The 135101-nt window shown below is 55.7% G+C and overlaps 11 protein-coding genes across 11 annotated transcripts; 5 read left to right on the forward strand and 6 right to left on the reverse strand.

The window, feature by feature from the left end:
* Positions 1-3468: 3468 nt before the first annotated feature.
* LOC128899487 (SNW domain-containing protein 1-like) lies at positions 3469-13915 on the reverse strand. Its single transcript, XM_054178839.1, is given in 4 exon segments — positions 3469-3736; positions 4245-5388; positions 13591-13845; positions 13848-13915. Coding segments are annotated over 4 exon segments (1626 nt in total). The 5' UTR covers positions 13884-13915; the 3' UTR covers positions 3469-3545.
* On the reverse strand, positions 12037-13576 carry LOC128899492 (SNW domain-containing protein 1-like; the record flags this gene model as incomplete). The annotated part of the gene is given in 2 exon segments (XM_054178844.1): positions 12037-12227; positions 12736-13576. Coding segments are annotated over 2 exon segments (1032 nt in total), but the record flags the coding sequence as incomplete, so codon positions are not given.
* Positions 13916-13979: 64 nt separating the features above from the next.
* LOC128899468 (RNA-binding region-containing protein 3-like) lies at positions 13980-15608 on the reverse strand. Its single transcript, XM_054178745.1, has one exon. It carries the CDS (start codon positions 15606-15608, stop codon positions 14043-14045), a length of 1566 nt encoding a protein of 521 aa, XP_054034720.1. The 3' UTR covers positions 13980-14042.
* A 15447-nt stretch (positions 15609-31055) lies between these two features.
* LOC128899469 (kinetochore protein NDC80 homolog) lies at positions 31056-37566 on the reverse strand. The gene is made up of 11 exons (XM_054178746.1): positions 37466-37566; positions 36409-36495; positions 35890-36013; positions 35596-35768; positions 34677-34779; positions 33828-33917; positions 33272-33365; positions 32700-32806; positions 32053-32174; positions 31532-31634; positions 31056-31378 (listed from the first exon to the last, which is right to left on the reverse strand). The coding sequence occupies exons 1-11, from the start codon at positions 37564-37566 to the stop codon at positions 31232-31234; spliced, it is 1251 nt and encodes a 416-aa protein (XP_054034721.1). The 3' UTR covers positions 31056-31231.
* Positions 37567-38894: 1328 nt separating this feature from the next.
* Positions 38895-46516, forward strand: LOC104296577 (methyltransferase 4, N6-adenosine). Its single transcript, XM_054178848.1, has 8 exons — positions 38895-39304; positions 40083-40145; positions 41254-41620; positions 42671-42740; positions 43515-43689; positions 44464-44570; positions 45115-45203; positions 46124-46516. Exons 1-8 carry the CDS (start codon positions 38903-38905, stop codon positions 46267-46269), a joined length of 1419 nt encoding a protein of 472 aa, XP_054034823.1. The 5' UTR covers positions 38895-38902; the 3' UTR covers positions 46270-46516.
* Positions 46517-51334: 4818 nt separating this feature from the next.
* Positions 51335-51511, forward strand: LOC128899494 (DNA-directed RNA polymerases I, II, and III subunit RPABC4-like). The gene has a single exon (XM_054178846.1). The coding sequence runs from the start codon at positions 51335-51337 to the stop codon at positions 51509-51511; it is 177 nt and encodes a 58-aa protein (XP_054034821.1).
* A 2736-nt stretch (positions 51512-54247) lies between these two features.
* METTL4 (methyltransferase 4, N6-adenosine) lies at positions 54248-61835 on the reverse strand. Its single transcript, XM_054178750.1, has 8 exons — positions 61746-61835; positions 60593-60673; positions 59028-59484; positions 57998-58067; positions 56881-57055; positions 55947-56053; positions 55311-55402; positions 54248-54393 (listed from the first exon to the last, which is right to left on the reverse strand). Exons 1-8 carry the CDS (start codon positions 61833-61835, stop codon positions 54248-54250), a joined length of 1218 nt encoding a protein of 405 aa, XP_054034725.1.
* A 1336-nt stretch (positions 61836-63171) lies between these two features.
* LOC128899472 (kinetochore protein NDC80 homolog) lies at positions 63172-69498 on the forward strand. Its single transcript, XM_054178758.1, has 11 exons — positions 63172-63272; positions 64243-64329; positions 64725-64848; positions 64970-65142; positions 65959-66061; positions 66821-66910; positions 67367-67460; positions 67926-68032; positions 68556-68677; positions 69096-69198; positions 69352-69498. The coding sequence occupies exons 1-11, from the start codon at positions 63172-63174 to the stop codon at positions 69496-69498; spliced, it is 1251 nt and encodes a 416-aa protein (XP_054034733.1).
* A 15633-nt stretch (positions 69499-85131) lies between these two features.
* On the forward strand, positions 85132-86778 carry LOC128899488 (RNA-binding region-containing protein 3-like). The gene has a single exon (XM_054178841.1). It carries the CDS (start codon positions 85152-85154, stop codon positions 86715-86717), a length of 1566 nt encoding a protein of 521 aa, XP_054034816.1. The 5' UTR covers positions 85132-85151; the 3' UTR covers positions 86718-86778.
* Positions 86779-87169: 391 nt separating this feature from the next.
* Positions 87170-88195, forward strand: LOC104300429 (SNW domain-containing protein 1-like; the record flags this gene model as incomplete). The annotated part of the gene is made up of 1 exon (XM_054178761.1): positions 87170-88195. A coding segment is annotated over one exon (1026 nt), but the record flags the coding sequence as incomplete, so codon positions are not given.
* A 3079-nt stretch (positions 88196-91274) lies between these two features.
* On the reverse strand, positions 91275-119786 carry B4GALT1 (beta-1,4-galactosyltransferase 1). Its single transcript, XM_054178849.1, has 6 exons — positions 119473-119786; positions 104602-104837; positions 96492-96679; positions 94972-95094; positions 93136-93240; positions 91275-91458 (listed from the first exon to the last, which is right to left on the reverse strand). Exons 1-6 carry the CDS (start codon positions 119744-119746, stop codon positions 91323-91325), a joined length of 1062 nt encoding a protein of 353 aa, XP_054034824.1. The 5' UTR covers positions 119747-119786; the 3' UTR covers positions 91275-91322.
* Between the last annotated feature and the right edge of the window lie 15315 nt (positions 119787-135101).

The raw sequence follows: 135101 nt of genomic DNA on the forward strand, positions 1-135101 counted from the left end.
AGCCAAACCAACAAACACAAAAACCTAAGCAGTCATCTCTGGCACATTTAGCCTCTTCATCCCCTTGTGGGATGCATGTTTGTGAATGGCTGAGGGTTGCAGAGTGGTTCCAGAGTGCTTGCAAACCGGCTGAGACTGCACTGATTTTGCAGGAGCCCCTGTCCAAATACTTGGTACTGAACACAACTTAGACGAGTAGAACTGTGTAAGTGTAAGGTAATGTAGGAAAGAGATGAAGCAGAGGAGGTAAGAGTTATCCAAGAGGAGGGAAGATATGAACCAGAGTAAGCAGGCTCTGCAGGCTTCCCCAGCAGAGGCTGGTTACCCAAAAAGCAGAGGGGAATGGACACAGGTTCCTCTCAAAAGACACAAGGTTAAACCTCCTTGCCTTCCCTCACCTTCCCCGCTGCTCTTGAAAAACCGGTATGGGGCACTGGAGATCGAGGGTGAGGTGGTCCTGATGCCAGAGGACACACCATCTGGGGTTCTCCCTGAGGCTAAAGAGTCTAAGGTTAAACAGCCTAAGGCAAAGCAGCCTAAGGTTAAACAACCCTCCCCTGGCATCTGGACCTGCTCCCTCAAAAAAAAGAGGAGGGTAATTGTGATTGGTGATTCACTTCTGAGGGGAATGGAGGGCCCCATTTGTCGGCCAGACCCATCTCATAGGGAACTCTGTTGTCTCCCTGGAGCCCAAGTTAATGGTGTTACCAGAAGGCTGCCCAGGCTGGTACAGCTCTCTGACTATTATCCTTTGCTACTTATGCAGATAGGGAATGATGATGTTGTAACCAGAACTCCCAGGGCTATCAAAAATGACTTCACAGCCATGGGAGATCTGGTTGAGGGGTCAGGTGCTCAAATAATTTTTTCCTCAATACCCTTAGTTGCAGGAGGGAATACCACAAGGAACAGGACAGCAGCCATAGTCAACAAGTGGCTTAGAGGCTGGTGCAGACAAAAGAATTTTGGGTTTTTTGATCTTGGTAAACTTTCTGCTGCACCAGGCCACCTGGCAACAGATGGAGCACATCTGTCCCAGAGAAGGGGAAAGGTCACAGTATGTGAGAATGGCCTGTCCCCCAAAGGTGAAAAGATTCTGGGGAGGGAACTGGCAGCTCTCATCGACAGGGCTTTAAACTAGTTTCGAAGGGGGAAGGGGCTGAAACTAGTCCCCTCAGGCAAGAGTCTGGGGGCAGTAAGCTAGGGTCAGAGGCCAAACCAGCAGCCCAGCTGAGGTGCATGTACACTAATGCACGAAGCATGGGAAACAAACAAGAGGAGCTGGAAGCCTTGTTGCAGCAGGAAAGTTGTGATGTAGTTGCCATCACGGAGACGTGGTGGGATAGCTCACATGACTGGAGTGCTGCAATTGATGGCTACAGGCTCTTCAGGAGAGACAGGCAAGGAAGAAGGGGTGGAGGGGTGGCCCTGTACATCAGGGAGGCACTAGATGCCATTGAGCTGGAGATCAGGGACGATCAGGTTGAATGCTTGTGGGCAAGAATTGGAGGGAAGACCGGTAGGGCAGACATCCTGGTTGGAGTCTGTTATAGACCACCCAACCAGGAGGCTGATGTTGATGAAGCATTCTATAGGCAGCTTAAGGCTGTCTCAAGATCTCCTGACCTTGTCCTCATGGGCGACTTCAACCTGCCTGACATCTGCTGGGATCTCAACACAGCAGAGAGGAGGCAGTCTAGGAGGTTCTTAGACTGCATGGAGGACAGCTTCTTATCCCAGGTGCTGCGTGAGCCTACCAGGGGTAAGGCTGTGCTTGACCTCCTCTTCACCAACAGGGAAGGGCTGGTGGGTGATGTGGTGGTCGGAGGCTGTTTAGGGGCCAGAGACCAGGAGGTAATTGAGTTTTCAGTATTCAGTCAAGCTAAGAGGGGCAGCAAGAAGGCCTCCACTCTGGACTTCCGGAGGGCAGACTTCAGGTTGCTCAAGGAAATAATTCAGAGGGTTCCTTGGGAGAAAGCCCTTAAAAATAAAGGGGTCCAGGAGGGCTGGACCTGCTTCAAGAAAGAGCTGATGAAGGCTCAGGAGCAGGCTGTGCCAGTGTGCCGGAAGCTGAGCCGCCGGGGCAGACGGCCAGCCTGGCTGTGTAATGAACTTTTAACAGAACTAAGGGGAAAGAAGAGGGTGTATCACCTTTGGAAGAAAGGGGAGGCAACCCATGGATTGTTTAAGGATGTAGCAAAATCATGTAGGAAGAAAATTAGGGAGGCAAAAGCACATTTGGAGCTTAGACTGGCCTCTGCTGTGAAGGACAACAAAAAGTCCTTCTATAAATATGTTAATAGCAAGAGGAAGGGGAGGGACAACCTCCACTCCTTGGTTGACATGGAGGGAAATATTGTATCAGAGGATGAGGAAAAGGCAGAGGTACTTAACACCTTCTTTGCCTCAATTTTTACGAGCAGGACAGAACGTCTACCAGACAGCTGGCCTGCAGAGCTGGCAGAAGGAGCCAGGGAGCTGCATAGTTTCCCTGTGTTCCATGAGCAAGTGATCGGAGCTCTCCTCAGCAGCTTGGACCCCCGCAAGTCCATGGGACCAGATGGGATCCATCCTAGGGTGCTGAGAGAGCTGGCAGATGAGCTGGCCAAGCCACTCTCCATCATTTTTCAGCAGTCCTGGCTCACTGGAGAGATCCCAGATGACTGGAAGCTGGCCAGTGTGGTGCCCATCCACAAGAAGGGCCGGTTGGATGAGCCAGGGAATTACAGGCCTGTCAGCCTGACCTCAGTGCCAGGCAAGATTATGCAACAGGTCATCCTGAGTGCAATCACACATCACTTAGAGCATGGCCAAGGGATCAGGCCCAGCCAGCATGGGTTTAGGAAGGGCAGGTCCTGCCTGACCAATCTGCTCTCCTTCTGTGATCAGGTGACTGCCTGGTGGGTGTGGGGCAGGCTGTGGATGTAGTCTACCTGGACCTCAGCAAGGCCTTTGACACCGTTCCCCATAGCAAACTCCTCGCCAAGCTGTCAGCCCATGGCTTGGATGGGAGCACACTGCGATGGGTTAGGAACTGGCTGGAGGGCCGAGCCCAGAGAGTGGTGGTGAATGGTGCCACATCCAGCTGGCAGCCAGTCACTAGTGGTGTGCCCCAAGGATCAGTGCTGGGCCCCATGCTCTTTAACATCTTTATTGATGATCTGGATGAGGGCATCGAGTCCATCATCAGTAAATTTGCTGACGACACCAAGCTGGGGGCAGGAGTTGATCTGCTGGAGGGTAGAGAGGCTCTGCAGAGGGACCTCGACAGGCTGGACAGATGGGCAGAGTCCAAGGGCATGAGACTGAACACATCCAAGTGCCGGGTTCTGCACATTGGCCACAACAACCCCATGGAGGGCTACAGGCTGGGGTCAGAGCAGCTGGAGAACGGCCAGGCAGAGAGGGACCTATGGCAATTGACATTCTGTCACTTTCTGTCCCTGGCACAGCCCCAAAGTACCACAACCTGCTCTTAAAAATGCCTTCTTGTGTCAAGCCCAAGCTTGTAGTCCATTTCTCTGCCTCTCAAGGGGCAGAGGCATTCAGTCCTTCCTGCTCCTCTTGCTCTCATGCTCTTTTGGACAGCTGCATTCTGATGGGCGTTTAGAAGCACCATGCTGCTTAGCTTCTTTCAGGAACTTGTCCAAACCAAAGGGATCCTCTTCAAACTGAACTGGGCCATCTCTGCCCTTCCCTCTCATACCTGAGTTAGAAAACTCTCTCTGAGGAACAACTGTGGGAGGTTGAAAGGAAAGGCTCTGCTTTCCCTCCCCCACTGAGAAGGAAACCGCGGCTAAAACCCCGTCGGAGAAATGAGACTATATTTCACGAGGAAACAGATTATATGTAACACAACAAATACAACAGGTATTTTACAATCTCTACAGAAATATACAGCAAATAAACACAGTCAGAAACCAGCCCCCCCACAGAGGGGGCTTCCCCCTGTGCCCCCTTCACCCCCCTACCTCCCTTCTCCCCCAAAGAGGTAGAAAAAGAGAAAAGAGGGGACTTAGCACAGCAGACAGAGGCCTAAGCACAGGCAGTTAGTGAGTTCTTGTCTCTTGCCAAGAAGCCCAGAAGCAGTCCAGCTGAAAGGGACTGCGAAGAAAGGAAGACTGAAGGAAAGTCCCAGCTGCCCGATAACTTAAGTTGCATTTCGTCCATCCACCAATGAAATTCGTTTAGAATACAAAATATTTTATAAACATTTAGCCAGTGTGCCCCTTCCTTAAAGGCACAGCCTCAAACGGTCACAGCAACCCTCTTGGTCTTCATTTGAGCCTCTAGATAATGCCCATCCATGTCCTTCTCCAGGTTTTCTGTTGGTCTGGCGATGCTTTGGGCCATAGCCTTGCCACTTCTCCAGGGCTGGTCATAAACATTAGAAATGGCATCCTCTCCTCCTGCAAAGCCACTCTCCATCCCCTTGCTTTGGTTGAACAGCCTCTGGTCGTACAGGATTTCTTTGCATGTGCTGGGCTTGGGTACCCCTGGGGCAATCACTTCACTGATGTCTCTGGTCTCATTTCCTCGCAGCTTTGACCTTTTCCCGGGGGCTGCCCTGGAAAGATTTCTGTCACGCTGCCTCTCTTGGTGCCGCTCGTGTCGAGCTTCATCTCTGGCTCTGGCTTCTGCAGCCTCTTTTCCAGCATGGCTTTGGAGCCCTGCTCTGCTCTCCCTGGCTTTCTGAGCCATTGCTCGCAGCTTTGCCTCGTGCTTTTCCTTTTCTTTCTGGGCCATCTTCCTCTCCAGCTGGGCACGCATCTCTACTGCCTCCCGAGCTTTTCTGTCAGCTATGCAGAGAGCCTGGGCAAGCTGGGCAAAGTTTTCATTGATATGAACAGCCTGCAGTGCTCTGCCCCCGGCAGCCAGACGCTTGTCTAGTGCCACAGTGTAACCCTTTGTGTTTTCCCAGTTCGACAGGCACGGAGGAATCTTCCACTCTTGCTGCTCTTTCACAGTTCCCTTTCTAGTAGGAGAGTGCATTATAGGCACAGCAGGAGAAGGTGGTCCCCGTGGAATCTTCTTGTTCATTTTGAAGCGGGGAGGTTCCAGAGGGTCCTTCTGCGTTTCCACCATGCGAATGAGCCTCTGTTTTGCTCCGCAGCTGAAGGCAGCCCCTTGCTGAGACGGAGTGTAGCGAATGTACTGTGCCGGAGCCGCTCTGCCGGCCGCTGGCACCGGCATGGCTGCCGCCAGCTTTTGGCAGACTGATTTCTCCAAGGCTGCTCTTGTCTCCGCTGTGATCTCCACAATAGCCTCCTCGTCTGGTCTCTGCAGCTCAGCATCATCCACGCTGCTGACCTCCTTTGGCACAAGGTTAGCGTGTTTGCTGTGAATGACCTTGTCCTTCCATTGCCCTCGTCGAGCAATCACATCAAACTTGATTTTGCCTTCTGCACCCAGCGGAAGGGCCAAAGCGTTGGATGGTTTCTTCTGCCAGCCCATGGCCAAGGGATCCTGGGCCACGTGGATTTCTGGGAAAGCACCCCCATCTCCTCACCTTGCACAGAAGTGAATTGTGGCCATGGCCTGTGGTGGGGTTAGGAGTTGAATTCTGCTTTTTTCATTCCTCTCCCATAATGGTAGCAACCCCCAAAGTGATCCTGTGTGGTAACAGGTGAAACCCAGAACAAATGTCTGCAGGGGGAAATGCTGAGGCTTGTTTTCTTTGGGCTTTGCTCTTTGGTTGTTAGGATAGGGAGGATCTGGGCACGCAGAGCTTTTCCCCAGGGCGTTAAGATGTGTGCTGGCCTGGGTTTTCTTTTTGCTTCTGCATTTTTATCCTTTCTGTATCAAGGGATGTATCATCCAATGTTCCCACCTTCCTCTTGATGTCAAAGAAAGGATTTTCAGTTATGAAAATTATCCCTCTGGCTAGATGAGTTTCAGGTTGATGGGGTGGACTAGGCCTCCCTGTATTCCCTTTCTCCTGGTTTGCTCCCTCCCCACCTCCCCTCCTCCCCAAGTCGCTTTCTCTTTCTGTGCTGTAAAATCTGTAAGCATCATGAGAGAAATGGATAGATCCAAGTGCACCTGGATGACACCAGAAAAGCATAGTAGAGGTTGGAATAGATGGGCTCCAGAGGTCCCTTCCAAGCCTTGGGAGGAAGGCTGGGGCTGGAGAGATGCTCAGCAGAGAAGGACCTCTGGGGGTTGATTGAAGGCCTGCATAGGACTGTGAGGCAGCAGTGTGCTCAGGTGGCCAAGAAGGCTGGTGGCATCCTGGCTTGGGCTAGCACTAGGGTGGCCAGCAGGTGAAGGGGTGTGCTTTTCCCCTCTCTCCTCAGAACTGGTGACGCCACCTTTGGAATACTGTTTAGAGCCTTTGATGACAAGAAGGGCCTTGAGGGAACTGTTTGAAAGAGTCCAGTGCAGAGGCACAAAGCTGCTGAAGGCAGTGAAATGTCTACCTTCTGAGGAAAGGCTGAGGCAGCTGGGGCTCTTTAGCTTGGAGAAGAAGAGCCTGAGGAGTGACTTCATTCATCTTGATCAAGATGTGCAGGGCAGTGTCAGGAGGAGGGAGCCAGGCTCTGCTCACTGGTGTCCAACAATATGACAAGGGACAATGAGTGCAAGGTGGAGCAGAGGAGATTCCCTTACAGTATCACGGTGTCACTAAGGTTGGAAGAGACCTCGAGGATCATCGAGTCCAGCCTGTCACCACAGACCTCATGATAGACCACGGCACCAAGTGCCACGTCCAATCTCCTCTTGAACACCTTCAGGGACGGTGAGTCCACCACCTCCCTGGGCAGCCCATTCCAATAACTAATGCCTGTCTCGGTGAAGAACTTTCTCCTCACCTCCAGCCTAAACTTCCCCTGGCACAGCATGAGACTGTGTCCCCTTGTTCTGGTGCTGGTTGCCTGGGAGAAGAGACCAACCCCTTCCTGGCTACAAGCACCTTTCAGGTAGTTGTAGAGGGCAATGCGGTCACCCCTGAGCCTCCTCTTCTCCAGGTCAAACAACCCCAGCTCCCTCAGGCTCTCCTCACAGGGCTGTGCTCCAGACCCCTCCCTAGCCTTGTTGCCCTTCTCTGGACACACTCAAGTGTCTCGATGTCCTTCTTAAACTGAGGAGCCCAGAACTGGAGACAGGACTCAAGGTGTGGCCTGACCAATGCAGAGTAGAGGGGCACAAGGGTCTTCCCTGCTTCTGCTGGCCACACTATTCCTAATGCAGGCCAGGATGCCATTGGCCCTCTTGGCCACCTGGGCACACTGCTGGCTCATGTTTAGGCAGCTGTCAATCAGCACCCCCAGGTCCCTCTCTGTTTGGCAGCTCTCCAGCCACTCTGACCCCAGCCTGTAGCTCTGCATGGGGTTGCCGTGGCCAAAGTGCAGCACCTGGCACTTGGACTTGTTGAATGCCATCCCATTGGACACTGCCCATCTGTCCAGTCGGTCGTGGTCCCTCTGCAGAGCCCTTCCACCCTCTAACTGACCAACATCTGCTCCCACCTTGGTGGCATCTGTAAATTTACATAGAATAGAATACATAGAATAAACCAGGTTGGAAGAGACCTTCAAGATCACCGCGTCCAACCCATCAACCAATCCAACACCACCCAAACAACTAACCCACGGCACCAAGCACCCCATCAAGTCTCCTCCTGAAAACCTCCAGTGATGGCGACTCCACCACCTCCCCAGGCAGCCCATTCCAATGTGCAATCACTCTTTCTGTATAGAACTTTTTCCTAACATCTAGCCTGAACCTCCCCTGGCGCAGCCTGAGACTGTGTCCTCTTGTTCTGGTACTGGCTGCCTGGGAGAAGAGACCAACATCCGTCTGTCTACAACCTCCCTTCAGGTAGTTATAGAGAGTAATAAGGTCACCCCTGAGTCTCCTCTTCTCCAGGCTAAGCAACCCCAGCTCCCTCAGCCTCTCCTCGTAGGGCTTATGTTCCAAACCCCTCACGAACTTTGTTGCTCTTCTCTGGACTCGTTCCAGCAAGTCAACCTCCTTCCTAAACTGAGGGGCCCAGAACTGGACACAGGACTCGAGGTGCGGCCTAACCAGTGCAGTGTACAGGGGCAGAATGACCTCCCTGCTCCTGCTGGCCACACTGTTCCTGATGCAGGCCAGGATGCCATTGGCCCTCTTAGCTGCCTGGGCACACTGCAGGCTCATGTTCAGTCTGCCATCAACCAGTACCCCCAGGTCCCTCTCAGCCTGACTGCTCTCCAGCCACTCTGACCCCAGCCTGTAGCACTGCATGGGGTTGTTGTGGAGCTGACTGTTGTGCTGCTGACTGACTCAATCCCCTCATCCAGATCATCAGTGCACATGTTAAAGAGGGTGGGGCCCAGCGCTGATCCCTGGGGGACACCACTGGTGACTGGCCTCCGGCTGGCTGTGGCACCATTCACCAGCGCTCTCTGGGCTCAGCCCTAAGAATTCTTTCTTTTATTTCATAAAAACTTTTAAACAATATGGAATTGCTTTACTGGAACAATTCAGCCAAACCAACAAACACAAAAACCTAAGCAGTCATCTCTGGCACATTTAGCCTCTTCATCCCCTTGTGGGATGCATGTTTGTGAATGGCTGAGGGTTGCAGAGTGGTTCCAGAGTGCTTGCAAACCGGCTGAGACTGCACTGATTTTGCAGGAGCCCCTGTCCAAATACTTGGTACTGAACACAACTTAGACGAGTAGAACTGTGTAAGTGTAAGGTAATGTAGGAAAGAGATGAAGCAGAGGAGGTAAGAGTTATCCAAGAGGAGGGAAGATATGAACCAGAGTAAGCAGGCTCTGCAGGCTTCCCCAGCAGAGGCTGGTTACCCAAAAAGCAGAGGGGAATGGACACAGGTTCCTCTCAAAAGACACAAAGTTAAACCTCCTTGCCTTCCCTCACCTTCCCCGCTGCTCTTGAAAAACCGGTATGGGGCACTGGAGATCGAGGGTGAGGTGGTCCTGATGCCAGAGGACACACCATCTGGGGTTCTCCCTGAGGCTAAAGAGTCTAAGGTTAAACAGCCTAAGGCAAAGCAGCCTAAGGTTAAACAACCCTCCCCTGGCATCTGGACCTGCTCCCTCAAAAAAAAGAGGAGGGTAATTGTTATTGGTGACTCACTTCTGAGGGGAATGGAGGGCCCCATTTGTCGGCCAGACCCATCTCATAGGGAACTCTGTTGTCTCCCTGGCGCCCAAGTTAATGATGTTACCAGAAGGCTGCCCAGGCTGGTACAGCCCTCTGACTATTATCCTTTGCTACTTATGCAGATAGGGAATGATGATGTTGTAGTCAGAACTCCCAGGGCTATCAAAAATGACTTCACAGCCCTGGGAGATCTGGTTGAGGGGTCAGGTGCTCAAATAATTTTTTCCTCAATACCCTTAGTTGCAGGAGGGAATACCACAAGGAACAGGACAGCAGCCATAGTCAACAAGTGGCTTAGAGGCTGGTGCAGACAAAAGAATTTTGGGTTTTTTGATCTTGGTAAACTTTCTACTGCACCAGGCCACCTGGCAACAGATGGAGTACATCTGTCCCAGAGAAGGGGAAAGGTCACAGTATATGAGAATGGCCTGTCCCCCAAAGGTGAAAAGATTCTGGGGAGGGAACTGGCAGCTCTCATCGACAGGGCTTTAAAGGAGTTTTGAAGGGGGGAGGGGCTGAAACTAGTCCCCTCAGGCAAGAGTCTGGGGGCAGTAAGCTAGGGTCAGAGGCCAAACCAGCAGCCCAGCTGAGGTGCATGTACACTAATGCACGAAGCATGGGAAACAAACAAGAGGAGCTGGAAGCCTTGTTGCAGCAGGAAAGTTGTGATGTAGTTGCCATCACAGAGACGTGGTGGGATAGCTCACATGACTGGAGTGCTGCAATTGATGGCTACAGGCTCTTCAGGAGAGACAAGCAAGGAAGAAGGGGTGGAGGGGTGGCCCTGTACATCAGGGAGGCAGTAGATGCCATTGAGCTGGAGATCAGGGACGATCAGGTTGAATGCTTGTGGGCAAGAATTGGAGGGAAGACCGGCAGGGCAGACATCCTGGTTGGAGTATGTTACAGACCACCCAACCAGGAGGCTGATGTTGATGAAGCATTCTATAGGCAGCTTAAGGCTGTCTCAGGATCTCCTGACCTTGTCCTCATGGGCGACTTCAACCTGCCTGACATCTGCTGGGATCTCAACACAGCAGAGAGGGGACAGTCTAGGAGGTTCTTAGACTGCATGGAGGACAGCTTCTTATCCCAGGTGCTGCGTGAGCCTACCAGGGGTAAGGCTGTGCTTGACCTCCTCTTCACCAGCAGGGAAGGGCTGGTGGGTGATGTGGTGGTCGGAGGCTGTTTAGGGGCCAGAGACCAGGAGGTAATTGAGTTTTCAGTATTCAGTCAAGCTAAGAGGGGCAGCAAGAAGGCCTCCACTCTGGACTTCTGGAGGGCAGACTTCAGGTTGCTCAAGGAAATAATTCAGAGGGTTCCTTGGGAGAAAGCCCTTAAAAATAAAGGGGTCCAGGAGGGCTGGACCTGCTTCAAGAAAGAACTGATGAAGGCTCAGGAGCAGGCTGTGCCAATGTGCCGGAAGAGGAGCCGCCGGGGCAGACGGCCAGCCTGGATGGGTGATGAACTTTTAATAGAACTAAGGGGAAAAAAGAGGGTGTATCACCTTTGGAAGAAAGGGGAGGCAACCCATGGATTGTTTAAGGATGTAGCAAAATCATGTAGGAAGAAAATTAGGGAGGCAAAAGCACATTTGGAGCTTAGAATGGCCTCTTCTGTGAAGGACAACAAAAAGTCCTTCTATAAATATGTTAATAGCATGAGGAAGGGCAGGGACAACCTCCACTCCTTGGTTGACATGGAGGGGAATATTGTATCAGAGGATGAGGAAAAGGCAGAGGTACTTAACACCTTCTTTGCCTCAATTTTTACGAGCAGTACAGAACGTCTACCAGACAGCTGGCCTGCAGAGCTGGCAGAAGGAGCCAGGGAGCTGCATAGTTTCCCTGTGTTCCATGAGCAAGTGATTGGAGCTCTCCTCAGCAGCTTGGACCCCCGCAAGTCCATGGGACCAGATGGGATCCATCCTAGGGTGCTGAGAGAGCTGGCAGATGAGCTGGCCAAGCCACTCTCCATCATTTTTCAGCAGTCCTGGCTCACTGGAGACATCCCAGATGACTGGAAGCTGGCCAGTGTGGTGCCCATCCACAAGAAGGGCCGGTTGGATGAGCCAGGGAATTACAGGCCTGTCAGCCTGACCTCAGTGCCAGGCAAGATTATGGAGCAGGTCATCCTGAGTGCAATCACACATCACTTAAGAGCGTGGCCAAGGGATCAGGCCCAGCCAGCATGGGTTTAGGAAGGGCAGGTCCTGCCTGACCAACCTGATCTCCTTCTGTGATCAGGTGACTGCCTGGTGGGTGTGGGGCAGGCTGTGGATGTAGTCTACCTGGACCTCAGCAAGGCCTTTGACACTGTTCCCCATAGCAAACTCCTGGCCAAGCTCTCAGCCCCTGGCTTGGACGGGAGCACACTGCGATGGGTTAGGAACTGGCTGGAGGGCCGAGCCCAGTGAGTGGTGGTGAATGGTGCCACATCCAGCTGGCACCAGTGGTGTGCCACATCCAGCCAGGCACCAGTGGTGTGCCCCAGGGATCAGTGCTGGGCCCCATGCTCTTTAACATCTTTATTGATGATCTGGACGAGGACATTGAGTCCATCATCAGTAAATTTGCTGACGACACCAAGCTGGGGGCAGGAGTTGATCTGCTGGAGGGTAGAGAGGCTCTGCAGAGGGACCTCTACAGGCTGGACAGATGGGCAGAGTCCAAGGGCATGAGATTGAACACATCCAAGTGCCGGGTTCTGCACATTGGCCACAACAACCCCATGGAGGGCTACAGGCTGGGGTCAGAGCGGCTGGAGAACGGCCAGGCAGAGAGGGACCTATGGCAATTGACATTCTGTCACTTTCTGTCCCTGGCACAGCCCCAAAGTACCACAACCTGCTCTTAAAAATGCCTTCTTGTGTCAAGCCCAAGCTTGTAGTCCATTTCTCTGCCTCTCAAGGGGCAGAGGCATTCAGTCCTTCCTGCTCCTTTTGCTCCCATGCTCTTTTGGACAGCTGCATTCTGATGGGCGTTTAGAAGCACCACGTTGCTTAGCTTCTTTCAGGAACTTGTCCAAACCAAAGGGATCCTCTTCAAACTGAACTGGGCCATCTCTGCCCTTCCCTCTCATATCTGAGTGAGACAACTCTCTCTGAGGAACAACTGTGGGAGGTTGAAAGGAAAGGCTCTGCTTTCCCTTCCCCACTGAGAAGGAAACCGCGGCTAAAACCCAGTGGGAGAAATGAGACTATATTTCACAAGGAAACAGATTATATGTAACACAACAAATGCAACAGGTATTTTACAATCTCTACAGAAATGTACAGCAAATAAACACAGTCAGAAACCAGCCCCCCCACAGAGGGGGCTTCCCCCTGTGCCCCCTTCACCCCCCTACCTCCCTTCTCCCCCAAAGAGGTAGAAAAAGAGAAAAGAGGGGACTTAGCACAGCAGACAGAGGCCCAAGCACAGGCAGTTAGTGAGTTCTTGTCTCTTGCCAAGAAGCCCAGAAGCAGTCCAGCTGAAAGGGACAGCGAAGAAAGGAAGACTGAAGGAAAGTCCCAGCTGCCCGATAACTTAAGTTGCATTTCGTCCATCCACCAATGAAATTCGTTTAGAATACAAAATATTTTATAAACATTTAGCCAGTGTGCCCCTTCCTTAAAGGCACAGCCTCAAACGGTCACAGCAACCCTCTTGGTCTTCATTTGAGCCTCTAGATAATGCCCATCCATGTCCTTCTCCAGGTTTTCTGTTGGTCTGGCGATGCTTTGGGGCATAGCCTTGCCACTTCTCCAGGGTTGGTCATAAACATTAGAAATGGCATCCTCTCCTCCTGCAAAGCCACTCTCCATCCCCTTGCTTTGGTTGAACAGCCTCTGGTCGTACAGGTTTTCTTTGCATGTGCTGGGCTTGGGTACCCCTGGGGCAATCACTTCACTGATGTCTCTGGTCTCATTTCCTCGCAGCTTTGACCTTTTCCCGGGGGCTGCCCTGGAAAGATTTCTGTCACGCTGCCTCTCTTGGTGCCGCTCGTGTCGAGCTTCATCTCTGGCTCTGGCTTCTGCAGCCTCTTTTCCAGCATGGCTTTGGAGCCCTGCTCTGCTCTCCCTGGCTTTCTGAGCCATTGCTCGCAGCTTTGCCTCGTGCTTTTCCTTTTCTTTCTGGGCCATCTTCCTCTCCAGCTGGGCACGCATCTCTACTGCCTCCCGAGCTTTTCTGTCAGCTATGTAGAGAGCCTCAGCAAGCTGGGCAAAGTTTTCATTGATATGAACAGCCTGCAGTCCTCTGCCCCCGGCAGCCAGACGCTTGTCTAGTGCCACAGTGTAACCCTTTGTGTTTTCCCAGTTCGACAGGCACGGAGGAATCTTCCACTCTTGTTGCTCTTTCACAGTTCCCTTTCTAGTAGGAGAGTGCATTCTAGGCACAGGAGGAGAAGGTGGTCCCCGTGGAATCTTGTTCCTTTTGAAGCGGGGAGGCTCCAGAGGGTCCTTCTGCACTTCCACCATGCAAATGAGCGAACCACGTCAAACTTGATTTTCCCTTCTGCATCCAGCTGAAGGGCCAAAGCCTTGGATGTTTTCATCTCCCGGCCCATGGCCAAGGGATCCTGGGCCACGTGGATTTCTGGGAAAGCACCCCCATCTCCAAAATCCTCCAGGACCCCAGGTATCCATCCTTTCCGGCAGCCGTAGCGGGGAGGTTCCCTGCGTGATGGCACTGGAGCGCTCTCCCCGCAACTTGGAGCTCTTGCTCCTTCTTCCAGCTGCTCTGGAGAGACTGCTGAGTTGGAGCTGGCAAAAAGCTGCTGAGCATCATCTTGCCGCCTCTGAGGAGCCAGGCAGTGGGGGAGGGTGCCTTTATTTCACTAGAAATGCTACTATGCACAGTTCAAGGTCCCGATGATTACACTGCTTCTCCCCTCAGGCTGATAATACTTGAATGAGATGAAACACACAAGGGACCTTGTGCAGTGTTCTACTTTTGCCTTTTCCCTTCATTGGCATCCTGCTTTGGTCTAGCTGAACGAGCAAATTGAACCACCATGGGTTTTTCAAACAAGACATATCCATTTGCTTCTTGTAAAGCTTTAGCAGCTGCTTTTTCATCAGGAAGTCCAACGAAAGCTTGTCCCTTCATACGGCCTTCTTTCATCACACGTATGTCAAACATATTCCGTTCCACTTCTGATTGGAAGTCCACATATCTTCCAAAAATGAACTTCAGATCCTTTTCTTGAACTTGTTTAGCTAAATTCTTCACATACAGCCTGCAGTTTGGATCACCTGGCTCATAGTTTTTGAAGACAGAGAATGTTTCCAGTTCTTCTCTAGAAAGCCTGTTTTTTTCTAGCTCTCTTCTAGAAATAAATTCTGATGGTATTTCATCCTCTTCCTCTTCAGTTTCCATTTTATCATTTGAGCCAGGAGCTGGGAAAATCTTTCCAAAGCCTGTGTTGTTGATTTCCTCTGCAGCTGCATAAAGGTCATTCTTTTCCTTTTCAGAGTTGTTCTGAAGAACAGCTGGGATGTCTGCAGTAATATGGAATTCTATTTTCCTATGACCTCCGTGCTGTGGCCGCTCAAAGACATCCGACGGTGACAGCGGAGGGTGCAAATTCCTGTGGGGAGCACACGGGGGAACATTCAGCAAGTCTTGAATTCTTTGCTTTTTTCTAACACCAGGCTTCTTCGTGTTGATTGGTCTTTTAGGCCGAAGGTTGGCTAATTCCATCAACTTGGTCATTCTCTCCTTTTCCTCCTCATTGTCACTTTGATATTCTGATTCCTCTCCACTAGATAGTGGCTCTTCCTCTTCAGGCAAAGGAGGTGCTTCAGGAGGCAAAGGTGGGATTGGGGGAGGTGGCACAGGCACTGGTAAATAATCTTCATACATAGGAGGGCGAGCAGTAATTGGTCCAAAAGGTGGAGGAAGATGCATTTTATTCATAAGATGAAGTACCTGGACATAAAATTTGGGCACGCTTGCCAAGGCATTTGCTATATTTGCTAGAATTGTACTTGAAGGTGGTGGATACAAATATTTGAGGCAAGAATTGATGGGAAAGGTGAGGCCATGGTTAGGTGCAATTCCACTTTCTATTGTGACACAGGTTGGTTCTTTCTTCTCTTCTTCTTTCACTGGTTCTTCTGAACTTCTACATTTCTCTGAGACAGAAGGTTGGCTAAGTACCTGCACACTATCTTGCTCCTTCGCAAATTCAACCACTAAGGTGTGACCCAAAAGTTTCAGCTGATGCAGTCTTGACAAAGCCTTCACAGCTGCATTTTCGCTGGGAAAGGTAGCAAAAGCAGTATGTTTCAGACGCCCGCGGTCCGACAGGACGCGCACAGCCACCGCCCCGAAGTGTTTCAGCAGATCCTCCTTCTCCGCCGCCGTCAGCTCGGCGGGCAGGTGCCGCACCAGCAGCGTCCGACCTCGCCGCCGTGCCACGCCGGGGTGAGGCGGAACGCCGGGGTGAGGCGGACCGGCACCTAGCCCCCAGCCAGCCGCCCGCGCCTCCTCACAGCCCGGCGCCGCCATAGCAGGGCTCCCGGCGGCGGCGACACTGAAGGTAAAGAAACAAACTGGTTAGAAAGTAGGAATATTTGTTGGGAAACAAAGCACAGCTCTTTCCCCCTCCGCCTTCAAACACCCTACAGCCACACTAAAGGAACGGTGAATCCAACTCCCTGATGATCTCGAAGGGCTTGGCCAACCTGGTTAATTCCCTTCTATTCACTTGCTAAAGAACTAACGGGCTTGGGAAATGTTTCCAAGTGGTCTCGGTTCCCGTGCCTGAAGGAAGCCGGAGCCCAGCATCCTCTCTACTCTTTCCGCGGACTCCGCCGAGCTCCCTTCTAATTTCTGTCCAACTGATGGCGGTTTGTGCCTATTTTCCTCTGACCCTTCTCAATCTCCGGCTTTAATTCCGTAGCCAATTTTCAGGAGACGTTCAACTAGCGAACCCCCCGCACGATTTGGCTCCGAATGGATCAGAGACAGGCCTGGCCCGCCGGCTCTAGGAAATAGTCCAACGTTACTTACCGAGCGGCCTTGGTAGCTGGGGGAATCTCTGACGGCCCCCTGCTTGGGAAGGCCTTTCAGAGATGCTCGTAGTCCAAAGGCGCGATGCAAAGAACCAGACGGAGCGAGGCAGCGCTTCGCAGCCGGGGAGCGAAGGAGCTTCGCAGCCGGAGAAGTGTCTTCGGCTGTGCTGCTCTCTCCTTTTATACATCTCCGAGACTAATTATCGGCATGACGTTCCCCAAAGGAGCGGGAACCCTCAGCCTATAGCATCCCGGGCTTGCCTAAGGATCCCACGTGGCTTGGCAAAGGGTCCAGGTGTGCCCCGACCCCCCGGCCCCAGGTGAGAAGGCACCGCCCTGATCCGCCGCGCTCCCTGAGCCTTTCGCTTTGCCCCCTCCCCGCTCTGCGAGCGCTAATCATCTGCAACAGCAGCTGGCTGCAGATAACCCTTCCTGCTGAAGGTGTGAAGTGAGTTTTGATTGCTAATTGGATTGGGGTTTTTGTTTGCCTCAGCACGGCACCAGCTTGGCTTCTCTGGTAAGGCGGAGAGAAGTGGCGGGGTGGGGTTGGGGGGCTGGCTTTGTGTGCTTTGGGTGTTTGGGGGTTGCTTTTGTTTTGTTTTGTTTCACCTGAACTCGATGGCTTTAATTGTGCGGTGAAAGGATGGCCTGGAAAGTTTGGTGAGACTCGCTAAGATCGTTCCCACGCTATTTCAAGCTGTCTCAAGCTTCCTGAAACAAAAAGAATCACCCCAAAGCCACCTTTCCCCTTGCCAGATCGTGTGTAAACTCGAATTGACTCACGGCTGTCGCTGCAGCCTTTTGAATAACTTTTTCACAAGCAATTTGTATTATCATAAGCAGTATATCTAATACCAGATTAAGTAAGTGTGCAGCCTAGTAGGATGTGATTCGAGTCCTCTTTCGGAGCAGTAGGGTTTTTTTGCGTGTGCATCATGATATATAAGCCATGTATTGTGTTTACTCTGCATATTTGGCCATGAAATCTCCTGCGGGGCTGAGATACCCACAGCAGGGCTGACAGCCATCTGATTTTGTTTTCTTCTTCTTCACTTACGGCCTGTTACCACCACCTGTGTCTTCCTCCCTTCTGAGTTTCTCAGGCTTTGAGGGACATGCACGGGTTTGGAGTACTCTTCTTGTTGGCTTTTCTGTTTGTTTCCTGTCAGTGCACCAGGGCCAACCCACCCTGTGTAGCCTACCTGCTTTTTCTACCCGTGAAAGCCTCGAGTGCTGGCACCCTCAGAGCTGGTTTTTAGAGAGATTTAAAGCTTAAGCTGAGAACTGAACTCCTTGTGGTGAGTCCTTTTGGCACCAGCTCTGATCACTGCGATTTGCACTTCCTTGGCCTGTGCTGAAGGTTGTTAAAATCAGGGACACTCTGTTGTATTGGGGATCATCTTCAGCACTGCCTCTTTCTCTCTTGTTCTCTCCTGTTCTTTCTTCCTTTTTCATTTTCTTTCTTTTTATTCCTCTTTCTCCCTTTTTCCCCCCTGTCTTTCTCTTTCACCTTCCTTTCTCTTTCTTTTTCCTTCCTTATTATTCTTTTTTTTTTTGGGGGGGGAGGGTGGTGTAGTTTTGGGTGTTTGAGGTTTTGGGTTTTCTTTTAATCAAACCATGAAGCTTTTGCTGAACCCTTGCACTGCAGGGGTGGGATCCTGCAGGGGCCAGGGGTCAGCACATTTCATCTTAGGCCAGCAGTGTCTCCAAAGTATGGATGGATGGAGACTTTCATGACAAGGAAGGCACCCAGCTGCCTCTTCAGTCTCACTGTCAACAAAGTCTTCATCTTCTTCACTTAAAAGCTGTTGCTGGCCAGCCTTACTGCTTCAGTCACGCTGGCAGTTGAGCAAAGATGGTCCTGCATGGACTAGGAGTGAAGCACAGGGAAGCAGCTGGAGTTGAAGAGCTGCTCACTTGTACTTAGCATTGCAGTTGAAAAAATGACTCCTTCTTGGCTGGCCAGGCTCTAGCTCTAGCCTAAGGGGGTGCAAAGGGAGGAGGAGTGGCAGAAGTCATGGCTGATGTCTAACAACATTCTGAGCTCTGCACCAGGCATGGAGACACAGGCAAGGACTTTCTATTTGTCATGCTTTGCAAGGTGCCTTAGAAGCAGGGCCCCACGGCCAGCAGTGGCAGAGCAGCACCAAAGCTTCAGCACACAGCTCCACTGAAAGTGCCAGGGCTCTGCAGAGAGCACCTCTGTTGTGTGCTGAGCCTTTTCTCAGTGCAAGAGTTGGGAGCTTCAGCTGGAGCGGTGTCTGGCTGCTAACAGGCTCTGCCAAAGGGGCTGCCAGGTGTAATTGGGTGGTTGGTTGGGTTGGGTTTGTTTGAGTTTAGGGAGGGTTTAACTTTTTTTCTGATGGGTTGGGGTTTGGTCCTTGCCTTAGGACTCTGTGAGGGTTAGACAAATGTTAGTGCAACAACTCTGGGGCTCGGCTGTACGCCAAAGTGATTGAGTATCTTAGAGGTGCTCTGCACACTTGTTTGCTGGCTGCTGCAATCCAAGGTGCCTTGAAAGAGGGGAGAAATGGGAACTGGAAAAGCAGGAGCCCTGAAAACCATTCTCAGCAGAGAGATGCTGGAGGTGCAAGATGCAGGAGGTGCTGCTGGAGCCGCCAGCCACGTGAAAAACAAAGCATCCTCTGCTTGCCTCTTTCACCCCCTGGGGCTGACCCATGGTTTCCAGATCTCGTTGTGCCTGTGCAGACTTTGCTGGTCAATCTCATTAAACCCTCTTGACTCAACCTGGCCATGAAATGTCTTTCCCTGGCTTTTCTTGGGGGTGATTTTCCTGCAGACCCTGGCCTTGCACAGAAGTGAATTGTGGCCATGGCCTGTGGTGGGGCTAGGAGTTGAATTCTGCTTTTTCCATCCCTCTCCCATAATGGTAGCACACCCAAAGTGATCCTGTGTGGTAAGAGGTGAAACCCAGACCAAATGTCTGCAGGGGGCAATGCTGAGGGCTTGCTTCCTTTGGGCTTTGCTGTGTGGCTGTTAGGATGAGGGAGGATGTGGGCAGGCAGAGCTTTTGCCCAGGGTGTTAAGATGTGTGCTGGCCTGGGTTTTCTTTTTGCTTCTGCATTTTGACCCTTTCTGTATCAAGGGATGTATCATCCAATGTTCCCACGTTGCTATTGATGTCAAATAAAGTATTTTCAGTTATGAAAATCGTCCCTCTGGCTGGATGAGTTTCAGGTTGATGGGGTGGACTAGACCTGCTTGTATTCCCTTTCTCTACCTTTGCTCCCTCCCCATCTCCCCTCCTCCCCATGTCAATTTCTCTCTCTGTGCTGTAAAATCTATTTAAGCATCATGAGAGAAATAGATCCAAGTGTACCTGGATGACACCAGAAAAGCATAGTAGAGGTTGGAATAGATGGCTCCAGAGGTCCCTTCCAAGCCTTGGGAGGAAGGCTGGGGCTGGAGAGATGCTCAGCAGAGAAGGACCTCTGGGGGTTGATTGATGGCCTCCATAGGACTGTGAGGCAGCAGTGTGCTCAGGTGGCCAAGAAGGCTGGTGGCATCCTGGCTTGGGCCAGCAGGTGAAGGGGTGTGCTTTTCCCCTCTCTCCTCAGAACTGGTGAGGCCACCCTAGGAATACTGTTTCGAGCCTTTGATGACAAGAAGGGCATTGAGGGAACTGCTTGAAAGAGTCCAGTGCAGAGCCACAAAGCTGCTGAAGGCAGTCAAATGTCTACCTTCTGAGGAAAGGCTGAGGCAGCTGGGGCTCTTTAGCTTGGAGAAGAAGAGCCTGAGGAGTGACCTCATTCATCTTGATCAAGATGTGCAGGGCAGTGTCAGGAGGACAGAGCCAGGCTCTGCTCAGTGATGTCTAATGATAAGATAAGGGGCAGTGAGTGCAAGGTGGAGCAGAGGAGGTTCCATGTGAACATCAGGAGCAAATTCTCCCCTGTGAGGGGGCTGGAGCCCTGGAGCAGGCTGCCCAGAGAGGTTGTGGAGTCTCCTTCTCAGGAGAGATTCCAAAGCCACTTGGAGGTGTTCTTGTGCGACCTGCTCCAGGTGATGGTGCTCTGGCAGGGGGGCTGCACTTGCTGATCTTTTGAGGTCTCTTCCAAGGCCTGGCACTCTCTGATTTTGTGATTGAGGGGCTGGAGCATGCCCAGAGAAGAAGGGCAGTGAAGCTGATGAAGGGTGTGGAGAACAGGTCTGAAGAGGAATAGCTGAGGGAGCTGGGCTTGTTCAGTGTGCAGAAGAGGAGGCTGGGGGGGAGACCTCATCACTGTCTACAGCTCCCCAAAAGGAGGTTGGAGTGAGGTGGGGGTTGGTGTCTTCTCCCAAGCAACAAGCGACAGGGCAGGAAGGAATGGCCTCAGGGTGTGCCAAGGGAGCTTCAGGCTGGCTCTCAGGAAAATCTTGTTTCACAGAAAGTCTTCTGAGCCACTGGAACAGGCTGCCCAGGGAGGTGGTGGAGTCCCCATCCCTGGAGGTGGTGGAAAGATTTGTGGATGTGGTACTGAGGGATGTGGTTCAGTGGCACAACTCAGCAAGAATGGTGGGGTTGTGAGCTGTAGGTGAGGGGTTGGACTTGATGATCTCCGAGGTCTCTTCCACCCTCAACAGTTCTGTGATTTTATAACTCCTAATGCCTAGCCTAAACCTTCCCTGGCACAATTTCAGGCCATTTCCTCCTCTTCTGCCATCTAACACTAGAATCCAACACCCTCCTCACTCTGACTCCTTTCAGGGAGCTGTAAAGAGCAACGAGTATCACAGTATCACCAAGGTTGGAAGAAACCTCAAAGATCATCGAGTCCAACCTGTCACCACAGACCTCCTGACTGGACCATGGCACCAAGTGCCACATCCAATCCCCTCTTGAACACCTCCAGGGACGGTGACTCCACCACCTCCCTGGGCAGCACATTCCAATGACAAACGACTCTCTCAGTGAAGAACTTTCTCCTCACCTCCAGCCTAAACCTCCCCTGGTGCAGCTTGAGACTGTGTCCTCTTGTTCTGGTGCTGGTTGCCTGGGAGAAGAGACCAACCCCTTCCCAGCTACAAGCACCATTCAGGTAGTTGTAGAGGGCAATGAGGTCTCCCCTGAGCCTCCTCCAGGCTAAACAACCCCAGCTCCCTCAGCGTCTCCTCACAGGGCTGTGCTCAAGGCCTCTCCCCAGCCTTGTTGCCCTTCTCTGGACACCTTCAAGTGTCTCAATGTCCTTCCTAAACTGAGGAGCCCAGAACTGGACACAGGACTCAAGGTGTGGCCTAACCAATGCAGAGTACAGGGGCACAATGACTTCCCTGCTCCTGCTGGCCACACTATTCCTAATGCAGGCCAGGATGCCATTGGCCCTCTTGGCCACCTGGGCACACTGCTGGCTCATGTTTAGGCAGCTGTCAATCAGCACCCCCAGGTCCCTCTCTGTTTGGCAGCTCTCCAGCCACTCTGACCCCAGCCTGTAGCTCTGCATGGGGTTGTTGTGGCCAAAGTGCAGCACCTGGCACTTGGACTTGTTGAATGCCATCCCCTCTGTCCAGTTGGTCGAGGTCCCTCTGCAGAGCCCTTCCACCCTCTAACTGACCATCATCTGCTCCCAACTTGGTGTCATCTGCAAATTTGCTGCTGACTGACTCAACCCCCACATCCAGATCATCAAGGAAGATGTTAAAGAGGAGGTCTCCCCTCAGCCTCCTCTTCTCCAGGCTGAACAGCCCCAGTTCCCTCAGCCACTCCTTATGAGACTTAATCTCAAGACCCTTCACCAGCTTTGCTGCCCTTCTACACACACCCCACACCCTGGAAACAAAAATATCACTATGGCCTGAGCAGCTCTCACCTGTTTGGGTGTAATGCAGCAAAGTGAGATCCAGGCAATTGCTTCCAGCCTGTCCTTGGGGTAGAAAGCCAAGCCTGGTGGTGGAAAAGCTTGGCTGCTGTTTCCTGGCTCCAATCTGAGCCCATAGCCTTGGCTTGCTGCTCAGATCTGGGGGGTTATGGGACCTTTACTGACACTCAGGTTGTTCTTAGACTGTGGCAGAGAAGGCAGCGAATCACAGAGTGGTGGGGGCTGGAAGGGACCTTTGGGGATCCTCCAATCCAACCCCCTGTGCTGGGTTGAGAGAGAAGGCCCAGCTTTCCCTCCCCCACTAAGAAGAAGTAACCACAGCTAAGTCAGTCGGTGAAGCAAAAGGAGTGCTGTATTTACAAAGCAATATAGGCTGCAGGGAATTGATGTACACAAATATACAGTATTTTACAATACACAGCAAGGAAACAAAACCAGGAACAAGACCCCCGGCAGAGGGGGCTTCCCCCTGTACCCCCCTTCACCCCCCTACCTCCCTTCTTCCACAAAGAGAGTTAGAATGAGAAAAGGGGAGTCAACGAGGCAGAGGCCTAGTGCAGCAGGATTAATGCTTATCTGTCATTTGGCCAGAAGCCCAGAAGCAGACAGCAAAGAGGAGCACACAGGAGCAGGAACACACTGACTAAGATTCTAACTGCACCAAAAACTTCAAATTGCACCCCCACCTATCTACCAATGAAATTCATTCAGAATACCAATAAATACATTTACAAACCATTTAGCCAACACTGTCCCTTTCTTAAAGGCACAGCCCCAAACCCTCACACCCCCCTTGCCAGAGCAGGTTGCACAGGATTGCATCTGGAGTATCATAGTATCAGTCAGGGTTGGAAGGGACCACAAGGATCATCTAGTTCCAAGCCCCCTGCCATGGGCAGGGACACCCCACGCTAGATCAGGCTGGCCAGAGCCTCATCCAGCCTGCTCTTAAACACCTCCATGTAGAGACCCTCAACCACCTCCCTGGACAACCTATTCCAGGGCTTCACCACTCTCATGGGGAAGAACTTCCTCCTCACCTCCAGCCTCAATCCCCCCACCTCCAGCTTCATTCCATTCCCCCTAGTCCTATCACTACCTGAGATCCTGAGAAGTCCCTGCCCAGCCTTCTTGTAGTTCCCTTCAGATACTGGAAGGCCACAATTAGGTCACCTCAGAGCCTTCTCTTCTCCAGACTGAACAGCCCCAACTCCTTCAGTCTGTCCTCATAGGAGAGCTGCTCCAGCCCTCTGCTTATCCTCATGGCCCTTCTCTGGACACCTTCCAGCACCTCCAGATCCCTCTTGTAATAGGGGCTCCAGAGCTGGAGGCAGTACTCCAGGTGGGGTCTCCCCAGAGCTGTGTAGAGGGGGAGAATCACCTCCCTTGCCCTGCGGGCCACACTTCTCTTGCTGCAGCCCAGGATCTGATTGGCTTTCCGGGCTGCAAGTGCACACTGAGAGCTCCTGGTGAGCTTCTCCTCCACCAGCACCCCCAAGTCTCTCTCCTCAGGGCTGCTTTCCAGCCAGCCACTTCCCAGCCTGGATTTGTGCCTGGGATTGCCTCGACCCAGATGCAGGACCCTGCCCTTGGTCTTGTTGAACCTCATGAGGTTGGCTTGTGCCCACCTCTCCAGCCTGTCAAGGACCCTCTGGATGGCATCTCTTCCCTCCAGCCTGTCTGCTGCACCACACAGCTTGGTGTCATCAGCAGACTTGCTGAGGGTGCTCTCAATGCCACTGTCCATGGCACCCACAAAGATGTTGAACAAGCCTGGTTCCAGGACTGATCCCTGAGGGACTCTGCTTGTCCCTGGCCTCCACTGGGACATGGACCCATGGACAGCCACTTTATGGGTGCAGCCATCAAGCCAGTTCTGTATCCATCTAGTGGTCACCCATCAAACCCATGTGTCACCAGTTTGGAGACCAGGATGTGGTGCAGGACAGTGTCGAAGGCTTTGCTCAGGTCCAGAGAGACTGGAATGACTCCAGAGATGGAGACTTGCCTGGATGCTAACCTGCACTCTCAGGTGCAGATGCCAGCTGAGAGGTTATAAAAACATCATGCCAACTTCGGCTTGTTTAAACCTTTTTTTCCTTTCCTTCCCTTCCTTCCTCCCTTCCTCTCTCCCTCCCTCCCTTTTGCTATTATTTCCCCCTGCCTCTTTCCTTCTTTCATGGTTTTGGTTGGCTTTTTCTTTCTTTTTTTTTGGGGGCGGGGGATATTTCCTTCCCCTTTGCAGGTTCGACAGAATCGCTCACACGAGGGAGACAATGAACTCGGATGGCTTAAACACCCTCTCCTACAAGCTGTTAAGGACTGACAAGTACCCTCTGCAAACAAACATCACGGTGGATATTACCTCACCAAAGAGCTCCCATCAGACACACAGCAGCACAGACCTTGCCTCTCTTGCCCCTAGCACACCTGGCCTCACTGATGCTTTCTAGCTGCTGCTTTTACAACTATTTCAACGAACAACAACAACAACAAGCCATTGATTTTCTTTTTGGCACGTCTCCAAAATGCTTGGACAAGTGCTTCTAGTTTATTTTATTCGATGCTGTGATATATTATAATATTGCATTTCAATTATCTTATTTACTGTTTGGGGGGCTTTCTTTTGTTTTGCCTTTTTAAATTCCAGACTTGACCTTACAAAACTTCCTAAGCTCTCCACCGTTTTCTAGATCTATTAGATTTTATTGCTGGGTTTCAGTTCTTTCTTTTTAATGCAGAAAATATCCTTTAGTTTTCCTTTCTTTTCCTTTCTGCATTGTGACCAAAGCAAATCTCTGTGCGCAGAGCAAGTGTTGAACAAGCAAGTCAGGATTCAATGTGCCATTATTTCTGTTTGAAGTCTTTCAAAGGAGGCTTTGAGCGAGTCGAGCCAGAGTTTCCCCAGCGAGCAGGGTGGGAGCTCCACAGCTGTCGTTGTAGCAAACTCAAGAAGGGGATGTTGAGGGGAAAAGCCAGCTGGGCCAGTCGCTCGCTTTTGAGAAGGCCATTTGCCCGTGGGTAATCTTGGGGTATGGAACAGCCATTGAACCCCTTCACCTCCAGCAGCAATTCTTCTGGGTCCCACTGGAATCAACAAATCAAAAGTTGAGGATTATCAGGCTGTTGACCTGAATTTAACAAAGAGGTGAGAGAGAGGCCCGGAGCAATCACCACCGCCGTTAGTCTTTTGTGCAGTCTGTAGCTGGCTGCCGAGGAGGTGTGAAAGGGTTAACTTTCTTGCTCGGCGAAGCGGCGGAGGGAAGCTGCTTTGCGGAGCGGGGATCGCCTTCCTTGCTGCCGCTGCCGCTCCGCTCGCTCTCTGCTGCCGCTGCTGCTTTTCTGGGTTTTGTTTTGTTCTGATTTTTCCCCTTAGAGCCTTTACCAGGGACTTTATGTGCCGGTTGGGCATATGCATTAAAACATCATCAGGCTTTCCCAATGTGGCTACTTGTTTCCCCAAGCTTTCCCGTGGTGAGTAAGACCTTTTCCATTGGCTCCTCTTCTCTCTGCCTCTACTCCCCAGGCTCAGCTGTGCCATGCAGTGGCCAATATTGAGAAGGCTCTTCTCAATCATAGAGTTAAGGCTGGAAGAGACCTTAAACATCATCCAGTTCCAAACACCGTGCCATGAGCAGGGACACCTCACACTAGAGCAGATTGCTCTCTACTGCTCTCTACTGTCTCATGTTTCCTGAAACAAAAAGAATCAGCCCAAACCCACCTTTCCCCTTGCCAGATCGTGTGTAAACTCGAATTGACTCACGGCTGTCGCTGTAGCCTTTTGAATAACTTTTTCAAGAGAAATTTGCATTCTAACAAGCAGTGAGAAGAGACCAACCCCCACCTCACTCCAACCTCGTTTTGGGGAGCTGTAGACAGTGATGAGGTCTCCCCACCAGCCTCCTCCTCTACAGGTCCTCAATCACAAAATCAGAGAGTGCCAGGCCTTGGAAGAGACCTCAAAAGATCACCAAGTGCAGCCCCCCTGCCAGAGCACCATCACCTGGAGCAGGTCGCACAAGAAGGCCTCCAGGTGGCTTTGGAATCTCTCCTGAGAAGGAGACTCCACAACCTCTCTGGGCAGCCTGCTCCAGGGCTCCAACCCCCTCACAGGGGAGAATTTGCTCCTGATGTTCACACGGAATCTCCTCTGCTCCACCTTGCACTCACTGCCCCTTGTCCTATCATTAGACACTAGGGAGCAGAGCCTGGCTCCCTCCTCCTGACCCTGCCCTGCACATCTTGATCATGATGAATGAAGTCACTCCTCAGGCTCTTCTTCTCCAAGCTACTGCTTATGAGAATACAAATTGCTTTCAAAACCAAAGAAAGTCATTCCAAAGGTGACAGCGAGAGCCGTGAGGGAATTCAAGTTTTACACAGGGAAAAGGTGGCTTTGGGCTGATTCTTTTTGTTTCAGCAAGCTTGAGACAGCTTGAAATAGCGTGGGAACGATCTTAGAGAGTCTCAGCAAGCTTCCCAGGCCATCCTTTCATCGCACAATTAAAGCCATCGAGTTCAGGTGAAACAAAACAAAACAAAAGCAACCCCCAAACACCCAAAGCACACAAAGCCAGCCCCCCAACCCCACCCCGCCACTTCTCTCCGCCTTACCAGAGAAGCCAAGCTGGTGCCGTGCTGAGGCAAACAAAAACCCCAATCCAATTAGCAATCAAAACTCACTTCACACCTTCAGCAGGAAGGGTTATCTGCAGCCAGCTGCTGTTGCAGATGATTAGCGCTCGCAGAGCGGGGAGGGGGCAAAGCGAAAGGCTCAGGGAGCAGGGCGGATCAGGGCGGTGCCTTCTCACCTGGGGCCGGGGGGTCGGGGCACACCTGGACCCTTTGCCAAGCCACGTGGGATCCTTAGGCAAGCCCAGGATGCTAGAAGCAGCACCTGGCACTTGGACTTGTTAAATGCCATCCCACTGGGCTCTGCCCCTCTGTCCAGTCAGTCGAGGTCCCTCTGCAGAGCCTTTCCACCCTCTAACTGACCATCATCTGCTCCCAACTTGGTGTCATCTGCAAATTTGCTGCTGACTGACTCAACCCCCTCATCCAGATCATCAAGGAAGATTGGGACCTCTCCAGTGAGCCAGGACTGCTGTAAAATGATGGAGAGTGGCTTGGCCACCTCATTGCCAGCTCTCTCAGCACCCTGGGATGGATCCCGTCCGGTCCCATGGACTTGTGGGGATCCAAGCGGCTGAGGAGATCTCCAATTGCCCCCTCCTGGAGCACAGGGGAGCTATGCTGCTCCCTGGCTCCTTCTGCCAGCTCTGCAGGCCAGCTGTCTGGAAGACATTCTCTCCTGCTAGTAAAAATTGAGGCAAAGAAGGTGTTAAGTAACTCTGCCTTCTCCTCATCCTGTGTTACAACGTTCCCCTCCGTGTCCACCAAGGAGTGGAGGTTGTCCCTGCCCTTCCTCTTGCTATTCATGTATTTATAGAAGGACTTTTTGTTGTCCTTCACAGCAGAGGCCAGTCTAAGCTCCAAATGTGCTTTTGCCTCCCTTCTTTTCCTCCTACATGACCTAGCAACATCCTTAAACATTCCCTCCCCTTTCTTCCAAAGGTGATACACCCTCTTTTCTCCCCTTAGTTCTGTTAAAAGTTCATCACCCATCCAGGCTGGCCATCTGCCCCGGCGGCTCAGCTTCCGGCACATTGGCACAGCCTGTCCCTGCCCCTTCAAGAGTTCCGCCTTGAAGCAGGTCCAGCTCTCCTGGACCCCTTTGTTTATAAGGGCTGTTTCCCAAGGAACCTTCTGAGTTAGTTCCCTGACTAACCTGAAGTCTGCCCTCCAGAAGTCCAGAGTGGAGGCCTTCTTGCTGCCCCTCTTAGCTTGACTGAATACTGAAAACTCAATTACCTCCTGGTCTCTGGCCCCTAAACAGCCTCCAGCCACCACATCACCCACCAGCCCTTCCCTGTTGGTGAAGAGGAGGTCAAGCACAGCCTGAGCCCTGGTAGGCTCACGCAGCACCTGGGATAAGAAGCTGTCCTCCATGCACTCCAAGAACCTCCTAGACTGCCTCCTCTCTGCTGTGTTGAGATCCCAGCAGATGTCAGGCAGGTTGAAGTTGCCCATGAGGACAAGGTCAGGAGATCTTGAGACAGCCTTAAGCTGCCTATAGAATGCTTCACCAGCATCTTCACCCTGGTTGGGTGGTCCCCTGAAACTGGAGAAGAGCCACAGCGGTCTGCAACGCTGGAGAGCTGCCGGCGCTGCAGAAGCTGCCCCCAGGAAGTCTCTCCTTGCTCTGCTGCAGAGCGCTTGGGGCTGGACAGCTGGGCTGGAAGCTCTCCTCCCAGGGTTAGCTGTGGGGTTAGGATGCTTGTCTGGGAGAAGTCACTCTGGCACAAGGCAATTAAAACAAGGCCCCCACGTTTAGCAGGCCCCCAGCCTTTCTTCCAGCCAGTCCTTTGAAGGAAGCTCTTAGCCCTCAGCCCACCACCACCTTTGGCAGACAGCTGAGCGGTGCCAAAGGGTAACTCGAGCCACGGCAGGCAGAAGCAAACCCTGAGAGTGCCTTCTGGGCTTCCTCACATGGAAATCTGGGCTGTGTGGGGGCAGAGGATGGGTGCTGGGGCAGCACCAGTCCCAGGAGCTAAGGCTGAGGAGTTTCCTCCCTGTGCCAGTGCAGGGGTTCCCAGCCAGGCTCAGCTCTGCCTGCTGTAACAAGAGGGAAAAGAAAGCAGCCAAGCCCCCCCAGCAGTGGCAGTGAATGGGTCCAAGGCCAGCAGAAGGAGCTCTGTGTGGTCCCTACTCCACCTGGTCTCAGCAGGAGAGCCTCTGGGGGCTCTGCTGGATTGCTCTCATTGCTGTGCAGAGCTCTGCTGGGTGAGGATGGCCACAGGACATCATTGCTCCTGCAGAAACTTCATTAGGCTTTGCACCTGAAGGCCCTGAACAGCTTTCATCCTGGAAGGATGGGGCAGGCAGGGCCTGAAATCTCCACCCTCCACCACCTCCCTGGACAGCACATTCCAAAGGCCAACAACTCCCTCAGTGAACAACTTCCTCCTCACCTCCAGCCTAGACCTCCCCTGGCACAGCCTGAGACTGTGTCCTCTTGTTCTGCTGCTGGCTGCCTGGGAGAAGAGACCAACCCCCTCCTGGCTACAACCTCCCTTCAGGGAGTTGGAGACAGCAAGAAGGTCTCCCCTGAGCCTCCTCTTCTCCAGGCTAAGCAACCCCAGCTCCCTCAGCCTCTCCTCCCAGGGCTGTGCTCCAGACCCCTCCCCAGCCTCCTTGCCCTTCTCTGGACACCTTCCAGCACCTCAACATCTTTCCCAAACTGAGGGGCCCAGAACTGCACACAGGACTCCAGGTGTGGCCTAAGCAGTGCTGAGCACAGGGCAAAAGGACTTCCCTGCTCCTGCTGGCCACACTGTTCCTGATGCAGGCCAGGATGCTATGAGCTTTCTTGGGCCCCTGGGCACACTGCTGGCTCATGTTCAGCCTACTCTCAACCAGCACCCCCAGGTCCCTTTCTGCCTGGCTGCTCTCCAGCCACTCTGACCCCAGCCTGTAGCTCTGCATGGGGTTGTTGTGGCCAAAGTGCAGCACCTGGCACTTGGATGTGTTCAATCTCCTGCCCTTGGCCTCTGCCCATCTGTCCAGCCTGGCAAGGTCCCTCTGCAGAGCTCTCCTATCCTCTAACAAACCAACTCCTGCCCTCAGCTTGCTGTCATCTGCACATTGACTGAGGATGGACTCAATCCCCTCATCCACATCATCAATCAAGAGATTGAACAGGATGGGGCCCAGCACTGCTCCCTGGGGCACACCACTGGTGCCTGGCTGCCAGCTGGCTGTGGCACCATTCACCACCCCTCTCTGGGCTCAGACTCCAGCCAGTTCCTAACCCAGCTCAGAGTGCTGCTGGCCAAGCCAGGGGCTGACAGCTTGGCCAGCAGTTTGCTGTGGGGGAGGCTGTCAAAGGCCTTGCTGGAGTCCAGGCAGACTACATCCACAGCCTGCCCCACACCCACCAGGCAGTCACCTGGGCACAGGAGATCAGGCTGGTCAGGCAGGACCTGCCCTTCCTGAATCCATGCTGGCTGGGCCTGATCCCTTGGCCATCCTGCAAGTGCTGTGTGACTGCACTCAAGATGACCTGCTGCATGATCTTGCCCAGCACTGAGGGCAGGCTGACAAGGCCTGCAAGGCCCTGGCTCCTCCTTCCAGCCCATCTTGTGGCTGGGCATCACATTGGCCAGGGTCCAGTGGTCTGGGACCTCTCCACTGAGCCAGGACTGTTGAAAGAGGATGGAGAGGGGCTTGGCCAGCTCATCTGCCAGTTCTCTTAGTACCCTAGGATGGATCCCCATCTGCTCCCATGGACTTGTAGGACATGCCCTGCCCTGCCCCACAGGGCAGAGCTAGTGTCCCACCCACGGCCCTACCCAGTCCCTTCCCCTTGCCATGCCCCCAGAGCCCAGCTGAGGTCAGTCAGGAGGAATCCAAGAGCTAATCTACATCAGCCCTGCTGCTCTCAAGGTGGCCCAGGGCAGCTTTAGGGTGCAGAGAAGAAACTACTTCTTCCCTGGAGGGGAGGTGAAGGCCTGGGCCAGGCTGCCCAGGGAGCTGAAGTCCCCACCCCAGGAGGGGCAAAAAGGAGCTGGCAGAGTGAGCATAGAGAGGAGGAGGGCAGCAAAGGAGCAGGGCTGCTTGGGAAGATGAACACCAAGGGCGAGCCAGGGGCACACACGACTCAGAGGCCCTGTCCTTCCTTCAGAAGAGTGAGAGCACCCTTTATTCCTTTGACACTTCCAGCAAACAGTTCCAGAGCTGCTTTTCCTCTCACCACCACACCTGCAAGCAGGACAGGAGTGGCTGCTGCTGAGCTCTGCAGGGAGCCACCCCAGGAAAAGCCAAGCCAGGGCCTGCTGAGGCCCTGAAGACAGGGCAGGACACGAGGGAATTGTCCAGCCAAAGGCCAGAAAAGGTCAGCTAGGAATGAACACAAGGGAGGGCACAGCTCCAGCTGCAGAAACCAGGAGCTGGCAGGCAGCCCAGAGAGCAGGGCCCTGCAACCAGCACCTGCTTCAGAGGAGCACAGTGAGGTATGGGGCTGGGGGAGCTGAGGAGAACTACTCTGCTTCAGGTGGAAAACATGAGGTGGTGAAAGGAAACACAGCTCCTAAGGAGCAGCAAGAGATTGGGTGAGGCTGGAAGAGAGAAGAGAGTTTGGAAAGGCAAAGAGGACAGGGAGAGGCTCTGCTCAGCATCAGGCTGTCAGCCTTGGGGAGCACAAAGGCCCAGAGGGAGAAGCTGGAGCAATGGCATCATCTCACGAGCTGAGGCCACCTCCAGCCTTCAGCCCTTCAGCCTTCTTCCTGCAGCTCTCTAGGATCTCCCTCAGGGGGCGCAGGAGGTCTTCAGCCATGAACACTTGGTAGGCTCTGTCGCTTTGGGCGCTCTGCTCCTCCAGGTATTTCTAGGGGAGAGGCACAGCAAGGTGACCAGAACAGTCCTGCTCTCCTAGGAAAGCTCTGTCAGCAGCAGATGGAGCCCAAGGAGCAGTGCAACCCCCACCCACAGCAGCTGGCCTGGGCAGCTCTCCAGAGGAGGAGACTCCACTCCAGCTCACCTCTATCAGCATCACGTGGGTACGAACTGCATCGAGAAGGTGTTCCAGCCTGGCCTCCCTTCTCCTGCTCTCCTTTCTCCTGCTCTGCAGAAGAACTTGGTACCTGCAAAGACAGCCAGAGGGCCCCATCAGGCTCTGCCCCTGCCAGGGGGTGTTCTGAGAGCAGGAACACGGACCAGGGCAGCCTTGCCCATGAGTAGCCAGCTCAGGAGGACCATGGCTGCTAGGTGGTGAGCAAGCAAGGCCCTCAGAGAGCTGGGACTGGCTTTCCAGGCTCCAGACTGCAAAGTGCAGCCTCAGATGTTAGGACACAAACTCCTCTCCTCCCTCTGGGTAGGAAGCCCCCCTAGAAAGCACAGCTCTGGGTGGGGCAGAGCCACCTTCTAGCTGAAGGTTCAGTGTGCAGCAGAAATATCTGTCAGTCAGTGGTGACAGTGAGGTCTGGAGAGGGACACTGCTCCTCCCCTCTAGCACACAGGGGCCCAGCTAAACTGCCCAGGCAGCTTGGATTCAGCCCTTACTGCAGCTGGAGGTCCTGCAGCTCCTTTGTGGCTTCCTCCAGGCCCTCGTTGACACCACTCTCCAGCTGCCTGTTGTGCGGTTCCAGCTTCTCTGCCCACTTCTGCTCCTCCTCCTCTGCCTCCTGCAGACACCAGAGGGAAAAGCCCAAGCTGCATCAGTCAGGAGCTGTCCTTGGAAGGGTGCAGGGTGGCACCCACAGCAACCAGGAGAGAATTCCAGCAGAGCACAGCGAGAGCCCAGATCCAGAGCCCCTGCCCGAGAGCCCCAGCCCTTGAGACCAAGGACTGCCCCCAGGCAGCTCCTATTTGGAGCTCTGCTCTCAAGTGTGGCTGCAGGGGATTGGCCAAGGAGCTTTTCTTCTTACTAGCTAGTGATCCTCAGGAAGGCAGCACAGCTGACTCCTCTCTCATCTCCTGCAGGTCCTTGTTGAGCCACCCCAGCTGGTTCCCCTTCCATCTCTCCTTGCAGTTGCTCCTCTGCAGTCCTTCAGCCCAGGGCACACAACCCCCCCAAGGAGTCCTGAGGCCTTTTCTTCTCCTGACCACCAGCCCAAGGCTGAAGCTGTGGGGATTGTCTCAGCTCCAGCTCAGCCCAGCCCAGCCCCCTTCCTGGCTTTCTCTAAAGGCTCTCCCCCGCCGGGACTCACCGGCTCTCTCACCTTCTTCTTCTCCAGCCTGGCAATCTCCTCAATCAGCCTCCTGCTCTCAGCCAGCAGCTCCTCTGTCCTGGCCTCATCCACCTTGTACAGCTCCTCTGGGAAGGGACAGGAGGGATCACAACCTGATCTCACCAGCCACCATCATCCCTGCTCTGGCAAGCACCACCACCTGGACAGCCATCCCCACCAGCAACAGCCCTGGAGCAGCAGGAGCAAGCCCATCAAACCACCCCTAGGGAGCTCCAGAGCAGGCTCCTGCCACAGCTCCCAGGAGCTCAGCTCCCTGCCTCACAGCTGCAGCCCCTGCTTAAGCTTCCCTGGGGCAGACAGAAACCGCCTGCAGAGGTGGAACTTCACCTGCAGAGCTCTGCAGTGCTCCTTGCAAAGCCCCCCAACGTGAGAGGGGGGCACAGATCCAGCTGGCACTAGCACATGCCCAGCTCCTCCTGCAGGCCCCACCAGCAATGCTGCATCCAGAGAGGCTTCAGCTGAGGGACTTCAGGCCCCCAAGCCCAGCTGACTGCCCCTCAGCCAAAGCCCTCCTCCAAGGGGCAACTCACTCAGCTTGGCCTCCAGCTCTGCATCCTGCTCCTCAAAGGTGTCTGCCCCCTTCAGGAACTGCTCATAGCACTTCATAGTATAGTCCAGGAAGAGCTGAGAACAAGGCCACAAGTTCTCTCAGTGCCTGCCAGGGCTCTGCAGGAGCTGGAGAGGCCAACCCTGCCCACCCCCAGAACAGCTTCAGCAGTTGGAGCAAACTGCTGCAGAAATCAACTCCTCCTCCTCCTCCTCCTCCCTTGGAGGAATTGTCAGCAGCTTGTGCTAGGCATTGAGAGGAGACCTCAAGGACACCCCTCTCCTGGCCCTGGGCACCACTGAGCAGAGCCTGGCCCCAGCCTCTTGCCCCCCACAGCTCCTTCAGCTCCTGCTGAGCACTGCTCAGCTGCCCTCTGGGGCTGCTCTGCTGCAGGCTGCCCAGCCCCAGGCCTCTCAGCCTTTGCTGCTCCCAGAGCTGCCCCAGTCCTTCCCCCTCGACTCTCTCCAGCAGTTCCCTGTCTCCCTGGCACTGGGGAACTCAGCTGACTAGCCCTGGGCCCCCCTGCCTGTCCCTGCTACCTTGTTGTGGAGGATGCCATCCTCTGTCTCTTCCCCCCAGCTCTGGTCATCATTGAGGGCTGCTGAGTTCTTCCCAGTGGCAGAGAAGAGCTGCAAGGACAGGTGGGGAGGGTGAGCAGCAAGACCTCTCCCACCCCACTGCCACCTTCAGGAGAAGCACACTTGGCTAACTGCTGCTGAAAAATCCAACCTCAGACCCAGCTATGAGCTGGCAGAGGGCAGGAGAGCAGCACTAGCCTGGAGTCACAGACTGGGCAGGGCTAGAAGGGACCTTCAAGACCCTCCAGTTCCAACCCTCTGGCCAGGGGACACCTTCCTCTAGACCAGGCTGCTCCAGGACCCATCCAACCTGGCCTTGGAAGGGAGCACCCTCAGGCGGGGATGGGGTCTTTCTGGGGCTCTTTTGGTCTCTTTTTGGTCACTGTGCTGCTTTTTTGCACACACTCCCTGCTCTCTCTTTAACCTTCCCATCACTTTGGCAGTCTGTTTGTCTGAGCCGTTGTTGCTGTGCCTGGTGGGGAGGGGGTCTGCCCCAACCCATTACAGGCTGGCAGTCACCTCGGAGGTCATGGAAGCCAACCCCTAACCCAGCACTGCCAGGGCACCACCATCCCATGGCCCCTCAGCACTGCATCTCCAGGGCTTTGCTTGAAGCCCCTCCAGGCATGGGGACTCCACCGCTGCCCTGGGCAGGCTGGGCCAGGCCTGGACAACCCTTCTGGGGCAGAAATCTTTCCCTCAGCAGCAAAGCAAAACACTCAGGAGGCAGTTCAGGGATGGGCCTTGAAACTGCCCCCCCTGCCCCGAGCCTGCAGTGGCTCCCCTTGGCTTGGAGAAGACAACCCCTACCTTGACACTGTCAATCAGCCAGACCAGAGCTGCCACGAGCTGAGGCCAGACGTGTGGGGCTCCCACCAGGTGCATGGAGCTCTTGGGCAGAGGGAAGGGATACCTGCAGGGCAAAGGAAGGACACTGTGAGCTGCTGCAGTGAGGAAGCCAGCCCAGCAGCTGTTCACAGGACACCAAGGCATGGAAGGGAGAACAAACTCAGTGGCTCCTCACCCTGCACCTGGAAGGGAGAGGAACCAAGTCCTGACTGCATGGATCCATTCCCTTGGCAATTCCACAGCTTCTCCAGCTGGGAGGGACCCCACCTGGAGAGGACCATAAAGTCCAGGCCCCTGCTCCTCCCAGGACTGCCCAGCTCCACACCATCCAACTGAGAGGCTGGAGCCTCTCTGCTGTGAGAGCAGGCTGAAAGAGTTAGGCTTGGTCAGCCTGGAGAATGCCTCCAGGAGAGCTTCTGGTGGCCTTTCAGGGCTTCAAGGGGGGGAGCAGAAAGCTGGGGGCAGACTTTTAACTCGGGGCCTGCGGTGCCAGGCCAAGGGGGGAGGGTTTGGACTCCAAGAGGGAGACTGAGAGTGGAGAGAAGGGAGAAATGCTTGACCCTGAGGCTGGGGAGAGCCTGGCCCAGGCTGCCCAGAGAGGGGGCAGCTGCCCCACGGCTGGCACCACTGCAGCTCGGGGTTCTGAGCAGCCTGCTCTGCTCGGGGAGGGCCCTGCTGGCTGCAGGGGCTTGGCCTGCACTGGATGGCCTTGGAAGGTCTCTTCCCACGCAACCCTTTCGAGGACAGCTGCTGCTAAACAGACAGCTCTAAAGCAGTGCCCTTGAGCCCCCTGGGCTGGGAGTGTTCCCACCCCCAGCTGCCCTGCACAGCTCCCAGCTTCCCCAGCCCAGGCTGCGTCCCAGCCCAACCAGCACCTTACCCAAGGTCTCGGAAGAGTCTGGGGATTTCCTCTTCAAACCCGGAGCCAGGCAGCCGATAGTCAGGGCAGAGGAAGCCGTAGATGAAGGTGAAGATCTTGAGGAAGTCCTTGACTGAGGGAGACTGCAGGGACTTGATGGAGGCCTTGTGGGCGTAGCCGTGCTCGGCCAGGAACTGCGAGGGGCGAGGCGTGGGCGGAGCGGCCGAGCCGAGGCCGGGGCCGAAGCCACAGCCCAGCCACAGCCCAGGCGCTGCCCTGCACGCCCGCTGGGGCGGGCTGCCCGCCAGGCCTCACCTCAGAGAGCCGCCTGATGCACTGCTGGACGAAGGCCTTGTCGTGGAGGGGCCTGGGGTCCTTCATCTTCTCCCTCCTGGAGACGACCAGCTGGCTGCTGCGGGAACCCCCGGCCCCGCCGGCCCTGAGCGGGGAGCGGGCACGGCCTGGAGCAAAGGCTCAGGGCCCCCAGCCGCTCCTCACCGGCCCTGTGCCCCACTCCCTTCCCCAGCCTGGCTGCCCTGCTCCAGCCCCTCCCCCAAAGGGAGCTCCAGGGAGCAGGAGCACACCCGGGGCTGGGCATTGCTGCAAGGTCTCGGAGCAGAGGAGGCCAGGGCAGAGCAGGCGGCAGGCGGCGCTCTGCCTCGGGCAGATGTGCTGAGCAGCTCTCAGGCCTGCGCTGCTCCCCGTGCCCAGAGCAACAACAACTCTCACAGCAGCTCCCAACCCACCGAGGCCTGGAGGAAGGCCCTCTAGAGGCCTGCGGCTGCAGGCACACTGCTCTCTACCCCACAGCTGGGCCCCAGCTAGGCTCCATACCTGAGCCCCACAGAGCTGACTTTGCCCTCCGTACTGCTAGGGGTGGGCTTGCTCGTGCTCAGCTCTCCAGACGTGGCTCTGTCCTTCCTGAGGGGCACAGAGAAGTGCTGTCACTGACTGAGCCAACTGAAGGCCACTGAAGGGAGTTTTCATTTGAAGAGAGCAATTGTCAAGCAGTAAGAGACGTGCAGAACAGCTCTCTGGGTGCTCAGGGCACACTGACCACTTTCCAACTACCCTTCCAACACTCTCCCCTTCATACACATGCAGACAAAGGTGGGGTTATTGCCATTAGCTTCTGCTGCTGCTGGGCTTTCCCTGAGGCCATCCTCTAGGCAGCACAGCCGCTGGCTGCTGTGCCGAGCCCTGGTGATTGTATCTTCTCAGCTCTGCTGTTACAATCCACCTCCTGCCCAGGGATGGCTTTGCACACAGCTTCTGGTGACTCTCACAGCTGCCCCTCGTCTTCACGGCCTCTGCAGCACTCTCTCTTCCTTTCTCACCCTTGAGCAACTGATTACTTCCTAACACTTCAACTGTCAGCTGTCAGCTCCTAACATTTCACTGGGGTGTTGGCAGACATACATTGAAACAGATTAAATTAGCAAACAACAGGTTATAACAAAGCCTCAAATCCTACTCTGCACTAAACCAAGTCTCCTGAATCATAAACAACTGACTGCCATAAAGCCCAAGAAGAATCTCACTCCAGTTACACATGTAAGTCCCCACTGCCTGATCCCTTCTTCCATCATTCATGCTCCTGCTTTTGCTTTAATCAGAATCATCTCATTGACACCAATCATCATTCCATTTATCACAGAAGGATTTACCCAGGGGACTGCTGGAGCTGTGTCATAGGGAGACCAAGGCATGAGGGGGAGCTCCTTGCAGGACTGGAGCACTTTGTGTGCACACCACCTCTGCTGCAAGGGGTTTCCCCCCTGCTGCTCCCACCTGGCTGCAGTCCCTGCACACCCACCCAAGCCCACCCCAGGGCACCGTTCCAGAACAGGCTGCCAAAGCCCCTCCCAGCAGCAATAGCAGCACCACTTACGTCTGGGGACCCGGGAGACCCATCTCGTTGCTCTCCGGCACCCCCAGAGACTCGAGGGACGGCCGGCTGCAGCTGCCAGGAAGCTTGGAGCTCCTCCTCATGGCGCCCCAGCTGGAGAGCACCCAGCGCCCAGGAGCGAGGAGCAGCGGCTGGAGTGGACAGCACAGGCACCTCCTACAGGGGCACAAGGAACAGCAGCACTGTGCTGTGCTAGCACAGCTTCCAGACTCTTTAAGCTCTCCTTCAACGAAAGCGGCCACGGACAGAACAAGAGCAGCGCCGTCAGACGCAGCCTCTCGCAGCAGCCCTTGCGTTGAGGGCAGGGCCAGGCTCGGCCTTTGGATCCGCTCCCTTCGAAGCGACGGCTGCCCTCCTCCGCGCCCGCTCCAGCCCCTCAAGGGGCAGCGGAGCGGCTGCGGGCGGGCGCCGGCGCCACCACCCTCCCCAGCCGCGCTAACACCGCCGTTAAATCCCCCCGAGCCGGGGGCAGAGCAACGCCCCCAGCCCCCCGAGCCGGGGGCTCCCGCAGGGCTCGTCCTTACCGCCCAGACGCCGCTCACGGCTGCCGTCCTGCCGCCCGCTGCCGGCGCCGCTGCCGCCGCCGCCATTTTCAAGCCGGCCGCCGCACGGCACGCTGCGCGACGGCGTGACGTCATCGAGCGGCGCCGCGCGGCACGGGCCCCGGGCCGTGTCGTCACTTCCGCTCGCCCGCAGCCCGCCCCCGAGCCCACCGGAAGTGCGGGGCCGTCACGCCCGCGGGCAAGATGGCGGCGCCCGGAGGCGGCGGGGCGAGGCGGGTATGCGGGCGAGACGCTGCCGTGCCGAGCCCCTGGGCTCGCAGCGAGGGATGGGGATGGAGGGCAGCCCTGGGACGGCTTCAGCCCCGCGCAGCTCGGGCTGCGGCGGCTCCTCTCGTTCCGCCGCGCCGCGAGGCTTGCGCCCGTCGTCGAGCCGCGCCGACGGGCCTGCCTGCGGTCGGGGTGAGGCAGGAGCGGTGCGATTTGGGGGCGTCAGCGCTCTGCTTTGGGGGGACGGCCGAGCTGCTGGGCTCCGCGGGTCTGTGTTCTGCTGCCGCTGCAGGCCGCCTCGTTCTTAGCCGGGCCCCTTGCTGTGCCCCGTTGCTGTTGGCTCGCTGAGGGAGCTGCCGCAGACCGACCCGGTCACTTCTCGCCCCTTCCTTAGGTCTGATTTGCCGCAGAGCGGTGCGGTAGGCGCAGAGGGATGTGGTAAGGTGCGCAGAGCTGGAGTCAGGAGCGCCTGCGGCACGTCCCGAGCCCCCAAGGCCGTGCCGGCAGAAGCTCAGCGCTGCTTTCTGAGCCGCTAGGGCCTCCGGAGCCGTTCAGACGGTGCCCCCAGGAGGGCCTGGCTGCAGGAGGTGCCTGTGCTGGGCAGCCCTGGCTGCAGGCCGTTGCCTTCTGCTCTTGCTGGGCGGCGGGGATGGCCGTGGTGCATCGGCTGGCAGCAGGGTGGCTGGTGGATCACCTGGCCTTCATCAACCAGTGTGGCTACGAGATCTGGGACTCCTCTGCCTGCCCTGCTGCTGCCACATCTGCTGGAGCCTGCTGTGCTGCTCCTGCCGGCTCCTGGGGGAGAGCTGGGCCCGAGCCTGGGCCTGCAGCTGGGAGAGCAGCAGGAGGCCAAGCAGCCAGGAGGAGATTTGTGTTCCGGGAGGAGTTCTTTGCCGTCTCTCAGCCCCACATAGCTGCAGCTCCCGGGGAGCAGCTGAGGCAGGGATGCCCTGCCCTGAGTCCTGCAGCAGCAGAGGCCCAGAGCAGCAGAGAGGAGCTCCCAGCAGGAGCCCAGAGTGCCGTGGGAGGCTCTGCTGGCAGTGCCAGGAAGGTGAGTGCTCCGCAGTGCACTGCTGTGCTGTCAGCCTGGGAGGGAAGAGGCCAGCAGTGGTGTCTGGCTTGTGTCTGCCTCCCAGAGCCCTGGAGCTGTTTGGGTGGGAAGAGAGCTTGGAGGTGCTGGAGGGCAGCCCTTAACCCAGCACTGCCAGGGCACCACCAAGCCCTCAGCAGCACATCTCCAGGGCTCTGAAACCCCTGCAGGGCTGGGGACTCCGCCGCTGCCCTGGGCAGCCTGGGCCTGGCCTGGCCGAGCCTTGTGGGGCAGAAATTGTTCCTCCTGGCCCAGCTGACCCTCCCCTGGGGCAAGTTGAGGCGCCTGCCTCTCGTTCCTTGAGAGAAGAGCCCACCCCCCAGCTGGCTGCAGCCTCCTCTCAGGGAGCTGCAGAGAGCAAGGAGGGCTCCCCTCAGGCTCCTCTTCTCCAGGCTGAACAGCCTCAGGTCCCTCAGCTGCTCCTCCTGCAGAGAGCAGGAGCTTTGGCAGAGCAGGCTTCAGGATGCATGCAAGCTGCAGAGCCTGCCAGGAGAGCCTGGGGTGCCCTGTGGCAGTGGTGGGCACCCCGTGGCTCAGCAGCAGCAGGCTGCTCCCAGAGCTTCTGCCCCAGGCTGCGGTCAGGCCCCCGAGCCCCCGTGGCAGCTGTGCAGCTTGTGCAGGGCAGGGGGAAGGCCCTCTCAGGAGGCTGGCTGTGGCCTGCTGTCCCCTGTGGAGCAGGACAAGGAGAGGCTCAGCTCCAGAGGGGCTCTGATTCTGTGTCCTTGTGTCCTGGCTGCAGAAACGCAAACGGCAGCAGGAGCTGAACCAGGGGGAGCTGGAGGCCCTGCACTACCACTGCAAGGTGAGCACAGCCAAGGGCAGCTGTCACTGCATGGGGGCAAGGCATGGCTGCAAACAAGTGCTGCTCTTGCAGCTCCTTGCAGCGAGTGGAGTCCCCAGGTGCCAGCAGGGAGGGCTGGGAAGGACCTCTGGAGCTCCCCCAGCCCAAGCCCCTGCTCCAGCAGGGCCCCCCCAGCAGCTTGCCCAGCAGCACAGTGCCCAGGGGGGGTTGGAAGCTCTCCACACCAGGAGACTCCACAGCCTCTCTGGGCAGCCTGCTCCAGGCCTCCAGCAGCCTCCCCCCACACCACTTTCTGCTCCTGCTCAGCTGCCAGCTCCTGGCTGCCAGGCTGTGCCCCTTGCCCCTTGTGCTGGCCCTGGGCACCACTGAGCAGAGCCTGGCCCCAGCCTCTTGCCCCCCACAGCTCCTGCTGAGCAGTGCTCAGCTGCCCTCTGGGGCTGCTCTGCTGCAGGCTGCCCAGCCCCAGGGCTCTCAGCCTTTGCTGCTGCCAGAGCTGCTCCAGGCCCCTCAGCAGCTCTGCAGCCTGCCCTGGGCTCTCTCCAGCAGCTCCCTGTCTCCCTGGGCCTGGGGAGCCCAGCAGTGGCCCCAGCCCTGCAGCTGTGGCCTGCCCATGGCAGAGCAGAGGGCCAGGAGAGCCTCCACTGCCCTGCTGGCCACACTCCTCTTGATGCCCCCTAGGCCACCTTGGGCCTGCTTGGCCAGCAGGGCACTTTGCTGGCTGCTGGGCACCTTCTTGTCCCCCAGCACTCCCAGGGCATGCTCCTTGGAGCTGCTTCCCAGCAGGTTCCCCTGCTGCAGGAGGTTGTTCCTGCCTGGGGACAGGGCCCTGCCCTTGCCCTGGTTGGACTCCAGGAGCTTCTCTCCCCCAGCTCTCCTCCTGGCCAGGTCTTCCTGCACAGCAGCACAGCCTCTCAAGGTGTCACCTCTGCAGTCCCTGGGGTGCAGCCAGAGGATGTTTGCTGTGCTCTTGTGACACAGGCTGCAGGGGATCTGAGTGTGTGGCAAGCATCCTTTGCCCACTCTGGGTGGCCAAGGCCTTGGTCTCTGCCCCATGTCCTGACCCAGGAGGCACCTGAAGCATTTCCCTTCTTTCTTGGTGCCCCTCCAGGTCAGGAAGCTCATCTGGGAAGGCAGCCTGGCTTTGGTGCAGGAAGGGCTGAGGAGTGGATTCCTTCAGCCCAGCGCTGCAGCACTGGGTCCCAAGAGGAGAGCTGTCCCTGGGCACGGTGGCTGTGGGCTGGCTGAGCTCTGTGACATGGGCAAGCAGTTGCCAGCTGGGGGTGGATGCCTGCAGCCAGCTGTGCAGCTGCTAGGGGAGGAGAGCTCCCTTCCAGAGCAGGCCCTGCTCTCCTGCCTGACAGAGAACAGCTCCAGCTCTGCCAGGATCCTGGTGCTCATGGGGCAGAAGTACCTGGTGCCTCCAAGGAGCAGCTTCCTCCTCTCTGATGTCTCCTGCCTGCAGCCCCTGCTGAGCTGTGAGTATCTGCAGCTGCCAGGGCTGAGCTCTGGCCTCCCTGCTGCCTGGGCAGGAGCACAGCTGCTGCAGGCTGCCAAGGTGCTGCTTCTCAGCTGGGGCACAGCAGGGCTGCGTTGCCCCGAGCCCAGCAGCTCCCCCACTGAGCCATGGCCCTCAGCACCACACCTGCAGGGCTCCAGCACTGCCCTGAGCAGCCTGGGCCCGGCCTGGACAGCCCTCTGGGGGCAGAAATGGTTCCTCATGGCCAAGCTGAGCCTGCCCTGGGGCTCTTTCCTCTTGTCCTGGGAGAGCAGTGCCCAGCTGGCTGCAGTCTCCTTGGAGGGAGCTGCTGATAGTGAGAAGCCCTTTGCAGAGCTGCTTTGGAGCTGCCCAGGTCCCAGCTGGGCTGCTGGAAGGTCCAGCAGCAGAGGGCTCTGGCAGCCAGAGCCCATCACTGCCCTTGCTGCACAGCCCCTGCTGGGAGCCTCCAAGCAAGCCTTGGTCAGCTGCCCTCTGCCCAAGGCCCCCAGATGTTCAGAAGCTCTTGGAGGGCTCTGGGCCAGGCCCCAGGAAGGTCCTCTCCTTGGGTAAGGAGCCTGACCACCTCTGAAGGGTGTGATGGTTGGCTTCGGGCTGCAAGGAGCTGGACTGGGCTGAGGCATGAGGGGAAAGTGCTTCCTGCTGAGGGGGGAGGCACTGGGACAGGTGCAGGGAAGCTGTGGACACTTCAAGCCTGGAGCTGTCTGTGTCCAGGCTGGCTGAGGCCTGCAGCAAGCTGGGCTAGAGGCAGGTGTCCCTGCCCATGGCAGGGGGCTGGAGCTGAGGGATGTGGAAGGTCCCCTCCAGCCCAGCCCAGCCTTGTTTGTGTGGCTGGGGGAGAGCAAACCTGCCTGGAGCCTTCAGGCCTCTTCTCTGGCTGGAGGAGAGCAAGCTGTGGTTGGGCAGCTTGGGGGCTCCTTGCCTGCAGGCTGTGGGGGCAGGGCTGGGCCTTGGTCACTCTGCAGGGGCAGAGTCCCTTGGCCCTCCCTGCTTTGGCTTTTGTTTTCCTCTTTGCAATGTCCCTGCCCAGGCCAGAGGAGATTTGAGGTCATTGTGCTGGACCCCCCGTGGGAGAACAAGTCCCTGAAGAGGAGCAAGAGGTGAAGGTGGCACTGGGGTCCCACAGGAGGCCAGGCAGGAGCTGTGCCTGGGGCCAGCAGCCCCCCACTGCCAGCAGCCTGCTGAGCAGCAGTGAAGGGCTGGGCTGTGAGCCTGGCCTCAGCCTCTGCAGGGGCTTGCAGGAGGGATGACTCTGGGGTGAGCTTTCCGCTTGGCAGTGGCAGCAGCCTTGCCCAGGTCCTTGCCCTGCCCTGGTGTCCCTTCAGCAGGGGGCTTGCCCCTGCTGGCACTCAGCCCTGGCTGGCTGCAGACATGCTCTTGACTCAGCAGCTGCCTTCTGGCCTGCAGATGAGAAGGTGCCCTGGCAGGGGGCAGCTGCTGAGGGGCAGGGGGCAGCTGCTGAGGGGGCAGGGGGCAGCTGCTGAGGGGCAGGGGGCAGCTGTTGGGGGGCAGGGGGCAGCTGCTGAGGGGCAGGGGGCAGCTGCTGAGGGGCAGGGGGCAGCTGCTGAGGGGCAGGGGCAGCAGCAGGGCCTCCTGGTTTGGGTTGGAAGGGGCCTTGGGGCTGAGGCAGTGCAAGAGCCCTGCAGGCAGCAGGCACAGCTGCCCCTAGAGCAGGCTGCTGAGCCTTGCCCAGGGCCTGCAGGCTGCAGCACAGGGGGGTGGCCCTCAGCTGGCACCCAGCGCTGTGCCCAGCGGGTGCCAGGCAGGGCCCAGCCCTGGGTGCCGGCCGAGGCCCCGGCTGGGTGGCTCCTGCAGCCAGCAGCTCTTGCTGGGGGCTCTCTGCCCACTGGGGCCCTGCTCTGCTCCCCATGCAGCTACAGCCCCCTGGCCCCCTGGCAGATCAAGCAGCTCCCTGTGCCCGCCCTGGCAGCGCCCAGCTGCCTGGTGCTCACCTGGGTGACCAACAGGCAGCGGCACCTGCGCTTCGTCAGGGAGCAGCTCTACCCTCACTGGGCCCTGCAGCCCCTGGCAGAGTGGTACTGGGTCAAGGTGAGGCTCCCAGCAGCTGCCCTGGCAGCTGTGGGCACCATGGGGGCTGCTGCTGGGGCACTCTGCATCACAGAGGGGCTGGGGATGGAAGGGTCTCCAGAGCTGCTCTGGTCATGCAGGCACAGAGGGGCTGGGCTTGGAAGGGTCTCCAGAGCTGCTCTGGTCATGCAGGCACAGAGGGGCTGGGCATGGAAGGGTCTCCAGAGCTGCTCTGGTCATGCAGGCACAGAGGGGCTGGGGATGGAAGGGTCTCCAGAGCTGCTCTGGTCATGCAGGCACAGAGGGGCTGGGCATGGAAGGGTCTCCAGAGCTGCTCTGGTCATGCAGGCACAGAGGGGCTGGGCTTGGAAGGGTCTCCAGAGCTGCTCTGGTCATGCAGGCACAGAGGGGCTGGGCTTGGAAGGGTCTCCAGAGCTGCTCTGGTCATGCAGGCACAGAGGGGCTGGGGATGGAAGGGTCTCAGAGCTGCTCTGGTCATGCAGGCACAGAGGGGCTGGGCTTGGAAGGGTCTCCAGAGCTGCTCTGGTCATGCAGGCACAGAGGGGCTGGGCTTGGAAGGGTCTCCAGAGCTGCTCTGGTCATGCAGGCACAGAGGGGCTGGGGATGGAAGGGTCTCCAGAGCTGCTCTGCTCCAGCCTCTCTCTGCTTTCCACCATCTGCTTTGGTATCTGAAGGGCCTGGGGGCATCAGCAGCTTCCTTTTAGTCCAGGAGAGTGCCTGGGGAGCAGTGCAGGTGCAAGTCCTGCAGTGGGTGATGGTTGCTCCCTTGTGCAGATCACCAGGGCTGGAGAGTTTGTGCTGCCTCTGGACTCCCTGCACAAGAAGCCCTACGAGGTGCTGGTGCTGGGGAGGGCTGGAGCAGCCCCCCAGGAGGCCTCCAGGTAGGCCAGGCTGGAGCTGCTGAGTGCCTTGCTCTGAAGCCTTCTCCGTGGCCCTTGCTCACAGCACAGGCTACTGGCCCCAGAGCTTCCCTGAAGGCCCTAAATAGGCCTCCTTGGCTCTGGGGGAAGGGAGGGCTCCAGGGACACTGAAGGCTGGGGGAGACCTTCACTGCTCCTGGGGGCTGCTTCTGCTGAGGACTCTGCTCAGAGCCAAGCCTGGGGCTGGGGCTTTGCTGGCTTTGCCCTTGGACTGTGAGGCCTTGGCTCAGGCTGCTGCCACCTGGGGGTTGTGGGGGTGTCCACATGGGAACATCCAGGAGCACACTGGTGGCTCTCAGGGCCTTTGGGAGCTCTGCTTAAGGACTTCTCAGTCCTTGCTAAACCTCCTGCTGCAGATTATGGCTGAGCAGCCTTCAGCCCCCCTGGGGGCTTCTCTCCTTCTCTGTGAGCCTTCTGGGGCTGGAGGGGCTGTGGGGGAGCTGCAGCAGCATTGGTGGTGGTGTCTGCCTCCAACTTCCTCTCTTTGGTGTGGTTTGTCCCCCAGGGAAGCTGAAGCTGTGCCTGAAATCCCAGCTCAGAAGCTGATTGTCAGTGTCCCCTGCAGCCTGCACTCACACAAGCCCCCCCTGGCTGGTAGGTGGGGGCTGCTGCTCTGCTGCTGGGGCCTTGGCCTTGGAGCTGTGAGCTGATGGAGCCAGGATGAGGAAGCTGCATGGATGAAGGGCCTGGCTGGCCATGTGCCAAGGGCTTGTCCTCAGCAGGCCCTTGTGGCTCCTCAGCCTTTCTGGAACTCTTCCCATGCATCCCAGTCCTGCTCCCAGAATCCCCCAGGTGCCAGCAGGGAGGGGTGGGAAGGACCTCTGGAGCTCCCCCAGCCCAAGCCCTGCTCCAGCAGGGCCCCCCCAGCAGCTTGCCCAGCAGCACAGTGCCCAGGGGGGGTTAGAAGCTCTCCACACCAGGAGACTCCACAGCCTCTCTGGGCAGCCTGCTCCAGGCCTCCAGCAGCCTCCCCCCACACCACTTTCTCCTCCTGCTCAGCTGCCAGCTCCTGGCTGCCAGGCTGTGCCCCTTGCCTCTTGTGCTGGCCCTGGGCACCACTGAGCAGAGCCTGGCCCCAGCCTCTTGCCCCCCACAGCTCCTGCTGAGCAGTGCTCAGCTGCCCTCTGGGGCTGCTCTGCTGCAGGCTGCCCAGCCCCAGGGCTCTCAGCCTTTGCTGCTGCCAGAGCTGCTCCAGGCCCCTCAGCAGCTCTGCAGCCTGCCCTGGGCTCTCTCCAGCACTTCTCTGTCCCTGGGAGACTGGGGAGCTCAGCAGTGGCCCCAGCCCTGCAGCTGTGGCCTGCCCATGGCAGACAGGGGGGCAGGAGAGCCTGGGCTGCTGGCTGCTCTCCTGGAGCCCCCTTCAGCTACTGGAAGCTGCCAGAAGGTCTCCCTGGAACCTTCTCTGCTGCAGGCTGCCCAGCCCCAGCTCTCCCAGCCTGAAGGCTGGCTTGCTTGGCTCTTGCACCTTGGGCAGTGCTGCTCTCACCTCTCTCCTCCTCTCTCCTCCCTGCCAGGGGTGCTGGCAGAGTTTGTCAAGCCAGATGTGCAGTGCCTGGAGCTCTTTGCCCGCAGCCTGCAGCCCGGCTGGACCAGCTGGGGAAACGAGGTCCTCAAGTTCCAGCACATGGATTATTTCACTCCTCTGGGGGATGAAAGCTGACCTGGCCCTTGGTGGCTTCACTCTGCAGCTTCTCCACAGCCTCCTCAACCTGCCTCTCTTCCTGAGGGCGTGCTCAGCGTGCTGGAGGTGTGCAGGGGACCTCTGGAGCCCTTCTAGTCCAGCCGTGGGCACCCCCAGCAGCTTGCCCAGCAGCACAGTGCCCAGGGGGCCTGGAAGCTCTCCAGAGAAGGAGACTCCACAGCCTCTCTGGGCAGCCTGCTCCAGGCCTGCAGCAGCCTCACACCAAACCTCCTGCTGGGGTGCACGTTGTACCCCTCGCCCCTGGGCCTGTTGCTGGGCACCACTGAGGAGAGTCTGGCTCCATCCCACCCCCCTGAGCTGCTGTCTGGGACACCAAGCTGCTTGAGCTAACTGATTAAAGGCACTTTGGCACTTCCTTTGCTCATCTCTGGCAAATAAAGTCTGTGACAAAGGGTCAAAGGGACACGAAACAAAACAGAACAAAACCCCCAAACAAGAAAGAAGAAAACTAAACTCAACTCAACTCAACTAAACTAGCAGCACTTGTCCAACCATTTTGGAGACGCTTTGGCATGCCCAAAACACCGATGGCTTTTTGTTGTTGGTTTAGTTGGTTGACGTAAAAGCAGCAGCTAGAAAGCATCAGTGAGGCCAGGTGTGCTAGGGGCAACATAGTCAAGGTCTCTGCTGCTGTGTGTCTGATGGGAGCTCTTTGGGGAGCCAAGAGCCCCCGTGATCTTTGTGTGCAGAGGGTACTCGTCAGTCCTTAACAGCTTGTAGGAGAGGGTGTTTAAGCCATCCGAGTTCATTGTCTCCCTGGTGTGAGCGATTGTGTCCTGCAGAAGGGGAAGGAAGAATTCCCACCCTTCCCCCCCATCCCCACTCATCCCTCCCCGAATAAGAACAGAAAAAGCCAACCAAAAGAAAGGAAGCAGGAAAGGGATAGGGGGGGAAGGAAGGAAAGCAAAGAAAGCAAAGAAAAGAAAGAAAGGGGGGAAAGGTTTAAACAAGCCAAAGTTGGCATGATGTTTTTATAACCTCTCAGCTGGCATCTGCACCTGAGAGTCCAGGTAAGCATCCAGGCAAGTCTCCATCTCCGGAGTCATTCCAGTCTCACCTGGATGCAATCCTGGGCAACCTGCTCTGGCAAGGGGGGTTGGATGGGAGGATCCCCAAAGGTCCCTTCCAGCCCCCACCAGTCTGTGATTCGCTGCCATCTCTGCCACAGTCTAAGAACAACCTGAGTGTCAGTAAAGGTCCCATAACCCCCCAGACCTGAGCAGCAAGCCAAGGCTATGGGCTCAGATTGGAGCCAGGAAACAGCAGCCAAGCTTTTCCACCACCAGGCTTGGTTTTCTACCCCAAGGACAGGCTGGAAGCAATTGCCTGGATCTCACTTTGCTGCATTACAACCAAAAAGGTGAGAGCTGCTCAGGCCATAGTGATATTTCTTTAAGGGGCTGAGGGGGAATAAAAGGGCAGCAAAGCTGGTGAAGGGTCTTGAGATTAAGCCTCCTGAAGAGTGGCTGAGGGAACTGGGGTTGTTCAGCCTGGGGAAGAGGAGGCTGAGGGGAGACCTCCTTGCTCTCTCCAAGTGCCTGAAAGGAGGTCAGAGTGAGGAGGGTGTTGGATTCTAGTGTTAGATGGGAGAAGAGGTCAGGCATGGGAAGAGGCTGTCCAGGGAGGTGGTGGAGTCACCGTCTCTGGAGCTGTGCAAGAAACCTGTGGCCATGGCACTTTGGCAGATGGTTTAGTGGGCATGGTGGTGCTGGGTTGATGGTTGGAGTTCATCTGAAGAGGTCTTTTCCAAGGCAAAGCACTCAGTGCTTTCTATGGTTCTGTGTAAGGCTCCTGATGAAGTACCAAGCTGGCAGCTCTGGGGAAGAGAGAGGTGGGCAAGGGTGGAGACAGCTGCAGGCTTCCCCCAGCCGGGCCCTCTGGGGAAAAGGCACATTGCCTGAAGGGTGGGGGACAGCAGCCTGGTCATGGACAAGGTGGCAAAGGCTGCAATGAGCAATGGCATGGCTTGGGAAGGAGATGACAGGATCACAGGGTGTTAGGGCTTGGAAGGGATCTCTGAAAGCCATCAAGTGCAAGGCCTGCCAGAGCAGGACCAGAGAATCCAGCACAGGTCCGACAGGAACACATCCAGATGGCTCTTGAAAGGCTCCAGAGAAGAAGACTCCACAAGACCTCTGGGCAGCCTGTTCCAGTGCTCTGTGGCTCTCCCAGAGCCACAGTTCCTGCTGCTGGTGAGGTGGAACCTCCTGTGCTGGAGTTTCTCTCCATTGCCCCTTGTCCTATCCCAGGGGACAAGTCAGCAGAGTCTCTCCCCTGCCTCTTGACACTCAGCCCTCAGAGAGTTAGAGACATTTCTTAAATGCCCTCTCAGCCTTCTCTTCTCCAGCCTCAAGAGCCCCAGGCCTCTCAGCCTCTCCTCACAGGGCAGTGTTCCAGTCCCTTCAGCAGCCTTGGAACCCTCCCTGGGACTCTCTCTCCAGCACTCCCTCTGCAACTGGAGAGCCCAGCTTGTGGTGGGTTCTGGTTTTACCCCATGGGCTGAGGAACAGGAAGGTGCAGCAGAGTCAACATGGGATAAATGTCAGGGCCCTCTGCTTCTCCCTCCTGGCTGCTGGCAGGCAAGTGGAGTTGGAGGTGGGGAAGGAAGCTCTCTCTGAGCCAGTGTGCTCTCCCTGCAAGACTTCAGGGATCCTTGACAAGCCACATCTGGTCCAGGCAAGCCTTGGGGCTCAGTGGGGAGAAGGCTGAAATCCCACTGGCACTTCTCAGCTGCTGCTTTCAGCAAGGGCCAGTGTTCCCATACAGGGCTTCTTGCAGCCACTCTAAGTCCTGCCCATTCCTCACCCCACTGAGGGAGAGGAGAGGCTGCCCAGCTCAAGAGTCTGGGGACAGAAGGAGGAGCAATTAGAAGGTTCCTCTCAGGCCATTTTTCTGCCCATGCACGGCAGGCTTTGACCCATGGGATGAAAATGTCCATGATTCCTGTGCAGTGCCTTTCAGGGGCATATGAAGCCATCCCTGGATCTAGTTCAATGCCATCTGATATGGACATGGTGTAGCAGTAGTGCTGGCAGAGACAGAAAATGCTAGCCTGATGCTCCCTTGGCACACCATGAGGCCATTCCTACTTGCCCTGTCTCTTGTTGCTTGGGAGAAGACACCAACCCCCACCTCCTGCCAACCTCCTTTTGGGGAGCTGTAGACAGTGATGAGGTCTCCCCCCCAGCCTCCTCTTCTGCACACTGAACAAGCCCAGCTCCCTCAGCTATTCCTCTTCAGACCTGTTCTCCACACCCTTCATCAGCTTCACTGCCCTTCTTCTCTGGGCATGCTCCAGCCCCTCAATCACAAAATCAGAGAGTGCCAGGCCTTGGAGGAGACCTCAAAAGATCACCAAGTGCAGCCCCCCTGCCAGAGCACCATCACCTGGAGCAGGTCGCACAAGAACGCCTCCAGGTGGCTTTGGAATCTCTCCTGAGAAGGAGACTCCACAACCTCTCTGGGCAGCCTGCTCCAGGGCTCCAGCCCCCTCACAGGGGAGAATTTGCTCCTGATGTTCACATGGAACCTCCTCTGCTCCACCTTGCACTCACTGCCCCTTGTCCTATCATTAGACACCAGGGAGCAGAGCCTGGCTCTGTCCTTCTGACACTGCCCTGCACATCTTGATCAAGATGAATGAGGTCACTCCTCAGGCTCTTCTTCTCCAAGCTACTGCTTATGAGAATACAAATTGCTTTGAAAACCAAAGAAGGTCATTCCAAAGGTGACAGCGAGAGCCGTGAGGGAATTCAAGTTTTACACAGGGAAAAGGTGGCTTTGGGGTGATTCTTTTTGTTTCAGCAAGCTTGAGACAGCTTGAAATAGCGTGGGAACGATCTTAGCGAGTCTCACCAAACTTTCCAGGCCATCCTTTCACCGCACAATTAAAGCCATCGAGTTCAGGTGAAACAAAACAAAACAAAAGCAACCCCCAAACACACAAAGCCAGCCCCCCAACCCCACCCCGCCACTTCTCTCCGCCTTACCAGAGAAGCCAAGCTGGTGCCGTGCTGAGGCAAACAAAAACCCCAATCCAATTAGCAATCAAAACTCACTTCACACCTTCAGCAGGAAGGGTTATCTGCAGCCAGCTGCTGTTGCAGATGATTAGCGCTCGCAGAGCGGGGAGGGGGCAAAGCGAAAGGCTCAGGGAGCGGGGCGGATCAGGGCGGTGCCTTCTCACCTGGGGCCGGGGGGTCGGGGCACACCTGGACCCTTTGCCAAGCCACGTGGGATCCTTAGGCAAGCCCGGGATGCTATAGGCTGAGGGTTCCCGCTCCTTTGGGGAACGTCATGCCGATAATTAGTCTCGGAGATGTATAAAAGGAGAGAGCAGCACAGCCGAAGACACTTCTCCGGCTGCGAAGCTCCTTCGCTCCCCGGCTGCGAAGCGCTGCCTCGCTCCGTCTGGTTCTTCGCATCGCGCCTTTGGACTACGAGCATCTCTGAAAGGCCTTCCCAAGCAGGGGGCCGTCAGAGATTCCCCCAGCTACCAAGGCCGCTCGGTAAGTAACGTCGGGCTGTTTCCTAGAGCCGGCGGGCCAGGCCTGTCTCTGATCGATTCGGAACCAAATCGTGCGGGGGGTTCGCTAGTTGAATGTCTCCTGAAAATTGGCTGCGGAATTAAAGCCGTAGGTTGAGAAGAGTCAGAGGAAAATAGGCACAAACCGCCATCAGTTGGACAGAAATTAGAAGGGAGCTCGGCGGAGTCCGCGGAAAGAGTAGAGAGGATGCTGGGCTCCGGCTTCCTTCAGGCACGGGAACCGAGACCACTTGGAAACATTTCCCAAGCCCGTTAGTTCTTTAGCAAGTGAATAGAAGGGAATTAACCAGGTTGGCCAAGCCCTTCGAGATCATCAGGGAGCTTGATTCACCGTTCCTTTAGTGTGGCTGTAGGGTGTTTGAAGGCGGAGGGGGGAAAGAGCTGTACTTTATTTGCAAACAAATATTCCTAGTTACTAAGTTGTTTCTTTGCCTTTAGTGACGGCGAGGTCGGTGGCCTTGCTTGTGCAGGCTGATCATGGATCCTCAGAAGGATGTTCAGCCTCCAAAGCAGCAGCCAGCCATTTACATTTGTGGAGAATGTCATACAGAACATGAAATAAAGGCAAGAGATCCTATCAGATGCACAGAATGCGGCTACAGAATAATGTACAAGAAAAGGACGAAAAGATTGGTGGTTCATGATGCCCGATGACATCCGCTGAAGATACTGCGACTTTGTGACCTCTGGATGTGTGCCAAAGTGTCTCCAAAACGGTTGGACAAGTGCTGCTAGTTTAGTTGAGTTGAGTTTAGTTTTCTTCTTTCTTGTTTGGGGGTTTTGTTCTGTTTTGTTTCGTGTCCCTTTGACCCTTTGTCACAGACTTTATTTGCCGGTTGGGCATCTGAAGGTTGTTCAAATCAGGGACACTCCGTTGTATTGGGGATCATCTGCAGCACTGCCTCATTTGTTCTCTCTTCTTCATTCTTGCTCTTTCTTGGTTTTCCTTCTTCTTTCTTGTTCTTCCTCTTTCTTCCCCTTTCTTCCTGTTGTTCTTTTCTCTGGGTGGGGGTTAGTTTTGTGGTTTCCAGGTTTGGGATTTTTTTAACCAAGCCATGAAGCTTTTGCTGAACCCTTGCACTGCAGGGGTGGGATCCTGTAGGGGCCAGGGGTCAGCACTTTTCTATTTGTCATGCTTTGCAAGGTGCCTTAGAAGCAGGGCCCCACGGCCAGCAGTGGCAGAGCAGCACCAAAACTTCAGCACACAGCTCCACTGAAAGTGCCAGGGCTCTGCAGAGAGCACCTCTGTTGTGTGCTGAGCCTTTTCTCAGTGCAAGAGTTGGGAGCTTCAGCTGGAGCGGTGTCTGGCTGCTAACAGGCTCTGCCAAAGGGGCTGCCAGGTGTAATTGGGTGGTTGGTTGGGTTGGGTTTGTTTGAGTTTAGGGAGGGTTTAACTTTTTTTCTGATGGGTTGGGGGTTGGTCCTTGCCTTAGGACTCTGTGAGGGTTAGACAAATGTTAGTGCAACAACTCTGGGGCTCGGCTGTACGCCAAAGTGATTGAGTATCTTAGAGGTGCTCTGCACACTTGTTTGCTGGCTGCTGCAATCCAAGGTGCCTTGAAGGAGGGGAGGAATGGGAACTGGAAAAGCAGGAGCCCTGAAAACCATTCTCAGCAGAGAGATGCTGGAGGTGCAAGATGCAGGAGGTGCTGCTGGAGCCGCCAGCCACGTGAAAAACAAAGCATCCTCTGCTGCCTCTTTCACCCCCTGGGGCTGACCCATGGTTTCCACATCTCGTTGTGCCTGTGCAGACTTTGCTGGGCAAACTCATTAAACCCTCTTGACTCAACTGGCCATGAAATGTCTTTCCCTGGCTTTTCTTGGGGGTGATTTTCCTGCAGACCCTGGCCTTGCACAGAAGTGAGTTGTGGCCATGGCCTGTGGTGGGGCTAGGAGTTGAATTCTGCTTTTTCCATCCCTCTCCCATAATGGTAGCACACCCAAAGTGATCCTGTGTGGTAAGAGGTGAAACCCAGACCAAATGTCTGCAGGGGGCAATGCTGAGGGCTTGCTTCCTTTGGGCTTTGCTGTGTGGCTGTTAAGATGAGGGAGGATGTGGGCAGCAGAGCTCCAAGCTGCGGGCAGAGCGCTCCAGGGCCAGCAGGCAGGGCACCTCCCCGCTCCGGCTGCCGGGCAGGATGGATCCCTCGGCTCCTGGAGGCTTTGGGAGCTGGGGCTGCTCGCCCAGAAATCCTCCTGGCCCAGGATCCCTTGGCCATGGGCCGGGAGCAGAGAGTATCCAACACTGCCCTCTGCAGCCACTCTGACCCCAGCCTGGAGCACTGCCTGGGCTTGCTGTGGCCAATGTGCAGAACCTGGCCCTTGGATGTGGTCAGCCTGCTGCCCTTGGCCTCTGCCCCTCTGCCCAGCCTGGCAAGGTCCCTCTGCACAGCTCTCCTACCCTCTAACAGATCAACTCCTGGCAGAGGCTGAGGGAGTTGGGCTGCTGCTTGCTTGCTTCTGTTCTGTGCATGAAAAAACTCTCCCAAGCAGCTGAGACATTTTCTTGTGCAGCCTGCTTGTAAGAGGGCAGAAGCTGCTGGTGGGGCAAATAAAGCCTGCAGCCCTGCCCAGAGGCCACTGCCAGGGCTAGGTTGGCACTGGCACTGCTCAGGAGCGCTCAGAACTCAGCTGCCAGCAGCTCCTCAGGCTACCCAACAGGAAAGGAAGAGGAGGGGGGCTGTGAGGTGGCTTGGGCCCTGCCAGGAGCAGCTCACCAGCTTCCCATCAGGACAAGCAGCTCCTCCAGCAGCTCTGTCCCTCCTGCTGCAGAGTCAACAAGTGCCAGAAGCTTCACTGCAGTCTCCCTTTGCCTTTTACTGTTTCCTTCAAGTGCCCCAGGCCTCATCACAAGGGACACACAGCCTTGGGAAGGGATAAGCATGGTCTCTGGGGGGGCTTGGACAGGGCCAACAGTGGTCTCTGGGGGGGCCAGGCCAGGGCCAAGCCTGGTCTCTGGGGGGGCTTGGATAGGCCCAAAGAGATGAACAAAGGAACTGCCAAAGTGCCTTTAATCAGTTAGCTCAAGCAGCTTGGTGTCCCAGACAGCAGCTCAGGGGGGTGGGATGGAGCCAGACTCTCCTCAGTGGTGCCCAGCAACAGGCCCAGGGGCGAGGGGGACAACGTGCACCCCAGCAGGAGGTTTGGTGTGAGGCTGCTGCAGGCCTGGAGCAGGCTGCCCAGAGAGGCTGTGGAGTCTCCTTCTCTGGAGAGCTTCCAGGCCCCCTGGGCACTGTGCTGCTGGGCAAGCTGCTGGGGGTGCCCACGGCTGGACTAGAAGGGCTCCAGAGGTCCCCTGCACACCTCCAGCACGCTGAGCACGCCCTCAGGAAGAGAGGCAGGTTGAGGAGGCTGTGGAGAAGCTGCAGAGTGAAGCCACCGAGGGCCAGGTCAGCTTTCATCCCCCAGAGGAGTGAAATAATCCATGTGCTGGAACTTGAGGACCTCGTTTCCCCAGCTGGTCCAGCCGGGCTGCAGGCTGCGGGCAAAGAGCTCCAGGCACTGCACATCTGGCTTGACAAACTCTGCCAGCACCCCTGGCAGGGAGGAGAGAGGAGGAGAGAGGTGAGAGCAGCACTGCCCAAGGTGCAAGAGCCAAGCAAGCCAGCCTTCAGGCTGGGAGAGCTGGGGCTGGGCAGCCTGCAGCAGAGAAGGTTCCAGGGAGACCTTCTGGCAGCTTCCAGTAGCTGAAGGGGGCTCCAGGAGAGCAGCCAGCAGCCCAGGCTCTCCTGCCCCCCTGTCTGCCATGGGCAGGCCACAGCTGCAGGGCTGGGGCCACTGCTGAGCTCCCCAGTCTCCCAGGGACAGAGAAGTGCTGGAGAGAGCCCAGGGCAGGCTGCAGAGCTGCTGAGGGGCCTGGAGCAGCTCTGGCAGCAGCAAAGGCTGAGAGCCCTGGGGCTGGGCAGCCTGCAGCAGAGCAGCCCCAGAGGGCAGCTGAGCACTGCTCAGCAGGAGCTGTGGGGGGCAAGAGGCTGGGGCCAGGCTCTGCTCAGTGGTGCCCAGGGCCAGCACAAGGGGCAAGGGGCACAGCCTGGCAGCCAGGAGCTGGCAGCTGAGCAGGAGGAGAAAGTGGTGTGGGGGGAGGCTGCTGGAGGCCTGGAGCAGGCTGCCCAGAGAGGCTGTGGAGTCTCCTGGTGTGGAGAGCTTCCAACCCCCCCTGGGCACTGTGCTGCTGGGCAAGCTGCTGGGGGGGCCCTGCTGGAGCAGGGGCTTGGGCTGGGGGAGCTCCAGAGGTCCTTCCCACCCCTCCCTGCTGGCACCTGGGGGATTCTGGGAGCAGGACTGGGATGCATGGGAAGAGTTCCAGAAAGGCTGAGGAGCCACAAGGGCCTGCTGAGGACAAGCCCTTGGCACATGGCCAGCCAGGCCCTTCATCCATGCAGCTTCCTCATCCTGGCTCCATCAGCTCACAGCTCCAAGGCCAAGGCCCCAGCAGCAGAGCAGCAGCCCCCACCTACCAGCCAGGGGGGCTTGTGTGAGTGCAGGCTGCAGGGGACACTGACAATCAGCTTCTGAGCTGGGATTTCAGGCACAGCTTCAGCTTCCCTGGGGGACAAACCACACCAAAGAGAGGAAGTTGGAGGCAGACACCACCACCAATGCTGCTGCAGCTCCCCCACAGCCCCTCCAGCCCCAGAAGGCTCACAGAGAAGGAGAGAAGCCCCCAGGGGGGCTGAAGGCTGCTCAGCCATAATCTGCAGCAGGAGGTTTAGCAAGGACTGAGAAGTCCTTAAGCAGAGCTCCCAAAGGCCCTGAGAGCCACCAGTGTGCTCCTGGATGTTCCCATGTGGACACCCCCACAACCCCCAGGTGGCAGCAGCCTGAGCCAAGGCCTCACAGTCCAAGGGCAAAGCCAGCAAAGCCCCAGCCCCAGGCTTGGCTCTGAGCAGAGTCCTCAGCAGAAGCAGCCCCCAGGAGCAGTGAAGGTCTCCCCCAGCCTTCAGTGTCCCTGGAGCCCTCCCTTCCCCCAGAGCCAAGGAGGCCTATTTAGGGCCTTCAGGGAAGCTCTGGGGCCAGTAGCCTGTGCTGTGAGCAAGGGCCACGGAGAAGGCTTCAGAGCAAGGCACTCAGCAGCTCCAGCCTGGCCTACCTGGAGGCCTCCTGGGGGGCTGCTCCAGCCCTCCCCAGCACCAGCACCTCGTAGGGCTTCTTGTGCAGGGAGTCCAGAGGCAGCACAAACTCTCCAGCCCTGGTGATCTGCACAAGGGAGCAACCATCACCCACTGCAGGACTTGCACCTGCACTGCTCCCCAGGCACTCTCCTGGACTAAAAGGAAGCTGCTGATGCCCCCAGGCCCTTCAGATACCGAAGGAGATGGTGGAAAGCAGAGAGAGGCTGGAGCAGAGCAGCTCTGGAGACCCTTCCATGCCCAGCCCCTCTGTGCCTGCATGACCAGAGCAGCTCTGGAGACCCTTCCATCCCCAGCCCCTCTGTGCCTGCATGACCAGAGCAGCTCTGGAGACCCTTCCATCCCCAGCCCCTCTGTGCCTGCATGACCAGAGCAGCTCTGGAGACCCTTCCATCCCCATCCCCTCTGTGCCTGCATGACCAGAGCAGCTCTGGAGACCCTTCCATCCCCATCCCCTCTGTGCCTGCATGACCAGAGCAGCTCTGGAGACCCTTCCATGCCCAGCCCCTCTGTGCCTGCATGACCAGAGCAGCTCTGGAGACCCTTCCATGCCCAGCCCCTCTGTGCCTGCATGACCAGAGCAGCTCTGGAGACCCTTCCATCCCCATCCCCTCTGTGCCTGCATGACCAGAGCAGCTCTGGAGACCCTTCCATCCCCAGCCCCTCTGTGCCTGCATGACCAGAGCAGCTCTGGAGACCCTTCCATCCCCAGCCCCTCTGTGCCTGCATGACCAGAGCAGCTCTGGAGACCCTTCCATCCCCAGCCCCTCTGTGCCTGCATGACCAGAGCAGCTCTGGAGACCCTTCCATCCCGAGCCCCTCTGTGATGCAGAGTGCCCCAGCAGCAGCCCCCATGGTGCCCACAGCTGCCAGGGCAGCTGCTGGGAGCCTCACCTTGACCCAGTACCACTCTGCCAGGGGCTGCAGGGCCCAGTGAGGGTAGAGCTGCTCCCTGACGAAGCGCAGGTGCCGCTGCCTGTTGGTCACCCAGGTGAGCACCAGGCAGCTGGGCGCTGCCAGGGCGGGCACAGGGAGCTGCTTGATCTGCCAGGGGGCCAGGGGGCTGTAGCTGCATGGGGAGCAGAGCAGGGCCCCAGTGGGCAGAGAGCCCCCAGCAAGAGCTGCTGGCTGCAGGAGCCACCCAGCCGGGGCCTCGGCCGGCACCCAGGGCTGGGCCCTGCCTGGCACCCGCTGGGCACAGCGCTGGGTGCCAGCTGAGGGCCACCCCCCTGTGCTGCAGCCTGCAGGCCCTGGGCAAGGCTCAGCAGCCTGCTCTAGGGGCAGCTGTGCCTGCTGCCTGCAGGGCTCTTGCACTGCCTCAGCCGCAAGGCCCCTTCCAACCCAAACCAGGAGGCCCTGCTGCTGCCCCTGCCCCTCAGCAGCTGCCCCCTGCCCCCTCAGCAGCTGCCTCCTGCCCCCCAGCAGCTGCCCCCTGCCCCTCAGCAGCTGCCCCCTGCCCCTCAGCAGCTGCCCCCTGCCCCCCAGCAGCTGCCCCCTGCCCCTCAGCAGCTGCCCCCTGCCCCTCAGCAGCTGCCCCCAGCCCCTCAGCAGCTGCCCCCTGCCCCTCAGCAGCTGCCCCCTGCCCCTCAGCAGCTGCCTCCTGCCCCTCAGCAGCTGCCCCCTGCCCCTCAGCAGCTGCCCCCTGCCCCTCAGCAGCTGCCCCCTGCCCCTCAGCAGCTGCCCCCTGCCAGGGCACCTTCTCATCTGCAGGCCAGAAGGCAGCTGCTGAGTCAAGAGCATGTCTGCAGCCAGCCAGGGCTGAGTGCCAGCAGGGGCAAGCCCCCTGCTGAAGGGACACCAGGGCAGGGCAAGGACCTGGGCAAGGCTGCTGCCACTGCCAAGCGGAAAGCTCACCCCAGAGTCATCCCTCCTGCAAGCCCCTGCAGAGGCTGAGGCCAGGCTCACAGCCCAGCCCTTCACTGCTGCTCAGCAGGCTGCTGGCAGTGGGGGGCTGCTGGCCCCAGGCACAGCTCCTGCCTGGCCTCCTGTGGGACCCCAGTGCCACCTTCACCTCTTGCTCCTCTTCAGGGACTTGTTCTCCCACGGGGGGTCCAGCACAATGACCTCAAATCTCCTCTGGCCTGGGCAGGGACATTGCAAAGAGGAAAACAAAAGCCAAAGCAGGGAGGGCCAAGGGACTCTGCCCCTGCAGAGTGACCAAGGCCCAGCCCTGCCCCCACAGCCTGCAGGCAAGGAGCCCCCAAGCTGCCCAACCACAGCTTGCTCTCCTCCAGCCAGAGAAGAGGCCTGAAGGCTCCAGGCAGGTTTGCTCTCCCCCAGCCACACAAACAAGGCTGGGCTGGGCTGGAGGGGACCTTCCACATCCCTCAGCTCCAGCCCCCTGCCATGGGCAGGGACACCTGCCTCTAGCCCAGCTTGCTGCAGGCCTCAGCCAGCCTGGACACAGACAGCTCCAGGCTTGAAGTGTCCACAGCTTCCCTGCACCTGTCCCAGTGCCTCCCCCCTCAGCAGGAAGCACTTTCCCCTCATGCCTCAGCCCAGTCCAGCTCCTTGCAGCCCGAAGCCAACCATCACACCCTTCAGAGGTGGTCAGGCTCCTTACCCAAGGAGAGGACCTTCCTGGGGCCTGGCCCAGAGCCCTCCAAGAGCTTCTGAACATCTGGGGGCCTTGGGCAGAGGGCAGCTGACCAAGGCTTGCTTGGAGGCTCCCAGCAGGGGCTGTGCAGCAAGGGCAGTGATGGGCTCTGGCTGCCAGAGCCCTCTGCTGCTGGACCTTCCAGCAGCCCAGCTGGGACCTGGGCAGCTCCAAAGCAGCTCTGCAAAGGGCTTCTCACTATCAGCAGCTCCCTCCAAGGAGACTGCAGCCAGCTGGGCACTGCTCTCCCAGGACAAGAGGAAAGAGCCCCAGGGCAGGCTCAGCTTGGCCATGAGGAACCATTTCTGCCCCCAGAGGGCTGTCCAGGCCGGGCCCAGGCTGCTCAGGGCAGTGCTGGAGCCCTGCAGGTGTGGTGCTGAGGGCCATGGCTCAGTGGGGGAGCTGCTGGGCTCGGGGCAACGCAGCCCTGCTGTGCCCCAGCTGAGAAGCAGCACCTTGGCAGCCTGCAGCAGCTGTGCTCCTGCCCAGGCAGCAGGGAGGCCAGAGCTCAGCCCTGGCAGCTGCAGATACTCACAGCTCAGCAGGGGCTGCAGGCAGGAGACATCAGAGAGGAGGAAGCTGCTCCTTGGAGGCACCAGGTACTTCTGCCCCATGAGCACCAGGATCCTGGCAGAGCTGGAGCTGTTCTCTGTCAGGCAGGAGAGCAGGGCCTGCTCTGGAAGGGAGCTCTCCTCCCCTAGCAGCTGCACAGCTGGCTGCAGGCATCCACCCCCAGCTGGCAACTGCTTGCCCATGTCACAGAGCTCAGCCAGCCCACAGCCACCGTGCCCAGGGACAGCTCTCCTCTTGGGACCCAGTGCTGCAGCGCTGGGCTGAAGGAATCCACTCCTCAGCCCTTCCTGCACCAAAGCCAGGCTGCCTTCCCAGATGAGCTTCCTGACCTGGAGGGGCACCAAGAAAGAAGGGAAATGCTTCAGGTGCCTCCTGGGTCAGGACATGGGGCAGAGACCAAGGCCTTGGCCACCCAGAGTGGGCAAAGGATGCTTGCCACACACTCAGATCCCCTGCAGCCTGTGTCACAAGAGCACAGCAAACATCCTCTGGCTGCACCCCAGGGACTGCAGAGGTGACACCTTGAGAGGCTGTGCTGCTGTGCAGGAAGACCTGGCCAGGAGGAGAGCTGGGGGAGAGAAGCTCCTGGAGTCCAACCAGGGCAAGGGCAGGGCCCTGTCCCCAGGCAGGAACAACCTCCTGCAGCAGGGGAACCTGCTGGGAAGCAGCTCCAAGGAGCATGCCCTGGGAGTGCTGGGGGACAAGAAGGTGCCCAGCAGCCAGCAAAGTGCCCTGCTGGCCAAGCAGGCCCAAGGTGGCCTAGGGGGCATCAAGAGGAGTGTGGCCAGCAGGGCAGTGGAGGCTCTCCTGGCCCTCTGCTCTGCCATGGGCAGGCCACAGCTGCAGGGCTGGGGCCACTGCTGGGCTCCCCAGGCCCAGGGAGACAGGGAGCTGCTGGAGAGAGCCCAGGGCAGGCTGCAGAGCTGCTGAGGGGCCTGGAGCAGCTCTGGCAGCAGCAAAGGCTGAGAGCCCTGGGGCTGGGCAGCCTGCAGCAGAGCAGCCCCAGAGGGCAGCTGAGCACTGCTCAGCAGGAGCTGTGGGGGGCAAGAGGCTGGGGCCAGGCTCTGCTCAGTGGTGCCCAGGGCCAGCACAAGGGGCAAGGGGCACAGCCTGGCAGCCAGGAGCTGGCAGCTGAGCAGGAGCAGAAAGTGGTGTGGGGGGAGGCTGCTGGAGGCCTGGAGCAGGCTGCCCAGAGAGGCTGTGGAGTCTCCTGGTGTGGAGAGCTTCCAACCCCCCCTGGGCACTGTGCTGCTGGGCAAGCTGCTGGGGGGGCCCTGCTGGAGCAGGGGCTTGGGCTGGGGGAGCTCCAGAGGTCCTTCCCAGCCCTCCCTGCTGGCACCTGGGGACTCCACTCGCTGCAAGGAGCTGCAAGAGCAGCACTTGTTTGCAGCCATGCCTTGCCCCCATGCAGTGACAGCTGCCCTTGGCTGTGCTCACCTTGCAGTGGTAGTGCAGGGCCTCCAGCTCCCCCTGGTTCAGCTCCTGCTGCCGTTTGCGTTTCTGCAGCCAGGACACAAGGACACAGAATCAGAGCCCCTCTGGAGCTGAGCCTCTCCTTGTCCTGCTCCACAGGGGACAGCAGGCCACAGCCAGCCTCCTGAGAGGGCCTTCCCCCTGCCCTGCACAAGCTGCACAGCTGCCACGGGGGCTCGGGGGCCTGACCGCAGCCTGGGGCAGAAGCTCTGGGAGCAGCCTGCTGCTGCTGAGCCACGGGGTGCCCACCACTGCCACAGGGCACCCCAGGCTCTCCTGGCAGGCTCTGCAGCTTGCATGCATCCTGAAGCCTGCTCTGCCAAAGCTCCTGCTCTCTGCAGGAGGAGCAGCTGAGGGACCTGAGGCTGTTCAGCCTGGAGAAGAGGAGCCTGAGGGGAGCCCTCCTTGCTCTCTGCAGCTCCCTGAGAGGAGGCTGCAGCCAGCTGGGGGGTGGGCTCTTCTCTCAAGGAACGAGAGGCAGGCGCCTCAACTTGCCCCAGGGGAGGGTCAGCTGGGCCAGGAGGAACAATTTCTGCCCCACAAGGCTCGGCCAGGCCAGGCCCAGGCTGCCCAGGGCAGCGGCGGAGTCCCCAGCCCTGCAGGGGTTTCAGAGCCCTGGAGATGTGCTGCTGAGGGCTTGGTGGTGCCCTGGCAGTGCTGGGTTAAGGGCTGCCCTCCAGCACCTCCAAGCTCTCTTCCCACCCAAACAGCTCCAGGGCTCTGGGAGGCAGACACAAGCCAGACACCACTGCTGGCCTCTTCCCTCCCAGGCTGACAGCACAGCAGTGCACTGCGGAGCACTCACCTTCCTGGCACTGCCAGCAGAGCCTCCCACGGCACTCTGGGCTCCTGCTGGGAGCTCCTCTCTGCTGCTCTGGGCCTCTGCTGCTGCAGGACTCAGGGCAGGGCATCCCTGCCTCAGCTGCTCCCCGGGAGCTGCAGCTATGTGGGGCTGAGAGACGGCAAAGAACTCCTCCCGGAACACAAATCTCCTCCTGGCTGCTTGGCCTCCTGCTGCTCTCCCAGCTGCAGGCCCAGGCTCGGGCCCAGCTCTCCCCCAGGAGCCGGCAGGAGCAGCACAGCAGGCTCCAGCAGATGTGGCAGCAGCAGGGCAGGCAGAGGCGTCCCAGATCTCGTAGCCACACTGGTTGATGAAGGCCAGGTGATCCACCAGCCACCCTGCTGCCAGCCGATGCACCACGGCCATCCCCGCCGCCCAGCAAGAGCAGAAGGCAACGGCCTGCAGCCAGGGCTGCCCAGCACAGGCACCTCCTGCAGCCAGGCCCTCCTGGGGGCACCGTCTGAACGGCTCCGGAGGCCCTAGCGGCTCAGAAAGCAGCGCTGAGCTTCTGCCGGCACGGCCTTGGGGGCTCGGGACGTGCCGCAGGCGCTCCTGACTCCAGCTCTGCGCACCTTACCACATCCCTCTGTGCCTACCGCACCGCTCTGCGGCAAATCAGACCTAAGGAAGGGGCGAGAAGTGACCGGGTCGGTCTGCGGCAGCTCCCTCAGCGAGCCAACAGCAACGGGGCACAGCAAGGGGCCCGGCTAAGAACGAGGCGGCCTGCAGCGGCAGCAGAACACAGACCCGCGGAGCCCAGCAGCTCGGCCGTCCCCCCAAAGCAGAGCGCTGACGCCCCCAAATCGCACCGCTCCTGCCTCACCCCGACCGCAGGCAGGCCCGTCGGCGCGGCTCGACGACGGGCGCAAGCCTCGCGGCGCGGCGGAACGAGAGGAGCCGCCGCAGCCCGAGCTGCGCGGGGCTGAAGCCGTCCCAGGGCTGCCCTCCATCCCCATCCCTCGCTGCGAGCCCAGGGGCTCGGCACGGCAGCGTCTCGCCCGCATACCCGCCTCGCCCCGCCGCCTCCGGGCGCCGCCATCTTGCCCGCGGGCGTGACGGCCCCGCACTTCCGGTGGGCTCGGGGGCGGGCCGGGGGCGAGCGGAAGTGACGACACGGCCCGGGGCCCGCGCCGCGCGGCGCCGCTCGATGACGTCACCGCGTCGCGCAGCGTGCCGTGCGGCGGCCGGCTTGAAAATGGCGGCGGCGGCAGCGGCGCCGGCAGCGGGCGGCAGGACGGCAGCCGTGAGCGGCGTCTGGGCGGTAAGGACGAGCCCTGCGGGAGCCCCCGGCTCGGGGGGCTGGGGGCGTTGCTCTGCCCCCGGCTCGGGGGGATTTAACGGCGGTGTTAGCGCGGCTGGGGAGGGTGGTGGCGCCGGCGCCCGCCCGCAGCCGCTCCGCTGCCCCTTGAGGGGCTGGAGCGGGCGCGGAGGAGGGCAGCTGTCGCTTCGAAGGGAGCGGATCCAAAGGCCGAGCCTGGCCCTGCCCTCAACGCAAGGGCTGCTGCGAGAGGCTGCGTCTGACGGCGCTGCTCTTGTTCTGTCCGTGGCCGCTTTCGTTGAAGGAGAGCTTAAAGAGTCTGGAAGCTGTGCTAGCACAGCACAGTGCTGCTGTTCCTTGTGCCCCTGTAGGAGGTGCCTGTGCTGTCCACTCCAGCCGCTGCTCCTCGCTCCTGGGCGCTGGGTGCTCTCCAGCTGGGGCGCCATGAGGAGGAGCTCCAAGCTTCCTGGCAGCTGCAGCCGGCCGTCCCTCGAGTCTCTGGGGGTGCCGGAGAGCAACGAGATGGGTCTCCCGGGTCCCCAGACGTAAGTGGTGCTGCTAGTGCTGCTGGGAAGGGCTTTGGCAGCCTGTTCTGGAACGGTGCCCTGGGGTGGGCTTGGGTGGGTGTGCAGGGACTGCAGCCAGGTGGGAGCAGCAGGGGGGAAACCCCTTGCAGCAGAGGTGGTGTGCACACAAAGTGCTCCAGTCCTGCAAGGAGCTCCCCCTCATGCCTTGGTCTCCCTATGACACAGCTCCAGCAGTCCCCTGGGTAAATCCTTCTGTGATAAATGGAATGATGATTGGTGTCAATGAGATGATTCTGATTAAAGCAAAAGCAGGAGCATGAATGATGGAAGAAGGGATCAGGCAGTGGGGACTTACATGTGTAACTGGAGTGAGATTCTTCTTGGGCTTTATGGCAGTCAGTTGTTTATGATTCAGGAGACTTGGTTTAGTGCAGAGTAGGATTTGAGGCTTTGTTATAACCTGTTGTTTGCTAATTTAATCTGTTTCAATGTATGTCTGCCAACGCCCCAGTGAAATGTTAGGAGCTGACAGCTGACAGTTGAAGTGTTAGGAAGTAATCAGTTGCTCAAGGGTGAGAAAGGAAGAGAGAGTGCTGCAGAGGCCGTGAAGACGAGGGGCAGCTGTGAGAGTCACCAGAAGCTGTGTGCAAAGCCATCCCTGGGCAGGAGGTGGATTGTAACAGCAGAGCTGAGAAGATACAATCACCAGGGCTCGGCACAGCAGCCAGCGGCTGTGCTGCCTAGAGGATGGCCTCAGGGAAAGCCCAGCAGCAGCAGAAGCTAATGGCAATAACCCCACCTTTGTCTGCATGTGTATGAAGGGGAGAGTGTTGGAAGGGTAGTTGGAAAGTGGTCAGTGTGCCCTGAGCACCCAGAGAGCTGTTCTGCACGTCTCTTACTGCTTGACAATTGCTCTCTTCAAATGAAAACTCCCTTCAGTGGCCTTCAGTTGGCTCAGTCAGTGACAGCACTTCTCTGTGCCCCTCAGGAAGGACAGAGCCACGTCTGGAGAGCTGAGCACGAGCAAGCCCACCCCTAGCAGTACGGAGGGCAAAGTCAGCTCTGTGGGGCTCAGGTATGGAGCCTAGCTGGGGCCCAGCTGTGGGGTAGAGAGCAGTGTGCCTGCAGCCGCAGGCCTCTAGAGGGCCTTCCTCCAGGCCTCGGTGGGTTGGGAGCTGCTGTGAGAGTTGTTGTTGCTCTGGGCACGGGGAGCAGCGCAGGCCTGAGAGCTGCTCAGCACATCTGCCCGAGGCAGAGCGCCGCCTGCCGCCTGCTCTGCCCTGGCCTCCTCTGCTCCGAGACCTTGCAGCAATGCCCAGCCCCGGGTGTGCTCCTGCTCCCTGGAGCTCCCTTTGGGGGAGGGGCTGGAGCAGGGCAGCCAGGCTGGGGAAGGGAGTGGGGCACAGGGCCGGTGAGGAGCGGCTGGGGGCCCTGAGCCTTTGCTCCAGGCCGTGCCCGCTCCCCGCTCAGGGCCGGCGGGGCCGGGGGCTCCCGCAGCAGCCAGCTGGTCGTCTCCAGGAGGGAGAAGATGAAGGACCCCAGGCCCCTCCACGACAAGGCCTTCGTCCAGCAGTGCATCAGGCGGCTCTCTGAGGTGAGGCCTGGCGGGCAGCCCGCCCCAGCGGGCGTGCAGGGCAGCGCCTGGGCTGTGGCTGGGCTGTGGCTTCGGCCCCGGCCTCGGCTCGGCCGCTCCGCCCACGCCTCGCCCCTCGCAGTTCCTGGCCGAGCACGGCTACGCCCACAAGGCCTCCATCAAGTCCCTGCAGTCTCCCTCAGTCAAGGACTTCCTCAAGATCTTCACCTTCATCTACGGCTTCCTCTGCCCTGACTATCGGCTGCCTGGCTCCGGGTCTGAAGAGGAAATCCCCAGACTCTTCCGAGACCTTGGGTAAGGTGCTGGTTGGGCTGGGACGCAGCCTGGGCTGGGGAAGCTGGGAGCTGTGCAGGGCAGCTGGGGGTGGGAACACTCCCAGCCCAGGGGGCTCAAGGGCACTGCTTTAGAGCTGTCTGTTTAGCAGCAGCTGTCCTCGAAAGGGTTGGGTGGGAAGAGACCTTCCAAGGCCATCCAGTGCAGGCCAAGCCCCTGCAGCCAGCACGGCCCTCCCCGAGCAGAGCAGGCTGCTCAGAACCCCGAGCTGCAGTGGTGCCAGCCGTGGGGCAGCTGCCCCCTCTCTGGGCAGCCTGGGCCAGGCTCTCCCCAGCCTCAGGGTCAAGCATTTCTCCCTTCTCTCCACTCTCAGTCTCCCTCTTGGAGTCCAAACCCTCCCCCCTTGGCCTGGCACCGCAGGTCCCGAGTTAAAAGTCTGCCCCCAGCTTTCTGCTCCCCTCCTTGAAGCCCTGAAAGGCCACCAGAAGCTCTCCTGGAGGCATTCTCCAGGCTGACCAAGCCTAACTCTTTCAGCCTGCTCTCACAGCAGAGAGGCTCCAGCCTCTCAGTTGGATGGTGTGGAGCTGGGCAGTCCTGGGAGGAGCAGGGGCCTGGACTTTATGGTCCTCTCCAGGTGGGGTCCCTCCCAGCTGGAGAAGCTGTGGAATTGCCAAGGGAATGGATCCATGCAGTCAGGACTTGGTTCCTCTCCCTTCCAGGTGCAGGGTGAGGAGCCACTGAGTTTGTTCTCCCTTCCATGCCTTGGTGTCCTGTGAACAGCTGCTGGGCTGGCTTCCTCACTGCAGCAGCTCACAGTGTCCTTCCTTTGCCCTGCAGGTATCCCTTCCCTCTGCCCAAGAGCTCCATGCACCTGGTGGGAGCCCCACACGTCTGGCCTCAGCTCGTGGCAGCTCTGGTCTGGCTGATTGACAGTGTCAAGGTAGGGGTTGTCTTCTCCAAGCCAAGGGGAGCCACTGCAGGCTCGGGGCAGGGGGGGCAGTTTCAAGGCCCATCCCTGAACTGCCTCCTGAGTGTTTTGCTTTGCTGCTTAGGGAAAGATTTCTGCCCCAGAAGGGTTGTCCAGGCCTGGCCCAGCCTGCCCAGGGCAGCGGTGGAGTCCCCATGCCTGGAGGGGCTTCAAGCAAAGCCCTGGAGATGCAGTGCTGAGGGGCCATGGGATGGTGGTGCCCTGGCAGTGCTGGGTTAGGGGTTGGCTTCCATGACCTCCAAGGTGACTGCCAGCCTGTAATGGGTTGGGGCAGACCCCCTCCCCACCAGGCACAGCAACAACGGCTCAGACAAACAGACTGCCAAAGTGATGGGAAGGTTAAAGAGAGAGCAGGGAGTGTGTGCAAAAAAGCAGCACAGTGACCAAAAAGAGACCAAAAGAGCCCCAGAAAGACCCCATCCCCGCCTGAGGGTGCTCCCTTCCAAGGCCAGGTTGGATGGGTCCTGGAGCAGCCTGGTCTAGAGGAAGGTGTCCCCTGGCCAGAGGGTTGGAACTGGAGGGTCTTGAAGGTCCCTTCTAGCCCTGCCCAGTCTGTGACTCCAGGCTAGTGCTGCTCTCCTGCCCTCTGCCAGCTCATAGCTGGGTCTGAGGTTGGATTTTTCAGCAGCAGTTAGCCAAGTGTGCTTCTCCTGAAGGTGGCAGTGGGGTGGGAGAGGTCTTGCTGCTCACCCTCCCCACCTGTCCTTGCAGCTCTTCTCTGCCACTGGGAAGAACTCAGCAGCCCTCAATGATGACCAGAGCTGGGGGGAAGAGACAGAGGATGGCATCCTCCACAACAAGGTAGCAGGGACAGGCAGGGGGGGCCAGGGCTAGTCAGCTGAGTTCCCCAGTGCCAGGGAGACAGGGAACTGCTGGAGAGAGTCGAGGGGGAAGGACTGTGGCAGCTCTGGGAGCAGCAAAGGCTGAGAGGCCTGGGGCTGGGCAGCCTGCAGCAGAGCAGCCCCAGAGGGCAGCTGAGCAGTGCTCAGCAGGAGCTGAAGGAGCTGTGGGGGGCAAGAGGCTGGGGCCAGGCTCTGCTCAGTGGTGCCCAGGGCCAGGAGAGGGGTGTCCTTGAGGTCTCCTCTCAATGCCTAGCACAAGCTGCTGACAATTCCTCCAAGGGAGGAGGAGGAGGAGTTGATTTCTGCAGCAGTTTGCTCCAGCTACTGAAGCTGTTCTGGGGGTGGGCAGGGTTGGCCTCTCCAGCTCCTGCAGAGCCCTGGCAGGCACTGAGAGAACTTGTGGCCTTGTTCTCAGCTCTTCCTGGACTATACTATGAAGTGCTATGAGCAGTTCCTGAAGGGGGCAGACACCTTTGAGGAGCAGGATGCAGAGCTGGAGGCCAAGCTGAGTGAGTTGCCCCTTGGAGGAGGGCTTTGGCTGAGGGGCAGTCAGCTGGGCTTGGGGGCCTGAAGTCCCTCAGCTGAAGCCTCTCTGGATGCAGCATTGCTGGTGGGGCCTGCAGGAGGAGCTGGGCATGTGCTAGTGCCAGCTGGATCTGTGCCCCCCTCTCACGTTGGGGGGCTTTGCAAGGAGCACTGCAGAGCTCTGCAGGTGAAGTTCCACCTCTGCAGGCGGTTTCTGTCTGCCCCAGGGAAGCTTAAGCAGGGGCTGCAGCTGTGAGGCAGGGAGCTGAGCTCCTGGGAGCTGTGGCAGGAGCCTGCTCTGGAGCTCCCTAGGGGTGGTTTGATGGGCTTGCTCCTGCTGCTCCAGGGCTGTTGCTGGTGGGGATGGCTGTCCAGGTGGTGGTGCTTGCCAGAGCAGGGATGATGGTGGCTGGTGAGATCAGGTTGTGATCCCTCCTGTCCCTTCCCAGAGGAGCTGTACAAGGTGGATGAGGCCAGGACAGAGGAGCTGCTGGCTGAGAGCAGGAGGCTGATTGAGGAGATTGCCAGGCTGGAGAAGAAGAAGGTGAGAGAGCCGGTGAGTCCCGGGGGGGAGAGCCTTTAGAGAAAGCCAGGAAGGGGGCTGGGCTGGGCTGAGCTGGAGCTGAGACAATCCCCACAGCTTCAGCCTTGGGCTGGTGCTCAGGAGAAGAAAAGGCCTCAGGACTCCTTGCGGGGTTGTGTGCCCTGGGCTGAAGGACTGCAGAGGAGCAACTGCAAGGAGAGATGGAAGGGGAACCAGCTGGGGTGGCTCAACAAGGACCTGCAGGAGATGAGAGAGGAGTCAGCTGTGCTGCCTTCCTGAGGATCACTAGCTAGTAAGAAGAAAAGCTCCTTGGCCAATCCCCTGCAGCCACACTTGAGAGCAGAGCTCCAAATAGGAGCTGCCTGGGGGCAGTCCTTGGTCTCAAGGGCTGGGGCTCTCGGGCAGGGGCTCTGGATCTGGGCTCTCGCTGTGCTCTGCTGGAATTCTCTCCTGGTTGCTGTGGGTGCCACCCTGCACCCTTCCAAGGACAGCTCCTGACTGATGCAGCTTGGGCTTTTCCCTCTGGTGTCTGCAGGAGGCAGAGGAGGAGGAGCAGAAGTGGGCAGAGAAGCTGGAACCGCACAACAGGCAGCTGGAGAGTGGTGTCAACAAGGGCCTGGAGGAAGCCACAAAGGAGCTGCAGGACCTCCAGCTGCAGTAAGGGCTGAATCCAAGCTGCCTGGGCAGTTTAGCTGGGCCCCTGTGTGCTAGAGGGGAGGAGCAGTGTCCCTCTCCAGACCTCACTGTCACCACTGACTGACAGATATTTCTGCTCCACACTGAACCTTCAGCTAGAAGGTGGCTCTGCCCCACCAGGAGCTGTGCTTTCTAGGGGGGCTTCCTACCCAGAGGGAGGAGAGGAGTTTGTGTCCTAACATCTGAGGCTGCACTTTGCAGTCTGGAGCCTGGAAAGCCAGTCCCAGCTCTCTGAGGGCCTTGCTTGCTCACCACCTAGCAGCCATGGTCCTCCTGAGCTGGCTACTCATGGGCAAGGCTGCCCTGGTCCGTGTTCCTGCTCTCAGAACACCCCCTGGCAGGGGCAGAGCCTGATGGGGCCCTCTGGCTGTCTTTGCAGGTACCAAGTTCTTCTGCAGAGCAGGAGAAAGGAGAGCAGGAGAAGGGAGGCCAGGCTGGAACACCTTCTCGATGCAGTTCGTACCCACATGATGCTGATAGAGGTGAGCTGGAGTGGAGTCTCCTCCTCTGGAGAGCTGCCCAGGCCAGCTGCTGTGGGTGGGGGTTGCACTGCTCCTTGGGCTCCATCTGCTGCTGACAGAGCTTTCCTAGGAGAGCAGGACTGTTCTGGTCACCTTGCTGTGCCTCTCCCCTAGAAATACCTGGAGGAGCAGAGCGCCCAAAGCGACAGAGCCTACCAAGAGTTCATGGCTGAAGACCTCCTGCGCCCCCTGAGGGAGATCCTAGAGAGCTGCAGGAAGAAGGCTGAAGGGCTGAAGGCTGGAGGTGGCCTCAGCTTGTGAGATGATGCCATTGCTCCAGCTTCTCCCTCTGGGCCTTTGTGCTCCCCAAGGCTGACAGCCTGATGCTGAGCAGAGCCTCTCCCTGTCCTCTTTGCCTTTCCAAACTCTCTTCTCTCTTCCAGCCTCACCCAACCTCTTGCTGCTCCTTAGGAGCTGTGTTTCCTTTCACCACCTCATGTTTTCCACCTGAAGCAGAGTAGTTCTCCTCAGCTCCCCCAGCCCCATACCTCACTGTGCTCCTCTGAAGCAGGTGCTGGTTGCAGGGCCCTGCTCTCTGGGCTGCCTGCCAGCTCCTGGTTTCTGCAGCTGGAGCTGTGCCCTCCCTTGTGTTCATTCCTAGCTGACCTTTTCTGGCCTTTGGCTGGACAATTCCCTCGTGTCCTGCCCTGTCTTCAGGGCCTCAGCAGGCCCTGGCTTGGCTTTTCCTGGGGTGGCTCCCTGCAGAGCTCAGCAGCAGCCACTCCTGTCCTGCTTGCAGGTGTGGTGGTGAGAGGAAAAGCAGCTCTGGAACTGTTTGCTGGAAGTGTCAAAGGAATAAAGGGTGCTCTCACTCTTCTGAAGGAAGGACAGGGCCTCTGAGTCGTGTGTGCCCCTGGCTCGCCCTTGGTGTTCATCTTCCCAAGCAGCCCTGCTCCTTTGCTGCCCTCCTCCTCTCTATGCTCACTCTGCCAGCTCCTTTTTGCCCCTCCTGGGGTGGGGACTTCAGCTCCCTGGGCAGCCTGGCCCAGGCCTTCACCTCCCCTCCAGGGAAGAAGTAGTTTCTTCTCTGCACCCTAAAGCTGCCCTGGGCCACCTTGAGAGCAGCAGGGCTGATGTAGATTAGCTCTTGGATTCCTCCTGACTGACTGACCTCAGCTGGGCTCTGGGGGCATGGCAAGGGGAAGGGACTGGGTAGGGCCGTGGGTGGGACACTAGCTCTGCCCTGTGGGGCAGGGCAGGGCATGTCCTACAAGCCCATGGGAGCAGATGGGGATCCATCCTAGAGTACTAAGAGAACTGGCAGATGAGCTGGCCAAGCCCCTCTCCATCCTCTTTCAACAGTCCTGGCTCAGTGGAGAGGTCCCAGACCACTGGACCCTGGCCAATGTGATGCCCAGCCACAAGATGGGCTGGAAGGAGGAGCCAGGGCCTTGCAGGCCTTGTCAGCCTGCCCTCAGTGCTGGGCAAGATCATGCAGCAGGTCATCTTGAGTGCAGTCACACAGCACTTGCAGGATGGCCAAGGGATCAGGCCCAGCCAGCATGGATTCAGGAAGGGCAGGTCCTGCCTGACCAGCCTGATCTCCTGTGCCCAGGTGACTGCCTGGTGGGTGTGGGGCAGGCTGTGGATGTAGTCTGCCTGGACCTCAGCAAGGCCTTTGACGGCCTCCCCCACAGCAAACTGCTGGCCAAGCTGTCAGCCCCTGGCTTGGACAGCAGCACTCTGAGCTGGGTTAGGAACTGGCTGGAGTCTGAGCCCAGAGAGGGGTGGTGAATGGTGCCACAGCCAGCTGGCAGCCAGGCACCAGTGGTGTGCCCCAGGGAGCAGTGCTGGGCCCCATCCTGTTGAATCTCTTGATTGATGATGTGGATGAGGGGATTGAGTCCATCCTCAGTCAATGTGCAGATGACAGCAAGCTGAGGGCAGGAGTTGGTTTGTTAGAGGGTAGGAGAGCTCTGCAGAGGGACCTTGCCAGGCTGGACAGATGGGCAGAGGCCAAGGGCAGGAGATTGAACACATCCAAGTGCCAGGTGCTGCACTTTGGCCACAACAACCCCATGCAGAGCTACAGGCTGGGGTCAGAGTGGCTGGAGAGCAGCCAGGCAGAAAGGGACCTGGGGGTACTGGTTGAGAGTAGGCTGAACATGAGCCAGCAGTGTGCCCAGGGGACCAAGAAAGCTCATAGCATCCTGGCCTGCATCAGGAACAGTGTGGCCAGCAGGAGCAGGGAAGTCCTTTTGCCCTGTGCTCAGCACTGCTTAGGCCACACCTGGAGTCCTGTGTGCAGTTCTGGGCCCCTCAGTTTGGGAAAGATGTTGAGCTGCTGGAAGGTGTCCAGAGAAGGGCAAGGAGGCTGGGGAGGGGTCTGGAGCACAGCCCTGGGAGGAGAGGCTGAGGGAGCTGGGGTTGCTTAGCCTGCAGAAGAGGAGGCTCAGGGGAGACCTTCTTGCTGCCTCCAACTCCCTGAAGGGAGGTTGTAGCCAGGAGGGGGTTGGTCTCTTCTCCCAGGCAGCCAGCAGCAGAACAAGAGGACACAGTCTCAGGCTGTGCCAGGGGAGGTCTAGGCTGGAGGTGAGGAGGAAGTTCTTCACTGAGGGAGTTGTTGGCCTTTGGAATGTGCTGTCCAGGGAGGTGGTGGAGGGTGGAGATTTCAGGCCCTGCCTGCCCCATCCTTCCAGGATGAAAGCTGTTCAGGGCCTTCAGGTGCAAAGCCTAATGAAGTTTCTGCAGGAGCAATGATCTCCTGTGGCCATCCTCACCCAGCAGAGCTCTGCACAGCAATGAGAGCAATCCAGCAGAGCCCCCAGAGGCTCTCCTGCTGAGACCAGGTGGAGTAGGGACCACACAGAGCTCCTTCTGCTGGCCTTGGACCCATTCACTGCCACTGCTGGGGGGGCTTGGCTGCTTTCTTTTCCCTCTTGTTACAGCAGGCAGAGCTGAGCCTGGCTGGGAACCCCTGCACTGCCACAGGGAGGAAACTCCTCAGCCTTAGCTCCTGGGACTGGTGCTGCCCCAGCACCCATCCTCTGCCCCCACACAGCCCAGATTTCCATGTGAGGAAGCCCAGAAGGCACTCTCAGGGTTTGCTTCTGCCTGCCGTGGCTCGAGTTACCCTTTGGCACCGCTCAGCTGTCTGCCAAAGGTGGTGGTGGGCTGAGGGCTAAGAGCTTCCTTCAAAGGACTGGCTGGAAGAAAGGCTGGGGGCCTGCTAAACGTGGAGGGCCTTGTTTTAATTGCCTTGTGCCAGAGTGACTTCTCCCAGACAAGCATCCTAACCCCACAGCTAACCCTGGGAGGAGAGCTTCCAGCCCAGCTGTCCAGCCCCAAGCACTCTGCAGCAGAGCAAGGAGAGACTTCCTGGGGGCAGCTTCTGCAGCGCCGGCAGCTCTCCAGCGTTGCAGACCGCTGTGGCTCTTCTCCAGTTTCAGGGGACCACCCAACCAGGGTGAAGATGCTGGTGAAGCATTCTATAGGCAGCTTAAGGCTGTCTCAAGATCTCCTGACCTTGTCCTCATGGGCGACTTCAACCTGCCTGACATCTGCTGGGATCTCAACACAGCAGAGAGGAGGCAGTCTAGGAGGTTCTTAGACTGCATGGAGGACAGCTTCTTATCCCAGGTGCTGAGTGAGCCTACCAGGGGTAAGGCTGTGCTTGACCTCCTCTTCACCAACAGGGAAGGGCTGGTGGGTGATGTGGTGGTTGGAGGCTGTTTAGGGGCCAGAGACCAGGAGGTAATTGAGTTTTCAGTATTCAGTCAAGCTAAGAGGGGCAGCAAGAAGGCCTCCACTCTGGACTTCTGGAGGGCAGACTTCAGGTTAGTCAGGGAACTAACTCAGAAGGTTCCTTGGGAAACAGCCCTTAAAAACAAAGGGGTCCAGGAGAGCTGGACCTGCTTCAAGGAGGAACTCTTGAATGCGCAGGGACAGGCTGTGCCAATGTGCCAGAAGCTGAGCCGCCGGGGCAGATGGCCAGCCTGGATGGGTGATGAACTTTTAACAGAACTAAGGGGAAAAAAGAGGGTGTATCACCTTTGGAAGAAAGGGGAGGCAACCCATGAAAAGTTTAAGGATGTTGCTAGGTCATGTAGGAGGAAAAGAAGGGAGGCAAAAGCACATTTGGAGCTTAGACTGGCCTCTGCTGTGAAGGACAACAAAAAGTCCTTCTATAAATACATGAATAGCAAGAGGAAGGGCAGGGACAACCTCCACTCCTTGGTGGACACGGAGGGGAACGTTGTAACACAGGATGAGGAGAAGGCAGAGTTACTTAACACCTTCTTTGCCTCAATTTTTACTAGCAGGAGAGAATGTCTTCCAGACAGCTGGCCTGAGAGCTGGCAGAAGGAGCCAGGGAGCAGCATAGCTCCCCTGTGCTCCAGGAGGGGGCAATTGGAGATCTCCTCAGCCGCTTGGATCCCCACAAGTCCATGGGACCGGACGGGATCCATCCCAGGGTGCTGAGAGAGCTGGCAATGAGGTGGCCAAGCCACTCTCCATCATTTTACAGCAGTCCTGGCTCACTGGAGAGGTCCCAGTCTTCCTTGATGATCTGGATGAGGGGGTTGAGTCAGTCAGCAGCAAATTTGCAGATGACACCAAGTTGGGAGCAGATGATGGTCAGTTAGAGGGTAGAAAGGCTCTGCAGAGGGACCTCGACCAACTGGACAGAGGGGCAGAGCCCAGTGGGATGGCATTTAACAAGTCCAAGTGCCAGGTGCTGCTTCTAGCATCCTGGGCTTGCCTAAGGATCCCACGTGGCTTGGCAAAGGGTCCAGGTGTGCCCCGACCCCCCGGCCCCAGGTGAGAAGGCACCGCCCTGATCCGCCCCGCTCCCTGAGCCTTTCGCTTTGCCCCCTCCCTGCTCTGCGAGCGCTAATCATCTGCAACAGCAGCTGGCTGCAGATAACCCTTCCTGCTGAAGGTGTGAAGTGAGTTTTGATTGCTAATTGGATTGGGGTTTTTGTTTGCCTCAGCACGGCACCAGCTTGGCTTCTCTGGTAAGGCGGAGAGAAGTGGCGGGGTGGGGTTGGGGGGCTGGCTTTGTGTGCTTTGGGTGTTTGGGGGTTGCTTTTGTTTTGTTTTGTTTCACCTGAACTCGATGGCTTTAATTGTGCGGTGAAAGGATGGCCTGGGAAGCTTGCTGAGACTCTCTAAGATCGTTCCCACGCTATTTCAAGCTGTCTCAAGCTTGCTGAAACAAAAAGAATCAGCCCAAAGCCACCTTTTCCCTGTGTAAAACTTGAATTCCCTCACGGCTCTCGCTGTCACCTTTGGAATGACTTTCTTTGGTTTTCAAAGCAATTTGTATTCTCATAAGCAGTAGCTTGGAGAAGAAGAGCCTGAGGGGTGACTTCATTCATCTTGATCAAGATGTGCAGGGCAGTGTCAGGAGGAGGGAGCCAGGCTCTGCTCCCTGGTGTCTAATGATAGGACAAGGGGCAGTGAGTGCAAGGTGGAGCAGAGGAGGTTCCATGTGAACATCAGGAGCAAATTCTCCCCTGTGAGGGGGCTGGAGCCCTGGAGCAGGCTGCCCAGAGAGGTTGTGGAGTCTCCTTCTCTGGAGAGATTCCAAAGCCACCTGGAGGCCTTCTTGTGCGACCTGCTCCAGGTGATGGTGCTCTGGCAGGGGGGCTGCACTTGGTGATCTTTTGAGGTCTCTTCCAAGGCCTGGCACTCTCTGATTTTGTGATTGAGAACCTGTAGAGGAGGAGGCTGGTGGGGAGACCTCATCACTGTCTACAGCTCCCCAAAACGAGGTTGGAGTGAGGTGGGGGTTGGTCTCTTCTCACTGCTTGTTAGAATGCAAATTGCTCTTGAAAAAGTTATTCAAAAGGCTACAGCGACAGCCGTGAGTCAATTCGAGTTTACACACGATCTGGCAAGGGGAAAGGTGGGTTTGGGCTGATTCTTTTTGTTTCAGGAAACATGAGACAGTAGAGAGCAGTAGAGAGCAATCTGCTCTAGTGTGAGGTGTCCCTGCTCATGGCACGGTGTTTGGAACTGGATGATGTTTAAGGTCTCTTCCAGCCTTAACTCTGTGATTGAGAAGAGCCTTCTCAATATTGGCCACTGCATGGCACAGCTGAGCCTGGGGAGTAGAGGCAGAGAGAAGAGGAGCCAATGGAAAAGGTCTTACTCACCACGGGAAAGCTTGGGGAAACAAGTAGCCACATTGGGAAAGCCTGATGATGTTTTAATGCATATGCCCAACCGGCACATAAAGTCCCTGGTAAAGGCTCTAAGGGGAAAAATCAGAACAAAACAAAACCCAGAAAAGCAGCAGCGGCAGCAGAGAGCGAGCGGAGCGGCAGCGGCAGCAAGGAAGGCGATCCCCGCTCCGCAAAGCAGCTTCCCTCCGCCGCTTCGCCGAGCAAGAAAGTTAACCCTTTCACACCTCCTCGGCGGCCAGCTACAGACTGCACAAAAGACTAACGGCGGTGGTGATTGCTCCGGGCCTCTCTCTCACCTCTTTGTTAAATTCAGGTCAACAGCCTGATAATCCTCAACCTTTGATTTGTTGATTCCAGTGGGACCCAGAAGAATTGCTGCTGGAGGTGAAGGGGTTCAAGGGCTGTTCCATACCCCAAGATTACCCACGGGCAAATGGCCTTCTCAAAAGCGAGCGATTGGCCCAGGTGGCTTTTCCCCTCAACATCCCCTTCTTGAGTTTGCTACAACGACAGCTGTGGAGCTCCCACCCTGCTCGCTGGGGAAACTCTGGCTCGACTCGCTCAAAGCCTCCTTTGAAAGACTTCAAACAGAAATAATGGCACATTGAATCCTGACTTGCTTGTTCAACACTTGCTCTGCGCACAGAGATTTGCTTTGGTCACAATGCAGAAAGGAAAAGAAAGGAAAACTAAAGGATATTTTCTGCATTAAAAAGAAAGAAACAAAACCCAGTAATAAAATCTAATGGATCTAGAAAACGGTGGAGAGCTTAGGAAGTTTTGTAAGGTCAAGTCTGGAATTTAAAAAGGCAAAACAAAAGAAAGCCCCCCAAACAGTAAATAAGATAATTGAAATGCAATATTATAATATATCACAGCATCGAATAAAATAAACTAGAAGCACTTGTCCAAGCATTTTGGAGACGTGCGAAAAAGCAAAATCAATGGCTTGTTGTTGTTGTTGTTCGTTGAAATAGTTGTAAAAGCAGCAGCTAGAAAGCATCAGTGAGGCCAGGTGTGCTAGGGGCAAGAGAGGCAAGGTCTGTGCTGCTGTGTGTCTGATGGGAGCTCTTTGGTGAGGTAATATCCACCGTGATGTTTGTTTGCAGAGGGTACTTGTCAGTCCTTAACAGCTTGTAGGAGAGGGTGTTTAAGCCATCCGAGTTCATTGTCTCCCTCGTGTGAGCGATTCTGTCGAACCTGCAAAGGGGAAGGAAACATCCCACCCCCCAAAAAAAAAAGAAAGAAAAAGCCAACCAAAACCATGAAAGAAGGAAAGAGGCAGGGGGAAATAATAGCAAAAGGGAGGGAGGGAGAGAGGAAGGGAGGAAGGAAGGGAAGGAAAGGAAAAAAAGGTTTAAACAAGCCGAAGTTGGCATGATGTTTTTATAACCTCTCAGCTGGCATCTGCACCTGAGAGTGCAGGTAAGCATCCAGGTAAGTCTCCATCTCTGGAGTCATTCCAGTCTCTCTGGACCTGAGCAAAGCCTTCGACACTGTCCTGCACCACATCCTGGTCTCCAAACTGGTGACACATGGGTTTGATGGGTGACCACTAGATGGATACAGAACTGGCTTGATGGCTGCACCCAAAGAGTGGCTGTCCATGGGTCCGTGTCCCAGTGGAGGCCAGGGACAAGCGGAGTCCCTCAGGGATCAGTCCTGGGAGCAGGCTTGTTCAACATCTTTGTGGGTGCCATGGACAGTGGCATTGAGAGCACCCTCAGCAGGTTTGCTGATGACACCAAGCTGTGTGGTGCAGCAGACAGGCTGGAGGGAAGGGATGCCATCCAGAGGGTCCTTGACAGGCTGGAGAGCTGGGCACAAGCCAACCTCATGAGGTTCAACAAGACCAAGGGCAGGGTCCTGCATCTGGGTCGAGGCAATCCCAGGCACAAATCCAGGCTGGGAAGTGGTTGGCTGGAAAGCAGCCCTGAGGAGAGAGACTTGGGGGTGCTGGTGGAGGAGAAGCTCAACAGGAGCTCTCAGGGTGCACTTGCAGCCTGGAAAGCCAACCAGATCCTGGGCTGCAGCAAGAGAAGTGTGGCCAGCAGGGCAAGGGAGGTGATTCTTCCCCTCTGCACAGCTCTGGTGAGACCTCACCTGGAGTACTGCCTCCAGTTCTGGAGCCCCTATTACAAGAGGGATCTGGAGGTGCTGGAAGGTGTCCAGAGAAGGGCCACAAGGATGATCAGGGGGCTGGAGCACCTCTCCTGTGAGGACAGACTGAAGGAGTTGGGGCTGTTCAGTCTGGAGAAGAGAAGGCTCCCAGGTGACCTAATTGTGGCCTTCCAGTATCTGAAGGGAACTACAAGAAGGCTGGGGAGGGACTGCTCAGGATCTCAGGTAGTGATAGGACTAGGGGGAATGGAATGAAGCTGGAGGTGGGGGGATTGAGGCTGGATGTGAGGAGGAAGTTCTTCCCCATGAGAGTGGTGAAGCCCTGGAATGGGTTGTCCAGGGAGGTGGTTGAGGCCCCATCCCTGGAGGTGTTTAAGCCCAGGCTGGATGAGGCTCTGGCCAGCCTGATCTAGCGTGGGGTGTCCCTGCCCATGGCAGGGGGCTTGGAACTAGATGATCCTTGTGGTCCCTTCCAACCCTGACTGATACTATGATACTCTGGATGCAATCCTGTGCAACCTGCTCTGGCAAGGGGGGTGTGACGGTTTGGGGCTGTGCCTTTAAGAAAGGGACAGTGTTGGCTAAATGGTTTGTAAATGTATTTATTGGTATTCTGAATGAATTTCATTGGTAGATAGGTGGGGGTGCAATTTGAAGTTTTTGGTGCAGTTAGAATCTTAGTCAGTGTGTTCCTCCTCCTGTGTGCTCCTCTTTGCTGTCTGCTTCTGGGCTTCTGGCCAAATGACAGATAAGCATTAATCCTGCTGCACTAGGCCTCTGCCTCGTTGACTCCCCTTTTCTCATTCTAACTCTCTTTGTGGAAGAAGGGAGGTAGGGGGGTTAAGGGGGGTACAGGGGGAAGCCCCCTCTGCCGGGGGTCTTGTTCCTGGTTTTGTTTCCTTGCTGTGTATTGTAAAATACTGTATATTTGTGTACATCAATTCCCTGCAGCCTATATTGCTTTGTAAATACAGCACTCCTTTTGCTTCACCGACTGACTTAGCTGTGGTTACTTCTTCTTAGTGGGGGAGGGAAAGCTGGGCCTTCTCTCTCAACCCAGCACAGGGGGTTGGATTGGAGGATCCCCAAAGGTCCCTTCCAGCCCCCACCACTCTGTGATTCGCTGCCATCTCTGCCACAGTCTAAGAACAACCTGAGTGTCAGTAAAGGTCCCATAACCCCCCAGACCTGAGCAGCAAGCCAAGGCTATGGGCTCAGATTGGAGCCAGGAAACAGCAGCCAAGCTTTTCCACCACCAGGCTTGGCTTTCTACCCCAAGGACAGGCTGGAAGCAATTGCCTGGATCTCACTTTGCTGCATTACACCCAAACAGGTGAGAGCTGCTCAGGCCATAGTGATATTTTTGTTTCCAGGGTGTGGGGTGTGTGTAGAAGGGCAGCAAAGCTGGTGAAGGGTCTTGAGATTAAGTCTCATAAGGAGTGGCTGAGGGAACTGGGGCTGTTCAGCCTGGAGAAGAGGAGGCTGAGGGGAGACCTCCTCTTTAACATCTTCCTTGATGATCTGGATGTGGGGGTTGAGTCAGTCAGCAGCAAATTTGCAGATGACACCAAGGTGGGAGCAGATGATGGTCAGTTAGAGGGTGGAAGGGCTCTGCAGAGGGACCTCGACCAACTGGACAGAGGGGATGGCATTCAACAAGTCCAAGTGCCAGGTGCTGCACTTTGGCCACAACAACCCCATGCAGAGCTACAGGCTGGGGTCAGAGTGGCTGAGAGCTGCCAAACAGAGAGGGACCTGGGGGTGCTGATTGACAGCTGCCTAAACATGAGCCAGCAGTGTGCCCAGGTGGCCAAGAGGGCCAATGGCATCCTGGCCTGCATTAGGAATAGTGTGGCCAGCAGGAGCACGGAAGACCTTGTGCCCCTGTACTCTGCAGTGGTTAGGCCACACCTTGAGTCCTGTGTCCAGTTCTGGGCCCCTCAGTTTAGGAAGGACATTGAGACACTTGAAGGTGTCCAGAGAAGGGCAACAAGGCTGGGGAGAGGCCTTGAGCACAGCCCTGTGAGGAGAAGCTGAGGGAGCTGGGATTGTTTAGCCTGGAGGAGGCTCAGGGGAGACCTCATTGCCCTCTACAACTACCTGAAAGGTGCTTGTAGCTGGGAAGGGGTTGGTCTCTTCTCCCAGGCAACCAGCACCAGAACAAGAGGACACAGTCTCAAGCTGCACCAGGGGAGGTTTAGGCTGGAGGTGAGGAGAAAGTTCTTCACTGAGAGAGTCATTTGTCATTGGAATGTGCTGCCCAGGGAGGTGGTGGAGTCACCGTCCCTGGAGGTGTTCAAGAGGGGATTGGATGTGGCACTTGGTGCCATGGTCCAGTCAGGAGGTCTGTGGTGACAGGTTGGACTCGATGATCTTTGAGGTTTCTTCCAACCTTGGTGATACTGTGATACTCGTTGCTCTCTACAGCTCCCTGAAAGGAGTCAGAGTGAGGAGGGTGTTGGATTCTAGTGTTAGATGGCAGAAGAGGAGGAAATGGCCTGAAATTGTGCCAGGGAAGGTTTAGGCTAGGCATTAGGAGTTATAAAATCACAGAACTGTTGAGGGTGGAAGAGACCTCGGAGATCATCAAGTCCAACCCCTCACCTACAGCTCACAACCCCACCATTCTTGCTGAGTTGTGCCACTGAACCACATCCCTCAGTACCACATCCACAAATCTTTCCACCACCTCCAGGGATGGGGACTCCACCACCTCCCTGGGCAGCCTGTTCCAGTGGCTCAGAAGACTTTCTGTGAAACAAGATTTTCCTGAGAGCCAGCCTGAAGCCCCCTTGGCACACCATGAGGCCATTCCTTCCTGCCCTGTCGCTTGTTCCTTGTGAGAAGACACCAACCCCCACGTCATTCCAACCTCCTTTTGGGGAGCTGTAGACAGTGATGAGGTCTCCCCCCCAGCCTCCTCTTCTGCACACTGAACAAGCCCAGCTCCCTCAACTATTCCTCTTCAGACCTGTTCTCCACACCCTTCATCAGCTTCACTGCCCTTCTTCTCTGGGCATGCTCCAGCCCCTCAATCACAAAATCAGAGAGTGCCAGGCCTTGGAAGAGACCTCAAAAGATCACCAAGTGCAGCCCCCTGCCAGAGCACCATCACCTGGAGCAGGTCGCACAAGAACACCTCCAAGTGGCTTTGGAATCTCTCCAGAGAAGGAGACTCCACAACCTCTCTGGGCAGCCTGCTCCAGGGCTCCAGCCCCCTCACAGGGGAGAATTTGCTCCTGATGTTCACATGGAACCTCCTCTGCTCCACCTTGCACTCACTGCCCCTTATCTTATCATTAGACATCACTGAGCAGAGCCTGGCTCTGTCCTCCTGACACTGCCCTGCACATCTTGATCAAGATGAATGAAGTCACTCCTCAGGCTCTTCTTCTCCAAGCTAAAGAGCCCCAGCTGCCTCAGCCTTTCCTCAGAAGGTAGACATTTGACTGCCTTCAGCAGCTTTGTGGCTCTGCACTGGACTCTTTCAAGCAGTTCCCTCAAGGCCCTTCTTGTCATCAAAGGCTCGAAACAGTATTCCTAGGGTGGCCTCACCAGTTCTGAGGAGAGAGGGGGAAAAGCACACCCCTTCACCTGCTGGCCACCCCAGTGCTAGCCCAAGCCAGGAAGCCACCAGCCTTCTTGGCCACCTGAGCACACTGCTGCCTCACAGTCCTATGGAGGCCATCAATCAACCCCCAGAGGTCCTTCTCTGCTGAGCATCTCTCCAGCCCCAGGCTTACTCCCAAGGCTTGGAAGGGACCTCTGGAGACCATCTATTCCAACCTCTGCTATGGTTTTCTGGTGTCATCCAGGTACATTTGGATCTATTTCTCTCATGATGCTTAAATAGATTTTACAGCACAGAGAGAGAAATTGACATGGGGAGGAGGGGAGATGGGGAAGGAGCAAAGGTAGAGAAAGGGAATACAAGCAGGTCTAGTCCACCCCATCAACCTGAAACTCATCCAGCCAGAGGGACGATTTTCATAACTGAAAATACTTTATTTGACATCAATAGCAACGTGGGAACATTGGATGATACATCCCTTGATACAGAAAGGGTCAAAATGCAGAAGCAAAAAGAAAACCCAGGCCAGCACACATCTTAACACCCTGGGCAAAAGCTCTGCCTGCCCACATCCTCCCTCATCCTAACAACCAAACAGCAAAGCCCAAAGGAAACAATCCTCAGCATTGCCCCCTGCAGACATTTGGTCTGGGTTTCACCTCTTACCACACAGGATCACTTTGGGTGTGCTACCATTATGGGAGAGGAATGGAAAAAGCAGAATTCAACTGCTAGCCCCACCACAGGCCATGGCCACAATTCACTTCTCTGCAAGGCCAGGGTCTGCAGGAAAATCACCCCCAAGAAAAGCCAGGGAAAGACATTTCATGGCCAGTTGAGTCAAGAGGGTTTAATGAGTTTGCCCAGCAAAGTCTGCACAGGCACAACGAGATCTGGAAACCATGGGTCAGCCCCAGGGGGTGAAAGAGGCAAGCAGAGGATGCTTTGTTTTTCACGTGGCTGGCGGCTCCAGCAGCACCTCCTGCATCTTGCCCCTCCAGCATCTCTCTGCTGAGAATGGTTTTCAGGGCTCCTGCTTTTCCAGTTCCCATTTCTCCCCTCTTTCAAGGCACCTTGGATTGCAGCAGCCAGCAAACAAGTGTCCAGAGCACCTCTAAGACACTCAATCACTTTGGCGTACAGCCGAGCCCCAGAGTTGTTGCACTAACATTTGTCTAACCCTCACAGAGTCCTAAGGCAAGGACCAAACCCCAACCCATCAGAAAAAAAGTTAAACCCTCCCTAAACTCAAACAAACCCAACCCAACCAACCACCCAATTACACCTGGCAGCCCCTTTGGCAGAGCCTGTTAGCAGCCAGACACCGCTCCAGCTGAAGCTCCCAACTCTTGCACTGAGAAAAGGCTCAGCACACAACAGAGGTGCTCTCTGCAGAGCCCTGGCACTTTCAGTGGAGCTGTGTGCTGAAGCTTTGGTGCTGCTCTGCCACTGCTGGCCGTGGGGCCCTGCTTCTAAGGCACCTTGCAAAGCATGACAAATAGAAAGTCCTTGCCTGTGTCTCCATGCCTGGTGCAGAGCTCAGAATGTTGTTAGACATCAGCCATGACTTCTGCCACTCCTCCTCCCTTTGCACCCCCTTAGGCTAGAGCTAGAGCCTGGCCAGCCAAGAAGGAGTCATTTTTTCAACTGCAATGCTAAGTACAAGTGAGCAGCTCTTCAACTCCAGCTGCTTCCCTGTGCTTCACTCCTAGTCCATGCAGGACCATCTTTGCTCAACTGCCAGCGTGACTGAAGCAGTAAGGCTGGCCAGCAACAGCTTTTAAGTGAAGAAGATGAAGACTTTGTTGACAGTGAGACTGAAGAGGCAGCTGGGTGCCTTCCTTGTCATGAAAGTCTCCATCCATCCATACTTTGGAGCCACTGCTGGCCTAAGATGAAATGTGCTGACCCCTGGCCCCTGCAGGATCCCACCCCTGCAGTGCAAGGGTTCAGCAAAAGCTTCATGGCTTGATTAAAAAAAAACCCAAAACCTCAAACACCCAAAACTACACCACCCTCCCCCCCCCAAAAAAAAGAAAGAATAATAAGGAAGGAAAAAGAAAGAGAAAGGAAGGTGAAAGAGAAAGACAGGGGGGAAAAAAGGGAGAAAGAGGAATAAAAGGAAAGAAAATGAAAAAGGAAGAAAGAACAGGAGAGAACAAGAGAGAAAGAGGCAGTGCTGAAGATGATCCCCAATACAACAGAGTGTCCCTGATTTTAACAACCTTCAGCACAGGCCAAGGAAGTGCAAATCGCAGTGATCAGAGCTGGTGCCAAAAGGACTCACCACAAGGAGTTCAGTTCTCAGCTTAAGCTTTAAATCTCTCTAAAAACCAGCTCTGAGGGTGCCAGCACTCGAGGCTTTCACGGGTAGAAAAAGCAGGTAGGCTACACAGGGTGGGTTGGCCCTGGTGCACTGACAGGAAACAAACAGAAAAGCCAACAAGAAGAGTACTCCAAACCCGTGCATGTCCCTCAAAGCCTGAGAAACTCAGAAGGGAGGAAGACACAGGTGGTGGTAACAGGCCGTAAGTGAAGAAGAAGAAAACAAAATCAGATGGCTGTCAGCCCTGCTGTGGGTATCTCAGCCCCGCAGGAGATTTCATGGCCAAATATGCAGAGTAAACACAATACATGGCTTATATATCATGATGCACACGCAAAAAAGCCCTACTGCTCCGAAAGAGGACTCGAATCACATCCTACTAGGCTGCACACTTACTTAAACTGGTATTAGATATACTGCTTATGATAATGCAAATTGCTTGTGAAAAAGTTATTCAAAAGGCTGCAGCGACAGCCGTGAGTCAATTCGAGTTTACACACGATCTGGCAAGGGGAAAGGTGGCTTTGGGGTGATTCTTTTTGTTTCAGCAAGCTTGAGACAGCTTGAAATAGCGTGGGAACGATCTTAGAGAGTCTCAGCAAACTTTCCAGGCCATCCTTTCACCGCACAATTAAAGCCATCGAGTTCAGGTGAAACAAAACAAAACAAAAGCAACCCCCAAACACCCAAAGCACACAAAGCCAGCCCCCCAACCCCACCCCGCCACTTCTCTCCGCCTTACCAGAGAAGCCAAGCTGGTGCCGTGCTGAGGCAAACAAAAACCCCAATCCAATTAGCAATCAAAACTCACTTCACACCTTCAGCAGGAAGGGTTATCTGCAGCCAGCTGCTGTTGCAGATGATTAGCGCTCGCAGAGCGGGGAGGGGGCAAAGCGAAAGGCTCAGGGAGCGGGGCGGATCAGGGCGGTGCCTTCTCACCTGGGGCCGGGGGGTCGGGGCACACCTGGACCCTTTGCCAAGCCACGTGGGATCCTTAGGCAAGCCCGGGATGCTATAGGCTGAGGGTTCCCGCTCCTTTGGGGAACGTCATGCCGATAATTAGTCTCGGAGATGTATAAAAGGAGAGAGCAGAGCAGCCGAAGACACTTCTCCGGCTGCGAAGCTCCTTCGCTCCCCGGCTGCGAAGCGCTGCCTCGCTCCGTCTGGTTCTTTGCATCGCGCCTTTGGACTACGAGCATCTCTGAAAGGCCTTCCCAAGCAGGGGGCCGTCAGAGATTCCCCCAGCTACCAAGGCCGCTCGGTAAGTAACGTCGGGCTGTTTCCTAGAGCCGGCGGGCCAAGCCTGTCTCTGATCCATTCGGAACCAAATCGTGCGGGGGGTTCGCTAGTTGAACGTCTTCTGAAAATTGGCTGCGGAATTAAAGCCGTAGGTTGAGAAGGGTCAGAGGAAAATAGGCACAAACCGCCATCAGTTGGACAGAAATTAGAAGGGAGCTCGGCGGAGTCCGCGGAAAGAGTAGAGAGGATGCTGGGCTCCGGCTTCCTTCAGGCACGGGAACCGAGACCACTTGGAAACATTTCCCAAGACCGTTAGTTCTTTAGCAAGTGAATAGAAGGGAATTAACCAGGTTGGCCAAGCCCTTCGAGAACATCAGGGAGCTTGATTCACCGTTCCTTTAGTGTGGCTGTAGGGTGTTTGAAGGCGGAGGGGGAAAGAGCTGTGCTTTGTTTCCCAACAAATATTCCTACTTTCTAACCAGTTTGTTTCTTTACCTTCAGTGTCGCCGCCGCCGGGAGCCCTGCTATGGCGGCGCCGGGCTGTGAGGAGGCGCGGGCGGCTGGCGGGGGGCTAGGTGCCGGCCCGCCTCACCCCGGCGTTCCGCCTCACCCCGGCGTGGCACGGCGGCGAGGTCGGACGCTGCTGGTGCGGCACCTGCCCGCCGAGCTGACGGCGGCGGAGAAGGAGGATCTGCTGAAACACTTCGGGGCGGTGGCTGTGCGCGTCCTGTCGGACCGCGGGCGTCTGAAACATACTGCTTTTGCTACCTTTCCCAGCGAAAATGCAGCTGTGAAGGCTTTGTCAAGACTGCATCAGCTGAAACTTTTGGGTCACACCTTAGTGGTTGAATTTGCGAAGGAGCAAGATAGTGTGCAGGTACTTAGCCAACCTTCTGTCTCAGAGAAATGTAGAAGTTCAGAAGAACCAGTGAAAGAAGAAGAGAAGAAAGAACCAACCTGTGTCACAATAGAAAGTGGAATTGCACCTAACCATGGCCTCACCTTTCCCATCAATTCTTGCCTCAAATATTTGTATCCACCACCTTCAAGTACAATTCTAGCAAATATAGCAAATGCCTTGGCAAGCGTGCCCAAATTTTATGTCCAGGTACTTCATCTTATGAATAAAATGCATCTTCCTCCACCTTTTGGACCAATTACTGCTCGCCCTCCTATGTATGAAGATTATTTACCAGTGCCTGTGCCACCTCCCCCAATCCCACCTTTGCCTCCTGAAGCACCTCCTTTGCCTGAAGAGGAAGAGCCACTATCTAGTGGAGAGGAATCAGAATATGAAAGTGACAATGAGGAGGAAAAGGAGAGAATGACCAAGTTGATGGAATTAGCCAACCTTCGGCCTAAAAGACCAATCAGCACGAAGAAGCCTGGTGTTAGAAAAAAGCAAAGAATTCAAGACTTGCTGAATGTTCCCCTGTGTGCTCCCCACAGGAATTTGCACCCTACGCTGTCACCGTCGGATGTCTTTGAGCGGCCACAGCACGGAGGTCATAGGAAAATAGAATTCCATATTACTGCAGACATCCCAGCTGTTCTTCAGAACAACTCCGAAAAGGAAAAGAATGACCTTTATGCAGCTGCAGAGGAAATCAACAACACAGGCTTTGGAAAGATTTTCCCAGCTCCTGGCTCAAATGATAAAATGGAAACTGAAGAGGAAGAGGATGAAATACCATCAGAATTTATTTCTAGAAGAGAGCTAGAAAGAAACAGGCTTTCTAGAGAAGAACTGGAAACATTCTCTGTCTTCAAAAACTATGAGCCAGGTGATCCAAACTGCAGGCTGTATGTGAAGAATTTAGCTAAACAAGTTCAAGAAAAGGATCTGAAGTTCATTTTTGGAAGATATGTGGACTTCCAATCAGAAGTGGAACGGAATATGTTTGACATACGTGTGATGAAAGAAGGCCGTATGAAGGGACAAGCTTTCGTTGGACTTCCTGATGAAAAAGCAGCTGCTAAAGCTTTACAAGAAGCAAATGGATATGTCTTGTTTGAAAAACCCATGGTGGTTCAATTTGCTCGTTCAGCTAGACCAAAGCAGGATGCCAATGAAGGGAAAAGGCAAAAGTAGAACACTGCACAAGGTCCCTTGTGTGTTTCATCTCATTCAAGTATTATCAGCCTGAGGGGAGAAGCAGTGTAATCATCGGGACCTTGAACTGTGCATAGTAGCATTTCTAGTGAAATAAAGGCACCCTCCCCCACTGCCTGGCTCCTCAGAGGCGGCAAGATGATGCTCAGCAGCTTTTTGCCAGCTCCAACTCCGCAGTCTCCAGAGCAGCTGGAAGAAGGAGCAAGAGCTCCAAGTTGCGGGGAGAGCGCTCCAGTGCCATCACGCAGGGAACCTCCCCGCTACGGCTGCCGGAAAGGATGGATACCTGGGGTCCTGGAGGAATTTGGAGATGGGGGTGCTTTCCCAGAAATCCACGTGGCCCAGGATCCCTTGGGCATGGGCCGGGAGATGAAAACATCCAAGGCTTTGGCCCTTCAGCTGGATGCAGAAGGGAAAATCAAGTTTGACGTGGTTCGCTCATTTGCATGGTGGAAGTGCAGAAGGACCCTCTGGAGCCTCCCCGCTTCAAAAGGAACAAGAAGATTCCACGGGGACCACCTTCTCCTCCTGTGCCTAGAATGCACTCTCCTACTAGAAAGGTAACTGTGAAAGAGCAGCAAGAGTGGAAGATTCCTCCGTGCCTGTCGAACTGGGAAAACACAAAGGGTTACACTGTGGCACTAGACAAGCGTCTGGCTGCCGGGGGCAGAGGACTGCAGGCTGTTCATATCAATGAAAGCTTTGCCCAGCTTGCTGAGGCTCTCTACATAGCTGACAGAAAAGCTCGGGAGGCAGTAGAGATGCGTGCCCAGCTGGAGAGGAAGATGGCCCAGACAGAAAAGGAAAAGCACGAGGCAAAGCTGCGAGCAATGGCTCAGAAAGCCAGGGAGAGCAGAGCAGGGCTCCAAAGCCATGCTGGAAAAGAGGCTGCAGAAGCCAGAGCCAGAGATGAAGCTCGACACGAGCGGCACCAAGAGAGGCAGCGTGACAGAAATCTTTCCAGGGCAGCCCCCGGGAAAAGGTCAAAGCTGCGAGGAAATGAGACCAGAGACATCAGTGAAGTGATTGCCCCAGGGGTACCCAAGCCCAGCACATGCAAAGAAAACCTGTATGAGCAGAAGCTGTTCAACCAAAGCAAGGGGATGGAGAGTGGCTTTGCAGGAGGAGAGGGTGCCATTTATAATGTTTATGACCAGCCCTGGAGAAGTGGCAAGGCTATGGCCCAAAGCATCTACAGGCCAACTAAAAACCTGGAGAAGGACATAGATGGGGATTATCTAGAAACTGAAATAAAGACCAAGAGGGTTGCTCCTCAAAGAGAGTTTTCTGGGTGTGTTATGAGAGGGAAGGGCAGAGATGGCCCAGTTCAGTTTGAAGAGGATCCCTTTGGTTTGGACAAGTTCCTGAAAGAAGCTAAGCAGCATGGTGCTTCTAAACGGCCATCAGAGAGGAGCTGTCCAGAAGAGCATGAGAGCAAGAGGAGCAGGAAGGACTGAATGCCTCTGCCCCATGAGAGGAACAGAAATGCACTACAAGCTTGGGCTTGACACAAGAAGGCATTTCTAATACTAGGTTGTGGTAGCTTGGGGCTCTGCCCAGAACAGAAAGTGACAGAATGTCAATTGCCACTGGATGTAAAAAGGAAAATAAGTTTTAAATAATCCCACTGGTCTGGTTACCAACATCAAGGTAGTTGTGTACACTCTCTTGTTCTGCAGATACTAACTTCTGGCTTTGCTGACCTTGGCTTCATTGCTTTTGTTGTGGCCAAGTACTAACAAGGGACCAGTCGTGTTCAACATCTTTGTGGGTGCCACGGACAGTGGCACTGAGTGCACCCTCAGCAAGTCTGCTGATGACACCAAGCTGTGTGGTGCAGCAGACAGGCTGGAGGGAAGAGATGCCATCCAGAGGGACCTTGACAGGCTGGAGAGCTGGGCACAAGCCAACCTCATGAGGTTCAACAAGACCAAGGGCAGGGTCCTGCATCTGGGTCGAGGCAATCCCAGGCACAAATCCAGGCTGGGAAGTGGCTGGCTGGAAAGCAGCCCTGAGGAGAGAGACTTGGGGGTGCTGGTGGAGGAGAAGCTCAACAGGAGCTCTCAGGGTGCACTTGCAGCCTGGAAAGCCAACCAGATCCTGGGCTGCAGCAAGAGAAGTGTGGCCAGCAGGGCAAGGGAGGTGATTCTCCCCCTCTACACAGCTCTGGCGAGACCTCACCTGGAGTACTGCCTCCAGTTCTGGAGCCCCTATTACAAGAGGGATCTGGAGGTGCTGGAAGGTGTCCAGAGAAGGGCCAGGAGGATGATCAGGGGGCTGGTAATTTTTATACATAGAATCATAGAATCAGTCAGGGTTGGAAGGGACCACAAGCATCATCTAGTTCCAACTCCCCTGCCGTGGTATTAAGTACATTCCATGTTTCTAGAGTGTAGTTTTGCTTCTCAATACAGCTTCCTTTGCTTTCAACTGAGTTGGTCTGACAATTTTATGTTGGGGAGGAATTTCAACCCAGCACACAGGTGAATCACAGAATGTTAGTGGTTGCAAGTGATCTCAAAAGCTCATCCAGAGCAGGATCATCTAGACTAGGTCGCAAAGGGAACACACCCTGGTGGGTCTTGAATATCTCCAGAGAGGGAGACTCCACACCCCCACAGGCAGCCTGTTCCAGTGTTCTGTCACCCTCACAGATAAAACATTTTCCCTCATGTTTCCATGGAACTTCTTATGCCTCAGCTTCCACCCATTACCCCTCGTCCTGTCATTGAGCATCACTGAGAGCAGCCCTGAAGAAAAGGACTTGGGTGTGCTGGGGGATTAGAGGTTTAACATGAGCCAGCAGTGTGCACTTGCATCTCTGCGAGCGTCTCTGAAAGGCCTTCCCAAGCAGGGGGCCGTGAGACATTCCCACAGCTCTCAGCGCCGCTCGGTAAGTAACGCTGGGCTGTTCCTGCAGTCGGCGGGCCAAGCCTGTCTCTGATAGATGCAGGCTGGATGTGAGGAAGAAGTTCTTCCCCCTGAGGGTGGTGAGACACCGGCACAGGTTGTTCAGGAAGGTGGTGGAAGCTTCATCCCTGGAGGTTTTGAAAACCAGGCTGGATCTAGCTCTGAGCAGCCTGCTCTAGTGTGAGGTGTCCCTGCCTACGGCAGGGCCTTTGGGACTGGATGATCCTTAAGGTCTCTTCCAGCCTTAACTCTATGATTGAGAAGAGCCTTCTCAATGATGCCCAATGCATAGGACAGCTGAGCCTGGGGAGTAGAGGCAGAGAGAAGAGGAAGCAATGGAAAAAGTCTTACTCACCGTGGGAAAGCCTGACGGTGTTTTAAAGCAGATGCCCAACCAGCACATAAAGTCCCTGATAAAGGCTCTAAGGAGAAAAACAGAACAAACCAAAAACCAGAAAAGAAGCAGCGGCGGCAGAGAGAGCGATCAGAGCGGCGGCGGCAGCACAAGCGGCGACACTCCCCCCACACAGCGGCTTCCCTCCGCCGCTTCTCGAGCAAGAAAGTTAACCCTTTCACACCTTTGTTAAATTCAGGTCAACAGCCTGATAATCCTCAGCCTTTGATTTGTTGATTCCAGTGGGACCCAGAAGAATTGCTGCTGGAGGTGAAGGGGTTCAATGGCTGTTGCATACCCCAAGATTACCCACGGGCAAATGGCCTTCTCAAAAGCGAGCGACTGGCCCAGGTGGCTTTTCCCCTCAACATCCCCTTCTTGAGTTTGCTACAACGACAGCTGTGGAGCTCCCACCCTGCTCGCTGGGGAAACTCTGGCTCGACTCGCTCAAATTCTCCTTTGAAAGACTTCAAACAGAAATAATGGCACATTGAACCCTGACTTAATTCTTCGACACCTGCTCTGCACACAGAGATTTGGTTTGGTCACTATGCAGAAAGGAAAAGAAAAATAACAATTAAATGAAAGGATATTGTCTGCATTAAAAAGAAACAAACCCAGTAACAAAATCTAATGCGAAGTGTAAACTTGTACAATTTCAGCAGCATTTTACAGTCCTTCACAACGTTAAAACACCACGAATGAATTCCAAAGGAATGTTTTCACCCACCTCATTCTAATCAAATCCCAAACACCACGGGCAGTTAATTGCTTGAGGCATCACAGTTGTTGTAATCAGTATAAAAGAGGGGAAAAAAGAAGAGTTTGGAGTCGAGCACTGCCACAAATAGATCAGATTGAACTTTTTTGGTGTTGTTTCCCCCCCCCCCCCCCCCCCCCCCCCCCGCCAAAGTAAAATATTTACAACTCTTATGTACAGCTTTTCTGGACTTAGAAAATCGTGGAGAGCTGAAGAAGTTGTGTAAGGCCAAGTCTGCGATTTAAAAAGAAAAACACAAAAAAGCCCCAAAACCTCCAAACAATAAAGAAGAAAAATGAAATGAAATAAAATAACATAGTGTAAAATAGAATAAAATAAACTACAACCACTTGTCCAACCATTTTGGAGACGCTTTGGCATGCCAAAAAGAAAATCAATGGCTTTTTGTTGTTGTTGTAGTTCGTTGAAATAGTTGTAAAAGCAGCAGCCAGAAAGCATCAGTGAGGCCAGGTGTCCTAGGGGCAACATAGTCAAGGTCTCTGCTGCTGTCTGTATGATGTTAGCTCTTTGGTGAGCCAATATCCACCGTGATCTTTGTGTACAGAGGGTACTTGTCAGTCCTTAACACCTTGTAGGAGAGGGTGTTTAAGCCATCCGAGTTCATTGTCTCCCTCGTGTGAGCGATTCTGTCGAACCTGCAGAAGGGAAAGGAAACATCCCCCGCCCCGAGAAAAGTAAAAAAAAAGCCAACCAAAATAAAGAAAGAAGGAAAAAGAAGAAAGAAAAAAAAGGGGAAAAGAAATCCAAACAAAGAAAGAAAGAAAGAGGGAAAAGGTTTAAACAAGCCAAAGTTGGCATGATGTTTTTATAACCTCTCAGCTGGCATCTGCACCTGAGAGTCCAGGTAAGCATCCAGGCAAGTCTCCATCTCCGGAGTCATTCCAGTCTCACCTGGATGCAATCCTGGGCAACCTGCTCTGGCAAGGGGGGTTGGATTGGAGGATCCCCAAAGGTCCCTTCCAGCCCCCACCACTCTGTGATTCGCTGCCATCTCTGCCACAATCTAAGAACAACCTGAGTGTCAGTAAAGGTCCCATAACCCCCCAGATCTGAGCAGCAAGCCAAGGCTATGGGCTCAGATTGGAGCCAGGAAACAGCAGCCAAGCTTTTCCACCACCAGGCTTGGTTTTCTACCCCAAGGACAGGCTGGAAGCAATTGCCTGGATCTCACTTTGCTGCATTACACCCAAAAAGGTGAGAGCTGCTCAGGCCATAGTGATTTTTTTTTAAGGGGGTGAGGGGGAATAAAAGGGCAGCAAAGCTGGTGAAGGGTCTTGAGATTAAGCCTCCTAAAGAGTGGCTGAGGGAACTGGGGTTGTTCAGCCTGGGGAAGAGGAGGCTGAGGGGAGACCTCCTTGCTCTCTCCAAGTGCCTGAAAGGAGGTCAGAGTGAGGAGGTCTTTTCCAACCATAACAATTCAGTGATTTCTATGGTTCTGTGTAAGGTTCATGATGAGAATAGAGTAGAATTAACCAGGTTGGAAAAGACCTTTGAGATCATGGAATCCCACCTACCATCCAACACCATCTAATCAACTAAACCATGGCACCAAGCACCCCATCCAGTCTCTTCCTAAACACCTCCAGTGATGGTGACTCCACCACCTCCCTGGGCAGCACATTCCAATGGCCAATCTCTCTTTCTATAAAGAACTTCTTGCTAACACCCAGCCTGAACCTTCCCTGGCACAGCTTGAGACTGTGTCCTCTTGTTCTGGTGCTGGTTGTCTGGCAGAAGAAGAGAGCAGCCCCCAGCTGGCTACAACCTCCCTTCAGGTAGTTGTAGACAGCAAGAAGGTCTCCTCTGAGCATCCTCTTCTCCAGGCTAAGCAACCCCAGCTCCCTCAGCCTCTCCTCACAGTGCTGTGCTCCAAACCCCTCCCCAGCTTTGTTGCCCTTCTCTGGACACGTTCAGGCAGAAAGGGACCTGGGGGTACTGGCTGACATCTGGCTGAACATGAGCCAGCAGTGTGCCCAGGTGGCCAAGAAGGCCAATGGCATCCTGGTCTGCATCAGGAAGAGTGTGGCCAGCAGCAGCAGGGAGTTCATTGTGCTCCTGTGCTCAGCACTGCTTAGGCCACACCTTGAGTCCTGTGTCCAGTTCTGGGCCCCTCAGGTTAGGAAAGATGTCGAGATGTCGATGAGGTAACAACCTGGCAGCTCTTGGGAAGAGAGAGGTAGGCAAGGGTGGAGGCGGCTGCAGGCGGTGCACAGCCGGGCCCTTTGGCACAGCAAGGAGAGCACCCAGCAGCGGAGCGCCAAGGGCAGGAGGCTGCCCCCCGGCGGTGCTGCAGGGCAGTGGGGCAGACTCACCTCTCGGGGTTGGGCTCGTTCTTGCGATCCCGGGAGTGCCGAATCATCCTGCACTTCCCGACCACAGCGTCCGGGCGGGAGATCCCCATGCCTTTGAACACCAGCCTGTGGAGGGCAAGCACATCAAACACCCCTCACAGCTGAGCGGCGTGGGACGGTCTTCCCACACCTCCCACCAACGGCCACTGCTTTTGGGAGCCCAGTGGTAGGGCTAGGGGGAAGGGATCCCAGCTAGAGGAGGGGAGACTGAGATTAGACGTCAGGAAGTCCTTCCCCAGGAGGGTGGTGAGACCCTGGAACAGGTTGCCCAGGGAGCTGGTGGAAGCCCCAGCCCTGGAAGTTTTTAAGGGCAGGCTGAACTCGTGGCTCTGGGCAACCTGATCTAGTGGAGGGTGTCCCTGCCCCATGGCTGGGGGGTTGGAAGTAGATGATTCTTGAGGTCCTTTCCAAGCCTGACAGTTCTGTGATCCTGCAATCCCAAATGCGTTTGCAGGCTTGTCAGCACCAAGCTGGGGGAAAGCCAGTCCTTTCCCAAGCAGGCACATCAGCATGGGGAAGAGGAGATGTGCCCCTGCTAACACCAAGGATCTGCTCATCCACCACACCCTCACCAGCACCACCAGTTCCTCCAACACCCCCAGCAGCCTCGCTCCAGGCTGCAGGCTGGAATCTGAATGGGAGGCAGCTAGCTTTTAACCCATCTGGAACGGAGCCAGAAGAGCATTCATTTGGGGGGAATGTGAAGGAGGGAGTGCTGGTAGAAACTGGAGTGAATGGTGGTGAAGAAGTATGGGGGGGGCTGCATGGTCAGAGCCACAATGGTCTCAGCTGGGAGCCACTGGGCAAGGGGCAGTCTGTCTTTGCATGCTCCCTGCAAGGCACCTTACAGCTGGAAAAGTGTCTGGTTTCACCCTCCTTGTGTCTCCCTTTTCATTCCTATTGAGCACTTTCTGCTCCTCAGAGCCTGAGATCCCCCAAAAGAGCAGGCCACCACCTTGCTCTGAATGCTCTGCCCCACCAGAAGGTTGTCCCCTGTTTGATGTATTAAACAGAAGTGCTGAACCTCAGGGATGTTCTCAGGAAGACCCTTCCTGAAGCACAGAAGGACTTGGGAAGCCCAAAGAGAAGACCATGCAAAGTGCTTTATTTCCACTGAGAAACATGAAGAGGACTTTCCAAATCTGGCCTCTCCTCAATGATTTCTGACAGCAGCTGCCCAGGGGGATGCAAAGCTGTGATGTAGCACAACCCCACATCCACCCCCGGCCCTGGGTCTTCAGCCTGTCTCCTGCAGCACCCTCCTCCTCTCCTGCAGTTCTGAGCCTCGCTCAGCTTCCTCCCAGGCAGGAACCCACGGCTCGTGATTTGGAGCCACTGACAAACGAAGCTCTCCTGGGAACAAAGGGCTCCACTACCAGGTTGCAGACTCAGGCAAGCCTCATGCTGCTCTGGGGCTAGGGGGGTCAAAGCCTTCTCCACCCTGCCATGAGCCCCAAATCCCCTCCCTCTGGGTGAAAGACGAAGGACAGTGCTGCTCCAAGCTCTGCACCCATGTAGGTGTTTGTAAGGCTGCAGAGCCAACAAGTGATGTGCAGCTGGGGCAGGGGTTGGACTTTGCCAGCCAGACCCACTCCCCGGCACACCCCGGGGGCCAGCACCCAGCTAGGAAGTCACCCACACCTCACCTCTGCCTCCCAGCCAGAGGGGAGGCCTCCAGAGCCAGGGTGAAAAGACCCCCCGTGCCTCCCCCAAGACCCAGGGGAGAGCAGCAGGTCTGTGCTCATCCCCACCCTGGAGGCACTCCAGGTGCCAAGGAGCAGGGCAGTCTTTACTTACCTGTTGTAAATGTCGTCATCTTCACCACCCCAGCCCCAGTAGTTGTTTGGGAACCCGTTGATCTTTGTGAACTGCTCTTTACTCAAGGCAGACACACCTCCAAAATACTGATTGTAAGGCAGCCTGGGAAGCAGGGAGAAGAAAAGGCATCAGAGAAGGAGAGGTGCTAGCCAAAGAACAGCCTGCCCACACCAACAGGGCTTGGCAATGGCCTTCACCCCAGCCCATGGCAAACCAGTACCTGCCACAAGTCACCTGCCTGTACTCTGGCGCCTAGGACTTGGCTGAGGTGCAGGGAGCTGCCAGGCTCAGGCCCAAGTACTGCTAGGAGGCATTCTGCAAATGGCAACAGGGGCAGCCTTTCCCCAGGGAGGGCACTGTCCTGCAAGGACAGGCCAGTGAGATGCACAGCACCTTGCCAAAGGGTGGAGGGCTGACACGCATGTCCCAGGGGCAGCAAGAGCCTTCTCCTCCAGCGGCTCCACCACTCGCCTCCACATTCCCCAGTGCTCCAAAAGACAGCTTAAAACTCAAAACTGAGCTGGCAGCACGACCCTGCATGCTGAGAGCCAACCACCTCCTGCTCAGAACAGGGAGACATCTGGAGACAGCACGAGCAGAAAACCAAGGCAGGCATCACCAGGATCTACCACAGACCTTTGGCTCTGCTTCAACAAGCAGAAGAAAAACCTGGAGGCTGCATTTCTGCTCTAAGCTTCACCTAGCTGCAAGAAGGAAAGTAAAACTGCAGCTGACAGGGTGCCAGTGCCAGTCCTGCTCCAGGCCTGGCTTGGCTCTGGAGCAGAGACCTGCAGGGGTGCCACCACCAACACCACTGCCCTGTCTTCAGCACTCCTGGTCACCACGGGTGGCTACAAACGTGGTCACAAATGGCCTTCAGTTTATAGATGAGCTTTTAAACTGTCCCTTGGGGATCTGGGATAGAAAAACAAAGAAGAAAGAGGGGGGAAAGAAAGCAAAGCAAGACAAATGTCTGTGTGCAGCAGCATGCTGACCCCAAATGCACAGCGAGAGGCTTCTCGCCTTGTGCTGCTCTCAGACACCAGGGCAGGTCCCTCAAGTGGCCCGAACCCAAACAGCCCAAAATATTACACTGAGCTCTTAAAATAGTGCCTGAGGCAGTCTTTTTAAAGCTGCCCATAGCTCTCACTGTGTGAGAGTGTCTCACTTTTCAGACTGGGTGGAAACACTAGCTGCCTTCCAGCTCCCAGCCTGAAGCACAAGAAAAGGGCAGGATGGGCACGGGTGGAGCTCTCAGTTTCCCCCCTCACCCTACCTTTCACTTTTCCAGAAGCTGTGAAGTTTAATACAGTGCTCAGCTCAGCCTTCTCCATCCTCCTCCCCCCCAGCCCATCCCTCTCCCTGCAGGGACTCAGAGGCCAAGGCAGGATTTTGCCAGAGACACTTTCCCATGCTCACAATGGATGGGTGGGGACGTGCAGCCCCGTGCCTCGGCAGCGTTTTAGGCTCAAAAGGCTCCCTGCAGAAGGGTGTCTCACCGAAATCCAAACTTATCCATGGATACAGAGAGGTGCCTTGGCTGGCTGTAACATTTGTAGGTGTTCCTGTCATCCATGGGGATGAGGTCTACGTCACTAAACACAAAGCAGTCGTAGTCATACTCTTTCAAGGCTTCTGTGAATCCTATATTCAGCAGCTTAGCTCGGTTAAATTCCTCTTCTCCATCCTAATTTAAAAACAAAGAAAAAGCAGTTAAGTGACTCAGATTTAACTGTTGGCATCCACAGCTTCTTACCTGTCACTGGACTTGAGCCCAAGCACTCCATCATCCCTGCAGCACTCATGGGATGTCCACAGCATGGTCCCCCTGGCATCCTGCCCATGGGATGGCCACAGTGTGTCCCTCACTGGCATGCTGTCCATGGGATGACCACAGTGTATTCCCCCTGGAATGCTGCCCATGGGATGACCACAGTGTGTCCCCCATTGGAATGCTGCCCATGGGATGACCATGGTGTGTTCCCCCTGGAATGCTGCCCATGGGATGACCACGGTGTGTTCCTCACTGGCATGCTGCTCATGAGATGACCACAGTGTATTCCCCCTGGAATGTTGCCCATGGGATGTCCACAGTGTCCCCCCCCACCAGAATGTTACCCATGGGGTGACCACACTGTGTCCCCCCTGGAATGCTGCCCATGGGATGAAAGCATCCAAGCAAACCATGGGGGCAGGCAAAACAGCTGAGGAGAGGCTGGACCTCTCCTCTCTTGTTAGGAGGCTCCACGAGGGCAGGTTTGATACCCAGTGGTCCCCTCCATCCCAACCCCATGCACAGGCATTTCAGAGATGAATTTCTGTGACACAGTTGCTGAACCACCTGGGCAAGCAGCTGGCTACCTCCAGAGCAGCAGAGGACAGCAAAGAGAGATGAGGTCCCTCTGGAAGAAGGGACCCATGCTGTGGACAGAAGCCTGGGCACTGCTTTAGCTTACAAGCCTTTCTGTGGCCAAGGTTTTGGTACCCTCTCCTTAAGCTCTGCCACCAGGCAGCTGTGGGAGCATGGCACAGCCTCTGCTGTGCAGCACGTGCCAGACCCGGTTTGCAAAGCACAGGGTGACACCAGGAGCTCAAGTCTGACACTTTTCCCTGGCTCCTGCTCCTGTGCCAAGCCCTGAGCAGTCATGTAGGTACAGGGGCAGGATGCTCCCTGTGCCCTGGAAAGGGTGCTGCTCGTTTGGGACCTGGCTGTGACACACAGCCTTGCTTGGTGGGAGGCAGGCTGCTGCCAGCTGCATCCTGCAAGGGCTTCAGCTCACACACCAGGTGCCAACCTGTATGCCAAAAAATGTTTCCAATAAATGTCTATAAATATCTGAGGGCTGGGGGTCAAGAGGGGAGGGGACAGGCTCTGCTCAGCTGCACTCTGTGATAGGACAAGGGGCAATGGATATAAACTCTGGCACAGGAGGTTCCACCTCAACATGAGGAGGAACTTCTTCACTGTGAGGGTCACAGAGCACTGGAACAGGCTGTCCAGAGGGGTTGTGGAGTCTCCCTCCCTAGAGACTTTCAAGCCCCATCTGGATGTGTTCCTGTGTGACCTGTGCTAGAGTCTATGGTCCTGCTCTGGCAGGGGGGGTCGCACTCCATCTCCTGAGGTCACTTCCAACCCTAACATGAGCCTGTGGCCCTCTGCTGCAATGCACAACCTTGTCTTTGCTGCTCTGCTGCCAGCCAGAGGACAGCATGATCCCAGGGACCTCACTAAGAAAACAAAGCCAGGAGGGCTGTCACCATGATAGGGAAATTGCTGACTCCACAGCCAGGCACAGTTAATGAAGGGACCTGTAGGAGGGAAGGGACTTGCAGAGAGTGGGGCAGGAAACTCACAGGAAACTCACACTTTGAGTTGGAAGGGACCCTTGAAGGTCATCTAGTCCAGCTCCCCTGCAGTAAGCAGGGACATCTTTAACTAGATCTCTGCTCTCCTCCCTGGGCAGCAATGCACCTGAGGAGAATCAGTTTGGCCTCTCTCAAGCAGAAACGTTTCAAAAGCACATGTGGCTTTGGAGCACAAGCATGGGCTTGCAAATCTCTTGAGTGCTTGCACAAACCCAGCAGGATCACACCCACAAACTTAAGACTACCAGTGGTTTGAGCAGGGATTTCCAATCCAGGACCCACCTCTGCAGCAGCAGCAGCAGCTTCAAGTCCTAACCCTGTGCAGCAAGGGCAAGGCATGGGGGAAGGTACTCAGAGGGCACTGCTGAAGGAAGATGAAGGGGTTTTTTGACAGCCTGGAAACCAAGACTGCCAAATTCTCTCTCTCCTATCACTCCCCACCTCTCCCTCTCCATGTAGAGCTGAATTTCTCCCCCACTGTGCAAAGCCATCCCCCCCCTGCTGCTGTGCCTGCACCCAGCGTGGGACACAAATCAAGGACAGCTAAAATACTGTGCCCAGGGAGCAGCAACATAAAAACAACACCTCCTCACAGACTGGTTAATAACTAATCAGTTTGGAAACGGTTTAACCCAGGCTGGCTAATGGATCTGAGGCTAGCAGAGCCAAAGCAGGCTCTTGAAACAGCCACAAGCATCTTCCAAAGGAAGGTTTTTAAAATGCAAGTGTCAAAGCAAGGTTTTCAGAAGCAGTCATCACCTGCCCCGGGGCATAAATGACTTCACAGGGAGGGGTGAGCTTTTGTGGAGGAGGAGCTGAGCAAATTCTTAGCACCCTCACCCAAAACAAAAGGGATCACCCAATAACTAAGGCGGTGGAAAGATGATCACCATCGGGCACAGGTAACAGCACTGAACACTCAAGTGCAGAAAAGGAAGGCAAGTCCAAAGAAGAAGACAGAGGCAGGGAGCAGCTGAGGCTATAGGATCAGAGGGTTTTCTTCTCCTGGTGAAGGGGGGCTGCCCAGCACTGCCTAGATGCCAAGCACTTCTCAGCTCCCATGGCACCAAACCCAGGCCTAGCTCCATAATCCCCAGTGCTGGTGCAAAAGGCTCCCGCCTCAAAGCACAGGCTGGCTCCAGTCGAGGGGACACAGTCTCCACACCCTTTGGTGGCTCTTTTCATAATGAAATTTGAAGGCCAAGGACACTTCAGATGGATTCTGCTACCAGCAGCACTACAGCTGTTATTAACCCACGCCTTCAGGTAGCCTCTGCCTCCTCTGGGTGACATTTGGGGATGAGCAGTGCTATGAGGAGCTGTGTTTTTAAGCTTCTCCCCAAAACATCCCAAAGCACAGCACAGTGACTCAACCACGAGCACCAGGACCCACCCCACTGCTTCACCCACCAGACCCCAGCAGAGCCCATGCTGGACCCCCGTGCATGGAGAGGAACCAGACACTTGGCCAACAGTCCCCATCCCAGATGGCCACACAGCTTCACTCTTCAAAGGCTTGGGGAATAAACCCCCCCACAATATCACAGCCAAAACCAAAAGAAAAGCCTCCCCCCAGCTCCAAGGCACTCTTTAGTAACTGCAGTGCTTTGGCAGGTAGCTCATGCAGTAAACCCCTGCAATGCTGTTATCAGCTGCAGCTCTTCCAGCTGCAGGAGGTTGGTTTTATGTCCTAGGAGGTATGCAGAGCTTTGCAACAAGTAATGGAGGAGAAAAACAAAAGGCAGATAAATGCTGAGAAGAGGTTTTGCTTCTTGCAGAGAGCTCTGCTCCATTACCTAAGGCAGTGTGGAAGTGCTGTGCAGTCTCTGAGATTCCTATCTCCCAGAACTCTGAAGCGTGCTGCAGGCTTCCAGCTTTGACTGCTCCCCAGCTTTGTGAAAGGAAGCAACAAAAAGCCAGAGCTGGGACACCTTCTGTGCTGCTGCTCCTTTAAGGTCAGCACAGGGCACACCACCACAGGCAACTTGAGAGAGAACAGATAAAGCAGAACTGAAGAAACCTCCAGCCCTCACCTCTGCCTGGCAGCTCCTCAGCCCTTGGAGGCTCCCTGTTATTTGCTGCAAGGAAATGGATTTGTTGGGACTTGCTTGCATAAAGAGGAATCATCCTGAGGAGCAAGGCAGTGCACAGGGGACTGCTGCTTTAACAATGGAGGTGCAGCCTCCATGCTTACTTCCCAGGCTTTCAAACAGAAAGGATGTAGTCCTGCACTTTTTTTCTCCTCCTGACAATTTTCTCCCTATGTGCTCTTACCCTGAAACTCAACCCATGTCCAGGTTCAGTGCTGCTACCCAGCACCTGCTTCTGGCTCCTGATTTTACTCTCTCTGTCTCTCTCAGCATGTCCAAGTCCATCTCCTAGTCTGCAAGAGACTGGCTAAGGAGGAGCAACCTGCTGCCCCAGCCCTGCAGGGCCTGAAGCTGACTCCTCCTTACACCTGGAGATGATCAGCCTGAGCAAAAGAACATCCAGGCTTTTTCATTTCCTACCCTTAGCTCTGCTCAGCCAGACTTACCAAAGGAGCCAGGCAGATAAAATCATGCTTTTAGGAAGTGTCACTCAAGCTGAAGGCCTTGCAAACCAGCAAGAAGCCATCTGTCCAGCTTCCCTCCTGCCTCCCACTTCCATTAAGGGGGCAGCCCTGTGACCCCTCCTACGGAGAGCGCAGCAGTGCAGAGGACCTGTGGCTGCATGGATCCTAAACTTGCCAGGTCTCAGGCAGCTAAAGGTGAGGATACACGTTTCTGGCTGGCTAGGAGAGAGCCATCACCTCCAATGAGAGGTTGCTAGCTTAAGTCAGGGATCTACCAGCACAGCCTCAGCCACACACACACAAGGTCCATGTGAAAGTCCGTGCTCCGGTGGACTTGAGCAGGTAGAGGCAGACTTCCAAGGCCACAGACAGAGACACCAGGAGACATCTCTGCAGGTTCTTTGTCAGAGGGTGTTTTGAGATGTCAGCACCATTACATGGGGCAGCAGGACAGAGCTACCACAGGGAAACCTGCTCTCTCATCAGTGTGAGGGGGAGCAGGAGCCAAGCACCATTTCCTCCTTCACCCACACACCTGCAGGAGCCCTGGCACCCTCTGCAAAATGACATGAATAGGTGTGACACCCCAGCCACCCTGCACTCAACACACACACATGCTGGAAAGCTGCTGCTGAGGGCACTGCAGGCGATGCCAGGGGCCGGTGGCAAACATGTGGACAACTGCACCCTTCTCAGGGAGCCTGCTAAGGCTCCCCCATCCCAGACTTCAGCCTGGCTGCTTGCACAGGCTGAAGTGCAGCGAGGAGAAGGGCTGGGCTAGATGAGCTCCAAAGGTTCCCTTCCAAACCCTACCATGCTATGAGGAAACTCATTTCTAGACCTGAGCAGCCAGGAGGCAATGGCTGAAGGCCCCAGAGAGCATGGGGGCAGCGGCAGGAGCAAGCAGGACTGAAGAAGACAGACACACAAAGCCACTGCTACCTTCTCATTTCCTGAGCCAGGCTTGCACAGCCTCAAACAGGTGCTACAGGTGCCCAGACCCATGTCCTCATCTCAGACTCAGCTGAAAGACTACTCCAAGCACCAAGGCTTGGGTCTTGCAGGGGATGGAGCTGCAGAGGAAGGGGAAGCATAACAGATGTTTCCCACTGGCTCCCCTTGTTAGACACCGGACACCTTACAAACATCACACCTCTTGGCTTCTGCCACATCCTGCTCTGAGGCACCCAGGCACACAGGGACAGCGTGGTGGAGACACAGAGGGACTCATGAGCTGAAAGGAAGAAGTTGGACATTACCAGTGCAGCAGTAGCAGGGCTCAGCGCTCCTCTTTCTTTCTATTGAGATGCAGAGCACAGAAGAGCACGTAGGCAGCGTGTAAGAACCAGATCACACAGGCATTCTCCTTGCTTCATTGAGTGATATAGACAGGATTAACAAGTAAAGGTAACATTTCCCCACTAGAAGGAAAAAAAATAAAATAACAAAACAGGGGAAAAAAAAGGAACAAAAAAAAAGGAGGGCAGAAGCAAAGGGAAGGACAGACAAGAGAAAGAGAAAAGCAATTGTCAAGACAGCAGAGAAATAAGACCATTTTCCTACTGTACTTCTGGCAGAACTAACACACACATTTTCTGGCAGCTCTCCCTCTGCCACATTCCCTCTCACCCTGGAGGGATGCATCCAGTGGGTCCCAACCCTGACCACTCTGCCTCTTCCAGCCACAGCTGGTGGGAGGAATGCAGAAGGAGAGGGTTTGTTTTACAAACCAAGCAGCCTTAACTGCTAGCCACATCTGAGTGCTGGCTGTGCCCTGTGTGCTGCGTGTCACTCTTGCTCCAACATTGCTCAAGGGATGAGGAAAAGAAGCACAAGACCCCAGCATCTCCTTTGGCACTTTCTGTGAGGGTTAACTTCAGAGCACACACACAGCCCTAGCACTGAAGGACAGGACCAGAGAAGAGAAGGAGCCAGCCAATGCAAGCCAGCATGCACCTTTGCAGCAGCAGCAGGAACTCCAACCACACTTTAGATGCTGCCCTGGCTTCATGGGCACCAGCACAACCCCACATCATTGAACCCTTCACTTTCCTTGCCCCTGAATGCCACTGGTGGGGAAACAGCAGCCCAAACTTTGTGCTGTTGCTCACCCACCAGTGATGCCTCTGGGTTGTGGGTGGGCAGCTCTCCATGGTCTTCTGTAGCTAAACAGCAGCCTCTGCTTCAGGACCATTGCTGGAAGCCACATCACACCCTCACTTCTGAGCCATGCTCAGAAGAGGGAGGCATGCTGCCCTGCCACCTTCACCCACCTGCACCCATGGTGAGAAGCATGGCTCAAGCAACCATCTGGCACCAAGAGAGAGGCTGCACATGCAAGGAAATGCAGCCTGAAGGACAAAGGGACAGGGCTGGCCCTGCATTGCTGGACCACAGCAGCACCAGCTGCTCTTTGTGTTGCACACAAAGTGTGGCCTTACAGGGCTTAATTTTAGGGCACAGCTTGCCAGTCCACACACTGCAGAATCAGCCTCGTGTCTTCAAGATGCAAACAGCTGGAGCATCTTGGCTTGCTGTGCTTGAGAGTTACCACTAACCTCCCCACAAACTGCTTTTGCCCAGATCTCCAGGCACCCTGGAAATGAGCAAAGTTAAGAGAATTCCTAGTAAGAGAGAGAGAGAGCACTGGTTTGGTTTTTCCCTCTTATTTTTCTTTCTAGGAGTAGTTGTCCCCATTTCTTTCAACTCTGTGAGGGAATTTCTTGCTTGGGTGACCAGTTTTAAATATTCATGGTGCTTGGCAAGTCAAAAGTCACCAGCTGGCCTGCATGCTTAAGGAGTCACATCTAAAGAAGCATCTTGTTTCACCTCAGGTGTTTGTCTGTTTGTGTAAGAGAGCTGAGAAAGCAGGACACAAATACATATCCAAGAGAGAAACCCCACTGCAAGGCTGTCCAGCCAGGGTGGGTGGTCTCTGCTGGGGCTCTCAGAACTGCATCTGCCCTCCTTCCACGCTGCAGCCCATGCAAATATCTGCACAGCTGAAGTGTTCCCAAGTGTGAACAACACCCACTTATTTCACCCCCACTGCAGCTTGTCTGGAGTGACACAAGTCTCCTTTTTTTAGTGTTTTTAGAGACAGGTATTAAAAGAAGAATCCCCACAACAGTCCCCCTGTCACTCCTTGTCTCTTTTCTCTTCACCTGAAGACAATCACCCACCTGCTCCACTGCCAACAGCTTTGCCTTCTCCATCCTGACACTTGGTGCATCACTACTACCATGAACAGAAGTGGCTTGAGAAAGTAAGTGAAACCCCACAGCTCCAGGGCACACTCAGTGCCAGGTTGGCCACTAATGCTACCACCTCACCTGAAGGTGCTGCAATTCCTGCAGCAGCTGGGAAAAAAAAAGGAATATTTGGGAAGAGATGTTCAACTGGGCTGTGCTATCAGGGATTTGTTTTCTTTTACCCTCCTTACAAAGGGGTTTCTTTAACCAGAAGCTCTTGTGGCTGATTGGAAAGAGAAAAACCTAAGGTTTCACATCAAAATCATGGGAGCAAAATAACTCAAGTTCATTTCCCCTTTCCTTTTCATGGTGTTACAGCCTTTTTCTTTTCTTTTTCTTTCCCTAAACCAACTTTATCCCTGCCTGCCATCCCACTGCTGTTCAGGACAAAGCAACCACTCCTCTGTCCTGGTGAGGACAGATCCTTCAGCACCTTACCTGGTTGATAACATAGACTCCATAGTCCAGCTGCTGCCTTTGGAGGATGGGGTGCAGGTAGTAGAGCCAGTACTTCAGGTGCTCCTCTCTGTTCCTGAAGGGTATGATGATTGCTACTTTCTGAAGTGCCACACAGTCCTTTGGGGCAAAACGACCTCCTGCTCTGACCTCTGGGTTTAATCTTGCCACTTCTTCTAGGTTCACGGGCTGGGAAAACTCCACACGTAGCGCTCCGACTGCAAGAGAGGCACAGCACCAAGCCAGTTAGCACACACACAGCCTGCTTCCCCCTCAGCACACCTCTGGCATGCTTTGTGGCTTTGGGTTTTTTTGGAAACAGAGGTTTTGGTTCCTGACAAAATCCCAGGGGGTGCATGGAGGTGGTGAAGCTTGCACCAGCCATACCCAAGCCAACCACACAACACCATTCGTAGATCTGTTGGTGAGGGACCAGAAGAGGGACACAAAGGTGATCACAGGGCTATGAGGACAGGCTGACAGAGTTGGTGTTGTTCAGCATGGAGAAGAGAAGGCACCAGGGAGACCTTTTGGTGACCTTCCAGTACCTGAAGGGGGCCTACAGGCAAGAGCCTGTGGTGAGGGGGCAAGGGGCAGTGGTTTTAAATTAGAGAAGAGTAGATTTAGATTGGATGTTAGGAACAAGTTCTTTACTGTGAGGGCAGTGAGACACTGGAACAGGCTGCCCAAAGCAATTGTGGATGCCTCATCCTTGGAAGTGTTTTAAGACCAGGCTAGATGAGGCTTTGAGCAACCTGGTCTGGTGGGAGGTGTCCCTGCCCATGGCAGGGGGGTTGGAACTGGATGATCTTTAAGGTCCCTTCCAACTCAAGCCATTCTGTGGCTCTGTGACTCAGGACAAACCCACAAACTCCGCAGCCTCTTGCTATCAGACCCCACTCAAGCTGCTGATGCCAAGAGAGTCTTGAAAATCCTCCTCCCTGTGTGGCAAACCAAAGGCTGTGCTCCCACTGGCACATGTGCCACGAAGCCAGCCTAGAGAAGAGCAATGCCCTCTGCATTCTCACCCACCTCACCCAGCATGAGAGTCAAAGCACTTCAAAATTAGTCCTGCCCTCCTCCCAACCCAATTACTTATGCCACATGCAAAGTGAACAAAACCCCCTTCTGGTTTGGGCTTTTTTGTTTTTCCTCACAGACACTTTCAGTGTTCTGGAGGCATGCCCATGATTTATTGGAAGTCCTGTATTAGCAGTGCTAAAAACAGCCATATCCAGATTTGCATGCAAGTTGGCAACTCCTGTGCACGGTTTCAGCAGTGGCAGGTTTTGAAACCACCACCACAATCTGTGCCCAAATGGGTACCTCAAACTGAGAAGCACCCCCTGGCACCACAGAGAGGATGGCAGCCTCTGGGCTGGTCAAGGGTGAGCTTTGGGGAGAGGACAGTGACAGCCCCAGGCACTGACAGAGCTGGTGGTGAGGCGTACATTGCCAGACTTTGGTTCATGTGTCTGCATGAGTGCTCATTGCTTGCCAGGCTGCCTTTGCTCTGCCAAATCAGCTCTGAAGTAGGTCCTCCCAATACAGGTTTACATGGGTCTGAAGCTAAACATGCCATCACTGGCCACAGCCCTTTTGTGGACACCCTGCCTGCAGTTATTTTCTTCCAGCATGAACAGAATTTGCTGCAAAAACCTAGGACCCATCCCAACACCATCTCCTGCTCCCAGCCACTCAGCTGGGCTTTGCACGCACAGGTGGCTCCCATGAACGCCTCTGCAGAGGCTGGGGATGCTGAGGTTCCTGCACATGAAGGTCTTCACCACCCATGATAGCTGGGATTGCTCCTGAAAAGAGTTGGTTCCTGTACCCTCCCTGTCTCCTCTATCTGGGTGTGAAGACGTGTACATGCCTGCAGGCACACACACACCAGTCTCTTAGGTTTGCTCTGATGGTGCTGGAGCCTGCTTGCCTGGAGAGGTTGTGGAGCCTCCTTCTTTAGAGACCATCACAACCTACCTGGACTCACTTCTGGGCAGTCTGATCTAGGTAAACCTGCAGGTAAATCAGCAGGTTGGACTTGATCTCCAGAGCCCTTTCCAACCCAATACCCTCTCCTCTTTGCATGTGCTGAAGAAACCCCCAGTTCCCTCCAAGAGCACACATGGAGTGGATACTTCTGCATACAGGTGTCAGTGCACCTATGGAGCCCCTTGAGAAGGGGTGCAAGGACATTGAGAACTCTAGAAGGCAGTGGACATCACAATCAACCTTGTGCATAGCCCAGCGTGTGACTACTGAGAAAAAAGAAAGCAGACACAAGGCTCCAGGCACACTGCTCATTCCCTGGTTGTTTATCTAGAGGAAGCTCCTTCAGCTTGGCTGTGCTGCTCCACAAACCTGTGCTCACTGGGGCTGGAGATGGCAAGAGGACCTGCCAAACAGGCAGAGATGCTCAGAGTACCTGTAGGGGCAGGGAGAAAACTTTGATGCCTGTTCCTCTGCCTGTGCCGTGGAGGGAAGACCTTGCAGGAAGCAGCAGCACAAGTAGGATGCAAAAGAGATCTCCACAGAGGTGAACACGGGCAGGTCTGCACGTTTCCCTCTCACACAAGGAGAGGACAGAGGTTTCTCAGACTGCAGGCACTGGGAGCAGTCTCCCCTGGCTTTCAGCACTCCCACAGCTCCCAGCTGCACCCACAATGTCCCTGCCCTGTTCCACACCCTCTCTGCCCCATGGCACAAGCTGGGTCCTGCAGATCCGTGGCCAGAACCAAAGCTTCTCCAGTCAAAGGGCAGCTTGCAGGGACAGCTTGAAGGGTGGTCTGCAGCAGGAGGAAGACACAAGAATGGGAGGAACTGGGGCAGGAAGGAACGAGCAGTGGCATGACTGGGAAGGATTGGGGGCCACCCCCACACCAGCGAGACTGGCGGCGGGTAGCGCCAGGCCAGTGAGGCCAGCAGGAGTGGGAGAGAGTACCTAATTTCCTCCCAATTTCAGTACACCTTCCCCACCACGACGGCCAGAGCCTTCCCAGAACAGCCTTGCCCCCGCCCCCCTCCCTCCCTGCTGCCCCCTGGCCGTGCCTCTGCCCACCAGCTGGAGCTGGTGCAGCGAGGGTGGCTGGACCGCTGCGAAGGCACAACAGCAACAGGCGTCGCGCCGGGCACGATGTCACCTCACGGGCCACCGCCTGCCAAGGGGATGACGTTGGACATCTGTGCCTGGGGATGTCCTTTTCCAGCCTTGCCTTCACTCCCCGGCACCAGCAGCAGGGCACAACTGGGGACGATGCAGGAAGCCGCGGGCGGAAGCAGCATAGCCCTTGGTGGGGGCCTGCCAGCCCCAGGCGCCGGGCGGATGCTGTCCCACCGAGCAGGCCCCTTCCTGCTGGGGCCAGTGCCCAGTGCAGCTCCCAGCACTGCTCCCAGTGCTGTGCTCTTTGCTCCCAGTGCTGTGCCTCCTGCTCCCAACACTGCTCCCAGCGCTGTGCCTTCTGCTCCCAATCCTGCTCCCAGCCACTACACTCTCTGCTCCCAATACTGTGCCTTCTGCTCCCAACACTGCACTCTCTGTTCCCAGGGCTGTGCCTCCTGCTCCCAGCCACTGCACTCTCTGCTCCCAGTCACTGTTCCCAAGAAAGAACTGCAAGCCCCACCAGCCCCGGAGGTGCTTTTTGGTTTAAGGAACAAAGGCTCTTTGAACGTTTGGCACTTGGACAGTGTTGTTGGGGAGGGAACAAAGGCTTGCCACTTAGGTGAATTTACAGGGGAAATCTCCTGCTGGTGGCTTGTGAGCTCCAGCTGGGCAAAGACTGCCACAAGCTGGGGCACTGCAAGCAAGGATTTTTACAGGCTGGAACCCGGCAGCCCCTCAGGGCCAAACCTGTGCTGCCGATCCAGCCAGTGCTTGATCTTGTTTGCCTTCAGGAGGCTGGAACATCAGCAAGTAAAAGATGGGAGAGTAAAAAGACATTCATGATAAAAAACAGCTGCAGAAGATAGAGATTTAACAGATGCAGAGTCTTGAAGGCTGCTGGTGAGAAATCATCTGTACTGCTCTGACCTCCAGTTAGCCAAATCAGTTCTAAAGGCAGCACAAAATGCTGCCCTGAGGGATGCAGCCAATGTGCAGGTCCCCAACAGCAGGGTCTACTCCCAACACGTCCAGGAGGCTGTCTGCTTCTGGGGCAGGCTTGATGTAAATCCACTAGGTGACACAGTCATGGGAGTCAGTAAGAATATCAAAAAGCATAAAACCTGCATAGGCAGCTTCCAAATACAGAACAGCTACAGCAAGACAGACCTTTGTAAAGCCATGTGGATGAGAAAACCAACAACAAACCCAACAGGAACCTGCCACCCACTGCAGCCTGACAGTTCTTCCCAAGTTCACTTCCCCAAGCAGGGTGGAGGCTAAAGTCAAACCTGTACATGGAGGTTTTTCCACCTGGTCACCAGAGTCACAGTGCCAGCTGTTAATTTTAAATCATTCTGACCAGAATTTGACTCCCTGGGTAGCAAACAGCCCCAAGGCTGTTGTCTCCCAAGGAAGCTGACTCAGGACATGATCTACTGATGCCCAGAAAGCGTGTGAAGTATGCTGCGAGTGCTGTCCCACCAGCCAAAACTCTATGCCCTCTCCATGTTTACTGGGAAAACTTTGCAGCCTGATAAGCTCCAGCTGAATCTTTCCTGCTTCTGTTCAAGGTGACTGCCTGACCTAGGAGCCACTGCACGTTGAGCCCCTCCTGACAAACAGGCAAACATGAGGGAGCTATGTGGACCTGGGACTTCAGCCACTCCACAGCCCTGGATTCACAGGGAGACATTTTTGGGGTTCAGAGCTACAAAGGCAAAGAATCACAGAATTAACCAGGTTGGAAAAGACCTTGGAGATCACCAAGTCCAACCTATCACCCAACAGGACTTCAAGAGACACTGGCACAGGTTGCCCAGGGAGGTGGTGGAAGCCTCATCCCTGGAGGTTTGGAAGGCCAGGCTGGATGTGGCTCTGAGCAACGTGATGTAGAGTGAGGTGTCCCTGCCCACGGTAGGGGGGTTGGAACTAGATGATCCTTGAGGTCCCTTCCAACCCTAACACTTCTATGATTCTCAGAGTCTCCACCATGTATTTTTAACAAAAGAAAACAACAAAACAAACAAGCAAACAAAAAGAGCAACTGCTGCAAGCTTGCAAAAAGACCCCAACACTTCAGGGATGGTAAAAGGAGGTTTCAGCTGGCAGTGGTAAGTCGAGACAGAGACACACACACACACACAGAGAACAAGCCCATCCTCTCCCACCCCCACCTCTCCAGCACTCAGAAGCATTTCTGCTCAAAGGGAAGGTGCACAGGAAAAGCACAGAGCAGGCACAGATGCCGAGGGGCCATCGTGGTGCACAAAAACAGGAAGCAGCTTCTCATTCGAAGCAAAAGGTGAGGCTTACAAAAGGCCAGAGGCAGTGCAGCGTTCAAGCCCAGGAACCTGACACACGACCCCCTCCCATCTGATCTTCTCATCCCTTTCTCCCCATAACAGCTACATCTCTTGCTGGGTGAGGCTCTCAGCATGTGTCCACCCTGGTGCTCATCCTGCTGGCCCAAACGAGAGGACACTCACACAAAATTGCCCCAAAATCCACTTGGCCTGGTGCTGTAATAAACCTGGTGGCTGCTCCAGCCTCCCTGCACCACAGACAGAAATGTTGGGAAAACTCAAGCAGCACTGCCTTGTGGAGCCAGAACTGTACTCCTGCACCCCCAGGGTGGGCTGTGAACAGGACTTGGCCACTCTCCATCCAAGAAAATGGTAGTGGCTGCTGGAACATGGAACAACAGCCACCAAGGGTAGCCTGTGGTGGTGGTGGGGTCAGGTAGGACAGGACTGGGGGGAACCTCTTCCCCTGGAGCCTAGTACAGCAGAAGGTGGGAAGGAGAGCAGCTGGGCAGGTTGAGAGAGGTGATCCAGCAAGTCTGAATCACCCTCTGAAGCACTTCACTGGGGAAAAAAACCCAGCAAAATTCACTTGCACACTGACAGGTGGGTGCAAATCTCTGCTATTTAATTAACTGAGTGAGAATGAATGAAAAAGTAGGCAGCATGTGGGGGTGGAAAATCTCTCCCCAAAATCTCTCACTGCCATGTTCAGACAAACCTCCTGTGAAAAGAAAAGCTGGAAAAGAGAAGCAGAACTCACAGAAAGGGGGAGGAAAAAAAGAAAGAAACCCAAACCCAACCCAAACTCCTAAAACCCAACCAACAATCTCTCTTTGCAGGGGCCCAGCAGAAAAGGGAAGGGCTCACAGGCTGCACCGAGTCCAACCTGGCTGGGAAACAACAAACTCATCTCCACCCTGGAAAACGTGGGGGCAAATCTGTCCCCTCCCCACCCCCCCAACTCCAGGCTGTGGAGCAGGGCTCGTCCCAGCCCCCACAGCTACGTGGCAGCTGCAGGGCAGGCAGGTAGCTGCATCCCACAGCTCAGGGAAGCAAAGTGCTTCCTATCAAAATCAGCCAGAGCTCCGAGCCGTGCCAGCACCCACGCAGGCAGCACCAGCCAGGCTTCAGCTGGGGCTCAGCCCCGGGCTGGGGGGAGGGAACTGGGACTGGGGGAAGGGACAGCCCCATCACCCCCTGCCCAGCTGGGTCTCCCCAGCTTGGCATGTGATCTGCCAGCCAAACCGGCCACGTGGACAGCTCTGCCTCCTTGCAAACTGCTTGGCAGCTGCTGCCCCTTGCTGCCTGCAGCCCTCACACACAGAGCCACACAGCATCCCAGCATGGAGGGGGTTGGAAGGGACCTCTGCCATCATTCAGTCCAACGCCCCTGCTAAAGCAAGGTCACCCACAGCAGGTTGCACAGGATTGTGTCCAGGCAGGTTTGGAATCTCTCCAGAGGAGGAGACTCCACAACCTCTCTGGGCAGCCTGCTCCAGGGCTCCAGCACCCTCACAGTGGAGAATTTTTTGCCCAGTTCCTAACAACCAAACAGCAAATCCCAAAGGATTTGCTCTGGCACCCTCAGGACAAAGAAGTTCTCCTCACGCTCAGGTGGAAGCTTCTGTCCTCCAGTTTGTGTCCCTTGCTCTTTGTCCTGTCACTGTGTACCACTGAAAAGAGTCTGGGCCCATCCTCTTGACCCCCACCCTTTTTCTCCTGCTGAGCATTGATCAGATCCCCTCTCAGGCTGCTCTTCTCCAGGCCAAGCAGCCCCAGGGCTCTCAGCCTTTCCTCCTCACAGGTGCTCCAGGCCCCTCAGCAGCTTTGGAGCCTCCACTGGAATCTCTCCAGTAGTTCCTTGCCTCAAACTGGAGAGCCCAGAACTCCAGAAGCAGCCTCACTAGGGCAGAGCAGAACATTAGAAAACCATAAAAGAAATCCTTCAGTCTGGCTAGAAATATCCCAGTGAGGGAAAAAAAGCAACCCAACAAACCTTTCCCAAGGACTAGGATAGGTGTGCTTTGGCTGCTCTACACTTGCAAAGTTGCATACCCCTAGCACAAGTCGGCTATGCTGATGTAAGGGTTCAGTCTGCTGTACCAGCTCGTGCCCTGTCTTGGCCAGGCTCACACAGTGCCTGGCACCTACAACTGTGGTGCCCCCAAGGGAGAAGAGGCTGAAAACAACCAAAACACACCCGAGGATGCATCACACTGCACTGGCAACACCAGGTCTGCTCCGTAGGAGGAGAGGTTTGCATGAATAACTGGGCAGCTGCAGACAGGGAAGGAAATCTCCTGACCCACCCCCAAAGGCTGCCTATTCCAACACAGGGTCTCACACTAGCACATGGCATCCTAGACACCCCCAAAATGATACAGAAAAATTGGGGTTTGCACAAGAAGGTGCTTCTGGGAGAGAAGCTGAGTCCTCACTGGTGGCTCAGGTCCAAGCAGCTTTGAACTGTCTCCCTCCGAGCTGGGCAATCTGCATGCAATTAGCCTTTCTCGCTGCCGCCCGCGAAATTCAAGTCCAGGTCCTCAAAGAGCAAGCTCAAAACAAACAAACAGAGAGGCCTGGAGCAGAAAAAGGAGGAGCTGCCCCCCACACCGGGAGCCTCCCCCACCCGCCCTGACAAGGGGGTGGGATGGCCACAAAGGAACTCTCCTAGGCTGAGGGGCACAGAGAAGCAGCCCCAAAATGCAAGGCAGACCCTGCCCTGCCCTGCCCCATCCCCATTCACCAACCCATCCCAAGTTATCCCATCCCACCCTCTGGATCCCAGCACTGCTCCAGGGCTGGGGCATGCTCCCCAGACAGCAGAGATGAGTGCAGGGTGTCAGTCAGGCAGGGGTTTGGCCAAAACTCAGCCAGGGCTTGCACACACACACACCACCTCCCCTCCCCCCAGAACGCATGGGGTGCTATCAGCAGTGGGGAACACAACACAGGAGGCTGAGGCAGGAGCAGAGTGAGCTATGGCCAAGCAAACATCTGCTCCTGAGCAGTCAGGCTTGTGGAAACCCATGCCATGAGATCTTTACAGGGATCTTGTCAGCTTCAGCAAGACACATTTGCAGGTCAAGTGTCTTCCAGGCAAGTCCAGTGGCCTGGGGACTGGTGCTGGGGGAGGTGACACAAGCTGCCCTCTTTCAGACAAACATCTGCAGGGGCTTGGGGGCTGCCCTGGGCTCCTCCAGCAGCAGGAGGGAGACAGATGGAAGCGCTGTTCGCTGCGGCCCAGCATCACTGGTGGCCACCACTTGCCCAGCCAGATGTCTTGATGCACACCTGGCTCACCCTGCCTTGCAGGCAGGGGCTCTAGACACCCATTGCACAAATGAAAACACTGTCCTGGTAGGGACTGCTGAGCAGCAACTCCCTCCCTAGCCCAGAGAGACAGGGGCAAGCCAGACACTGACACTTTGCCACCTGCACTGAAGAAAAAACACCCCAGATCTTTGCCCCCACCACTGCAGCACAGCTCCCTCCTCAAAAGTTCTGCAACCAAACCCCTTTCTGCACTGAGGAGGGAGAGAGGGAGGGAGGAGAGCAAGACTGCTTGCAAGATTGCTTGCAAGGCTGGAGGGGGGAGTCCCCCAGCAAGGAGGGGCAGCGAGTGGCAGAGTGCAGCAGCTCAGTGCCTTAAGCTTGCTCTTAGGGCCACCAGAAGACCTAGAGCAGCACAGCATGCTACACTTTGGGGCTGGGGAGCCCCTCTGCACAACTGATCGTGCTGAGGAAATTCAGACTAAGGAGCTGAGGAGGAAAAGCCAAGAGCTTAACCCAGTCCCGCATCCAAGCGCCAGTCTGGGCAGCCCGCGAGCGTCTGTCTCTTTCCAAACCCAAACTTGGCCCAGTTTCCAAGGAAATTAGCTGCTGCTTCAGATCAGTGCTGGCAGAGAAACAGGCACGTTATAAAACACCAGATGCACGGGACGGAAGAAACTTTCCTTTTCCTCCCCAGCACACCCCCGGCTCTGCGGTGCCGTGTCCCGGAGGCAGCCGCTCTCCAGGAAGGCAGGGTGCCTTTCCAAGTCAGTTTGCAAGCCCAATTGACAGTTCTTGACCTTCACTTTGACCAGACAAGAGGATGCTAGGGGCTGCTCTCACCACAGAGGCTGCTCCCTGCCCACCAAAGCCTGTGCTTCAGAGGTACAGCATGCTCCCAACCACACGGGTAGCTGCAGAGCAGTGTTGCCAGGATCCCGTGTCCTGCTTCCTGCCAAACATCTTAAACATATGCTTTGGAGAAGTTCAAGGCAGTTTCTCAACCTCTCTTTTGAGGCCAAGAAAGCCTAACTTTGAGCAAACTGACTCACGTGTTAGGCTCCCCCCCTCCCCCCAGCCCTCTTCATGCTCTTCCGAGTTTCTCTTTTGCTTTTCTGAAACAAGGCAGCAGGGGCACACAGCACAACCCCAGCAAAGTCATGCCTGTGGCACCCGGGTTTGGGGTTGTGGTAGGGGATGGAGAATGGAAGCTGGTTTGGAAAGGTTAAAAAAAACATAAACAAAACAAACAAAAAGCCAACCAACAACAAAAGGCAAGTTGGACAACAGCAAGTCCAGGGAGGAGAGGGAAAGCAAACGTTTTTGCCTCTGCATGGTGTCCTAAGTGTCTCCAGAGGTTCAGCCCCCAGGTTCTGGGGCAGAACTGCCCCCATCCTCCCAAGGCCATGAGAACCCAGGACCACAGGTGGCTGAAGTGAGAGGAACCAGACTCCAGGCATGCCAGAGCTACCTAACCACTCCAGCACAGTCACCACCAGAAGCCCTCTTCCAAAAAGTCATGATGTTTTCAGCAAGCCTTAGCTGATCACTTTCTCTCCCCACATTACACTCCACTCCACTAGGATCCTGCCAGTGCTGGAGCATCCTCTACCCCTGCCCATGAAATGCCCACATATGCAGGGGCCTCAAACTAGTTATTTGTGAATTCACTGACCTCCCAGGCAGCACATAACCTCTAAACCCTCCTGGGACACAGGCACTAAGCATCACCACTGACTTGACAGGCTGCCTCCTGTCTCTGCAAACAGACCTCAAAGCATCAGAACATCCTCAGCACTTATCTTCAGCACCTACAGCTTCGAGTGACTGCAGGCCTCAGAAACAACACACTTGAAGGGACATAGGTCCTGCTCTCCCCTGGCTGCTCAGCCACAAGCTGGCCAAAGGAGCTCCTTTCTCTCAACCCTTGTTTCCTCAAACATGCCTCACTAACAGTGGGGAACAGCAGTTTCTAGCCAGGACTATGGCACCTCGAAGAAACCTTGAAGGAAAAAAGAGGGCCCTCCAAGGAAGCTGAGAAGAACTTTTTAGTAGAGGGAATTTTTAGTGATGGGATGAGAGGGAATGGATTGAAGCCAGAAGAAGGTAGATTTAGACTGGGTATTAAGAAGAAATCCTTTACAGTGGGGGTGGTGAGACACTGGAACAGGTTGCCCAGGGAAGCTGTAGATGTCCCCTCCCTGGAGCTGGTCAAGGCAAGGCTGGATGAGACCTTGAGCAACCTGGGCTAGTGGGAAGTGTCCCTGACAATGGTAGTGGAGTTGGAACTGGATAATCTTGAAGGCCCTTCCAACCCAAACTGTTCCATGATTCTATGAAACAGTTGCTTTTCTTGTAAGCCTGAGACCTCCCAAACCCCAGACACTTGCAAATGGCATTGTATTTTTAAACCTTAGTGAAAACAAGTGTACCTCTAGTGGTTTCTGCTTTGGGCAACTCAGTGGTTCATATATTAACCTGTATCTCTTTTGTCAACATCCCTAAATTATCAGGGTTTGGGTTTCTCAGTTCTCTGATCTTAAACCTGGGGGTGAAAAGCTGTTGAGCCAGACACCTGCCTGCAACTGCATCTTTGCTGTGAGATACTCATGAGGCTGAAGGCAAGAACACATCTTTTTGGTCTGCCATCCCTTATCAGCTGGCATCTAAACCAGGGTTAGAAGTGGCTACAGAGACAGCTGTGCTCTAAAATAAATCTCCATTACCAAATTGTGCTCTTGGTCAGGCAGGACTTGAGAATGACATCCCTGAAATGCAGACAAGCCTGTCCACGACTTTATGCTCTGCAGGCTTCTGGAACTGAAAGATAAGAACTGCTTCAAGGTGAGCTCTTTTGGAGAGGAATCTTACAGCTGAATGTTACAGAATGTTAGGGGTTCACAGGCTCACAGGATGTCAGGGGTTGGAAGGGACCCAAAGAGGTCATCGAGTCCAAGCCCCTTGCCAGAGCAGGACCATACAATCTAGCTCAGGTCACACAGGAACACATCCAAACAGGGCTTGAAAGTCTGCAGAGAAGGAGACTCCACAACCTGGGCAGCCTGTTCCAGTGCTCTGTGACCCTTACAGTAAAGAAGTTCCCCTTTGTGTTGAGGTGGAACCTCCTGTGCTGCAGCTTACATCCATCGCTCCTTGTCCTAAAGGGTTGGAAGGGACCTTGAAAGATCATCTGGTCAAGAACCTTCTCCCTGCAGCATTCCCTCACAAAACCAGCAGGCACAGCATCTCCCCATCACCAAAACACAAACACCTCATGGAAAAGGTAGAAGAAAGAATCTGACTGCCTTGAAAGCACTTAGGCCAACACATATTCTGCTTGTATAGAGCAACATTTTAACTCTGAATAGTTTGGGAAAGGGACATCTGCAGGACAGGTCTCCATTTACTTGCTTCTGGGCTGAAACCTCACCGCAGCAAGCAGCCTCTGCTTTTCAATACCCCATTTAAGGTACTCTTTGGCACACAGGTCTAACCTAGAGAAGAAGCCCAAAATGCTTATATGACCCTGTGCTGGAGCATTTCATAGCTGTTAAGGGCTTTTAATTCAAAGGTAAATTGCAGTGTTATTTCCTGTGATCTGTGCTTTTAAAATCACAAATAAAAGCAAGTGAACCATAAAAGCATTTTAAGTTTGGCAGCTTCTTGTAGAGATTAAACCTCATTCAGCTAGTGCATTTTGCTGCAGAGCCAGGCAGCAGGGATTGCAAACCACTCTTTTCTCTCTGGTGATGTTTAGAGAGAAAACTCTGGGCCTCTGAAACAACTACCTGGCTACTTGAGGGTGCAAAAAACCTCCCAGCAGCAAAGTCACACACATCCTGTGTGATTTCATTATATGCTTTCCAATGATGGGGGAGAGGAGAGGGGCAGAAAACAAATGGGGAGGGGGAATTGAGTTTTAATGAACTTAGGGAGGGAAAAAGGCAGTTGGAGCTATTTGATTCTGTCAGGTCTCTGTGATTTTGAGAAGGCAGGAATCAGGGCAAGTTCCTTGGTGGTTCCTGCTTGTTACACTTGCAATGATAAAAAGTTTTTGCACCAAAAGGAAAAAAACAAGGAAGGGAAAAGAAAAAAAAAAAGAAAGAAAGAAGAATTCTAGTGAATTGTGGTGAGTGAATTACGCATCAGAAATAGCCATGGAGTGTACACTCCTCCATCCCCCATGCTGCCTTGGAGGATATATGAGATGTTGATCAAGGCAGACTCAGCTCTGACCAACATCTGAGGCACGGCAGGATTGTTTTACAAATGCCACCATGACCTGAAAAGGTTTGTTTGCGACCAAAACCTGAAAAGAGCAGGAAAAAACCAGCACCCATCCAAATAGCAATCCAGCTTCTCACCTACACGCTAGCTACAAACCTCGAAGTCAGGATAGTGCCAGCCTGCATCTGACTCCATTACCCCACAAGGTAACTGAGTGTTACACAGCTAGAAACCATTTGCCTACTGTGTTGCAAAGAGACACTTCCTACAGGGTCCTGTAAGCTCTCTGAACATCTGTAACCACTTCCAACAGCCCCGCTTGGCCTTTGGCCGATTCAGTAAATTGCACCAAAGATGTTACAAAGGCAGAGTGAAAAACATTCAGCTGATCCTTCAGCGACTAACTCTGGTAATGCTTTGGATCTGGGGGGCACTAAGAGCATTTCTCTGAACTCCAGTCATTTCTCAAGCACATGACTCACTCCTGAGAGGATCAGGGTAAGTGGAGACCATTTAAAGCAAAGCCATATTCATAAAGGACTCCCACAATCCACTCTTATGAGGGCAGGCTTGGGCAGCCACATTCAACATAAAATGATCTGCTGAGGGTGGGGGAAAAGTGAAAGATACGAATCAAGAACAACAACAACACCACAGAGCACAAGTTCCTTTTAGTGACCTCAAAACCACCTTCCTAAAATAACAAACCAGTCACTTGTTGCTCAGATGCATTGATCCATAAACAGCTGACCAGCAAGCACTCACAGAAACTGAATTTCTGTGTGGGTTTCTCGAGTTGAAAACCACAGGTATCTTCTTGAAAGTCTCTTCCCCACACTGTGATCTCTGGTAAGAAAGGTGCACATGCTAACGTGGCACCCTGATGGAGAGGGAGATGATCCCCGGGCTCTAGGGCCCAAATAGCTTGTGGCCAGGGCACGATCACCTGCGATGTCACAAAGCTGCACCGACAAACCTCACCTGTTGTAAGGTAAAGGTCTTCAGCAAGCAGCAGCTACAAAGAGCGAGGTTGGAACGTGATGATCTTTAAGGTCCCTTCCAACCCAAACCATTCTGTGATTCCATGAAGAGGAGGGAAAGAGCTGAAACCCACTTCTCCCTCACCTCTACCTTGTGGCAAAGCCTGCAGATCACAACAGCTACAGGTGACCAACATGAAAATGAGATCTCCAGTACGCTGCAAACCCACCAACAGCCTGCCAGCACCCAACCAGTCCTGGCAAAGGCCGGTGGGGAGCACAGATCCCATGCAGATAAAACACACACCAGGGCTGCCACGTAGCAGGACACTGCATCGCAGCACCAAATATGTGGGAAGCGACGCTGAGAGGGAGGGATGGATGGATGGACGGATGGACACATCACATTCGTGACCCTGCCTCAGAGGGCTCTTCAAAACCTGTTGCCGCAGGTCGGCGCACACAAAAGGCTGCGGGAGCCTGCAGAGAGCAAACAGCCCGCCCGATCCTTCCCGTGAGATTGCGCAAGGGGAGTATTTTGGGTTAGAGTTCCCAGAGGAAATTACCCAACCTCGCCGGCAACCAGAAAGAAACCGAGTCGGACGGGGAGGGAGCACTCAGCGCCGGGCAGGGGGTCTCGGCTTGGCCGACGGCTCCTTCCTTGAGAGAGCATCCGTGCCTCGGCAGCCCCATCCACACCGAGCTCCCCGGCGATTCTCCCACAATCCCCGTCGGCACGCGTGGACAGCCACGCCGCTGTCACACCCGCCCCACGGGGACAGACACCTAACGAAGAGACATGGGGAGCTGCCCTCGGGGCGGGGGCCGCCCGCGATGTCCGCGTCCCTAAACCCGCGCCCCTAAATCCGCGCCCAGCCGCGGTGCTCGGCAGCGGCTGGCAGGAGAGGAAGCGGAGCGAGCCTTCCCCCCCGACTGAAAAACCGAACCCCGACGGGCTGGCACTCACCTAGCAGCGGGGAAGGCTCGGGGCAAAGGCCCGACGAGGAACCGACGAAGCGGGGCCGGGGGCGGGCGGCGCTCGGCAGCGGCGGGCGGGAGAACGGCAGCGAGAGGTTGGCGGGCGGAAGGCGGCGGGGAGGGGGCTCCGGGTTGCCCGGTGGCCCCAAGGCGCTGCCCGCCAGGTAGTAAAGCAGCGTGGCCGAGAGATGGAGGGCGCAAAAGGCGACCAGGAGGCGACAGGCCCGCTGCAGCGAGGTACCGGGAAGCGACGACTCCTTCATGCCGCTTGCGCTGGCGGGGAGCGCCGCCCGCCCCGCGCCGCGCCGAGCTCAGCCGACGACGGGGAACGGACGGGGACGGGGGCGGGAGCGGGGGCGGTTCCGCCCGCCCCGGGGGTGGGGATCTGCGTCCCGTGCCCCGCCCGCCGTTTCCCACCGACCCGCCCCGGCAGGGAGCACCGGCGGGACCGCCCTCGCCAGCCCGATCCAGCATCCCATCCCTCCCCGCCTCTTCCTCGGCATCCTGCCTCGGCATCCTCACCCCTTCCGCATCACAGCCCTCACGTCCCGGCAATTCCCCGGCCCCCCGGCATCCTGCCCCGGCAATTCCTCCATGACACCCCGCCCTGCCTTCCTGCCCCGGCATCCTGCCCCAGCATCAACCCCGTGTGACATCCTGCCCCAGCAACCCCCCCCCTAAATCCTGCCCCAGCATCAACCCCGTGTGACATCCTGCCCCAGCAACCCCCTCACAGAATCCTGCCCCAGCATCAACCCCGTGTGACATCCTGCCCCAGCAACCCCTCCACTGAATCCTGCCCCAGCATCAACCCCGTGTGACATCCTGCCCCAGCAACCCCTCCACTGAATCCTGCCCCAGCATCAACCCCGTGTGACATCCTGCCCCAGCAACCCCTCCACTGAATCCTGCCCTAGCATGCCCCCCACAGAATCTTGCCCCAGCATCCCCCCTGACATCCTGCCCTGCATCCTGCAGGCTGCTGCAGTGTATCCCAGGCTGTGTTTTGGGTTCATGCCCCATGGAGGGTCTCAGGTAGCCTTCCCTTGGTGCAAGTGAGAGTGAAGGATAATTTTCTGTCAGCTTGGTGGGGCTTGTTTCAACACATTTTCCACCTAGCAAAAGGGCCAGGTCCACTTTGTCTGTTAATATATCACAGGAACTCAGCACTGCTGCTGGCATGGCCCTCTGGAGGTGCCCAGCCAAATGTCCTGCTAGGAGCAGGATTACTGCCAGCAGCAGGTGAAGTCAGCTGTGGGTTTGTGTCACTAGAGCCCTGAAAGCTGCTCAGTATAGGCATCTCCTTCCTGGTGCCCTGTCCCAGACCTGTCCCACATTCCTGAGGAAGGAGTTTCCTCCTGTCCATCATCAAGCCAGCAGAAGTGCCTGGGCAAGCAGGTCTGGGCACCATCCAGCTTCCTGCAAAGTTACATCTGTTTTTTACAAGTGGCAAATGATTAAGCCTGGGAAGAAATGTCCTTGGAGCTGCCCTGTAACCCTATCTCAGCCAGCCTCAGTGGTGGGGATGGTGGTGGAGGGGTTTAGTGCTGCCCAGGGCAGCGACAATCATGAAGCCACTGCTAACCTTGCTGTTCCCCTGGGTGCTGCAGCAGGCACCTTGCTCATGGTTGAGTGGAGAGGAGTCAGTGGGCATCAGTGACTCACAGGGTAGGTGAGACTGACAGCTGACCAGGCAAAAACCTGCTGGAGCTCTGGCAGGTTTGCATGGTGTGTGGCCAAGCCCTGAGAGCCTCAGAGTGCTTCAGGGACACCCTGTGCCACTCAAGTGGTTTTTAAGTGCAATAAATAACTCCTGCTAGTAGTGCTTGATGCTTCTGTTTATTGTTCTGTTTAGTTTGTCTCATGAAAGCAAAGCCACTACGAGGAGAAGTGAGTGTATGTTCTTCTCATTGGTTAAAACAGCTTCCCAGCAGACCCACATGCCACTTCCACTTCCCTCAGCCCTCATGGTCTGATGATTTCATTGGCCCCCACTGCTGCCTGGTGGGCTGCCAAAATGCTGGTCTGTGGAGCTGGGCTCTTGTCCAACATGTTGGGATGCTCCTTCAGCGTTCTCTGAATGGCTGCTCACAGGTACTTCTCCAGATTCATACCCTGTGCTCTTCGAAGAAGCGTGCTGTGTCCCTTTCCTTGACCTCCAACAACACAGCTGCTTCGTAGTCTCAAGTCAGACTCTCTGCTGTGAGCTCATACACTACCTGTGGCTGTTTCTTGTGGTTCCTGCTGGGGTTTGCACCAGCTGGACCTCACCAGGCTCATGTTTTGTCATCTGATTCCATAGCTGTTCAGTGATACCCGCAGGCTTCCTTGCTGCTGGCTGTGGTGAAAGCCATCAGGGCATGGTCTTGGTTTGTGATGCTGTGCTGAGAGAGCAGAAACAGGAAGAGAACGCCCAGGAAGTGTGACTGTTGCCCTGAATCAGTGGGAGAGTCTGCCCTTGTGTTTAAGACATGAAATGGACTGTGATCTCCGGGAGAAATCTTGACTATGAAGAAATCTAACTTGCTCTGGGAAAAAGGAGTTTCTTTTTCCTGACAGAACAAGGATGTGACTTCAGGTCTCTTCCACCAGCTTTCCACCTGAAAGCTCCTCTGAAAGACAGGCTTTGCTTTCACCATGCAGTAACTCACAGGGAAGGAGTTATCCTGCAGTCGAGGTGCATGACCAGAGACAGCTACTGCATCTGTTCTGTTCACTTACACATCTCTTAGTTCTTTCTGACAGCTTCTGCAGGTCAGTCCAATAATCACCAAACCACAGAATCTTAGAATGGTTTGGCTTGGAAGGGACCCTCAAGACCATGTAGTTCCAACCCCACTGCTGTGGGCATGGATGCCTTCCACTAGCCCAGGTTGCTCAAGGCCCCATCCCACCTGACCCAGAACACCTCCAGGGAGAGGACAGACACCACTTCCCTGGGCAACCTGTTCCAGCGTCTCACCATCCTTACTGTGAAGAATTTCTTGTTAATACCCAGTCTAAATCTGCCCTCTCCCACCTTAAAGCCACTGCCCCTTGTCCTATCACTACAAGCCCCTCAGAACGACAATGCTGGTGCCAGTGCCTGTGCCAGTAATGCTCTCACTGCTGACATATTCAGTCAGTATTCAACTAAGGATCAACTTGTAAATCTCCTTCTTCAAAGAGCAAACCCAGCTTTCAAAGTCTCTGGGCTCTCCAGGTATCTCTAATTGTTACTGAAAGGCAACCCAGCAATGTGACTCTCCTCAGATAATTAATTCTTTAGAGCTTCCTGGTTGCTCCAGAGTTTCCATGTTCCAGTGCTGTCAGCAAATACCTGGGCTTGTGCTAGAAAAACTTCCTTCCTTTCTTTCACCTTTGAAATGGGCACTTGTAGGGAAGGTTCATGGTAGTGCACAGAGCATCAGACTTCAACTGTGACTCAAGCTAGAGTAAGTGTGATGTCCTATGATGATATTACACATATCATGTCTTAAATTCAGCTAGCAGTCACCAAAGAAGTTACAGCGCAGCACAGAGTGCAAACATCAGAGGGTCAGGAACTGCCTAAGACTTTTTCCACAGGTCTGTTGTAGCACTTCACCCTGAAATGTGTGATTGGTGGTGAAAACATTGCCTTCCCCCACCCCCTCCATGGGACCACTGTTTTCTTCACCCTTAGCAAGGCTCTGAGAGTAGAGAAGGGCTCTGAAAGTGATGAGGGAAGGCTCTGTTGCAGCCAAGGCTCACAGGATGTTAGGGGTTGGAAGGGACCTCCAGAGATCATCCAGTCCAACCCCCCTGCCAGAGCAGGACCATAGAATCCAGCACAGGTCACACAGGAACACATCCAGACAGGGCTGGAAAATCTCCAGAGAAGGAGACTCCACAAGCTCCCTGGGCAGCCTGTTCCAGTGCTCTGTGACCCTCACGGTGAGGAAGTTCCTGCTCCTTCACACTCTGCACAGAAGGCCAAGGTGTAGCCATGCGTCCTTGGGGAAGCACCGGGATGTAAGTGAAAGCACCTAACAGCACACCTGCTTTGGGTGCAGAGGTAAGAGATGCCCTCTTGAACCTGGGAAAGAGGAAACAGAGGCACACAGGACCTGGAGGGGAAACGCAGGCGTGCACGCCCTCGGGCAGCGGCCGGCCGTGCGGCTTGCGCCTCAGCCCTCTCCAGTTTCTCACTGTTGCAATCCCCACCCCAGCCCGACCTGGGCAGAGTTCTTGGAGATCTCACTTTTCCACTCCCACCTGAAGCAGTTTCCTTGTGGTGGTAGTGGTGGTGATGGTGTTCTTTGAAGCTGTTTTTAGCCCTTTTCCTCCCTTTACAGTAGTGTGACTGTACTGCTCTGCTGCACATGAATATGTCTGTCCCTCCACCATGCCTAATGACTTGGAAGTCTGATTTTAATCAAACCTGGCAGCTGGAAGAGATCATAAACCTCCAAAATAGTTGCTGAAACAAGCCATCAGGGTGTATCAGAGTGAAAGTCCACCAGTCATGTGGCGAGACATTTACAGCTAGGCATCAAAGTGTGAGTGGGAAGAGGGAAGTCTTAAGCCCTGTACCCTTAGAAGAAAAGCAAAGTTCTCAAGGAGGATGGCAGAATCCAGGAAAGGATGTGGCTATGTGCCAAATGTCTTACCCATGGAGCATCAACTCCTGCCAGGTGGCAACCACTCCATGAGGGGCAGCATGTGGTCACAGCATGGAAATGCCCTCTCCCCTGGACCACAGCAAAACTGCCTCTCTGAGTGTGTGGCCTCGTGGAGATGAAGGTGGCTGGGACAACAGAGGGGCAGGAGCTGGTCTAGTCCTTCTGTATATCTGTGTCAAGCCTCACAAGCCCTTTTCTGTACAGGGAGGACACAGAGAAGTACCTGTGCCTACAGCACCTCTCCTACCAGCTTACCCCAAGCTCAGCATTGACTTCTCCAGGGAGAGCGGGAGTCTGGGCTTGTGACCTCGCTATTTAGTGTGGCTTCAACAGGTCTAAGCATCCCTGGGGGCAGCATCAGGCCCCAATAATGTGAGCATGGTTTTTCTGAGAGAGACAAAACCACGCAGGGCACCTCCCAAGGGCATGAGAGCAGTGCCTGGAATGAGCACGGCTGGAGGAAGAAGCAGGCAAGATGAGAGGTTGGAAGGTAAGGTGGGCATCTGGGGAAGGGGCAGCTGAAGGAGTGCACTTGGGCAGTGGTGAGTAGCAATGGGGCTCTGCACCCTGCCCTGGAAGGAGTGCCCTGGTTCACAAGTGCCCTCTGCTGGCACTGTGCACCTTGACCCTGCGTGTGCAGGCTCTGGACTCAGCCCACGCAGGCTCTGGGCTCGGCCCGTGCAGGCTCTGGACTCAGCCCACACAGGCTCTGGGCTCGGCCCATGCAGGCTCTGGACTCAGCCCACACAGGCTCTGGACTTGGCCCGTGCAGGCTCTGGACTCAGCCCATACAGGCTCTGGACTCAGCCCACACAGGCTCTGGGCTCGGCCCGTGCAGGCTCTGGACTCAGCCCATACAGGCTCTGGACTCAGACCACACAGGCTCTGGACTCAGACCACACAGGCTCTGGGCTCGGCCTGTGCAGACTCTGGACTCAGCCCACACAGGCTCTGGGCTCGGCCTGTGCAGGCTCTGGACTCAGACCACACAGGCTCTGGGCTCGGCCTGTGCAGGCTCTGGACTCAGCCCACACAGGCTCTGGACTCAGCCCATACAGGCTCTGGGCTCGGCCCGTGCAGGCTCTGGACTCAGACCACACAGGCTCTGGACTCAACCCACACAGGCTCTGGACTCAACCCACACAGGCTCTGGACTCAGACCACGCAGGCTCTGGGCTCGGCCTGTGCAGGCTCTGGACTCAGCCCACACAGGCTCTGGACTCAACCCACACAGGCTCTGGACTCAACCCACACAGGCTCTGGACTCAGACCACGCAGGCTCTGGGCTCGGCCTGTGCAGGCTCTGGACTCAGACCACACAGGCTCTGGGCTCGGCCCGTGCAGGCTCTGGACTCAGACCACACAGGCTCTGGGCTCGGCCTGTGCAGGCTCTGGGCTCGGCCCGTGCAGGCTCTGGACTCAGCCCATACAGGCTCTGGACTCAGCCCACACAGGCTCTGGACTCAACCCATGCAGGCTCTGGACTCAACCCACACAGGCTCTGGACTCAGACCACACAGGCTCTGGGCTCGGCCTGTGCAGGCTCTGGACTCAGACCACACAGGCTCTGGGCTCGGCCCGTGCAGGCTCTGGACTCAGACCACACAGGCTCTGGGCTCGGCCCGTGCAGGCTCTGGACTCAGACCACGCAGGCTCTGGGCTCGGCCCGTGCAGGCTCTGGACTCAGACCACGCAGGCTCTGGGCTCGGCCCGTGCAGGCTCTGGACTCAGACCACGCAGGCTCTGGGCTCGGCCCGTGCAGGCTCTGGACTCAGCCCATACAGGCTCTGGACTCAGCCCACACAGGCTCTGGGCTCGGCCTGTGCAGGCTCTGGACTCAGCCCACACAGGCTCTGGGCTCGGCCCACACAGGCTCTGGACTCAGACCACGCAGGCTCTGGGCTCGGCCCGTGCAGGCTCTGGACTCAGCCCACACAGGCTCTGGGCTCGGCCTGTGCAGACTCTGGACTCAGCCCACACAGGCTCTGGGCTCGGCCTGTGCAGGCTCTGGACTCAGCCCACACAGGCTCTGGGCTCGGCCTGTGCAGGCTCTGGACTCAGCCCACACAGGCTCTGGGCTCGGCCTGTGCAGGCTCTGGACTCAGACCACACAGGCTCTGGGCTCGGCCTGTGCAGGCTCTGGACTCAGCCCACGCAGGCTCTGGACTCAACCCATGCAGGCTCTGGGCTCGGCCCGTGCAGGCTCTGGACTCAACCCATGCAGGCTCTGGACTCAGCCCACACAGGCTCTGGACTCAGCCCACACAGGCTCTGGGCTCGGCCTGTGCAGGCTCTGGACTCAGACCACGCAGGCTCTGGGCTCGGCCCGTGCAGGCTCTGGACTCAGCCCACACAGGCTCTGGGCTCGGCCCGTGCAGGCTCTGGACTCAGACCACGCAGGCTCTGGGCTCGGCCCATGCAGGCTCTGGACTCAGACCACGCAGGCTCTGGACTCAGCCCATACAGGCTCTGGACACAACCCATACAGGCTCTGGACTCAGCCCATACAGGCTCTGGACACAACCCACACAGGCTCTGGACACAGCCCATACAGGCTCTGGACACAACCCACACAGGCTCTGGACACAGCCCATACAGGCTCTGGACTCAGCTCACGCAGGCTCTGGACTTAGCCCACTCAAGCTCTGGCCTCAGTTCATGCAGGCTCTGGGCTCCGCTCATGCAGGCTCTGGGCTCAGCTCATGCAGGCTCTCAACTCCAGCTGCTGTGCAGTTCTGGTCTCCAGAAATTTTTAATGCAACTCTCCTAGCAGAAATGCTTCTTCCAGCGGAGTGTCCCCTGCACCTCTCCAGCAGCCTGGGACAGAGGGAACCCTCTTTGAGACCATTTCTCCCTTCAAGGCATGCAACCCCCCCATGGACATCCCCTGTCTCTCTCTCTGCTTCACTCTGGGACATGGTGAGCATCACTGGTGTGTAGCAGTGCACCATCCAGGCACATTTCCCCCCTCACCATCGTGGCAGCAGCATGGAGCAGCACATTTCTGCAAGGCAGAGGCCATGGCTCCATGCTGCCTGCAGGTCATTCTGCTGCAGAGCCACAGGGCTGGGTGTCCCAGCATGACCTCCTGCTCTTTGGATCCTGCTTTGCAAGGCCACTTGCTTGCCACTCTGTGGGCTACAGAGCTCTTCTGCCAGGGTGCTGGTTCATGAGGAGGGTTGGAAAGGGCTGAATTCAGTTGAAAGGAGAGGCAGCAGGCAAGGCAGGTAGACAGCAGAGGAGCAAGTGAAGAGAGGTGGAAAGCTCTGGAGATACAATAGCAGTATCCAACTGCCCTTTACTGAAAGCCCAGAAGAATCAAACCAGGGTCAGCCCTGCCTCTGTGGAGAGAAGTTGCATGAAAGACCTGACAAGAAGCTTCACCTGCAGTTTGCAGTGCTCACTGCTTGAAACAAAGGCTTGAAACTGGTCCAGCTTGCCAGAGTGCAAGGTTCACATCTTAGAGACCTGGAAGCCCTTTTGCACAGCTCCCTTGTAATTTCTGCTGCCAACAGTGACTTGCTTTTATGAGGTGGTTTTGCACAAGGAAGCAGACTGGGAAGGGTGTCAAGGAGCCCTGCAATAGCAGGTGCTGACACAGACCACGTCCTGCTAACCTTCCTGCCTCCTGAACAGTGCCAGCAGGTGCTGCCACAGATGGAGGCTGTGCCACACCTGTGGCAGGAGAGGTTTATGAGGCTCCATCTCCTTATCTGCTCGGGGGTGTTGATTGAAGAGAAGCTCACCATGAGCTGGCAGTGTGCCCACTAGCCCAGAAGGCAAATGGTGTCCTGGGCTGCATCAAGAGGAGCTGGCCATCAGGGCAAGAATCATAGAATTGCTAGGGTTGAAAGGGGCCTCAAGGATCACCCAGTTCCAACCCCCTTGCCATGGGCAAGGCCATCTCACATTGGAGCAGGTTGCTCAGTTTTACTCTGCCCTTGTGAAACCCTCCCACCCAGTTGTGGTGTCCCCAGCAGGAGAAGGACACAGAGCTGTTGGAGTGAGTCTAGAGGAGGCCACAAAGGTGATCCAAAGGCTGGAGCACCTCTGCTGTGCGGATAGGCTGAGGGAGCTGGGGTGGTTCAGTCTGAATCAGAGAAGAGAAGACTCCAGGGAGACCTTAGAGCTGCCTTCCAGTTCCTGAGGGGTTCCTGCAGGAAGGCTGCAGAGGGACTTGGCTGGAGGGTGTCTAGTGACAGGACAAGAGGGAAGAGTTTGAAGCTGAGGAGGAGTATGTTCAGACTGGATCTTAGGAAGAAGTTCTTCAGTAGGAGGGTGGTGAGACTCTGGAACAGGTTGCCTGGGGAGGTTGTGGATACCTCCTCCCCAGGGGTGTTCAAGGCCAGGCTGGAAGAGGCCTTGAGAAGCTGAGTCTAGCTGAGAGGCAACCCTGCCCATGTCAGGGAGGTTGGAGGAGATGATCTCTGTGGTGCCTTCCAACCAGTCTGTGGTTCTCTGACTCACTGGATTGCTCTTATTTCCATCCCAGATGGTTTCATTTCTTTCCTATCTGATCAGTCTCTCGCCCTTTTCCCTGTACCTTCCCCTTGGGAAGGGAGAGAGGTCCATAAAAAGCATCTGTCACTCATTTAGTAGTCACACCAGGCCTGACCCTTGACAGAGGCCTCAGAGAAATCTCTGCTCTGCAAACCACAAAGTTCACTCTGCAACTTTGGAGAGAAATAGAAGCCAAAAGCTGCAGGAACACGCTGGATGGAACAGGGTGGGTGTAAATCAGGGGTGACAGTGTCCCTCTGGTCAACAGTGCTGGCTGTGGCTCCCCCCTGGTGCTAATTCATACACAGCCAAGTAATTAAGAGGCATTTGGAGAAGATAATACCTGCACAGTAGTGGGCTCTGAAATCAGAAGTGGCAGGCAACCTCAAAGAGACATAGTTCTGCTTCTAGTATCTCTCTCTGAGACCTGCTTCTTCCTACTCTGGCAATTCAGTGAGAGGGAATAGAATAGAATAGAATAGAATAGAATAGAATAGAATAGAATAGAATAGAATAGAATAGAATAGAATAGAATAGAATAGAATAGAATAGAATAGACCAGGTTGGAAGAGACCTTCAAGATGTGCAACCTATCATCCAACACCACTAATCAACTAAACCATGCAACCAAGCACCCTGTCAAGTCTCCTCCTGAACACTTCCAATGATGGTGACTCCACCACCTCCCCAGGCAGCCCATTCCAATGGGCAATCACTCTCTCTGTGTAAAACTTCTTCCTAACCTCCAGCCTGAACCTTCTCTGGTGCAGCTTGAGACTGTGTCCTCTTGTTCTGGTGCTGGTTGTCTGGCAGAAGAGACCAACCCCTTCCTGGCTACAACCTCCCTTCAGGTAGTTACAGAGAGCAATAAGGTCACCCCTGAGTCTCCTCTTCTCCAGGCTAAGCAACCCCAGCTCCCTCAACCCCAGTCTCTCCTCATAGGGCTTGTGTTCCAAACCCCTTACCAACTTTGTTGTCCTTCTCTGGACACGTTCCAGCAAGTCAACATCTTTCCTAAACTGAGGGGCCCAGAAATGGACACAGTACTCAAGGTGTAGCCTAACCAGTGCAGTGTACAGGGGCAGAATGACCTCCCTGCTCCTGCTCACCACACTGTTCCTGAATGCTGAGCATAGAATCATCACAGAATCACAGAACTGTGGAGGCTGGAAGAGACCTGTCAGATCATCAAGTCCAGCTGCTCACCTAGAGCTCACAATCCCACCACTGCTGCTAAGCTGCTGCCACCAAGCCACATCCCTCAGCACCACATCCATGCATCTTTTAAACACCTCCAGGGATGGAGACTCCACCACCTCCCTGGGCAGCTTGTTCCAGTGGCTGAGAACCCTTTCTGTGAAGGGAATTTTCCTAATCTCCAACCTGGACCTCCCTTGGCACAACCTGGGGCTGTTCTCCTCCTGTCCCATCCCTGGCTGCATGGAGACAGACACCCACATCAGTCCAACCTCCTTTGAGGTAGTAGTAAAAAGAGATACACAGAGAGCTGTAAAAAGAGATATACAGAGGTGATGTACTTCCTCTGGGCAGAGTTCATGCACCTCAAAACCTTTCATCTCACTTGACTCTTAACTTGGCCTCAGTCCTGTACAGTGTACAATCAGCCAAGCTGAACAGCTGCAGCACACTGGTACTGCCTGAGACAAAGGAGCAGTTGGTGTGGTGATTACACCCTTGTACAACACAGAGCGAATGGGCTGTCGGGAAACGTGTGTGGCACGAGTAATGCTTCTCTCCCAAGGTAGGGGTGGCACTGACTCATTTCATCTCTGCATTCCTTAGCAGTTCACAAAGTAAGCAGAACTATCACAGGATGTTAGGGGTTGGAAGGGACCTCCAGAGATCATCCAGTCCAACCCCCCTGCCAGAGCAGGACCGTAGAATCCAGCACAGGTCACACAGGAACACATCCAGATGGGTCTTGCAAACCTTCAGAGAAGGAGACTCCACAACCTCTCTGGGCAGCCAGTTCCAGTGCTCTGTGACCCCCACAGTGAAGAAGTGCCTCCTCATGTTGAGGTGGAACCTCCTGGAATAGATGCACCACTTGCACAGTGCCTCCCCAGGCTGCGCCAAGGGAGGTTTAGACTCGAAGTGAGGAGAAAGTTCTTCACTGAGTGAGTCGTTCGTCATTGGAATGTCTCTTCCAACCTGGTTAATCCTATCCTATCCTATCCTATCCTATCCTATCCTATCCTATCCTATCCTATCCTATCCTATCCTATCCTATCCTATCCTATCCTATTCTATTCTATTCTATTCTACTCTATTCTGTTCTAGAGGGTGATGAGGTCTCCCCTCAGCCTCCTCTTCTGAAGACCAAAAAAGCAGTGTGTCTGCACATCCAGTCTGTAAACAGTGCATTGCACAGTGTGCTAACTCCTTGAGTTTTCTTCAGACAGATGCTGCTGGACACATAGAAGGGAGTGGAGATGAGTGCCAGTGTTAGCTGCAGCAATGTGGGAAGCTGGCCAGGCATGGCTGGGTGAGCCTGCTGCCAGAGATCCATGCAAATGCAGCATCACTGAACAACAACCCCTAAATGCATGGAGAAAGAAGAAGACTTCCCTGATTCTCTTGCATCCTTCTTTACATTCATTCATTCTGGGGTAGCTTCAGAGGCTTTAGCACCTGGCAGACCAGGAAGGCCAAACCTTTGCTGCAAAAGCCTCCTCCACAAATACTTGCTGCTATCACTATGAAGGGGAGAGCTGGGATCCCTCCAGCATGATGAGGGATGATGGCAGCATTCAGCCCTCCATAAGGTGGAATTAGCAACACTGTTCTCAGAAGGTGTAAAAGACCCAGGTCCCCGTGCAGGTTTGTTCATACAGAAGCAAACTCCAGGGAGAAAGAGACTCAAAATAACTGAATTTTTGGGGGGGAGTAAATTACAGTGGGTACAAGGCCCCAGATTAATGAAAGTGAATACTGATATGCTGCTACATCTACCTGTGCTCCAGTATCCAGGTTAACTGTGTCAGCTGAGAGCAGGAGGACATATATCTGCAGCAGGACCTGCCCAGCTAGCTCAGAGCTCTGCCCATCCAGCCCAGACACACAGATCCATCTCCTGCCTTGTGTCAGCACAGTGGTTTGGTTTACTCTATGCTGAGCACTTTCTGGAAGAAGGAAAAGAGTAAAATCTACAGGTTTTTGCTGTTTCATTAGCTGCACTGGGGTTCTGGGCACCAGCCTGAAGGAGCAGCAGCTGTCCTTGGATCAGGGCGAGCCACAGCTTCGACTCCGGCTTGCAGACGAAGCAGGGGATAAGGTGTACAATGGATGCTCTCCCTTTGCCTGCTGCACCTCTAGGCCTAGCACACAGCCTGGCTTGGTGGGAATCTCTTCTCTTCTCCAGATCAGTGCCACCTTGGCCCTGTCCTCCCTGCTGGTGTTGATGTCAGCAGGCAGGAGCACACGTCCGTGAAGTGACCCCATCTCACACGCCTGCAGCCAACGGTGTGGCCGGGACATTGCTGAATGACCAAAGAAATAATGAGCATTGCTCACTGCCTGCCACGTGGGAGTATTTACCCACAGGCACAAAGAGAGGAGGGAGGCAGCCTGAGGTGTGGTCTGGCTCCAGCAAAGCTGGCAAAATGGAAGGGAAGAGGTGATGGCTGGCTGGTCCCTGCCCTGGTTACTCAAGGAGACCTCCTCAGATGTGAGGCTTTGGCTCACCTATAGATGCAAAGCAAAAACCTCTGTTCACCTGCATGCCTGCTTTGTGTTTGTGTGTGTGTGTGTGTGCATGCAGAGGAGAAGAACAAACCAATCTCCTTCTTACTTGTTGGGAAACCTCAGGGTGAGCAGAGAGACAGAATGTCAGAAACCATCAGGAGGCAGGGAGGGAGCTGAGGGTGGAAAATGAGTGTGCTGCTTGCACCCCTCTCTGGCTGTGCCCCTCGTTCAGTGGGACTGCATGCTCTGGGCTTGGCTTGCATGGGCAAGGAAGCACTCTGCTCCCTGGCTTCCCGTGGTGCTGGTGGGTCCCTGGGAGGAGCAGCAGGACAGGGGTTAAAAATATCGGTGCCAGCACAGCGAGGGAAGAGGTGGAGAGCGGCCATGAAATCCAGGAAAGGCAGCAGATAAGAGCCAGGAACTGGCAGGTGCTGAGTGGAGCGGTGACGACACCAAGGCCACAGGGCAGATAAGGGCCAGCAGGCAGAGGTGGAGCAAGAGAGATGTGGTGCAATCCAGCCTGGTCTCCTGCCATCTGTGCCCAGCCAGATGGAGAGCCTGCAAACAGCAGGTCACCCGGGAGGCAAAGGCCTGGTAAGGGCTCACGATGAGACAAGTGACCCAAGAAGGCCAATGGTCTCCTGGGGTGCATTAAAAAGACTGCAAAGAGTGTGGGTCCTCCACCTCTGCTTGGCCCTAGTGAGCCACACCTGGAGTACTGTGTCCAGTTCTGGGGTCCCCAGCTCCAGAGAGAGAGGAGCCTGCTGGAGAGAGTCCAAAAAAGGCTAGGAAGCTGCTGAGGGGACTGCAGCATCACTCTGAGGAGGGAAGGCTGAGAGACCTGGGGCTGTTGAGCCTGCAGAGGAGCAGACTGAGGGGGGCTCTTCTCAATGCTGATCAATAGCTAGAGGGTGGGGGGCAAGAGGATGTGGCCAGACTCTTTTCAGTGGTACCCAGCAATAGGACAAGGAGCAGAGGGCACAACAGAAACCCAGGAGGTTCCATCTGAACAGGCTGCCCAGCGAGGCTGTGGAGTCTCCTGTGGAGACTTTCAAACCCCACCTGGACACCTTCCTGTGCAACCTGATCTAGATGATCCTGCTCTAGCAGAGGATGTTGGACTAGATGATCCCCAGAAGTCCTTTCCAACCCCTTTCCAACCTTTCCATGGTGCTGTGATTCTGTGACCCCAGGCAGGTGGCATGGACATGGGCAGGTGTGTGGGAAGAAGGACAAAGGCAGGGCCGGCACCATGAGGGCACAAGAGTGAAATCAGGTGTGGAAGCAGCAGTCTCCTTCCCCATTGCTGCTGCATCGGGGTTTCTCTGTCTTGCTGGTGGCAAGGCTAAGCCTTCATCTTTGCAGGAGAGCCCAGGACTCCCACACCTACCACTCCTGTACATATTGCAGGGCTGCACTGGGTGAGGGTGCAGAGAGGATGTGACAGAATCAGGACCCTTGTCCCTGTGCTGGCAGAAGCCTTAGGGGAGTCCAAGGTCAGCTCCAGATGAGGGGGATGGGGAGAAGCTCTCCCACATCATGCTGTACCACTGGCAGCCCAGAACACCCCTTTGTGATACCTGCAGCACAGAGCAGGAAAGCTCAGGCTCGGTGCAGCTGTCTCAGACATAGCTCAAGCTGCGCAGCCAATGCGAGGGCACACAGCCACCAGAAATCCTCCTGGATACTTCCTCCAGGAAGTATCTTTTCTCTTCTTTTTCAAGGAGGACAGTAGGTAGGACCTTCACCAGGGGCTGTAAGCCTCTGTTTGAGAGAAAAGGAAAACACAAACCCAGTTTTCTAGGGGTGACTTCCACTTTGTCATCTCTTAGTGTGGCATTTAGGTTGGCCCTGTGAAGGCCACAGTGCTTGAACACCACTGAGGAACCTGGAGAAGACCAAGCCTTGTTTTGGCCAGCAACTTTCCCACAGCACTGCATGACCTGTTGCCTCCAGCACAGAGGGGATGCAGATGTTTCTTGCTGTCCTCCACTGAAGGAGAGTGATCTGGAGCATACAACATGTCCCAGCTGTACAGCCCCAGCTTGTCACTCCTGAGAAGCAAGGCCATGCTCAAAGCCAACAATACAGCAAGGTTCTCTGCAGTGGCAGCACTGGAGGCATTGCAGTTGCTGTCTGGATCTGGGTGTTCTGGTAGTGAAGCATTGAAGACCATAAAGGCCCATGGCAGCCCTCTTCCAGGACTGTGCTGAGGGTTGATCCCTCTACAAGAAAGACACTTGAGCTACTGGAGCAGGTCCAGGGAAGGGCAACAAAGCTGGTGAAGGGTCTGGAGACCAGGGCTGGTGAGGAGCAGCTGAGGGAACTGGTGGTGTTCAGCCTGGAGAAAAGGAGGTTGAGGGGAGACCTCATTGCTCTCTATAACTCCCTGAAAGGAGATTGGAGTGAGGTGAGGGTTGGTCTCTTCTCTCTAGGATCAAGTGATAGAATAAGAGGAAATGGCCTCAGGATTGGTTTAGGTTTCATATTAGGAACAATTTCTTTGCTGCAAGAGTGGCCAGGCATTGGAACAGGCAGCCCAGGGAAGTGGGGGAGTCACCATCCCTGGAAGTGGCACTTTGGGACATGGTTTAGTGGCCATGATGGTATTGAATTGACAGTTGGATTCAATGATCTTAGAGGTCTTTTCTGACTGAAGCAACTCCGTGATGCTGCTGGTGTGGGAGTGGCTTGCAGGAGGTGGCCTCATGTTGTCCACATAGCAGAGTGTTGGCTGGGACCAGATTTGAAAGGAATCCACTTTAAGGAA

This window comes from Dryobates pubescens, chromosome Z (assembly GCF_014839835.1).
Source record: "Dryobates pubescens isolate bDryPub1 chromosome Z, bDryPub1.pri, whole genome shotgun sequence".
Lineage (NCBI taxonomy): Eukaryota > Metazoa > Chordata > Aves > Piciformes > Picidae > Dryobates > Dryobates pubescens.

Excerpts from the sequence above, each read along its gene's own strand:
- LOC128899469 (XM_054178746.1), bottom strand. The coding sequence starts at position 37,566 with ATGAGGAGGAGCTCCAAGCTTCCTGGCAGCTGCAGCCGGCCGTCCCTC. Across the intron at positions 36,014-36,408 it reads GTCAGCTCTGTGGGGCTCAG|GGCCGGCGGGGCCGGGGGTT; the intron begins GTATGGAGCCTA and ends CTCCCCGCTCAG. Across the intron at positions 31,379-31,531 it reads CCCACGTGATGCTGATAGAG|AAATACCTGGAGGAGCAGAG; the intron begins GTGAGCTGGAGT and ends CCTCTCCCCTAG.
- LOC128899468 (XM_054178745.1), bottom strand. The coding sequence starts at position 15,608 with ATGGCGGCGCCGGGCTGTGAGGAGGCGCGGGCGGCTGGCTGGGGGCTA.
- METTL4 (XM_054178750.1), bottom strand. The coding sequence starts at position 61,835 with ATGGCCGTGGTGCATCGGCTGGCAGCAGGGTGGCTGGTGGATCACCTG. Across the intron at positions 56,054-56,880 it reads CAGAGTGGTACTGGGTCAAG|ATCACCAGGGCTGGAGAGTT; the intron begins GTGAGGCTCCCA and ends TCCCTTGTGCAG. Across the intron at positions 55,403-55,946 it reads GCCCCCCAGGAGGCCTCCAG|GGAAGCTGAAGCTGTGCCTG; the intron begins GTAGGCCAGGCT and ends TTTGTCCCCCAG.
- LOC128899488 (XM_054178841.1), top strand. The coding sequence starts at position 85,152 with ATGGCGGCGCCGGGCTGTGAGGAGGCGCGGGCGGCTGGCGGGGGGCTA.
- LOC128899494 (XM_054178846.1), top strand. The coding sequence starts at position 51,335 with ATGGATCCTCAGAAGGATGTTCAGCCTCCAAAGCAGCAGCCAGCCATT.
- B4GALT1 (XM_054178849.1), bottom strand. The coding sequence starts at position 119,746 with ATGAAGGAGTCGTCGCTTCCCGGTACCTCGCTGCAGCGGGCCTGTCGC. Across the intron at positions 104,838-119,472 it reads CGAGCCTTCCCCGCTGCTAG|TCGGAGCGCTACGTGTGGAG; the intron begins GTGAGTGCCAGC and ends CCTCTCTTGCAG. Across the intron at positions 93,241-94,971 it reads GATGACGACATTTACAACAG|GCTGGTGTTCAAAGGCATGG; the intron begins GTAAGTAAAGAC and ends TGCCCTCCACAG.
- LOC104296577 (XM_054178848.1), top strand. The coding sequence starts at position 38,903 with ATGGCCGTGGTGCATCGGCTGGCAGCAGGGTGGCTGGTGGATCACCTG. Across the intron at positions 39,305-40,082 it reads CTGCTGGCAGTGCCAGGAAG|AAACGCAAACGGCAGCAGGA; the intron begins GTGAGTGCTCCG and ends TCCTGGCTGCAG. Across the intron at positions 40,146-41,253 it reads CCCTGCACTACCACTGCAAG|GTCAGGAAGCTCATCTGGGA; the intron begins GTGAGCACAGCC and ends GTGCCCCTCCAG.
- LOC128899472 (XM_054178758.1), top strand. The coding sequence starts at position 63,172 with ATGAGGAGGAGCTCCAAGCTTCCTGGCAGCTGCAGCCGGCCGTCCCTC. Across the intron at positions 64,849-64,969 it reads GCATCAGGCGGCTCTCTGAG|TTCCTGGCCGAGCACGGCTA; the intron begins GTGAGGCCTGGC and ends CGCCCCTCGCAG. Across the intron at positions 66,911-67,366 it reads ATGGCATCCTCCACAACAAG|CTCTTCCTGGACTATACTAT; the intron begins GTAGCAGGGACA and ends CCTTGTTCTCAG.